Source organism: Hetaerina americana, unplaced genomic scaffold (genome assembly GCF_022747635.1).
Source record: "Hetaerina americana unplaced genomic scaffold, ioHetAmer1.1.p SCAF_50, whole genome shotgun sequence".
Taxonomy (NCBI): Eukaryota; Metazoa; Arthropoda; class Insecta; order Odonata; family Calopterygidae; genus Hetaerina; species Hetaerina americana.
In genome coordinates, this window is record NW_027287096.1 from 1,914,792 (window position 1) to 2,058,970 (window position 144,179).

At 36.5% G+C, this 144,179-nt stretch overlaps 4 protein-coding genes and 1 non-coding gene across 7 annotated transcripts; 3 read left to right on the forward strand and 2 right to left on the reverse strand.

Annotated features, from left to right (window-relative positions):
* Positions 1 to 2,854: 2,854 nt before the first annotated feature.
* LOC139694559 (neuralized-like protein 4) lies at positions 2,855 to 72,034 on the reverse strand. The gene is made up of 27 exons (XM_071593059.1): positions 71,831 to 72,034; positions 71,319 to 71,420; positions 62,990 to 63,103; positions 55,657 to 55,816; positions 54,802 to 55,076; positions 53,968 to 54,168; positions 48,586 to 48,726; positions 47,872 to 47,965; positions 43,602 to 43,701; positions 42,693 to 42,869; positions 41,338 to 41,428; positions 38,378 to 38,724; positions 35,194 to 35,387; positions 34,983 to 35,080; positions 31,688 to 31,838; positions 28,798 to 28,945; positions 28,557 to 28,683; positions 22,626 to 22,779; positions 21,186 to 21,352; positions 19,024 to 19,351; positions 16,454 to 16,725; positions 14,144 to 14,302; positions 12,617 to 12,799; positions 10,907 to 11,222; positions 8,402 to 8,803; positions 5,211 to 5,340; positions 2,855 to 3,397 (listed from the first exon to the last, which is right to left on the reverse strand). The coding sequence occupies exons 1-27, from the start codon at positions 71,987 to 71,989 to the stop codon at positions 3,178 to 3,180; spliced, it is 5,010 nt and encodes a 1,669-aa protein (XP_071449160.1). The 5' UTR covers positions 71,990 to 72,034; the 3' UTR covers positions 2,855 to 3,177.
* Positions 72,035 to 73,500: 1,466 nt separating this feature from the next.
* mRpS22 (mitochondrial ribosomal protein S22) lies at positions 73,501 to 84,037 on the forward strand. 2 transcript variants are annotated; one of them, XM_071593060.1, is made up of 7 exons: positions 73,501 to 73,678; positions 73,747 to 73,907; positions 73,982 to 74,146; positions 75,582 to 75,725; positions 77,561 to 77,790; positions 78,534 to 78,636; positions 83,608 to 84,037. In XM_071593060.1, the coding sequence occupies exons 1-7, from the start codon at positions 73,585 to 73,587 to the stop codon at positions 83,722 to 83,724; spliced, it is 1,014 nt and encodes a 337-aa protein (XP_071449161.1). In that variant the 5' UTR covers positions 73,501 to 73,584; the 3' UTR covers positions 83,725 to 84,037. The 2 variants fall into 2 exon arrangements, with proteins under 2 accessions (XP_071449161.1, XP_071449162.1); XM_071593061.1 differs by having other exon boundaries at positions 73,778 to 73,907.
* A 1,304-nt stretch (positions 84,038 to 85,341) lies between these two features.
* PIG-A (phosphatidylinositol glycan anchor biosynthesis class A) lies at positions 85,342 to 97,066 on the reverse strand. The gene is made up of 11 exons (XM_071593067.1): positions 96,947 to 97,066; positions 96,673 to 96,829; positions 96,416 to 96,595; positions 96,224 to 96,342; positions 92,837 to 92,952; positions 92,088 to 92,179; positions 91,807 to 92,012; positions 87,196 to 87,281; positions 86,361 to 86,544; positions 86,053 to 86,143; positions 85,342 to 85,820 (listed from the first exon to the last, which is right to left on the reverse strand). The coding sequence occupies exons 1-11, from the start codon at positions 96,961 to 96,963 to the stop codon at positions 85,707 to 85,709; spliced, it is 1,362 nt and encodes a 453-aa protein (XP_071449168.1). The 5' UTR covers positions 96,964 to 97,066; the 3' UTR covers positions 85,342 to 85,706.
* Positions 97,067 to 97,132: 66 nt separating this feature from the next.
* On the forward strand, positions 97,133 to 119,388 carry LOC139694566 (solute carrier family 35 member E2B-like). Of its 2 annotated transcripts, none has more exons than XM_071593068.1 (8): positions 97,133 to 97,189; positions 97,545 to 97,931; positions 98,099 to 98,234; positions 98,460 to 98,708; positions 107,153 to 107,206; positions 108,918 to 109,139; positions 114,593 to 114,847; positions 118,660 to 119,388. In XM_071593068.1, exons 2-7 carry the CDS (start codon positions 97,595 to 97,597, stop codon positions 114,783 to 114,785), a joined length of 1,191 nt encoding a protein of 396 aa, XP_071449169.1. In that variant the 5' UTR covers positions 97,133 to 97,189; positions 97,545 to 97,594; the 3' UTR covers positions 114,786 to 114,847; positions 118,660 to 119,388. The 2 variants fall into 2 exon arrangements, with proteins under 2 accessions (XP_071449169.1, XP_071449170.1); XM_071593069.1 differs by having other exon boundaries at positions 97,169 to 97,274.
* Positions 119,389 to 124,931: 5,543 nt separating this feature from the next.
* LOC139694578 (U6 spliceosomal RNA) lies at positions 124,932 to 125,038 on the forward strand. The gene has a single exon (XR_011702155.1). It is a non-coding gene; the product is annotated as a U6 spliceosomal RNA (small nuclear RNA).
* Positions 125,039 to 144,179: the final 19,141 nt, after the last annotated feature.

Below are 144,179 nucleotides of genomic sequence, written 5' to 3' on the forward strand. Positions count from 1 at the left end.
CTAAAGATATTTTCAAAAATCAATTAAGTTAGTAACTCCAGAACCAACAGATATCCATTTAAGATTGTTTATTCTTCAACATTAAATGAGTTCTATAAAATACACTTTCCCTGATTTTGAGGGCCAAAAGATTACAACTACCACTACCCTCAGCTGTAGGGACAGATCAAGTGCAGTTTAATTTTTTCTCAGGCACCTTGTGAGAAAATCTAGGGTCAGCTTGCAATTGATTTTTAAGAATATTTCACTAAAACACATCTGTTATATATAATGATTATTTATCAATGGCTGTTACTTAACATTAGTTTTTAAATAGAGATAACAAAAGTGGGAGAGCATTTGGCTCCTGACCAGAGGGCTTAGATTTTATTCCAGTTAATACTTCAGAATATTTTTGTTTCCACCCAACTTAAGTGATTTTTATGAATGTCAATTCTTCCTAGGAATGTGAATGTAGCATGGGGAGACAAACTGAGCTCCTTACTCTGATGCAAGGATTTCTAAGATCATGGTGCTTAGTAAAAGGTGAGCTATAACCATGCCAATCACATAAACCTTCACCTTAATTACCACTAGTTTTTTGTCATTAAAAGTGAAAGCAAGAGTAGCCAGAGAAACTTTAATGATGAATTTATAAAAAGAATTAAAGACAACTTAGTGCATACAAGCAAAGATTGAAGCTGCTAACTCAACAGTAAGAAACTGTTGTAAGAAACAGTGAGTATATCTGCGAGTATATACTGCACATCAAGTCGAAAAAGATTTTTTTATTTTTTCTGGGTCAGCATAGACAGCGAATATTGAAGAGCTCTGATTTACTCACAGGATAACATTGACACACATCTTGAAGCTTTATGGGGGACATGGTGGTCCAGTGGATAGAGCATTGGACTACTGACTGAGAGGCCTGGGTTCAATTCCTGGGCATATCTCTGACCCACTCGGCTTCGGGTATCAGGTCTTCCTAAGGAAATTGCAGGCAGCATAGGGAATGGAACCCCCCCACATACCCTGACGTGTGAATTTCACATGCCATTGGGCCTAGTAATAAGAGAGCCCTCAGCTATAAAACCTACTTTCAGGTTGATAAAGTAACTGAAACTTTTTGATTTGAATACCATGCTTCAAAAAACCAATCTGGATAAAACCATGAAAAAACAAGACAAAATATCAAGATGAAAACTAGTGATGGCAAAGTATTAGATATGGGCACTCTCCAACGAAAGATTGTTAACTAAAAATATATGTAACACGTAAAAAACAGATTAAATTACAAGTGATCACAAAAAGTTCTATGCTGTAGTCAAAAAATGAAATAACTTCTGCAACTTATCCTAAGTCAATAACTTTTTAATTTTTAAAATACTGAGCATGTTTCCTGAATTTTTTGTTATCAGTTTCTATTTTTTCTAAATAATCATGATATTCTCACTTCTAATTTTGATTGATTGCCACCCTGTTGAGTAATGAGAACTTGTATAGGTTAAAATGGGTATAGCATGAGAGAATGACCAAATGAACCGGAAAACAATTCAACCACAGGTTTTTCACTACATGCCACTTGCTCAAGTATGTGAAAATGGCTAAGCCGTAGCAAATTAACATGACATTTCTCATAAATGAGTTTAAAAATCTCTGGTCCAGTCACGATGAATTACTGCTAGTAATCAAATTACACAAAAACTTTTAATGGCCTTTAGCAGTAATGACAAATAATAGCATTTAGTTAATAATGTACACCTATAGGTTATTAACTTGATCCAAACTTTTTTGTGATCTCTTCCTCAAAGACTGCATCAACACTGAAAGATACATGGTTAAGTGCACAGCAGGGATAAGCAAAAGATACAATGATAACCAAATGATTTGAATTACTGAAATCCAATCAGTAAAACTGCAATATTTTAACAAATTAATTTCTAACAGTGAGAGAGGTTGGTGTACAAAATTATAGAACCTTATTCTACACAGAAACAAGTTGTAATAAAAGAATTTGAAAGTCTTACTTCACCAACAATAACCTGCTAAAATTATTTATCAACTGTACAAAAATCTACAAAAGCTCTCTTTCGTGGCTTCACAGACTTAGATGAAATTCATCTAATTAAATTAATACCTTTCTCTTAATTTCATTGGTATGAATGACATATTCAACAACATGAACTCAACATCTATGTCTACAGTGAATATTTCATAATGATGAGGTAATTTCATTAAAAACCGGATCAATTTTACATGTATCCTGTACAAAACATTCTCAGGCCAGAAAATTATGATTTTTAAAAGGGATTAATTCAGGTAACATCAGGAACCTATTACTATTATTCTAACTCCTTTTAGGGCAGATTGTGGGCATCTACTCTAGCAAATTAGGTTATCAACTCTCCAAAATACATAAAAAATAACACCATAAACATAACAATATAACAAGTGTGAGGTCAACAAATGCAGGAAACAAAATATCCCAAATAGGATCCTGAACATAAAATCAATTACTCATATATTAATATTTGGCATCACTTCGAATGATAGAGAAGCATATACACATTAATAAACCAATCCAGTAATTACATAGAAAAATAGAGAAGCTCAGTACTGACTTTCTCTATCCTTTCATTAATCGCAATCCATAATGTACAAGGCAATACATGAAGCCTGTTATTCACATGACTGTATAAAATTTGGCAATCATTTTCACTATTAACTAGAAGAAAAATCTTTTAATAAAGAAGGATTCAGTAAATAGAGCAGGAAGAAAGGCTTTATCTGCTCTTGCCCTTCAAACATATATTTTTCAAGTGTGTTACAATTATATTCCTATTTTAAAATCTATTTTAAATAAAAATCTGGTTGTGTTACATAATTTTTGCCTCGTTTACTGCAGTAAGAAGGCTCGGTGCAACTGCTCATGAGTAAAGGAAGTAGAAAAGTCCCTTTGCTAAATAAATACTTTCCTAAATAAAGAAATGGTAGGTGGTGCAGATTATGACACCTAATATAGGCATTTTGGTGAGTATTTTACACTTGGTAAGTCAAACATTTCTACATTATCTCAGCCTCACCCAGTTGTTCATAGAATGTTGGCACCAAAATTTTGGGGGTTGGGGGGTGTAGTACAGCATTAGCACCAAAATACCACAAATGAAGGCTTGTTCCAAACCTTTTGGCCATCCCTGCTCAAGCTCCAGGGGTTGGACTGAGGCACACTAGCAGCGCTGATGGAATGGCTGCTCCCCTTTCCTTTGTGACCCATTCAATGGCATCATGTTCTAATTTTGGGTCAATGATTCCACTTAAGCTAATTGAAGGGGGTCCAACTTTATAGGAACCAGGTTGGACTAGTACCCGCAAAACTACCTGCCCTTGTGACAACTGCTTTGTTTTAGGATCCATAAACCTGAAAGAGAATTAATGTTTAAGTAAATTTAGAAGTGCTGAACTTGTCTGTCTGATGACTTTTAAAATTCATACCATTTCAAAAGGACATATTGAAGAAATGGTTTCCATCGTCTGGCAATTCACATCACCTTATGCATTGACCTTGCGCAAGTGATAACAATACTTGTCAGAGTAACACAAACAAAAAAAAATTGCTAGAGTAAATAATAATATTTAGTAATTGGTCTAAAAAGTACCTTCTAACATTATGGGGTAAAAATTAAGCTATGCAAGATCTCACCTATACATATAAGATCAAGGGGTGATTTTAAAGGGGTGATTTGGAAAAAAATTTGGGGATAATATTTATCTTCATAATATCTCACCCTACTTATAAGACCAGGGGGAGATTTTTTTGACCTACTGTTTTGGGAAAATAGTTCAACTTATAAACCATCAAATTCAGTAATTTCAATAACTCATAAAACATCTCTTGATTTATCGGATGAAAGGCCTGGATTTGCATGAGAAAGATTTGCTGAAGAAACATACATGGGAAAACAGAAAGAGTAGGTATTAAGAAGTAAAATAGGGGTTGATTTAACTTACAGAGTTAAATAACTAATTCAATATATACAACTTGAAAATTTAACAAATAATACATAAAGAAATAAAAAAAAACATGAAAGATTAAGACTGGCGGTAACACAAGGTGAATGTGAAATAATGATGTAGTCAAAGAATATGTAACAAGATAATGATGTCAAAATCAGCCATGTTTGCAAATGTGTTTTGAAAGACCAGCACTGCATAATGAGAACAACTCAGGACAACTAAAGGAAGGAAACTCAGAGGCTGGTATTGTCACTATCAACAGCAATAGAAAGATGTACAAGTAATGGGGCAAATCCTGACTCCAACTTCAGTCATATGTTGAGTGCTATTACTACAGTAGAACACCAATGCCCACATAGTAACACTCTCCTACAGCAGTTGAAAATTTTTCTTGTTGGGCCATCACTTAACAATTAATCTTTTTGAGTTCCAAGCTCAAATGTATAAATGAATATTTCCAGGCTAGAGCCTTGTTGTGAGGGAAAACAAAATTACAATTATGGAAACATCATTGATTTATAAACATTTTTGGAAACAAAAAGGTTACATTGCCATCAAATGTTTACATACTTTTAAGAAACCATTATCACATTCATAATCTATGTTGCATATGAGTTCACAATTACAATCTCCTTAGAAACTTTAATGAGTGGTATAATGTTTTTATTTTAGTTTAACACAATAACTGGTGGTAAATTTTTAATTTTGAAACAATTTTTGATGACTTTAAATTATGTTTAGGTGATGTAGAATACTTAACAGCATAAATAATATGATGCAAATGGAAAGTAAATATAAAAATATTCCAGAAGTAAAAAAGTAAGACTTCAATGTATTTCTGAAGAAAAAAACTGCATCGTGTCTAAGCCAATTGCTAACCGATACAGTGTTTGGCTGTTGAGAGGTGAGTTTGGGTCCAATTCCTATTGAACTTGGACCCTTCATTTTTACTTGATTTTTCGGGCACCAGGTCTTCCGAGCAAACTGCAGTTAGAACAGAAAAAGCAACTACCCACCATACCCTGAATGTGTGAATTTCACATACTGTAGGGTTTAGTACTACCCTCACCTATCAAACCAACCTTCAGTTTGATTACTTTGGTGGTGAATTACTGGAAACAAAACTAAATTCAACTAACATAATTTTTCAATGCATACAACTTGAAAAATTTACATATATTACATTAGGAAATGAAAAATATCAAAAAAGTCCTTACTCATACTTGGAAGCAAAGGCACTAAGACCAGCATACTTGATGGATGGAGAAAACACAAGCTGGGAACCATCGGAGTCTTCCTCTTTCGACTTAAGTTTCCTAATTAGACTGCCTTCTAAACCCAACTCTCCTGCAAAATGAAATGAGACATTTAGCAAGAGTATTATCATAAATGTATTACAATCCTCGAGAAATCATGCAGAAAAGAAATGCTTATCAATTCAGGAGGGTTAGTCTTATTGCAACTCAGACTCTCCAAGATTCTTATTGTTATACATGTAATGTTACCATAAATATAATGGTGATTATAAATGACTGTGAATTATTTATTTCTTTTCTTGAAAATGATGAGTTTCTCTCTTTGTGGCATAAACATCAGGAAAAAAATTATGCCCAACTAAAAGTTTGGGCTACCACAGATGATTTAACAGAGAAATTATATCTCGTGAGGTGGTAGCAAGCTAAATAGAAAGAACCATTGCATTAATGCTGAAGCAGTCTGCCCAGAACATGAAAAGTGGCTTGACTGCTTAGCAGCCTAGATTACATCTACGACTGACCAGATCATCATGTCATGTAATGATAAATTTATTGCAGGAAGTCATCCACAAATGAACTGATCATACATATACAAACACAATGGATACAAGTATAACCTCACATCAAAAATGAAATTTTATCCCATTATGAAATTTTTTTCTTTCAGAATTTAGCATTGGAAAAAATATATCGAATTGCAGGAATAGCAAGAAGTAGCAGCAAATATGTATATTGAAAGCATTACCAGTCCCTAATAGTCATACCAACAGGAAACTTTGTTTGATAGTACCCACATACTCAAGTAAGCAAGTAAAATTCCACTGAAAAATATTGAAAAAATATGTTCATTGAAGAATGTTTCAAAAGCCTTGTAACCTATTAATACGAGGGTAATTCTAGAAGTACCCGACCCAACAAAGAAAAAACAAAAATTCTGGAAAAAAATGTATTAATTTTTCAACATGATCTCCTTTCAGCTCTATAAACTTTTCCCAGCCATGTAGAATAAGTTCGATACCATTTTTATAATAAGAACTGTCTTGCATCTCAAAATAGCCAATAACTGCTGACATCACTTTTTCATGGTTGGAAAATCTTTAACTCATGAATTTTGGGCATTGCAATAATGGATTGGTGAGCTGGTGCATTGTCCTGATGAAACAACACTTTCTTCTTAGCCAAATGTGGCCGCTTTTGCTTGATTTCTTTGATCAAACATTGCAATAAGTTCTCGCCGTTGATAATCTTTCCTTTTTCAAGATAGTCAATGAAAATTATCCCATGTGCATCCCAAAAAACTGATACCATGACCTTGCCTGCAGATGAAACGGTCTTTGCCTTATTTGGAGTCAGTTCTCCCTTTTGAATCCATCAGAATTCACAGTTCTACGTTTCTCTAACGGTACGGTTGCCTCATGCCCAGTTATTCCAAAGAAACAGGTGATCATTAGCTTTGATGTGCTTCATGCACGGAGTCACTCTTGTCAAATTTGGCTTGTCTTGGAAGACCCATTCATCAGATTGCTGTTTTGTTTCGGGCTCATACGCAGAGATCCAAGATTCGTCACCTGTGTAGATGTCATACACAGCATGCACCATGCTTGAACATTGAACATTTCTTAGCACCAATTGACACGAGCATCTTTTTGAGCTTTTGTCAAATTATGCGGGATCCAATGTGAACAAATTTTATTCACAGCTAAATGTTCATGCAATATCTTATTGATGCTCATCATACTAATCCTCAGGGATGCCTCAATCTCACGAAAAGTCACATGACAATCTTCCTTTACTAGTTCTGGCACAGCATCAATGTTTTCTGACACGATAACTGATTTTGGATGACGTTCACAACTTTCATCGCTGAGCGAACGGTGGCCATGATGGAATTTGTTATACCAGCGTTTCACACTGGCGAAGGATGGGGCTTCATCGCCAAAAGTGAAGTTGATCGATGCACTCCTATCTTGATAGTCCATGTCGAAAGTCATAAAAAATCATTGCATGAAAGTGCTCATGAGTTTTCATCTACAACTTCTTTCAACTACATTTTTTCACTGGGATAAAATTTTTAGTCAATTTATACAACACAAGTTATGATCAAGTGACAAAATGATCTGTAGAAATTTGGCGTTAAAAGGGTCAAACTTTCAGATGGAAACGTCAGACGGCACCTTAAGCACTAAAGTGCTGTCAAGGCTCAAGATATAAATAGCAACCCTCGTATGCAGATGTGCAGAACAGAACTGTACAACACCTTGTTCCTCAATTATTTATTTTCTACAGGAAATTTTGCATATTTATGAGTACAAGGACAATTAGCAAATGGATTATGATGTTTATTAAATGATTTAAGAAAGAGATATTAGAAGTGATTAAGGATTTTATCCACTACTGTATGATTGTGCTAAATGATTAACAGTACCAAGTGCTAAATACAGCAGCACTCAATACTAGTGATAAAATAACCATAAAATTTACCATTAATGTATAATTGAGTGTATGCAAACACAAAGACTGGTGTATGGTTTTTTGTGTGCTTAACACTTTTCCATTTGTTATCATTTATTTCTGAATGTTATTTTAGGTTTTAAGGGGAGGCGACCAACAGCTGATGTCATTGGCGCCATTATGGATGGACAGGAAAGGATCAAGGGTGGAAAGAAACGCAGCATCAGCATTAGCCTACTCATAACGAAAGGCACCAAGGGGTCCACAGTTTAACGCCCCATCTGATAGACGGCGTATTCACTCAAAGTGCCTTCCACAAAGCACCTCAAGTAGGGATCGGGACACCACTGAAAAATGTCATCGCAAGGATTCGAACCCGGGCCAGGAACCCTCTGGGTGGGAAGTCAGTAAGTTAGTCACCGCACCATCCCGATCCCTTTCTGAATATTTCATAATTTGTAAGAACAATAGCCAAATCTTTACGGATTATGATGTGCAATATTAATTAAGTAAAAAGGTGTTTATGAGTCCATTGAGATATTTCTAAAGATCATGAGATACCTGATGCAGCATTTAATGATTTCAACCCTTAGTTATTTAAACTTGGGATTTCAAGATTAGATTTGGGTAGAATCTTCTAATTAAGGTTCATAACCTACTTCATTTAATTTAATTTCTCATAGCAAGGCACTATTTCTTACCAGGCAACAGCAGTTCACCATGGTCCAAGATCTGCCGCACTGCACCTGCTCTTGTGCCATGGTATGCTATATGCCACTTCTCCATTGGAGCCGTGGAACTACTGTTATCCCCAGCACCAGAGGTAGTCGATGTGTAAGGTGAGAGTGCTGTCGTGGATATTGTTGGTACTGAGGAAGAGGGTGCAATTGAAGACTGTGAAGCAATTGGTGTGGAAGAAGGGGAGGAAGAACGTGCCGGGAGGCGCAGAGGAAATTCACACCAACCCACAGGTAATGCATGTTCAGCAAGGGGATCAATCTTTGAGATTGATGGACCCTGGCCATTCACAACATCACGTAGCACTTTGTAGCAACTCTCACAGTGGCACGTACCTTTCCTACGATCAGGTGCAAAGTATGCGTCTGCAAGTAGAAAAAATTATTTGATAAAATACTTATTGAAAAAGAAATCTCACCACAGTTTCTCAACAAAATGTTATCAATAGATGAAAAAAGATGTAAGTAAATAAAATTTTACAGGCAGAATGAGGCAGGAAAAAGATATATCACCAAACCATATTCATGAAAACATATGGAAATGCTTTTAAACTACAAAATTCATTAAGTTTAGTGAAAATGCAGTGCAGGAATAAAGGTACAAGCTTGTGCCAATGCTATCTTTCCCAGAATAAACAATTGTAGTTTTTATAGGAGGCGACCAATGCCTAAGGTCATTTGTGCCATTAGGGATGGTTGGGAAAGGATGAAGGGTGGAGAGAAGCCCAGCGTTGGCATTAGCCTACTCTTACCAAAAGGCACCAAGGGGTCTGCAGTTTAACGTCCCATTCGACAGAGGTCGTACTCACTCAAAGTGCTCTCCACAAAGCACCTCAAGTAGGGACCGGGATACCTATGAAAAATATTTGCTTTCCCCAGGATTTGAACCCGGGCCCTCTTGGCGGGAAGCCTGTACCTTACCCACTGCACCGACCTCCAGAACAATAAATTATATAAGAATCCAATATTAATAAATTCAAACTCAATTATAATGAAATGCAAGTGAATAAAGACCATTGCTAGTTATAGCCATTATTTATTACATCCATAACATTAAGGAATATGTTAAATACATTCATTCACTGCTTTCTACTTTCCTATATGATTACACTCATAAATATTGTTATTAGTAATCTACGGGTACAAGGTAGGTTCTGGATGGACCCAGGCTACACAATGGTAGAATGATAATTCACATGGGGATCGAGATGGTGCGGGGGCTAACGTACTGGCTTCCCACCCTGAGGGCGCGGGTTCAAATCCCGGCGGTGTTGAATATTTTTCAGAGGTATCTCGATCCCTACTTGAGGTGCTTTGTGGAGGGCACTTTGAGTGAGTACGCCGTCCGTCGGATGGGACGTTAAACTGCGGACCCCTTGGCGCCTTTCGTAAAGAGCAGGCTAATGCCGACGCCGGGTTTCTCTCCACCCTTCATCCTTTCCTGTCCATCCCCTACGGCGCAAATGACCTTAGCTGTCGGTCGCCTCCCCTTAAAACTACTACTACTACGATAATTCACATCCCTCTCCTACCAAATGCAACCTAGCATTACATCAAGCCCCTCTTTACAGTACACTTTTTTCCTCCTTTCTTTCCATCCAACATGCCTCTCCTATTCCTACCCCTGCATTGTTTGCCGAACATTTTCCCCTCTATCACAGTCTTTAACATCCCATTGCCCATCAAAATGCTCTTCATCCATCTTTCCTACCTCCTCTTCATCCATCTTTCCTACCTCCTTTGGACATCTTCCAACAATTCTCTCTCCTCACTCACCATGACTTCCTTGTTTATTTTCCTTCGTGTACATTTCACCTTTTCCTCTCAAAATGACAGCCAGAGAACTCTCCTTTGTACAATGTGCCAAATACAGTTTTTCCTGATTAGCTACCGATACCCTGAGTTTTCCTGGCTGGTGGACATCCTGTATTGTCAATGACTTCTATGCAGTGATTGAGATTGTTAACAAATAAAATAGCTTGAAACTGTCCAAACATTCCTTTTTTCATTGAAATAGTTTAACTGATTGTTACTGATAAAATTATTTTATGAAGTGAATCCAGTGCTTTTTTCTGTTTCTCCTGGCTTCTATCTAATACCTCCAGTGAAAAGTGCTGACACTTCCCCAATTGTTGCTCTTCCAACAAGAATTCCATTTTACAAATGCAACTGAATTTATGTAGCATATTCAGTCAAAGAATGAAATAAGGTTACCCTAAGATTACTATAATAGGGAACCTAGGTGGGAATACTAGCAACAAAATCCATGCACAACAGAGAATGCAGCTAGCATCCACGCAGCCCATTATTATGTGGGAATGAGCCTTTATATAAAGAGATGCATTACAAAATCTTGCCAGCATCCATGATGACACTATTTTATTATTAAGTCAAAATGAGGTGAAAGAAAAAACCATCCTATGATAGAGAATGCCATCACGTTTTTGTGAACAATCACATTGAACTTACCAGGCAGGCCAAGAAGAGATTTGAAGCGAACACAGGCATTTTTGTAATCACAGTTCTGTACAATGGTGGCAGGGATGGAAGAATATGATGTAATTGTGGCAGTTACTCCCATACTACTTGTTCCTGTCACACTACTACTGCTACTCCCTGCACTGCATCTGTTTGCACTCTTCTCCTTCTCTTCCCTCTCTAAGTCAGCTTTCTCTCGGGGGAATTCTGACTCAATCACTAGCCTGTCCTTCTCATCCTCTTCCATCGCTTCCCCCTCCATCCTTGCCAGAGGGGCTTCTTCAGTCTCTGGACTCATGATGGTCACCTGTGGAGAGATTATGAATGGTGAATACTGAAGCTAAAATGCATAAAAAGTGAGAACCATGCATGCAGATATATATGTGCATGTCTCACAAGTGTACAATTTTTAAGTTCAGAAATCTTAGCCTATGAAATTATGAGATCCTAAATGTAATTTTAATGCATTAATTAAAGTAGGTGTTTGAAAATTCCATAGGTTATTTTGTAGCAAGCACTGTGAGTAAGAATTGATTTCCAGTCTAATCCTTATGGTTGGAGTGGTTGAAGGTGAGGAATGGAATAATATTTAGGTGTTTTTGTATATTCCCTCAACTTATTTAATCCTGAAATTACAAATTCAGCTTAAAAGCAGCATATTCAATTTTTGTTTTTGGTATAAGACATTTATTTCTTATGGAAAAGAAGATATAAACATGTAATATAAATATAATTTTTCCAAAAGTGGTAAGAAAGAAAAATAAAGATGGAAAGCTTGGAAGTCTGGACTCAACTGAGAGTAGCAATGTATAAACTTATGTCTCAGGGTCAGGAAGAATTTGAGTTAACCGAAGAGCAAGCAATGAAAGGAAGGGATTTATTGATTGCAGTAGAAGGAAGTCCTGATGGCCACCTCTTCACAGGAACGAAGAACACATGTAATCGTGTAGTATGGCGTTCTGCACTGCTAATGGCCATACCCATACAAATAATAGAGATAGGTGTTCAAATTGAGGTTGTTAGATTGGCATTCTAATTTAAAAAATTATTGAGGTTTAACAGTAGCTTTGAAGAGAGCTAAAAAACCAGTGGATTAGAAATCTAGCCACATAGGTCATTTTGTTTTATCTGAAAAATTCAATAACTATTTAGAAGAGAACTCTGAAAAAATATACTTATTAGAACACTAATTACAGCAACCCACCAACAGAAAGTTTTACAACCGTTCTTCAAGAACATATTTATGGATGAAATAAGATAGTCTTTAATCAATATGAACCCACAAATAAATAAAAATATCCAATTCTATGTAAGTAATTTTTCTTTATTCTTATTGACAATTACTAACTGCATGCAGGAAAGCAGTTACTGGTTATACAAACCCTGAATATAAATAATAATCACAATTATTTTCAAAATTCATGACTATCAGCCACAACTCAAACTGCTAACATGATAATGACTGACATTTGTATCAATCAGTAACTGTCAAAAGGCTTAATTAAATTAAGACATATTCAATCAAGTTTACTAAATATTTACATAATCATTTTTTTAATGCGCCCACATTGCTTTCAATGCATCCATTTTTTTTTTTTCATCCTATCAGACTAAAAGCATTTACATAAAGTAAAATAAAAGAATATATAAATCAAAGGAAGAAAGCTCAAAACATTTTAAACAGAAGAGGCATGAACTCACCTCTTCACACTGCCCATAGAGATCAAGGACAGCATACACAGGCGATGGTGGGATTTCTACAGCTGCAATACCCTGATCCACACCATCAACAAACAAGTGCAACTTTCCCTCGGAGTCTACCATGAGGCCCAATTTACGTCCAACCTCCAAACTATCCAAATTAGGACCATACCGACCTTTTACCTGGAAATATGAAAATTACAACTCTTATAATCTGAAAAATATCTTTGCACTACATTTTCCACCACATATCTTTCTTAAATATTAGTTTCATAACATAATTTTTCATTATTCCTTTTCACTTTCTTTTTCCTAATCCCAAGTTTGCTTTCTTCCATTTCCTTCCTCTCCCCTACCTTACAAATATCTTTCCTACCATCCATGGCTTCCTTACCCTTTTTCTTTGAGAGATTTAGAGGCCAAATCACGTTGCTGATCTGAATGGTTTTAAATATCTTATTCAACTGCTGCTTCGACCAGCAAAATCAATTACAGAGGAGATTCTGTATCTTTATTTAGGACATTTAAATCTGGATCCATTCACAAAGCATGATGATGTCATGGTCTGATTGAAATGGTTAATTCTAAAAGAAAATAAAATCAGCCACAAAAAGCATGAACACCAAGAATGCAAAAATGGGCAGAAAGAAACAGTGGAAAATACATGAGCTTGGACATAAAAATAGATGCAATTTATCATTTCCACTTTGCTTGACAAAAGAAAAGGATTCACTCAGCAGACACAACTGATATAAAGAACAGTAAGTCATTTTTCTTAGTTTTATGACTTTTCTCCACCAGAAGTTTTAGCATAGACTTTCTCTACCTAAGGGCAATTTTTTCCACTTTCCCACATTCAAGAACTCCTCATATAAAATTTTTAGATCTCAAAGGTTATAGAGTAGCATTATTCATTATAAACTGTAGTGGGGAGCTATAAATGAGCCAATTTTAAAACTTTTCAAACACTATCAACATCATAACTGAGGTAAGGGATTTTTGCTGCAGACTACTAGCACCACCTGGGGAGTGTGCCTATGGCAGAGTGCAATGGATTTTCTCTTTCACCAGTGGGCTTAAACATTCATGGTGCACATTACACATAATTAGATAAAATAATGGATTGGATTATTTATAATTTAAGGCATTGCATTGCAATTGTCACATTCCTGCTTCAAGAATGAAAAAAATTCAAAAAATTAGTCCCTAGGAATTTTTTTTAAATTAAGAAAACAAGATCTACATTAGGCTATTGAAGCCAAAGAACATAAAAGTAAGTTTTTAAGTTATTCCATCCAAATCAGAAGATTACTTCCCTAGCAACTTGACGACAAACATAAATTAGCTTCCTACCAAGGTGTAAATATTCTTTAGAAAAGATTATTATTCATTTGAAATCACCCAATGAATTAGCATAATTTTCCAAGGAAATTAACAAAATTCTTTATGAATAATGAAATACCTTGCATGCATTAAGCAAATTAATTCTTTTTAGAAATCGTACCTACCAATTATATAGTAACCTACCTTAGATCCATTCTGAAACACACTGTCTTCACAGACAATCCAAGAATTTCTTTTAAACCCGAGGGCATTAAGAGGGAACTTAATGCGGTCTGGAGAAAGGCAAGTAATTCCACAGAGAAGAGAAGAAGTCCACCTGGAATTTAGTTTATCTATTCGTACCTAAAAAAAAGAAATGACATTAAATGATACATTCTGTCAAGAGAGAAATAACAAGTCTAAAAACAAATAAAACAAGGAAACAGCTCTCTGATTTGCCCTCACAAATAGTTAGGAATGCTATATTAACAAGCAAATATGTAAATACAATAAATCTTTCCCTTTATTATTATTATAGGTTATCAAATGGTTAAGGTAATATTTGAATGGACACAACCATCAAATAATTTCTTGTCACTACTAACAAAACAAAACCCAACATCCTACTCTACAACAAAGTCCCACTTAATCTCCATATACTTCCTTCCTTCCTTCATTGCATCCAACATAACTATCCTATTCCTACCCCTTCTTCGCTGGCCCAGCATTCTTCCCTCTACTACAGTCTTCAACATCCCACTGCCAATCAAAGATGCTTTCCATCCATTTTTCCTGTCTCCTGATTTCTCCCAATTATCCCCTCTACTCCCCCCATAATACCTAGCACTTCCTCATTTATTTTCCTTTCTGTCCACTTCATCTTCCCCAAACACACATTTCTAAAGCCTCCAATCAATGGCTATCATCCTGTTTCAATTGTCATATTTCCACACAGTGCATACCTATACTCCATATCAAAGCTTTGATGATCATTTTCAGAATAGCCCTACTCAACTCCCTCCTTGTGAAAGCCCCTTTGCCTGTTGCAATTCTTCTCCTAATGCCCCTACCACTTTGACCATTTTGGTCCAAAACACTTCCGAGATACATAAACTGTTTCACCTGCTCTATTTTTTGTCCTCCCATTCTAATATTTAGCTTAGCCCTTTTCTTTCTGGAATGTCGCATAACCTTAGTTTTATTTATATTGTTTCTATTCCCATATGTATCGCAATGAATTTTCAATTCACTCAATAATTCTTGCAAATCCCTTGGCTGAGACTTTCATTCCAATCTCCAGTTATTCCCATGCCTCTTTAATCATATATGTTGAACAACAAAGGCCTGCAATTTACATACATGGTATAATCTTACACTCAGTTTGATTTTATATTGGTACTCATATGCTTCTGGCTTCCTACCGAGACAGCACTGGTTTGATTCCCAGTGGTGGCAGAATTTTTCGATGGAATCCAAACCCTAATTGGGGTGCTAAATGGACAACACTTCAAGTGGGGTATTCCATCCATTGGATGGGATGTTAAACTATGGACCCCTTGGAATCTATTATTAAGAGTTGGCTAATGCCAATGCCAGGTTTCTCTCTACCCTTCCTTGAATCCCTGAATATCCTACCCCTACCTAATTACCCAACTAAGTCATATGTGACCTTAGCTTCCAGTTGCCTCCTTTCATAACTATGACTACAACTACTAATTAAAAGCTCCTGGCCAGTTTTGGTTCCCTAGAGGAAGCATGCAAGTTACTCATGACAAGTTAATCAGAGCATTTTGGCAATTAGAGCAAAATAATTTAATGAGTGAATCTTGAAGAAACTGTGTTACATACTGTTACAACACGCTATTATTCCATTATCATAAAATCAATACCAGCTCTTTTCATTATTACCATTTTATTTCTATACTTATAATCAAATAAAAAAACAAATATACGCACATGAAACATATTGCTTAGGAGTGTTGTCTATTGTTGCAAGTGAAAAGATGACTATGCTTAATCAGAGATTTGAACTACAGTAAAACCTAGATACATCAAATGAAGATTGAAGAAATTGATTGGCTATAACAATAACAATTTTTCATTAGGATTAGGTGGAATTTTTTTTGAAAAATACACTATTTTTACTCTTGAGTACAATATATTAATTACAATAGTAACATCTATGCAATAGCAACTGCAATGTAATTACGAAATAGCATGATCCCAAACTTGTGAAAATCAACCATGACCTGGCAAAAAAACCTCTCCTTACTAATAAAATAAGATTGATGCTTTCAACGATAACCGACCATAATGCTACAATTTTAAACCTAGCAGTGTTAGTGAAAAGTTTTCCGGAAACAGATTTAGGGCAACTTCCCTCCTATAACAACATATTTTGGTTTTGGGACATGCAAAATTCCAATGTGTAACATTAAATCCAATCTCAGGTCAATTTTAATCATGGCAGGGATTCAATTTCTAATTTCATAATAGAAATAAAATTAAACATACCTGAAATATGTGACCTCTGGGTAAAGGACGGCCAGAAACTAAAACACCCTGATTATAGGAAGCTATCCTTTTAGCTGACCGCTTCCCTTCACCTAACTGAATATTTCTTCCATGCTTTTCATGGAATTCCGATGGTGGGAGAACTGAAGGCTTTGATGATGCTGGGCCAGCACCAATGAGCCCATTTGCCCCCACAGGAGAACAAGGATCCTCGTGTATTCGTAATGATGATGAAGTTGAAGCAGTGGTTGCAGGTGACAAGTCATCGATGCCTGTAAATGAAATACAAAAGTCACCATTTTGTCCAATGGCTGAACAATTGTATGGCAAAAAATCTATATTAGAAACATGATGATAAGTGTACAAAAAAAAAGACATAAATGAATGCTTATGGAGAGCATATTAAGGCAACTAGAATTGTACCAAAATCATGGCTAATTCATTTATGTAGCACTAAATTTGCTTTCTCTTTGTCGATAAGAATAAGGCAAGACCATGTTGATGTGTTTCTTCCACATTTTTTACCTATGAAAATTATGAGAACACTTTTCAAATGATTTACTACTGATTTATGTATTGTGTAAAGGAATTGCATCATTGAGGTATGGTATTATTCGAATTTATTTTTTGTAATTAAGTTGTTATTCTTTCCATAAAAATCTAAGATTTTCAGCAAGCTAAAGAATAAAATTGGTTTAACGAAGCATGAGACAAACGTTATTTTGAAAATGACACCATGTAGTTCAACAGGCAGTTCACTAACTTTTAAACTGATTCAATTTTGTGTTTATATGAACTTGTGCATTAATAATTGTCGATGAAATTTTACCAATGTGGTGATACAACCTTTTTCATCATGATAATGTAACACACCAAACAAAAATAAGGCAAATACTGAGAAAATACACTTTTTCAGGATTTTCTACAGTCACTACCACCTTCTTCAGTGAGAGATATGGATGAAGGGAGGAGCTATGAAGGAGAGATGGGGTGGTTAACAGTTGGGAAGGAGAGAGAAGAATAGATCGAAGGTTAAACAATGAACAGGTAGATAAAGGGAGAAGAAAGGAAATGTATGATCAAAATTCAATATAGGAGGTTACCAGAATATAAAAAGCTATAGGCATACCAGCTCAATTGTTTTTTTAACTAAATGTAAACTAGTTTGCCTGTAAAAATTGGAGAAGAAATAACTGAAATATTGCAACACTTATTGAAACAGATGTTGTAGGTAGCAGTGTGCCCGGGAACTGGGAAGGAGAGACATGATCGCAGAATGACTTATTCACTATTTTGAACTAAACTGAATCAAAATAATGAGGCTTTACTAAAATACTTTGGATTATAAATAGTGATTATTCCTATTTCAAATGAATAATCACATGAAATACAGTTAATCAGAATAAACAGGAGTTGACAATAGTCTTGAGCAAGTGATAATTATTAATAATGCGTTTTTAGGCTGAAATCACTATTCAATTTTATTTTTAATTGAATAAATGCCCTAAGTTTGAATAGAAGGAAAAATATAAAACTAATATGCATCGGATTCAAAGCATATATCATAAAAACATGTTCCCAGAACATACATTTCTCTCTAAGGTTTCCCTATTTATGCCAAAGGATAAAGACAGTATGATGATTTATAGAACAAATTTCACTACGGAGATATTTATTAGGTGTTTTTGCCTCTGCAAGTTGAAATGAATGAGCAGTCTTGAAATCATCAGCATTTAAAGTTCACCCAAAAAATGAAGCTCTTCCGTAACCCCTTTTCTTCAAGGTCAAAAAGGATCTGGCACTCACCCTATTAAGATGAAAAAGAATCAGAGACAACACTGATAGGGTGTAAATGCTCTAATTAATGTTCTTCTACTTAAACAGTAACAATGTTTAAGAGCCTTACCATTCCTAGAGAATATGTTGTTATGATTTATAATCACCTTATATCATTAAGACTGATTCCTTAATACAATAATTTCAATCCTTTGACTGAATGACTATCTAAACATATATTACCATATACAAACTAAATTAACTCTCCACAAATTTAATACCTACTTCCAGTCAACTGCATGCTGCTCTCTCAATTTCAACAGTAAAAAGGTTCAAGTCTGTGGGACATAACCCCCGACCCTTACTCCACTGCTTGTCATCTGTCTTCCTGATTCTAAATTCACTGACCTTCATGTGCAGGATCAAATATTACCGTTCATCATGCTATTCCTAATTCCACCTTACATTCAATGACTTAGTCAACTACATTCCATCAAAAATCTTCTCAAAATCAACAAAATAAACTAAGTACCACCGTGCATATACTTTTCTATAGATCTACCTTCAATCATGGCTAATGCCTTATGCATTGCCTTACTCTTCCTAAATCCAAATTGATATCCTATATAGTTTTAATTTACAGGAACTTTTTTCAATTTGTTCTAAAAACATTAAGTCTATTTAAGTCCATTAAAAATTATATCCAATGTTCTTTCTGAATATTACACAACTGAACATTTTCCAGTTTTATCAGGTATGTGAACTTTGGCTTTTTCCTGCCTTATTGCACTAACCAGGTTGTGGAGCTGGCCCTGGTATGGTGGTGGGATCAGGTGGGACGGCCACAGCCTCTTCCTCTTCATCTTCATCGTCATCCCTTCCTGAGGGTAACGTTGATGGTGAAACAGAGGCGAATGGGAATGACGAATGAGATACAGGGCCACCTTGTTGGTGTATACCCTGAAGTGCACCTGGCACTGGATGCTGGCGAACAATTCCATTATGGACACCCAATGGGTGAGGCAGCATGTGATGAGGGTGATGGGTGTGATGCGGTCTTACAGAGCTGGTTATGCTCACTGATTCGGTGCTCCCATAGAGGTCTATCACTGCATATATTGGCTGTTAAGAATAAAGATTAAGAGTGAGCACACTGGGGAATATCTTGTTGGTAAAAATAGCACACATATACGTTAATATTGATGTCATCATAAGAAAATTCATTTTAATCATGATAAGTTCATGCAAATCAAATAAAACTTTTTAGTAAAAAATGTTACACACAAGACCAATCATCTTCTAGTTTCACCATTCTTTTTTGTGCACGTATCACCTTTTTTTGGAATGCTTCTAATAAAAATTCTGTTTTGTGGCTATTTTTGATGCTAGTAAAATTCCTCATTCCAGCCATTACCTCTCAGGCAATAAAATATTATTTAGTCATCTCTATTTGGCTAGAAACTTCAAAGGGTAATACCATTGATACCATCAAACCTACACATAAAACAGTTACTTTAATTTTTCATGTTTCTTTTGCCAACTTGACAAAATGCTTAGTGCATATTAAGAACAGAACGGTAACAATGTTCGCTGTAAAATAACTGGAGGAGAAACTTTTAATGCATTGTATGAATGTATCAGAGGTGAAGATGTGTGCAAGGACAAGGTTATACGGTGGAAATTTGCAAAGGGAGTTAAATTTCTCAAAATAACTTAAAGACATTGAGTTTGCATACCCTAAAAAGGAAAGATCATAAGTGTACGTATGCATAGTATTTTAATAATAAAGAAATTATTGGAAACATAATTTTTGTACACGGTAGCATTCAGCCTAGGAGCAATAAGCTAAGACATACTTTATTGAAAATAGACACAAATGAGAAATAAATGCTTTGTCATTGGAGGACAAAGGACATTTTGTACGACATTGGCTCCCATGTCACTGTCCAGCATTTAATTCAGGTCCTAGGAAATAATAGAAAAAGTGCAGTGTTAATGGAAACACAAGCTAAAATATGTAATGCATAAAAAATTACCAGGACGACAAGGCAGAAAAACTATTTAATACCTTGCCATGATTTGCTAGAGACTCAAATGTCCCTATTAGTGTAATAAAAATGAAAAAAGTACAATAAATAACCAAACAAAGCTAACAACAAGGCTATGATGACTTCAAATTATAACGCCCAAAACTGGATGTATTTGTATCACTGATGAGCTACGGTTATTGATGACACAAACATTTAACTAAAACATTGAATTCATTCATTTGAACAACAATAAAGTGAGTTACATTTTAATAACCTAGAGCCCCATTTGTTGAAGAGCTCACAAGAAGTATAGTGCATTTACCAGCCTGTGATCTGACAAATTGTCCAGCTCAGTAAATAAGAGAGCTACAAATAAAAATATAAAAAATGATACCGGTAAAAGATGTGAAGGAGAACCATACATTGGCTTGTATATAAAACATGGATCTAATTTTATAATCATTTTCACAGCTGTTGAGTATAAAAAACCCTGGGTTCTACATTCAGGTCTCACAATTATCAATTTATTTGCATATCATAGGGTAGTACATACATGCTCATTACTTCTATAAAAATGCTGATTATAAGCCATACTCACTGCATAATAATTCCAAAAGTACACAAAAACTATTATTTATTGGTAATTATTTAAAATTTAATCATTTAAGATAACTCTGATTTTTTTGTTCCCTAAGTTTCAATAAAATAAATCGAGGAACAAAAAGACCACTTGCATTATGATGATACAACAGGAATAAGCACTTACAATAACCGACAAAGAAGCTATATGATTTCCACCTTGAACAAAGCAACGGCTTAAAAAAAAATCACTTTATGATTCTTAGGGCATGCTTACTCATCATAATAGTCTCTAATACATCATTGCATAAACAACACAACTAATTTGAAAAGGAATGGGGAAATACCTTGTTTATGTTGGTGGCTGCTACACCAAGGTCTTCACTATTCAGAAAGAATCTCAAAGACTTGTCAGCACAGCATTTAAGACCAACTCTGTCACCAGGAGCAACCCAATCAAGATCTGGACAAAAATTGTAGTGTAACGTTGAGCCATTATGCTTGACTTCAGACCCTGGTAAGATGATAATAGCTTTGTTAATTAACTAATACTGACAACAATAGGACAATGTATTATGATTATCTCAAATGAAAATTTTATGAGATATTCAACCACCATTTAGCCCCTAAAAATCACCTATATCCCAGATTCTCAGAGTTTTTGCCTGCACTGACTGGTAGCTAAAGCGCCAGTTCAGTATATACCGAGCTTCAGAAAATGCTCTACTTTGGGTATCTAAAGTCAAAGTGGGAGAATAAAGACCATACACATACTATTATTAATGAAAGTACTTCAATCTATGACCATAAGAATATTGCATTTGGCTCTATGCATTAAAAACATAAAATAAACACATGGGCGGACTTTACTGTCATAAGGTTATGCATAAATGGATATAAAAACACTGAAATTCTCTCACTGCTGTAGGAAGGCTGTCATGATTATTTTCATGAATACAAGTATTTTTCTAATTTTCAAGCACAGAAATCACTTTCAGATACAAATATAATTTTTCAGGATTATTTTAATAGAAAATTTCAACATTTTCCAATGTGACATTAAACATTCTATCACTAGCAGAAAGTAAAAAAATTAGTTCAAGATAAAACTTCTAAGTAATCCAAGCATTATGAGCATGAAGATTGCAGAAAAGGTGGCATTTAATATTATTTAGCATTGACTAGGATTTATTGAGAATTAAACAGCATCAATTTCGAGCCCGCCTACAATAAATATTTTAGAACTCTAACCCAAAGTCCATTTTGAATACAAAATAAATGTCAACAGCTGAGTTTACATCCTGCAAGGACTTAAATAAGTACTATCAACTCTGAAAAAGATCTGTGACAACTTTCCTAATACAATTTTATGGCAAAGCTGGCTGATTTTATTGAACTAAATTTACCTGCAAAATATTATTTTTTCAAAGAAAGAAATACAATGTCATTGGCTTCAATCAGAGCAGTTATAAACCATTTCCATAGCCAATAACATACACAAGAGCCAACTATTAAAGCACATCAATAAACAATTACAACAGAACTTCAATAATGTACATCTTTACTTTAACAGACCACTTTCCCTTAGATCCCTAGAGTAAGTCTTATCAAAACTTATTCATACTTAGAATCCACATATTATAGAGAAGAGGGCACCCTTAAAACAAAATGAAACAGCCCTTAATTACATTTATGCAACTATTAATTACATTTCCTCAGACATTATTTTTTTTACAAATTTTTTAATCAACCGAAAATTTTGGTGCAATTCTAAATTGATTCCTTACCTTGAATATACCACGTTTCTGCACTCAGACCACCAATACTCGCAGGTAAATTGTTTGGTACAACTGGCTCAGAAGAATTTGAGTAAGGAACAAAAGTAACAACTCCAATTTGCAATGATCCAGACCATTGACTGGCAACTTCTTTGATTTGTATCTAGAGAAAAGAATGGGGAATATTTTTCTTAAAATGTTACACATTATATCATTTGTCCTTCAATTATCACCCTTTTAGCTCCATGGATTTACTTACGAATTAATTTTAGCATCAAATACTTACGAGCTGGAATCTGAGTTGAATTTTTAAAGTTAATTTATCATTCATTACTTTACGGCCATTGTTTATGGAAAACCTTTTAAGCTCTCCATTAGATTAAAACACTTACTGTTATTCAATATTGCAGAAATGTAAAAATTGAAGACCATAAAAAAAAATTATTTGGCATATGTATCTAAAAATTAAAATTTGACATTATGCACTAAAAACCAATGCTATTATCATCTACAACCAATGGTAATTATCTTTTGATAATTTTTATAGCTCTTCTCTACCACATCCCTTTTATTTAGCTGATGAATTAGCTTGATTTTCTTACCACAAGGCAATTCCCAATATCCAAAGGTCATATTTTGTTTCATATTATTATTATTACATAATCAACCAGTTAAGGTAGGTTTTTGGGTGGACACAGCTCCTAAATAAATATTTTGTGACTCCTAGCAAAAAATCTACATCAGGTCCCTCTTCATCTCTGAGTACTTTCTTCTTCCCTTCATCCCGTCCAACATCCCTATCCTGTTCCTTCCCTTTCCTTGTTTGCCGAACATTCTCCCCTCCATCACAGTCTTCAACATCCCACTGCCGGTCAATACCCCCTTCATCCACTTTTCTGCCGCCATAGGAAATCTCCAAACAAACCCCTCTCTTCGCCCACCATACCAAGTACTTCCTCATTTGTTTTCTTCTCGGTCTATTTCACCTTCTCCATTCTTCTCCACACCTACATTTCAAAAGCCCCCAGTCTACATCTATCCTTTACAACTTTAGCTGCGTGGGATATCAAACTTATTGTCCTGTAGTCCTCACAAGATGTAGCCTTTACCTTTTTCAGAATAGGAACTAAAACTGATCTCACAGAGTCTTTTGGCCAGATTCCTTTCTCATAGATACTACGGGATCAGCCCATAAAGCCTCTTCCTCCCACATTTCCTAAACATTTCAATAGTGCAGCGGGAATGTTATCCACCCCCACGCCCTTATTTAGTTTCATCTCCCTTCATGCCCTTTCTATCTCATCATCTAGTATGCCTGGACCTAAGCTATCTTCCTCTACGTCATATTCTTTTTCAATGTCTAACTTTGTTGATCGAAGTTCATTACTATACAGTTCTTCTATATATTCCTTCCATCTCTCTTGGATCTTTCCTGCGTCAACTATAATTTCACCCGCCTTATCTCTAACTGTTAGCATAGATCTCCCTTTCTTACCTCCCGCTAAAGATTTAACTTTGCTGTATAGCGGACCAATTTTACCCTTCCTCTGCAAACTTTCCATATCCTCGCACAGTGTCTTCCACTATGCTTCTTTTGCTTTATTTGTTGCCCCCCTCAATTCATTGTTTAATTCTTCGTACTTCATTTTTCCTATCTCTGTATTTACATTCTTCCATTTTCTCATCTCTTCCATTCATCATTTCATCCATCTTTGTAATCATCTCATCCACGATCCATACTTTCCTAGTCTTTTTAGCATTAACGGTTTCAATAGTGTCTTTTGCAGCTTTTGATAACCCTTTCTTGATCCTTTCCCATTTTTCTTCGATAGTACTTAGCTCTTTACCATCCACCATGATTTCCTCTACCGCCTGTTTGTACTCCTTCCTTTTCAAGCCATTTAATGCTTCTACATTCCATTTTCTAACCCGCTGCCCCTGCCTTATCTTTTTGTAACGGACACTACATTTCATGACAACTAAATTGTGGTCTGAGTCCGCATCCGCTCCCGGGAAGCTGTGCGAATTTATTACACTGTTCCTAAACCTCTATCTAACCAGAATATAATCTAGCTGATACCTTTCTGAGTCACCTGGCATTTTCCAAGTATACCAGCGTCTTTTTTGGTGTCTAAACCAAGTGTTGGTGATGACTAACCCCTGTCTCCTGCAGAACTCAACTGCTTTCTCGCTTTCTCCCCGCGGTCATTCCTCGTGCCTAAACCGTAGTCCCTATCTCATTACCATCTCTTCCTTCGCTTACTATCGCATTGCAAATCCCCCATCACTATCAAATGTTTCCCTGCGGGAACACACGCGATTATGTCCTCTAATTGATTGTATATCCGATCGACCTCTTCCGCTCTATGGCATGTATACCTGAATAATAACCAAGTTCGTCGGTTCTGCTTTTATCTCTACTAGTAATATTCTATCCGTTACCTATTCTATGTTGACTACGCTTCTTCCTACCTCTTCATTTAATACTATGGCAACCCCTCGTTGGCTCTCGTCCCCGCCGCTGTATATTATTCTATACTGATCACTCCAGTAATCCCTGCAATCCTTCCACCTCATCTCGCATAGACCTAAAATATCGATATTTCCCCTTTCCATTTCTCGCTTAACAATCTCTAATTTCCCTGTCCTCATCATTGTCCTAACATTCCACGTTCCTATTCTAACTAATTTGGTCTTCTTCTCCTGCATCTTTGGTCCTGCTGCTGCTGGTTTTCCCTTGCAAGGGTTTTGTGGGATGACGACCGCGGAAGCCTTGCCGCCCCCACTGCCGGGTACGACACACGGCCGATTGGGCAAGCCTCGTAGTTGCCAGGACTCAAAATCTCTGTATTGTCCATCATTTAAATCTTGGGAATGATAATTGAAGTGGTTTCCCATTGCCTTCCTCAATAGTGTTCTTAATGTGACACCATCACTTGATGGCCGCCCCACTGTGGTGAGATGCCTTTACAGCCGCCTCACTGAGGAACAGATGCTGCGTGGACTACCTTTCGTCTGGCTCCTAACCTTCAACCTATCTGGCATGGGTGACCCTACCAGGAGCAATTATTATTGCTCCCGCCAGCACAGTCTGTCAACATTGCATCAGTATACAAGGTCTGTTTAAAAAGAATCGCAAATTTTAAATTTTTGCAGCTTACATTTGATTTTTAATTTTTTTGTGGCGTTATGTCCGTACTTATGTTTCTCACTTCTGCCAAAAAGTTCGGCCATTTGGAAAGTTCAGTTAATTGTTGACAGCTGTTTTGCTTGGACATGTTTTGGCTTGCCTTCTATTTTTGCCTGTTCCAAAAAATGGATCAAAGAATCTGTATCAAATTTTGTCTGAAAAACAAAATTAAGTGCGGGGACGCATTCCAAATGATGACTGTGGCATATGGAGAAGCTACCTTGGATCGAAGCAATGTTTATCGGTGGTACAAAATTATCTCAAGAGGGCCAAGAAGATGTGAGAGACAAAGAGCATGCTGGACACCCGAGCATGTCAACAACAGACGAAAACATTGATGAAGTGAAAAAAATAGTATTGGCCAATCGTTGAATCACCATTAGAGAAGTTGCCGAGTACCTAAACATATCAATTGGCTTGTGCCATTCGATTTTTACCAATAATTTGGGCATGACACGGGTCACCTAGCGTTTCATGCCAAAATTGCTCAATTTCAACCAAAAACAGCAATGCATTAATATTGCTAATGGACTTGCGTTGGGCTCTGTCCACAATGACCCAAATTTGCTCCAGAGGGTCATAACTGGTGACGAATCATGGGCTTATGGTTATGACATGAACACCTAAGCTCAGTCATCCCAATGGAACCAATGGCTCAGTCATCCCAATGCACGAGCCAAGACCGAAAATAAAGCACCCAGTTTAGTCAAATGTGAAAGTATTGCTTACAGTTTTCTTCGATTACAGGGGGTGGTGCATCATGAGTACTTGCCACAGGGTAGAATGGTAAATATGGAATATTACCTGCAAGTTATGCACAATTTGTGCAAAGCAATCCGCCACAAATGCCTGGATTTGTGGAAGAACAAAAATTGGCTTTTACACCATCAAATGACAACATCCCTGCTCATACTTTATTACATGTGCACGAAGTTTTTGCCAAAAACAACACAATGATGATGCCACAACCACCGTATTCCCCAGATCTGGCCCCCAATGACTTTTCCTTGTTCCCGAAACTGAAGAGGCCCATGAAAGAACGACGCTACGCTACGATTGATGAGATAAAGATTGCATCGAAGGAGAAGCTGAAGAAGATCACAAAAAATGATTTTTTGAAGTGCTTTGAGGATTGGAGGAAACGTTGGCACAAGTGAATAATATCTAATGGGGATAACTTTGAAGAGGACAAAATAGATAATTTTGAAAAAAAACACCAAAGTCGCAACCTTTTTCAACAGACCTCATACATATTATACGAGGAGGGACGCAAAAGTAACGAAAATTGGGCTGCGGTGGGGAGCGAGAGTGGAGGAAGCCTTCGTTCGGCCGGTCGTACATCAGGCTCACGCCACCTGCGTCAGTATGTGCAGCGCTGTCGCTGTGACTGGACTCAATCCATCCGTGAGAGATGTTTCAGTGAAACAACTTTTTTCATTTCGGCAAAAAACGTGATGGCGTATTATCAAGAGCAATGCACTGCAGTGAAACTTTTTTTCTTGTTGCCGCGAATGATTGGCCGCGGAAACTATTGTATGCTCAAGACTGCTTATGGGGAAGCTGCCCTAAGTAAAACCAGAATCTACGAGTGGTTTACACGTTTTAAAAATGGTGAAAAGTCAATTGAAGACCAATCCCATTTGGGCCGCCCTTCAACATCAAGAACCGACGAAAACCTCGACAAAATCACTGTCCTCATTCATGAAGACCGTTGAAGAACCATTGATCAACTCTGTGAGATGTCTAGAGTGTCATGGAGTTCAATTCAGAGGATTCTAGAGCAGACCTTTGGCACATAGGTGACTGGTTCTTCCATCATGGCAACGCGCTGGCTCATACTGCCCTCTCCATGATGCAGTTTTTGACAAAAAACAGCACGACATCGATTGTCCACCCCCCCCTACTCACTGGATTTAGCTCCCTGTGACTTCTTTTTGTTCCCCAGGCTCAAAAGGGACATGAAAGGAAAGCGCTTTGCCACTGTGGAGGAGGTAAAACAAAAATCGCTAGAAGGCCTAAAGGAAATCCCGATAAATGAATTTCAGAAATGTTTTGAACAATGGAAGCATTGTTTGGAGAAGTGCATTGTGGTCAATGGGGAATACTTTGAAGGTGAACAAATATATTGAGAACTAAAGAATCTAGAACAACATTCCTGTTATTTTTGGGTCCCCCCTGGTACATCCCCTTAAATGTCCACTTAATGGTGATATTGAGTAATCTTGCCCCTTTATTTTGGCTTCTTAGTTACTTTCACTGCATCTAATCACTGCTATCTGCTTTCTATATAGAACGTTAATCAATCTCTTGCCATCAGTTGATTCCAATTTCATTCAGGATATGTGGCATCATATTCCAGTCCACATTATCAAAGACTGACTCCAGAGCATGCACTGTGATATTTTTAAGTTCCTATTTCTATATCCTTTTTTATATGAGTCTGAGAGCAACAATGGTAATAATACAACAATCTTGTTCCTCAACTTTTTCTAAACCCATATTGATACTTCATCAAATACTCTTCTGCTTTCTACTCCATTCTTTGGCAAATTATTCTAGCCAGAATCTTGGATGTACGAGTTATCCAACTGATTTTTACAAAAATTTTACACCTTTCTGTCTTTTTCTTTTTTAGCATTGGTGTAATTGATTGAAAGGATGAAAAGATTACAAAATCTATACACCTTTTTAGTGGATCATGGGATATTTATGTTGAATCCATAACTTACAACACATAGCTTATAATTTACCTCAAAGAGTTCTTCAGGCTCCAATGGAGTGGCAGAAAACACAAGGCCATTATTAAAGCTTCGAACACGAGTTGCTGTAGTGTTTTCATCCCTTAGAACAATATTTTTTCCATGACAACTGCTAAACCTGTTGGCAATAATGGTAAATAATCACAATGAGGCATGAGATAATAACCAGAAAAAATCAATCAATGATCTCAAAAGTAAGAATGGCAATTGGGAAAGAATAATTTTTATTTACCTGTGAGTTATTTCAGTAATGAGTGGTAGACTTAGATGAGAACTTGCCATAGGGTGTGAACTGGCAACACTATTTTCTTGACCATGTTGATAATTAATGATTGACACTTGAGCACACTGTCCATAAAGGTCAATTACAGCATAAATATCTGCCAAAGAAATAAAATTATATGAAAATATATTATAATTTTTTAAAAATTGATATACTACCGACTACAACTGTCCAACGATGCCACATGAATTTCCTAATAAAATATCAAGTTTCAGGACCTAAGAGCCTGAATTTAAGATAGCAACAAAATTAAGAAGATTTTGATGAGTATTTACTAGCCATCATTTCAGGAAAAAATGTAGCCATAGGAGTGGTGAATTGTGAATGAGAGTGTTTGCTAAGGGGAATTGAATGTATTTATAGTAGTATGAATATTGCTAAATTAAATTAGATGAAATTGAAAAATATTTTTGCAAGCCAAGTATTGACAGTAAGGTAATAGATATGAAAACTCTTCTTCCATGATAATAAGTGAAAATAACACACAGAGATCCTACTTTGGGCATTTTTTCGAGAATGAATTATATGATATTCTATACAATAATACAATTTATCGACTGCAAATCAATATTTATGAGATGCTACTAAGGCTTTTGAAATATTCTAACTCCAAATATATTTTAGATAACAGACTTTGAGAAAAGCATAATGATTGCAATACCGAAGAAACCAAAAACATACAAATCCGAAGTCAAGGCAACTATGTAGAAAAATAGCTAAATGCTCAACCTTTCCTACGATGTACACAAAGTTGAGAATAAATTCGATTAATTTGATTTTTCATTAAAAAAAATAGGAGACATAACTTTTCGAATCGCCCTCATATATAGAAGAGCAGAAGAGGATAGGACCATATGGATAACTGTGGGCAAATTGATGGATTGGACACATATTGAGGCACAATGGATTGATTAGGAATATAATAAAAGGAAAAATAGCACGGAAGATTCAATGAGGAAGACCAAGAGACATGTACAGAGGAAAAATTAAGAAGGACGTAAAACAGAGAAGATATCAGGGATTGATAGAATTGACATTTAATAGAGTAAAATGATACTGATGATGATGGAGCCAAGTGAGGGTTGAAAGAGGGGGAGACATCAAACCATAAAAAATCCCTATCACAAGTCCTTACATAAAACCCCATAATACAATGTTGTAGTCTGAGCTTTATGTCATGATCCAAATAACTTAGAAGTTTAGGAAATTCAATATATGCTTGTGGCTTTATTTCCTCAGTTAGCAGATTCTTCTATGAAATAGGGTGAATTTTGACTAAATTAAAAAAATAATAAAGAGCAACATTATCCAATAGCACAGCATGTATGTGTAACTGAGTAAAATATCATTTGTATACATTATTATTAATATATCCCAAAAATACATTTTTCTGCTGTATTTTCAGGAAAAGATGCGCTCAAAAATTAATATTTGATTACTTATACTTTTTTTAGGTTAGGAACACTTTAAGATATACAATCATACCTCATTTAGAGCAACTGATGTTTCAAAGAGTCTTTACACGACGAAAATTTACTTCAAATGATAGAATTATATTCCATGTACCTATTACAAGTATTCATCAGTTTAAGTAACACAAACTAAAAATTTCTTTTATAACCATAGGAAATGTATTATTTATGTGATAAATATTTCTAATGTAGCAAACTATGGATGAAAAATTGGAATCAGGAATTACTTTTCAATCATGGAACCACTTATTCTTGAAGAAGCCTGTCCCTTAAAAGGTATATAAAATAGTAACAGAATAAGTGTGTCTTTCAAGTCTATGAACTTGACATAAAACCATTTTGTTACCACTTATCTCTAATATGAACACTATGAAATAACAATGGAGCCATGGAATTATATGAAACAACTGTATATATAGTTCTGAGAACAAATTTACAGCATTCACTGAATATGGCACTGAATGAGGCTTTCTACTTTGAATTGAAACATGCAGATTATTTCTAAGACTAAAAATTCATATCTCGATTCTCTAAAAGAAGCACCAGTTTCCTATCTACTTTTAAAAAGTAAAAGTTTTATTGAATGAGTATGCAATGTAATTTTTTCCTTATTACAAAAATAGGATGAAATGCATGCAAGTTTTATAAATAAAGCAATCACACTGTATGGTTGTTGGGATCATTAAATCCGAATTAAAATGGTTTCAAAATGTCATTAGATTTCTGCATACTAGGAAGAGATACCATTCGCAGGGCTTATGTTTCTCAGGAACTTTGGAGCGGGTAACTAATATATTTGAATGCCTTCTCTCATGGCATGACATTCATTAATTGTCAATAACAACAATAATAGTAAAAGGAGTTAATATATTGATTGTGGACAGAAAGTAAGTACAGCATACAGTTTATCAATTACCCAGTTATCATGAATATTGTGTAGACAACCATTATCTACTAAATTGCGCAACTTAATAATGGCAACATATTTGCAAGTGCTTCTTTAAAATATTTCAAGCAAACTAATTATGCCATCAATAGTATAATATTCAAATTTATGTTTAACTACCAAAATAATATTAAGGTGGTTAATCATTTGATAATCAGTACAATAATCATAATGCCATTAAATAACATTTTGCCCAGTGATTAATTACAAATGTAACTAAAAAAATTATATCATTTGTGCATGTGCATGTTAATACAGGAATGCCCTCTACATCTCCGATAAAAAGTGGAAAATTAATGCTTTGAGGCATTGAACAGTATGTTGCACTAGAGTCATATATACATAATAATCAAGGCCTTCTCAAAAGGTAGTATTGCATGACTGATTAGGGCACAAGAATCCTTGCAGTCAAGTCACTTACGTGGGGGTATGCTCTCACAGGCCATCCCTTGGTCCTCCCCATTAACATAATAATGGAGGGATCCATCAACATGCCTCATCATCCCTATCCGACTGCCCACCTCCAGCGAGTCCAGGTCACACCGGTAGCCATTCCGTACTGTCACACCATCCTACATATTTTTCATTTGTACACAGATCAATTACACATGCATTTCATTCAAAGTACACTGTGGTTTTTAAATAGATAATAATTTTACTGATACCAACAATGCTATATTATCAATAAATATTAATTCAAATCTATATCACTGGTAAGAAACCTCATTAATTGCAGTGATCCTCATAGATAAGTCATTTATCACATGTAGCATATATCATGCGTTGAAATTATGCAACTTTATAAAAAATAAACACTGCGATTAGCATTTCCTTGGAAAAAATAAATTTTCACAAAACATGCAATGCTTTGAAGGCATGGTAAGCAACATCTTAAGCTGATAAAGTCTGCAAGTGAATATTTACTGGATGAGACACACACAAATTACAAGAGCATGATATCGTATCAACAAAAAATATTTATCAATTTTGATAAATCATTCACCTTTATAGGATGATATAGTGATACAATGCTTTGATAGCAATAATGAATGTCATTGGGGAATAATTTGCAAATACATAGACATAATAATTTCAAGGATTTTTCTTGAGTTTGGAAAAAAGAAATTAAGGTCCTCACTTTGATATCTATATCTGATATTCAAAAAATTCTAAAGCAAATGTTAATTAAAACATGTGATAAATGAATATTTAATAGAAGTTTTAATTTTAAAAGCAAAATTGCAATAAATACTATCACAGCATAAAGTTAATCAGATTAAAAGAAGCATGTAAACCTAAAAATTAATGAGGTTTAAGCTCAGGATCAATCTGTACTTCAATGCACAAGTGTATCTGAAATCTAACATATGCGAACACTCTACAACAAAAGACACTCCTAGTATAATTTTCAAAATGTAGCTGAAATAAAGTAACTATAAATATTGCTGTCAATTCCTAAGAAAGATATAATGAATCAAAACTGTTTCAGTTAACTTCTTCAAATAATTATTCCATAAAAATGGCAACCCTCAACCAATAAAGATGAAACTTTTCAATGCCATTTATATTCCATTAATTTTGGAGAGAGGCTATATAATGAATTCTTGTTTTTTTTTGCATTCACATCACTACACATTAATGTGTTTAAACATTTGCATTGGTTGCTGAAATGTTCTTGGAAGGTTCTCGGGTATATTCTGTGAGCATAAGTTAAAAACACTCTGGAAGAATGAGTTTAATAATATGTTGGCTTTATCTAAACTACTTGCTACTTTATCCCCCTTTTTGTTATCCAATGATTTTATGGTGGACTTTTTCCCTGCATTTCTCCTTACATAGGACCAAAACATCTTTGAGTTATCATTTAAATGTTCACCTAATTTTCTCCTTTTGAATTCTGCTACCACCTTCCGGAAGGCCTTCTTGGCAGTGGACCTAGATGCTTTGTAAATCTGCATGGTTCCGTTGATTTTATCAGGGGAGGAATCTTAAGCTGCATTTTTCATTCTTGCATGGCACACCCTTCGCTGCCTTAGAGATTTCCTTTCTTCAGAGTTGTACCAACAGGGTTCCTTATTCTCTTTTAAATATTTGCTACATATTAATCTCTGTATTGCTTAACGTGCTATCGCAAGAAAATCATTCCAAGCCTCCTCAACACTCATGGTTTTGCTTAATTTGTCAATCTAAGAAAGGAACTAAGTTAACACACACTTCAAGCCATCATAGTCAGCTTTATTGAATAAATAAACCTTTCTCTTAGGTTTGTCAGCTTTTTCTATGCTTAGAGAAAATTTAGCGTTAACAGCCCTGTGATCACTGATTCTGTCAATAACTTCTACATTTAAGACCTTTGCAGGTATAATTGTAGCTAATAGATCAAGAATGCTCTTTCCCCCTGTTGGTCAAGTGACTAATTGATGTAGGGAATTCGAGGTGAACGTAAAGAAGGGGGCCTCGCAATAAGCCTTGTCTTTACCTGCATTTATAAAACTGTACGAATTCCAATCTACTGTGGGAAATTTAAAATCGCCACCAATAATTACACTATGCTCATTGCTGTGGGATTTAAAGCTTTTTATTGGCTTTTCTAGATCTGGTATTGAGCTATCGCCAGTGTGGGGTGGTCTATACTAAGCAAAGACGTATTCTTTCACTGAACACTTACTATACAGCTATCAGGAAATAACTCAGCTCTGCTGACGCTGGAGTTTTTAACCGCAATAAACCCTCCTCCTCCGACTTTCTTCTGTCTGTCATTTTTATAAACTGTGAAGGACTTGGGAAATATTTTGCTGTCTGCGATATCATCTGTTAACCAACTTTCAGTTCCTATAATGATATCTGGCTCTGTGCTATGAATTAGGTGGTGAAATTCCAGTATTTATTTGGATCTATGATATGGCAGGAAATTCAAATTGAATTTTGTCCAGATTCAAGCGCCGCACCCTGTATATGTGCATATCTTAGAATATAGAATATGTACACCAACCTACTTAGGAAATCTCTTGAACAGTGAATTCTTAAAACTCCCTGGAAAAATTTTTTTTTTCTTGACTGCAGATTTAATATATTAACAGAAGTGCAAAACAATGGAATCAACACATCAGTAAGTTGTAGTGATATGATTTATCATAGTCATTTTATGAACTCATTCCATTTTGTTGAAAGAAAGATAGATAATTTTTTGGTCCTAAAATATCTCCTCTTCTCTCATTATCCATTTTCTGACAGTCCGAAGTAATATATTCAAAATGAGTATTGAGGGCTACTCACTTACCCGATAATAAAACTTTGAAAATTCTAAAATACTAAGAAAGTTTTTGATAGATTATGCAAATATTAAAGCAGTGATATCATATTTACTAATGAATTAAATAATTCAAAAGCATATAATAAAATGCAAGGAAAAACTTCATCCATTAAATGAAATTTCCAGTCCTCTGTAAATTGTAATAATTTTAACTATCTATTCATTCCAGTAACAACCTGAAGCAAACATTAGAATAGAATTACATAATGAAAACAAGACTAAGAAATGGGAAGTGTTACACTTGTAACATAGGTAGTAGACGAAAATGTTTACAATATAATTTTTATCCTATTATCATTTGAAATTATTCTAAGGTGATTATATGATTTAATGCCTCAAGGAACTATGGCAAGCTTCCAGATTACAACGAATTGTGCATATGCGCATAATCAACAGGACCCACCTGCATTACAGAGGATCCACTCAGCATCCAGGTATCATGGTCTATGTCTGTCATTGTGCAGGGAAAATCTAAGTTATCAGGCTTGATGGCTGTAACACCTGAAAATAATTATGCCGAAACTTGTAAGATAATATTTTTCATATTTATCTATCTTCTATTAGCGAAAAACACTAATACATCCTCTTAAAAGTACTTATGTTGTTTAACTTACCAGCTTCTATAGAGCCAGACCAACGATCAACCATTTTCTCAATGACCACTTCAAACATTTCTCCTTCTCTCAATGCTCTGTTGCTTATAACGATGGCATCATTGAACTCTCCGAAAGCCCTTGGTCGAGAAGCAGTAAGTCCATTGTTTGAAACTCTTGCATTTTTCCCATGCACATGATGAAACCGCAAATCACTAAAAATTTGAAAGAATTTGGAGTTAACAGCTGAAAAAATTACTATTACCTATTTTGTCTTTCAAGAACATTTTTTATTGATCACATATTAGTTGGTTACGGTAGTCCAGGGGGTAGAGCGTTGGACTGCTGACCAGAGGGCACTCTGGGCACCTGCAGCTCAACCCAAGCTATGTGATTTTTGAGTACCAGATCTTCCTTGGAAACCATAACTGGCACAGGGAAAGGAACTGGCCCCCCTACCCTGTGTGAATTTCACACGCCATTGGGCTTAGTACTGGGTGAACTCTGCCATCACCTACCAAACCGACCTTCAGGTTGATTACTGTGTTTTTTTTATCAGAGCATTAGTCAAAATATAATTTTCCTTTGAATGGCAATTGGCCAAGTGAAATGACATTTGAATATTAAGTAAATAAGAGGTCTGTTCAAAAAGTATTGCAAATTTAAATTTTCTCGGGTTAAATATACTTGATTTTCGATTTTTTTGTGGCATTATGTTTGTACTTATGTTTCTCACTTAAGTCAAAAAGTTCGGCCATTTTAAAAGTTCAGTTAGGGGTTGGCAGCTGTTTTGCTTGGATGTGTTTTGGCTAATCTTTGATTTTTGCCCATTCCAAAAAATGGATCAAAGAATCTGTATCAAATTTTTTGTGAAAAACAAAATTAAGTGCACAGACGCATTCCGAATGTTGACTGTGGCATAAGGAGAAGCTACCTTGGACCGAAGCAACGTTTATGTATACGTCAATGACAGACGAAAACATTGATGAAGTGAAGACAATAGTATTGGCCAATTGTTGAATCACCATTAGAGAAGTTGCTGAGGACCTAAAAATATCGATTGCCTCGTGCCATTCAATTTTTACCAATGATTTGGGCATGTCACAGGTCGCCGCAAAATTCGTACCTCAATTCATGCTCAATTTCAACCAAAAACAGCAACACATTAATATTGCTAATGACTCAGTTCGCGACAACCCAAATTTACTCCAGAAGATCATAACTGGTGATGAATCATGGGTTTATGGTTATGACGTGAACACTAAAGCTCAATCATCCCAAAGGAAGCTGCAGCACGAGCCAAGACCAAAAAAAGTGCGCCGAGTTTAGTCAAATGTGAAAGTTTTGCTAACAGTTTTCATTGATTGCAGCGGCGATGTGCATCATGAGTTCTTGCCACAGAGTAGAACGGTAAATAAGGAATATTACCAGGAAGTTATGTGCAATTTGCGCGAAGCAATCCACCACAAACTCCCAGATTGGTGGAAGAACAAAAATTGACTTTTTCCCATGACAAGACCCTTGCTCACACATTGTTACTTGCACCATTTTTGGCCAAAAACAACACATTAATGATGCCGCAGCCACCGTATTCCCCAGATCTGGCCCCAGTGACTATTTCTTGCTCCCGAAACTGAAGAGGCCCACATAAAACATGACGCTACGCTACAATTGACAAGATGAAGACTGCATCGAAGGAGGAACAGAACAAGATCACAAAAAATGATTTTTTGAAGTACTTCGAGGACTGGAAAAAACATTGGCACAAGTGTATAATATCTAATGGGGATTACTTTGAAGGGGACAAAATAGATATTCATGAATAAATAAATAATTTTTGAAAAAATACAAAAGTCACGATACTTTTTGAACAGACCTCGTATGTACGTGTCCTTTCATGAAAGATTGGATTATAATATTATACTGCCATTCTTATCCACTTCAGTGGATTCTGTGATATCACGGGGAGGCCTCCTCTCTAGAATACTTAAGTTACAACCAGCTTTCCCATGAGGAACAAACTCGGATTCCAATCAATAATCAAATTTATTTGTATAATTTTTTCATCCTTGACAACATTAGATTTTATATCAATCATCAACTTTTTACTGCATTAATGTGTCAAAGCTTCATACTTACCACCATAATATAAATAATGCTTGACAAACATCAATTTTTTCTGTACCATGCAATGGACACAAAGTGCCACACACATTTGTGACAGAGAAATATGACATCAAACAGACAAGTAAACTAACCAATACACTGGAACAGAGGATGGTGGATAAGGGTAAGGAGCACACTCACAAAGTATTTAATGGTTAAAGAATGAAATTAGTAGTACAAGTAGTCATTAAAAGAATTGACCTAAGGTCATTTTCGCCATTAGAGATAGCTGGGTACTTTCATAAGGGTCGGAATTTCAGGGAATGGAGGAACGGGAAGAGAACTCAGGCATCAGCATTAGTCTACTCTTAATGATAGGCAACAAAGGGTCCACCGTCAAATGTCCTATCTGACAGATGAAGCACTCCAGTTGAAGCGATCTTCACATAGCACCTTCATTAGGGATCAGAAAACCATTGAAAACTCCTGCCATCTCTGGGATTCAAACCCTCTAAGGATGGGAATCCAGTACATTAGCTACCACACCATTCTGATCCCCAAGAATGAAATAGAAAGCAGTTAATACTTGGGTTCAGCCAAATTTGTAATGCTTGATTCATTAATTTGTAAAAAAATAAGCAAATGCAAGGTTTTATCATGAATTGAGTAAATAAGTCAAAAGAACATTGGATCAAAAAAGATTCAATAACTGAAATTAAGTTTGGTTCCAGGAACAAAGAAATTGTAACTCAAATACCTAGGTTAACAAAATCTGTTTACGGCTGTATACAGAATGATAGAATGTTCTTCTAAGAACCAAACCTAAAATAAACCAAAAATTGAAACGGCACTAGAATTGAGTCATCAATAATTTCAATTTCACATTACAAAGAGAATTGTGAAATAGTGAGACTCTCAGGATCATATTTTCAATTTTCATCCCATACCCCAAACCACTTCAAAGATCATTTGCAGGGAAAAGTGTTCTCAAAACTCTTTTCTTCACTGCTATGCAATGCTCACGCAACAACCACTCTCCTATATGAAGTAAAATACTGTCAATCTGTGACTAGTTTGAAAGTAAATCAATGAGTAATACCTGTAAAGAGCCGCATTTGAGAATCCTGATCGCACAGTGTCTGCTGGTGAATGCAGACCATGCTGATATGAAGCTGGAATGTTGGCAGATTGACCATATTGAGACACTGAAGAAGCAGGAAACTGCCCAGGGAATGCTGATGAGTACAAAATGCTATGCACGGCAGCAGATGATGAAAATGGTGAAGAAGGATCAATGATAGTGGCCTGAGCTGCCTGACCATACAAATCAATGACACCATATGTGGCCTCAGGGATGTTTGATGCAGCAGGTCCTTGATCAATTCCATTTACAAAAAAATGTAATGTACCAGTGTCCCTTCGCATTACTCCAACCCTATCACCAACCTGGAATAATGACATTCATTCATTTCAGAAAAAAACACACACACAAGATTTGTACAAAAACTATCATTAACAATTTTTTCTTGACATGTCGGTGAGGTGCTGAATTCAGACCATTGGTTAAGTGTGCGGAAGATCGCATATCCTATTGGCATTGATAAAATGACAGTGCACCCTATTATCACTCACTGAAAATTTGTTGATGCGAAAGATCTGTGATAAACTCATCCTGAAGGTCTTGATGGACAACCAAGAGCAGAGTTGAGTGCCTGTTTAGGAAGAACTTCCGCAACAGCATCATGATGATTCCCCAACCCCCTTATAGTCCCCACATGGCACCAGCAAACTATTTCCTATTCCCAAAAGTGAAGTCCTACCTCAAAGAACCCTGCCATGGGACCCTAAGTGCCATCAAAGAAGCTTGCATGCGTACCCTTAAGGACCTTACGTAAACAGCCTATCAGGGAGCCTTCTAGGCATGGATAAAGTCACTGGCATTAGTGTGTCGGCATTCAAGGGATGTACTTTGAAGAATTTTGCAATTTGTAGCAATATCTGAAATATATCTATTTTTTCGAATCTTTCCCCGATACTTTTTATACAAATCACGTACACACATATGCTAAGAAGTCCAAATCACAGAAGTTCAGTATATACCCCATATCAGAACACTAAGTGGACCAGTCATCCGATTAGTTAAGTGAATGTATGGTTAAACCAAAAACACATTCTAAATATCATTTCAGGACTGTCAGTTGATTAAATATACAATATTTTGGCAATATTTTCAAACACAGTAGACCATGTTTAAAATTCTACTGCTTAAGATGCTATTCTGCTTTGGTTAAGTTTCCTTAGTCCCTTCAACTTTCTCACAATGGCAATAGCAGGTTTAATAAATTAATATATTGGGAGCAAAAATTCACTTCATTAATATAAACAAGTCATCCTCTGGGCATACTTTATTCTGTAACCACATTCCCTTCTGTCCAAAATACTATAAACTAATTTCAGCCTTTTTATCGCTCTTCTTAGTTCTTCTAAACCACTTCAATTCTGCACCCTTTATCCCATAGCATCCCAGTTACCTAGTCAATGGTTTATGACAGACAGTCTCAACAGCTCTTTTTCAATCTATCATGATTTCCTTACAGCTTCCATATTGATAAAAATAACATTTTCTGTGGCTTTATTTTTCCTGAACCCACACCGATAATATTTTCTACAATAAGGTGTTTGTTTTAAGATTTTCTTGCACATGCCTACATATCTACATTTCAATTACATTATTCACCAACAGCAATAGATTTATTAGACACAAATTCCCTGGTTGAGAGATGTTTTTAAATCTTGGAATGGTATTATTGTAGATCACCTTCAGCCATCATAGAATTCTCCCTGTTGTAGAGATATATTTACAACTTCAACAAACGCCTCAACATAAATATCCAATTTTTGATTTGAAATCAAGGTATTCATTTTACTTGGGGATGCCTTTCCATTTTTGAACTTCTTAACCTTCTCCTGTAAGTCAATAAAGGTTATCAGTGGAAATTTCCTTGGCTTTATTTCACTCTCCCTAGGCATAAGATAAAAAACAGCTTTTTCTTCCTCAATGGGTATTCTAAGTTTTTCTTTAATTTCCATACTCTCAACAATAAATATACTATGCAAAGAAGACAACAAAATGAGGGTACTTGATGATATCTAAGTCATTATATTGTGCCTGCCTGATTGAAAGTTGGCTAGTACTGTTTCCAAGAGGATAATGCTGTAAATCAAGCAAAAAAACCCTGGACAGGTATGAAAGTATTGAGTAGGGATATAAACTTGAGGAATGGCCAGATTATCACAGGCCTTCGAAATTTTTCTTGCAAAGATTATTAGCCAGTGAAATTTGAAAATTAAAATTATCACATAAGTCACAATGATGGGCATAATTATTTAAATGTAAAGGAAGGCGGCATCCTTTTGTTAACTGTTAAGAAATTTGATGCATTGAATCATGAGCATTTCATTAAGTTCTTATTATAAAAGCAAATCTCAAATGCCTGTATTTTCATTTTTCCTTCGGTGAGCACACTGTTTTTGGGATAAATGGCAATGCAACAAACTAGAATTTAGATATTACTTCTCTGCGAACAAGGCTTGGTAGAGTAGTAAATTGATTTTATAAACCTCAAAAATGTGAAATAGTTTGGGCATACATAAAAAAGCATACTTTGGTACCTTATTTAAAGGCTTTTTTCCTTGTTTATGCCAACTTTTCTAAAAAATCAAGGTTTTTTATTCAACTGAGCTACTTTACTAACTAAAAGTAAATAACTCATTTTTTTAATGCCATTTATTTTAAATTTAAAGAGACATGAAAACATTTTAATATTGCTTGGCAAGTTTAAGAAATGAAAGTCAGTCATATTGCATCTAAAATGGTATCACGCTTATAGTGCAGTTATCAGTTGGTCCCCTCATTAATGTCTTAGATAGGCTTTTCTGCATTTAGTAAAGGAAAACTAAGTACTTGACAAAAATAGCAATGAAAGTAAAGTACACAGAATTAATATTATAAATGACATCAGTATCACAAATCGAACATTTTACACCAGACTGTAGTACCTGAAGTCGGTCCAAATTTTGCCCATATTCATCAATCACAGTTGTCCCATTGTGCATCACTCCATTTCCTGTCATCATCCAAGTCCCAGATCTAAAAGAATTAGACATAACATGAAGTTAAAAAATTATAGTCGGCAAATAATGAGGCATCAAGTAGTAGGCAACATTTTCAGTTTCTACTTTCTAAATTACAAAAATATACACCAAATTAACTTAAAGTGTATGGTTGGTTGGTTGGTATGTCATTTTCCAGGAAACATATACAACCACACAACTCCAGATGGGACAGTCGTTCAATAAAACCACTTGCATGCCAAAACACCTAAATTTATGAGAAATGAAGACAACAACTTTCCCTAAATTTAAAGCAGTAATTTCATTTCTGCTTCTCCTGTACCATTATTTAAAAAAAAATTACCCTCAAACAGCTGTTTTCTCAGCCAGTGACAAAATACAATATAGTAAAATAATTGGTAAATCACTAACTTCAGGCATATCTGCAGATGGATTGTTAATACTAAGTTAGGGGGCAGGATTTGAGAATCCAGTCATATGGAATTGAATGAAAGATTCATTCAAGATTTCATTAAATCAAACTCTGTAATCATTGAATATTTAATTTATCTTGGGAGCTAAATATCCACTAATTCTGCTAAGACAAACAATGTGGGCAGGGTATATCAAATATTAGCAATAACATGTACTCACAAGCTCATTCACTTCAGACATTTGACATGTTTAGCAGCTGTGGAGTTTATTGTACTATGATGAAATATCTATTTGAATGGCAGAAAAATTAAGTTATAGCAGAAAGACCACTTTGCACTAGAGCAAAGTACACTAAAGATGGCAACACAGCACTAAGCTTAGGATCACTTACAGAAACTACATCTCTATTTGAATTCATGAGTTAATAGTTATTTCCCATAAAAGTAAATATGTATATGATTTCAAATGTTTTACTTAATAAACAGACACAATCAACTGCACTTAACTACCATGGCTCAACTCCAACAGAATTCCCTTCTCTGTCACTATGGATGCCCACTTGTTTTGTCGTGTTTGCTTCCAATATGGATTTGGTTGAAATAATATAACATTCATAGAATCATGGGTAAAAAGTAATGCTAAAAGCATACATTAATGCCTTATGATTAGAGTTCTATCCTGGTAACAAATGCATCGGGTGGGTAAAATGCATCCTCTTACAAAACCACAAGTTCTTCAAAGCCCCAGACATTTTGACCCCCTAGTTTCAGCTCAAGGGCAACTCAAGATATTTAATGCCTTATGACTATACAAATGCAAATACAAATGAATATTCAATTATTTGTGTTTTCATAACATTAACTTACCTGACATTGGTCATAGTTGAAGGATACTCTAGGTCAGTTGGAGAATGAGTGGTAACTCCAATTTCAATGGATCCAGCCCATTTTGTAACCATCTTATCCAATCTGACCTCAAATAATTCATTGTGTTTTAGAGGCCTATTTGTCAGAACCACACCATTGTTGAAATCATCTGCAGCACTGAAAGGATATGATACAAACTCTATAACAACTGTATATAGATGAAATTACCATATTTTCCCATCGATAATGCATGCGTTATCTATACAAAAATGTTCAAATGATCGTAAAAATGATGATGCGCATTATGCGATGAAAATTGAAAAAATCCAAACATTAACATACCTATGCACACAATAATTTAAATAAGAGTCTCGCAAAAATAAATCAGTCTGGAAGCATGCCTTTCTAATTGCATTCTATTTTATACAGATCTGCTACTGTTACAGTTATTTCATCTCATAAATCCATGAGAAAAAGAAGAAACATATAATTTATATACTTCATTTATTCTAATACGTCGTACTCCTTTATTCTAAAACATAGTACTTCATGTATACATAGAGTACATCGTATTATAAACTCGTGTGTATAAAAATATGATAGGATAGGTAGATCACTCAAATCCAAGAAATTCGTAATACAATTTTATTAGAACATATAAACAATATTTTCATGTTTTAAATATATGTATAATCACTTTTTTGGCTGACCACCTCAAAGACAATGAGCCACCACAACAACCATGGTTGGCATTCTTGAGCTTCAGCAGTACACAACAATATATTTTTATGTAGCACTTAAAAGGTTAAACCTTCCTTAAATGGACACACTACCTATGATGATAATGGTATTATGAAAGAGATTTAAAATTATCCTTACAAATTCATCATTAAAATAAATTAAACTTACTTTGGCCGGTGAGCTGTGCGTCCATTGTTGATTACAGCAGCATGGGTACCACAATTTTGATGAAACATCAGTCGTTCAACATAATCATCATCAGGAGTATCTGTAATGATGGATATGAGCCTAAATCAGAATTGCACAATTTTATAAAGCTAATTTATTGAATATAAATGTATAACACACACGAGCATGCCTCTTGAGACCACTTCTTTGTCCATAACATAAGATGCAGTTTCAGAGGTGTTTGGTCGTATTCTTTGGGTCATTAGTCCCATTTGATCTGATTTAGCCAGCTTAATATGTCTTCATCATCAAAATCACTTCATTAAGTTCTTCAGTTCAACTTATTACAGTAAACCTCTGTCTGGTGTACCTCCTTATAATAATAAATTCCTTGATATAAATTAAGACTGGGTCCCTTTTTTTAAAGTATATCAAATATATATAAAAACACATTCCAAGAATGAATGTCCATAGCTGTGAACTTCCAATGAGTTAACTTTGACCCTAGTCACAACAATACATTGCAACCTCACTTAACAAGTATCGCGCACAGAGAGTTATTTGCATAAGGAGCAAAAATATTGGTCCTGTGCATGGCTCACTTAATGAGCAACTTTTCGCATACCACGAATGAGAAGAGAGGAATTCCCGGATTCATTGCACCAGTGCTACTGCAGTTTGCCTCTAACAGTCATTCTGTAAAAATCTTTACATCGCTAGTGAGCACACATTTTTCCTACCTTTTGTTAAAACATATTAGCGTTTTTTTTGTGCCAAGTATAATAATAGTTTGTGCATAGTTTTAAAATTAACCCCAAAGAAAAATTTGTAAGAAGAAAGTCATAGGAGAATAAAAATAAAAAATAACAGTAGAAATTAAAAGTAAAATCATTGAAAATTGGGAGCAAGGTATGGACATGGCTGATCTAGTAGCCACATCAACAGTTCATCTACATCAAAGATTGGCTTTTTCTTCAAAAACACGGACAACACTGAGGAGATAGATGCTTCAAAAAGAGCATTTACGCGGCAGTTACGCATTCTCAATGGTTGAAAGGTTGCTCCTCATAGGCATAAACTAAGAGCAATTGCAATGCAACACCATTAATGACAATACAATTTTTAAGAAGGGGAAAGTGATTTTCACCAACCTCATTAATTACTTGTAACTGCATGGATCATGAACGGCCGAGCAAAAATTAAAGGGGAGCTGTGCAAGGTTCAAGAAGTAAACAAGAAGAATGGTTATCCACTGCATTATCAGTTATGTCAAGAAATGTGAAGACTTCATTAAAGCAAACGGCTTAGAAGTCCTTCGCTCTGATCCCACCCCTAAATTCCAACAAGAGTGCAAAAAAGAGTTAAAAGCCTGTGAGGGACTGTTTAAATGGTCAGAAATTTTTCAACTTTTCCAAATGAATCCTTCCGCTCCGAGATTTTTCGGACTCCCGAAAGTGCATAAGAAAGACATTCCGATAAGACCAGTTGTTTCAAGTGTGTCTTCCCCCAACCACCTGCTAGCGAAAAAACTCCATGTGTTATTTAGAGACTTGTCTCAATTTTCTGCGAAGTACAGTGTGTTAAACTCAGTGGACTTGGTGAACAAGCTTTCGGGAATGACAATTCACAAAAAGTGCACTCTAGTGTCTTTTGACGTAAAAGATCTTTTTACCAACGTGAACCCGAAAGTAGCCGTGAACCTAGCGCAAGACATCCTCCTTCGGAAGTCCATCTCGACTCCCATTGCCTATGAACTGTGTCTTCTTCTCTCCTTGTGCGTCTCCCAGAATTATTTCGTCTTCAACGGACAGTTCTACAAACAGTCCAATGGTTTAGCCATGGGCTCTCCCCTGTCCCCTGTCTTAGCAGATATTTACATGGACGCATTCGAAAAGGACTTATTTTCCTCTCCCCACCCCCTCACCAAGAACGTAGTTAGCTGGCACAGGTATGTGGACGATGTTTTATGTGTCTGGTCCGGGACAGATAGACAATTAGACAATTTCCTCTCCCACTTAAATTCATTAAAATCCAATATTCAATTTTCTATAGAAAAGGAAGTAAACGGTTGCCTGAATTTTCTAGATATCTGCATTTCAAGATCCCATGAGAAATTGCAATTTTCCATATTTAGGAAAGACACATACACGGACCATGTTATTCACTCCACCTCCAGACATTGCTTTTCACAAAAACTTGCAGCATTTCATTCCATGATCAATAGACTAACTTCAATACCAATGACGGTTTCCAGCGTTCTAAAGGAACTTAATATTATTAAGACAATAGCAGTAAACAATGGCTACCCGGAAAAACTAATAGACAAACTTTATAAGAGGAAAATGTCCAAGTTAGCCAGAAACAGTATTTATGGGTCTATACCTAGCGATATATCAAGGGCTCAATGGAGAAGGTTTCTCTATTTAGGCCCATTATCCCTGAGGGTATGCAGAAAAATCCCCAAAGACAAAATTAGACTAGCGTTTTATAACAAACAGTGCATGAGGAATTTAATTTCTCATACCAAAGACAGAATCCCTACAAGTGAGAAAAGTGGTGTTTATAAATTAAATTGTCAATGTGGAGCAGGATACATCGGCCAGACTGGGAGAAAGTTTAAAGAGAGGATCAAGGAACACCAATCGTGCGTCAAAAATAAGGACTCGGCGTCTCTCTTTGCCAAACATCTGCTGGACGAGAATCATCGGAGTGATTTTGTGCCAGAGTTCTTACATTTTGAGAAGAAAGGACAAAGGCTTGACGCGCTAGAGCAATTTGAAATTTTGAAATGTGTTAAGAATAAGGTTACCATTGTTAACGAAATCTTGTACCCTTCCCACTCCCCCCTTCTAGACCTTCCTTCCTTCCACACCTAATGACACCCCACCTACCTTACCTCCTCCCCTACCGGCTCTTAATACAGCGTTTTTACGTATATTCTGGGTTTCCCCTCTCCCTCCTGATCCACGCGTCCCCTTCACCACCTCCCCCTTCCTGAGTTTACGGAGTTCCTAATCCTTTCCTTTCTTCTAGCCCCTTGCTCTCAACCCCCTTAACCACCTCCGGGCCAACCCCCCCCCCCCTGGGGTTTTTTTCCCCTCTTCCACCCCCTAACCCTCACCTCAGACCGGGGAGTTGTCTCTCTTCTCGCCTTCCCCCCCCCCCCCAACCCACCCCCCCCAATTTGTGTGACTATATATTCTCTGTCTTCTTTACAAAATGTACCTGATGATGACGTGCCACGTCGAAACCTAGGTCGTCCGTCGAATAAATCTATGTGGAATTACAAAGTTTCTCCTTTCATTATTTAAACAAGTCATTGGAATGACCAGAGCAATTAATATACATTCTGCTTACTGCCATGAAGAGAATATTTAGTTCATGGAACCTGAAATTATTATTACTAAATTAAAACTGTTTCCCAATGAAAATAACTAAATCAATTTTGCTTTGCAACCTCATCTCCCTACTTAATTTGTAGCAGCATTAAAATGCAATCAAAATTAGTCATTGGCTTTCCCCCACATTCCTATTTATTTTGTCCAATAAGTAAATTTTCGATAGCGTACCTGCAACCACTACTGCCATTTGCAATTGAAACCTACAGTTTTTTAAATACCAGCCATTAGATAATGTAATTGGTCTGCTTTGGAAATAGACTAGCAAAAAGAATCAAGCACAGGAACTTTTATTTTTTGATTTATTTGAATGCTATGATGGAGGTGAAGAAGATCCAAAACACTAGCACTCAGAAGTTTACCCAGGGTCTTAGATATACAGGGTGATTGAAAAAGTTCTGGCTCAATTTTCCATGCTACTACAATAAACTGGAATGCAATACAGCTTTTAGCATAAAGAAGCTTCATTTATCTACCCTTATTTCTCATCTTAATACAGAGAATTATCATTTCACAAATTTTGTTAAGTGCAATTGACAGTGTTGATAATTGTGCTTGCATCTGAAAAGTTGCGCACCATATTTACTGGCCCATAAGATGCATTTTTATGCTCCAAAATGAGCTCTAAATTCAGCCTGCGTCAAATGGGCCCAGGGCATTCCAGTAAAACTTCAAACTACACGACGCAAGCTGATTTGCTGGGAAAAATATTTACTGCTATGTATCATTTCCTGCATTAGGCATAGAAAATGGTTGCCTTTAATACAAAACCCATTCAATCGTCATGATTATTCAGTCGATAAATATGTATTAACTATAACAACAACATGTAAAGGAAGAGATTAATGGTTTAAAACAAGCAAAATTCTTACCAATCAATCCATTTAGCTGCTGATCCCTTAACACAGTGTTTCTTCTTGTGATTAAGTTTTGTTCTTCCCTTTCATCTCGATCAACTATCGTTACCTAAAAAAAGAAATAAAATTTATATGAGACAGGTTAGGCATAGAGCATATGTACATAACAACAACATGTTCAACAAATAGGCTAATGAAAATTCTCTGATACTTAGATTATCGTAACTTTGTACGTTCAGTTCAGCTGGTTTAAAAATAAATCATCAATAAGAAATGCTGTTCATTCAGTTAATTTCATCATGGTACACCAAATCAAAATACACATAAAATTTTGTTATCATTGTAAAAGGCACTGAAATGAAGCAGGTCAATTGGGCTTTTACAATGGCTTCACTCCTTCTCTGAGCTTACATGTAAATGACAATATCTCAACTTATAATCAGTGCAGTGTTACTGATGAATTATCAAATGTGTATAATTCCCAAAAAGAACGAAATCAACAAAGAGGAAAATTTTAGTTCAACCAAAGTCATTCATATGCATTTATAGCCTAGATTCATAGAAATATGGCAATTACTTTTGGATTTACCTGTCCCAAGTAAAAAATTTACATTGTATTTTGCTGCTCCACAGTACTACTGTTTTTGATAAACAGGTATCTTTATCGAGTAAACTGATTTAATTACAATTAATTTAATTGATATAACATAAAAACAGTATGATGTTTACCTTAACTGTCATTCCATACAGATCTACCACACCCCAAACCTTCTGAGGCACCTTAGTTGCTGCTATACCTTGATCCAATCCATTTATAAAATAATGCAGACTACCATTGGATTTTCTCATCATAGCAATTCGATCACCTTCCTGAAAATATAAAAGAAAAGTTAAGGGGGAATATCTTAAACACACATGTATTTTTAATGGACAAGTACATATTCGCTTATTGCAGTCTTTAAAATCATTCTTACAACCTCGACCAAGCACCCTAGCTTACATTCAAAAGCATTATTCTTACCTGTAATTCTTGCATTAAGAAGGGTGTGTAAATATATGTGCATAGTTGTATTTCTCGAGGAAAAAAGTGAAGGCTTTATAAGATTTTTTGGCAACCTTATTAAATAGGCAAAGGAGTTTTCTTCATAACCATTACCTTCTCTGAACAAAAATTAACTCCATGCTGCCAAAGTCACTTAATACATCCACAATTACATTTCAAAGGTTTAAATGGAACTTTTTACCTCTTAGAAAGATAGATTATGGTGACAGACATAAATATTGATTTTATAATGCAGTTGCATATGAAATCGGTTTCATGTAACACAGGAGCCCTCTCATGGACTACAACCTTGACGTGGTGGAGGGGCTTGTTCTTTCCGATGACCACTAGAGCTGTGCTGGCGGGAGCAATGATAATTGCTTCCGGTAGGGTCACCCATGCCAGATTAATCAAAGGTTAGGAGCCAGACGGTAGGTAGCCCACGCAGTGTCTTTTCCACAGTGAGGCAACTGCAAAGGCATCTCACCACAGTGGGGCGGCCATCAAGTGATGGTGTCACATTAAGAACACTATTGAGGAAGGCAATGGGAAACCACTTCAATTATTATTCCCAAGACTTTTATGATAAACAGTATAGGAAAATCAGTCCTGGCAACTATGGAACTCGGCCCAATCGGCTGTGTGTTATGCCCGGCAGCGGGAGAGGCAAGACATCCACGATCATCATGTCACAAAAGCCTCACAAAGCAAAACTGATAGCAGCAGCACAGAAGATGCAGAAACAGAAGACCAAATTAGTTAGAATAGGAACTTGGAATGTGAGGATAATGTTCAGGGCAGGAAAATTGGAGAATATATAGTGAGAGATGGAGAGAGGAAATGTAGATATTTTAGGAGTATGTGAGTTGAGATGAAAGGATACTAGGGATTACTGGAAGGATAGTTATTGAGTACTATACAATGGAGGGGGTGCGAGCCAACAATGGGTTCCAAAAATATTGAATAAAGAGATAGGACGAAGCATTGTGAACATAGAAGAAGCAATAGAGAGAAAAGAAGAACCGACAAACTTGGTCATTGTTCAGGTATACATGCCACCGAGCAATCATGAGGAGGAAGAAGTCAATAGAATATACGAATAGTTAGAGGACATAATCACATGTGTTCCTGCAGGGAAATATTTGATAGTGACCTTTTGGAATGCATGATTGGAATGCAACGATAGGCAAATGAAGAGATGGTGATGAGGAGGGGGACTACAGTTTAGGAACAAGGAATGACCGCAGGGGGAAAGCAATTGAATTCTGCAGGAGACAGGGGTTAGTCATCACCAATGTTTGGTTTAGACACCACAAAAGGCGTAGGTATGCATGGAAAATGCCAGGTGATACAGAAAAGTAACATTCAGATAATATTCTGGTTAGGCACAGGTTAAGGAATACTGTGATCAATTCATAGAGCTTCCTGGGAGCGGATGCAGACTTTGACCACAATTAAGTTGTCATGAAGTGTAGAAGCATTTCATGGATTGGCAAGGAAGGAGTATCAGCAGGCTGTAGAGAAAATCATGGATAAGGGTAAAGAGCTGGGTACTATCGAAGAAAAATGGGAATGTATCAAAAAAGGGATATCGAAAGTCACAAAAGAAACTATAAGAGCCCTTAATTGGAGAAGGACAAGGAAACCATGGATAACCAATGAGGTTATTAGATAGATAGATGAGAGAAGAAAATGGAATGGTGTAAACACAGATCACCAATGCCATGCTCGTCTTGACAGCTCATACGGCTTCGTTTAAAATCTGCCACCCAATATTTTACTGTTGTAAACAAAGGAGCAGATGCACCCAGAGTAGAATCCAGTTCAGCTTTTATATTGGTTGGGCCGAGGCATTTCAAATAAAAGTATTGTATCACAAAATGATGACCAATTTTCTGCATTTACACAAATTCACTGAAAACGTTCACCATTGATGGCTGCCAAACAAGCACTAAACAACTTGCCATCTTCAAACTTGAAACATATGCTTCATAGATAGTGTATTTTCTAATACAGTGATTTTTCAAACAACTATCGCCAACTCTAGGTCATCCCGGGTACTTATGGAACCACCCTCTTATACAAGAAGTGCACAACACTATCAGGAAGTAAGAATGGAATATCTGTGTTATCAGTTCGAGATAAGTCAGTTAAGAAAATACTTGAAACAGAAAAGATCCAAAATATATGGAAGGATTACATAGAAGAACTGCATGGTAAAGAGCTAAGACCAGCAGGGTTAGACATTGAAAGAAAACATGGCATAGATGAAGATAGATTAGGTCCAGCCATACTTGACAATGAGATAGAAAGGGCATTAAGAGAGATGAAATTAAATAATGCCGTGGGGGTAGACAACATTCCTAAGGAACAACTAAAAAGGTTTAGAAAATGCGGGAGGAAGTCTAAACGGACTCATTCGTAGCATCTACGAGGAAGGAATCTGGCTGGAAGGCCTTGTGAGATCAGTGTTAGTTCTGAAAAAAGTAAAAGCTACATCATGTGAGGACTACAGGACTATAAGTTTGATATCCCACGCAGCTAAAGTTGTTCTCAGGATCATATACAAAAGGATAGAGAGTAGGGCAAATGATAACTTAGGGTATTTTCAGTTTGGGTTCAGGAAGGGGAGAGGTACGCGTGATGTCATTGCTGTAATAAGATTACTAATCGAGAGGAATATAGAACACAACCAGGAGGTATTTGCCTGTTTCGTAGATTTCCAAAAAGCATTTGATAAATAGAATTGGGAAAAACTAATGAGTATATTGCAAAAAATAAGAATAGGTTGGAGGGACAGGAAGCTAACTTGCAACCTGTACATGTCTCAGACTGCTCAGGTGCGAGTGGGGAATGGAGAGTCCTGATGGGCAGTGTTAAGAAGAGGTGTAAGGCAGGGTTGGCCATTATCACCGGTGCTGTTCAACATTTATGCGGATGAAATGATTAAAGAGGCATGGGAAGAACTGGAGGTAGGAATGAAAGTTGGAGGGCAATTGGTAAAATCAGTCAGGTGGCTGATGACCAAGCTCTATTTTGTCAATCAGCCAAGGGGTTGCAAGTATTGCTGGGTGAATTGGAAATTGTGTACGAAAGATATGGGATGAGAATCACTATGAATAAAACTAAGGTTATGGGATTTTCTAGAAAGAAAAAGGTTAAGCTCAATATTAAAATAGGAGGGCAAAAACTAGAGCAAGTGGAACAGTTTATGTATCTTGGAAGTGTTTTGGACCAAAATGGTTTTAAGTAGTAGGGACGTAAGGAGAAGAATTACACCAGGCATAGTCGCTTTCACAAGGACGGTATTGATGACAGGAATGTTGAGTAAGGATGTTAAGAAAAGGCTCTAGAAAATTTTGATATTGAGCATAGTTATGTACGGTGCAAAAACATGGTCACTCAAGCAGGATGATAGAGGTGGATTGGAGGCTTTCGAAATATGGGTGTGGAGAAGGATGGAGAAGGTGAATTGGCCCAAAAGAAAAACAAATGAAGAAGTACTAGATATGGTGGGCGAGGAGAGGCATTTGTGGGGAGAAATCCTAAGGGGGCAGGAAAAATGGATGAAGGGTGTATTGAACAGCAGTGGGATGTTGAAGACTGTAATAGAGGGGAGAATGTTAGGTTAATGAGGAAAGGGGAGGAACAGGATAGGGATGTCGGACAGATGAAGGGAAGAAGGAAGTACACAAGATGAAGGACTTGATGTAGAATAGGTGGGCTGTATTGTGTTTTGTTAGGAGTCACAAAATATTTATTTAACAGTTGTGTGCATCTAAAACCTACCTTAACCGGTATATTAATTAATAAATAACAGAGGAGCTAAAGCAAAATAATTCAAAAATAATGTATAAAAGTATTTTGATTAGGGGCTGAATCCAAAATACTGGGAAGTCTTCGCGTTCTATCTAGATATGTTTTAATGATTATTTCTCATGGTTGGAATCAGAATTGAAGGAAGAAGATTGACAAACTTAGCACTGGCATTGGGCTGCTCTTAATGAAAGGTGCCCACATAGTCACATAAGTTAGTCTCATTTGATGGGACTTTAAATTGCATTATGTGTTCTACAAAGTACACCAAAGTTACCACCTAATAACATTAAGGCAGTGGAACATGGGAAAAAGAATACCGGTGGACAGTACATTACCAGAATTGACGGCAACTTCATGCCATTACCGACACCCATCACAGAGGCAGTGAGAAAAGTATTCTCTCCTAAAAAATATCAGGTTGAGAACATATACATTTACGGTGCGCTGACAAAATAATGGGGGTTCTATAACGGGAAAGCCAATGCTAGCTGGCTTTCAGCTTAACTGCATACTTCTTCCTCCATCCCCAGGGGACAGGTCAGGGGATTTGTTCATGGCTCATCTTGCTGTGTGTCAACCAAAAAGGGCTAAGATAATTCAGGAACCTAAACTTGGGTAAGATGAATACATTCTCCAAATATGGTAATATTCCAGAAAAAATCTGCACATGACAAGCTAATATGAATCATTAAGAACTCTGGAAATGATGATAGGGATCTCCATATTATTTAACATTTTTACTGGAATCAGACTGCTGCTAAATTTTTATGGCTCAGGTATAACTTTATGAAATTTAATCAACATATTGAAATGAAAAAAGTAATTCAGTGATTCCACACAAGCTATATTAAAGCACAACTTAGGTTTCGACGCTGGCCGTCATCATCAGGTTAAGTCTACAGAAAACATCCTGGTATGTATTCTGTAGATGTATTCTGTAGAAACTAGCTCATGATGATGCTCAACGTCAAAACACAGGTTGCATTTAAAAAAAAGTTTGTGTGGAATTACAAATTTCTTTCATTTTAACTTGTCACTAAAAATTGGGAAAAACTTATCCAACAAAGTATTCATGAAACAAGGAGTTAGGCAGGGCTGAAATTATGTCTGAAAATTATTCAATCTATATTCAGAAAATATATTCCCAACTGCTTAAAAAATGAACTGCACAAATCAAGGTACACAATGAGAACATTAACTTAACATACACAGGTTCAGAAGGTAAATGACAAAATAAAAGAGGGACTTACTCTAAGCTCATCCAAGTTAAATTCTCCATATTCTCGACGTGTTCCCTTTCCGTTTGTAAGAATTCCACATCCAGACATCATGGTTGTACCAGTTCGGAGGTTGGTCATTGTGGCAGGAAATTCCAGTAATGAAGGATCATGTGTAGTAATGCCAACTTCAATACTTCCAGACCACTTCTCTACAAGCCGGTCAATCCTTATCTGTAATGGATAAGAATTACAACATTAAATGTTCTTAGTACATGCCAGTATTCTGGCTGACTTCTGGAGGCAAACAAATTGCAGCTGTCTACAAAGTACAAAAACAATGTACAGGAAATGCCAAAGCTATACTCAGAAAATTGCCTTTACAAACACATTAATGGCATAAATCCAATAATCTACCAATCGAAAATATTGAATGAATCTACCATTCGACACATATTGAATGAATGATATATTTTTACATTAAAGATACATATCACATATAAACATGACATCTATAAAAAATAATTGAAATACACACTTAAGGATGCTCAAAAAACCTTAGTAATACTCATCATTAGGCTAATATTATAAAATATTCTGTCTAATACTGAAAATACAAGAATTTACCATGCCCTTGCAATCCAATACCTTTGTTCTTTACTTCCTGCACATCATTAGTGCATTAGTTCACTTTTATCAAAGCGTGCATTTATTCGCAGGATGTTTCATACATCATTTGCCAGATAGGGCAATACATGGTAGAAGTGCTTTTGTATCTCTTTCACAAGTGCTACAGTAGACAAGACAGTGAAATCAAAAATCCACCATTGGGCATCACAGAGGGGTAAAAAAAATCTTATATCTTACCTCAAAAAGTTCATTATCTTTTAGGGGTCTGTGCGTCATAACTACACCATTGTTGAAGTCATCCATGGGCCTCCTCCGTTCAGCGGTTCTGCCTCCATTGGTCAACCTCACCAGCTGCCCGGTTCGATCAAAGAAACGTAATCTTTCTACAAGAGAAACCGTACCGCCACCTCTGGTCATGCCTGTTCCATCAAAACTTGATGTTACCAGTATGTTGGTTCTAACGGGAGTAACTACAACCCCATTGGTCAGACTTAGATTGTTGACTGTTAGGCCTAAGAAAGTTTGGAGGTAAGGTAGCATTGCATTGTATCAGTATAAGTAATCTTATCAAATTGTAAAGAGCCGATCAACTTTTCATATTTGAGATGCAAAATGAACTTAAAAGAATCTGAAATAGCTTGAGATAGATATAAATTAAAACAGCTGATGTTTCAACATAACAATAATGAATGAAAATGCAAAAATATAAATAAGGGATGCTAAGCTGGAATCAAAGAGTGAGTAAACATGAATTCATAATAAACAACCTGCAAAGTAATTGAGCTAACCTTTCTTTGAATCACTTTTTCAAATACATACCATATTTTATGGAATAACAAGGTAAATTAAACATCCTTAGGATGCACCTTCTGAATATACGTGACTTTTGGCTTGCAATTGCAGGAACTTAATAAGCAAAATGCTCAATGAATACTTTTTTCAAATCTTACTCCATTAATTAAAAAGTTAATACAAATCTCTTTCACAACCATTACATATGCCATGTAAACAAATTCTACCAGAATGAAAGTGGCACAAAGCAAATTCCGATGCAGTTATGCTACAGATATAAGCTTCAAAAGCGTGACTCACTATCAGGAACAGCACAGCTTTCATCACTTGGACCGTCATTAGATAATAATGTAACTTGTGCGCACTTCCCAAAAAGATCAACAACAGCATGGACTTGCGTGGGTATTCCTGTTGCAGCTACTCCATGGGATAGCCCATTAACCCAGAAAACCAACTCCCCCTAAAATTAAATGACAAATGTGAATCAGTGGCCATTGAAAATAGGAATAACATTAACACAAGACAATTTATTAAGGAATGCTATTATTTTTTCAAAGGTTGACTGAGCTGCAACAGCACGTGAAAATAAAAATAAAATACTTGAATCAAACAATTAATTAGTAGCTAGAGATGTGTTACAGCTCAATGATTTTTATGTAATTTTCCTTATTTTATTTCCATATAGAGGACTTAAAAATTGTACAAATTTCACTTTGCTTAAGGTGGAAAAATAAAGTATGTAAATACAATTTCATAATTCATAAGGGTGACAAATGTTTCAACATTTAAGCATAATCATTTAGCATGTTGCACTGTCACAACAGCCCATTTGTACAAAAATAATTATGAGAGGTTAACCACTTGCCTGACGTGCCCGTGTCAGACACAGGCAACCGCTTCCTCACAAAATTGACTAACCCATGTGTGGCACAGACATCGACATTTTTTCCCTCCAGTTCTGATTTACCCATTATTTTACGATTGCTTTCTTCAAGAAGTTCTTAGTTTACTCTTTAGATGTCTCTAGCATACTGCACACCAGTGACAGAAGTTGGAAACTTATGGAACTTGATTCTTTTGTCATATTTCATTTTGGTTAGGACGGCAATGTTTTGATGTGAGCGGTGATCTTTCTTACTTTGGTTTTCGAAAATCAAGATATTGGGCCGGACTTTTACTGTAATATATTTGAATATAGCAATCTCTTTTTTTCTTAGCACAAGATAAGGTATGATATTTGACAGTTTATAAAACTATATCAATTATTTTTCTAATATCTCATTCTAAAAAGATTTTTGTGCATTGAAATGTCGTTATTATTATTTTTATGCAGAGTTTCCTGTTATCATGTACGATTTGGAATCGAGTAATTCCAAGAGCATTTCCATATATGATTCCGAAGATTCATGTACCCACATATTTTCTGATTATGATGAAGATTTATCCTCCCAATTGCTTGATGCAAGAGTGTGGTGTCCGATCGATTCCCATCAAGGTACCAAACCACCACCTCCAAGATTTCCTTTTACTGCTTCTCTGGCTGTTGATTTAGACATTGCTGAAACTGCTGGAATCCTTCAATACTTCAAGGCATTTATTGATGATTACCTTACTGAATTGATAACTGTAGAAACCAACTTATATGTTGACCAGTGCATAGAACCCTCCGTTCTGAAAAAATTTTCAAGGTGTAAAAACTGGCAGCCTGTCAATACTAATGAAATTAGAGTATTTTTTGCTTTGATCATTCTTCAGGGAATTATAAGCAAACCAGTTGAAGAATGGTATTGGTTGAAGAGGCAGACCATTCTTACTCCATTCCTTTCAAATATTATGTCATACCGTAGATTTGTACTCATCAAACGCTATCCGCATTTTGCAGTCAATAGTATCTTTGTTAGAGACACACATCTTTTTGTTAAGCTAAATAAAATTTGGCCCGTAGTTGAATATCTGAACAAAAAGTTCTCAAATTTGCTGACACCAGAGAGGGATATTTCTATTGATGAAAGTCTCATGCCGTATACGGGTAGACTATCATGGATTGACAATGTTCCCCTGAAAAGAGCTAGATTTGAGGTAAAGACGTTTATGATTTGTGAATCGGGATATACATGGTTCATTTATTATTTCTACAGGAAAGTCAGTATTGAATGAGGAATATACTAATCTTCCTATAACATCCCAGATTATGCTAGCACTAATGAAACCTCTACTAGGTAAAGGTTATTGCCTGATTACAGACAATTATTACACCTCCCCAGAGCAGGCTGATTCATTGGTTGCCAAAGGAACTGATACCTATGGGACATTAAGAGTTACAAGGAAGTAAGTGACAGTTGATAAAAAGAAAAAGAAGTTGAAAAAGGGAGAATTCACTGCCTTCCAGAGAGGTAAAGTGATGGTGATGAAATGGCAAGACAAAAAGGCTATTACTGTACTCTCTACAGTATATCATGAAAATTTGTTGAATTCAAAAAAAGGGATATCGTTCAAAGAAAGCCAAAAGTCATTGTTGAGTATAATAATACAATGGGTGGAGTAGATAGGGCAGATCAGCATCTAACAATTACCCCATGTAAAGAAAAGATGGAAAAAGTATTACAAAAATTTTTTTTTTCACTTGTCGGACCAGGCCACGTGGAATGCTTTCATATTGTATAGGAAGAATGGTGGAATAAAGAGTAACCTAGACTTTAGAATGAAAATAATGGAAGATATAATTGAGAGGTACCACACACATGATACATCATGTAAGGGTAGAAGGCCTTCAGTAGAACCAAATCCTAGACGTCTAACTGAGAGGCACTTCCCCGAATATATTCCACCAACAGAGAAGAAGGAAAAGTGGGTGATGCCATGATTTTTGTTGGTCAGGGAAATCTTGGACTCAAGGTTATTTGTTTAGATAGCTTCCTGAGAGCAGGGCAATTGAACCGAGACCTGGGGTGGGTTGGCGAGAATTGTGCATCACGAAGTTCGAAAGGCAAGTTATCTTGTTCACAGAAGAAAATGGGAACAGAAGAGCAGCCACAAGTTTTGGTGTATACAAGTGCAGTGTAAGACAATAGCATCAGAAAAAGACCACTATTTTTGTATGCAAAAGTCTTCGCAAAAGAAGTTCACTAGGCCAAAACATGGAAGATTCCATGAAGTCGTTACAGCAGTGTTGGAATATTTGGACGCAAGGCAGGGAGGCGGACTTTTTGTAAGCTACAACATACTTTGACAGGAAGCCAACAACAAACCAAGATCTTTGGGCATCCCTCACACACAATTTCGGGCCAGTTGAGGATAGAGAGAATGATTCATGCAACAAACAAGGCTAGCATTGCAGCAGCAAATATCAATTTGTCAGAAACTCCTGGCAGAACTTTGAGCACAAATTGGTGTCTTACTACTAAGTATTAACTAAGTATTTTTTGTTTGTACAGTTGGATCTTTAAAAGAAAGGGAATGTCATGCTGGGGCAGATGGCTAATGCAGACGAGACAGCAATTTACTTAGATATGCCACCAAATACATGCTTGAGAGAAAGGGGATAAAAGAAGTTCTTCTAAAGCCAACATGGTAAGAACTATGAGTGACGGTGATGTTGGCTGCTACATCTGACGGTCGCATTTCTTATCTTAAAAAGAAAAACGATCCTGAAAAGACAGGTGTTCCCAAAAGATGTCATTGTTCGGGCCCAAGAAAAAGTCTGTATGACAGAAAAATTAATTATTGACCCATTAAACACAGTGTGGGACGTAGACCAGGTGCCCGTTTGAATCAGCTCTCCATGCTGGTACTGGACTCTTCCCGGGGCTATCTTACCGAAACCGTGAAAGATAAAATCAGAAGGATGAAGTCAGAACTTATGATCTTTCCTGCGGGAATGATATCTGTTTTGCAACCAATGGATGTTGGCATAAATAAGCTATTCAAGGACTGACTCCGAGAACAGTACATATCATGGTTGCCTTACCTTAGTGTGAGTCTGCACTTTAGAGTGAGTTAACTGCTACAGGAAAAATCAAACAAGCTTCTCCTAATAAAGTTGCATGATGGTTTTTGCGGCTTAGAGAACTCTTTCTGAGGAAAAAATCATAAAGACTTTCAAGAAGTGCTGTATCAGCAAAAAGATGGACGACACAGAAGATGACGACCTTTGGAGGATGATAATGAAGACGATATCCTTGCCAACAAGGATGACGAAAGTAGACGTGTTTTCAATACCTGTGGGTTATAACTCAGTCTGTCCCTTCCTCCAGCTTCAGAATACTTGCTTACCTGCACCTTTTTTTCTGTTCAGATACTTCGGGGGAGCAAAGTGATTTGTCCAGCACTTCAGGCTAAGAAGACGATGATTTAGGGAGTCCACTAACATTGCATTGAAACAACAAATTGAAGCAACATAAATAACGACATTACCTTAAACCAATTTTTCCCTTAATGTGCTTTTACTTAAGCCCTTCTTGCAATCAATTACTCAGATGTCTGTTTCATTTCCGACATGCCTCCTTGTAATAAGCCTACACATATACTGGCACAGCACTGCTATGTCAGGAGCAATACAGTACAATTGTGTAGGTTGCATATGTCCTCTCTTGTCTTACATTAGACCTTAACCTATGAATCTAACACGCCCGTGAATTTAAGATGAACCCAAATTTTTGAGGGGAAGAGTTTTTTAAAAAAGGCTTATCTAAGATTCAAAGACATAGAGAACTTTTATATCATTTTCTTATAACCAGTAAGTGAGCATATTGCTTTAAAAATAAAATAGCCCCCACACATGTAAAGAGTCGCCATGGTTGGCCACTATGATCATGCAAGCTTTTCTTTACACTGTATAAATTCTTGATTAACATTCCTTCTTTATTTGCTCAACATACTTTTAAGCTCTAATATTACCATTGGACAAAACAATACCAGGGCATGTCCTGTATTTGTAACGTGCTTCGGGCATATGAGCTAGTTTGCATCTTATTCCTCTCTTGAAGAAAAAAAATCTCTTTTTTTTAGCATCGTCAGAACTTCAGCCGGTCTCACCATACTTTCACCACAACAGGATACAATTGCATCTCTTAATTTGGTATAATTATGCAATTGGTAAGAAACCACACACACTAGATTGTTATGCATAAGTAAATTCAATATTCTCTCTGAGTTTTAAATTGGCAAAGAATTTGGTGAAGCACCATAAAAATGATCAAAAAATTACTGATATGTTGACAGCTGTTTACGGTGATAATGCTCTGAATAAAACATCCGTTTTCAAGGTGATTAAGCATTTTAAAGATGGCCGACACAATGCCACGGATGATAAAAAGCTGAGACCCCTTCGACTTCCTCTGTTGACGACAACATTGATTGTGTGCAGTCCCTTGTCCTTATCGATCGTCAAAAAACTGTCTGAATGATAGCTAATGAAATAAATTTAGGAAAATCAACAGTGCACACTATTTTAACCAAACATTTGGATTTTTAAAAAATGTGTGCAAATATCGTGCCCAAGCTGCATTAATTGTTCGTCAGTTTCTGGCAAAAAAATTAAATCACCATCCTTGATCATCCCCCTTATTTGCCAGATCTTGCCCCCTGCAACTTTTTCCTATTCCCAAAATGCAAAAAAGTGATGAGGGGACATCTCTGGGAAGATGTGGACACAATACACATAAAACTAGAAATGATGAAAAAACTAAGAAGCCTAACTGCGGAGGACTTCCAAAGGCGCTTTCAACAGTGGAAAAGAAGATGGAATAAGTGCATTGCAACCAATGGAGAGCGCTTTGAAGGGGGCAAAATCAATGTAGACTAAATTTTGCAAAATGAAGTTTCTATGGCCTCAGTTTGCATATTTATTGGACAGACCTGGTACTTCAATTAGACCAAGAAATAATGTAATTAGTGTGTTCTATGACTCTGAAAAGGCTTATGACTCAGTTGATGATACGGTATTACAGAGGAAACTTGGGGAAAATGGAATTCTGGGATAGCAAACAATAGTCAAAATCTTTTCAAAAAGGAAGATTACAAACAGTTCAAATGCACTTAGCTGATTCAAAATTAATAGTATTATCTAAACCTGAGATGATAGAGACAGGTGTCCCCCAAGGATCTATACTGGGATCCCTAATTCTTCTTTGACACACAAAAAACCTCTCTAAGTATTTCCTTAATGGGCCATTGTGTATGTATGAAGATTGTACAACTCACCTAACATCCAATATCCTAAACAATGCAGTAGTGCAGAGAAATGACCGCATGAGTAAAAAGTGAGAAGATAATTTGGTGTTCATTAACAATTAGAAAACAACATTCATCCAATTTCATCCTGACCAGAGTAAACCCCCTCCTTTGAGGATAAATGGGTCCTCTTTCAAGTGTTCACAGAAACAAAATTATTAGAGATACATATTCATGATAATCTACAGGTATTCTGGAAAATTCATGCTGATAAACTAAGTCCTAAAGTTGCCATTAACTGTTACCTCTTGAGAAAAATTGTGACCCTAGTTGCCGATGTTACGGCTCTCTCAGTTTATTATGCATTTATTTATAGTTGACTGACATTTGTTTGTGGGGTCACTCTATTAATCCATTTGCCTCTTTGCCAGGTGGCTGAAATGGGCAGTAATAACCTTAAGTAAAGTTGCAAGGGCAAGCAGTTGTACTTAAAAAAATTCAAAATTTTAACTATTCCTTATATTTATATATTCCGTGTTGTTATTATTATTTCACAGCAAAAAAAAGCCATGTTCAATTTGATAATCAAGGTTAACATACATATGCGCAGCACCTGAGGTTGTAATGATTTAAGGATAACTGTGGGGATCGAGATGGTGCAGTGGCTGTCGTACTGGCTTCCCACTCAGAGGGTCTGGGTTCAAATCCCGGCAGCGTTGAATATTTTTCAGTGGTATCTTGATCCGTACTTGAGGTGCTTTGTGGAAGGCACTTTGAGTGAGTATGCCGTCCACTGGATGGGAGGTTAAGCTGCAGACCCCTTGGCGCCGTTCGTAAAGAGTAGGCTAATGCCGACACCAGGTTTCCCTCCACCCTTCATCCTTTCCTGTTCATCCCTTATGACACAAATGACTTCAGCTCTCGGTCGCCTCCCCTAAATACTACTACTAGGAACTATCCATAACTCAGCTATGTTAAATACGAACTCCTGCTATATTGGGGTGAAATTCCTGTAAATTTTACCCAGAAAACTAAGGGAAATAGATAATTTTGTGTCATTAAAATCTCAATTTATCTGTTTTTATGGGAGCATCAATGCTATACAGCTGATGAATCTACATCTCTCTCTGTAACTAAATAATTTTCTTCTAACTCTCTTATTGCTCATTTACTGTTTTTTGAATTTGTGACTGTACATTGGTATTCAAATTTTAATTTCAATGAACTGTGTCAGTCTGCAATACTTGGAATCACTGTAAAGTGCTCTATACACATCCCAAACATGTCTTTAGGGAACCAATAAACATTATTATTATTATTATTTACCCAGCATATATAATTAACCATGCTTCAGTTTAGTCCAACAAGAATTAAGGATCTGAATGAGAGCCCCTTTGGCTACATATTTTTATCAAAGATATGCAATCATTTCTACAAATAACTTTATCATTAACTGAAATACCTGAGATGTTCTCATCACTCCTACTCTGTCTCCTTCAGCTAACTTGTTCAGATCTATTCCATAAACGTCAAGTATTGGCCGACCATCTTTCAGGATGGAGTTTCCAGACAGCACCTGCAATAATTAAGAAAATTACTCCACAGTGAACTTGTAATTTTATTAATGATTAAACAGTTGTAACAAAGAGAACTTCTCCACTATATTGGCCATGTAAATGTAAAATGGACATACCTACTGCCGTTAAAAAATGAAAAAAAACGAAATAGCTAAGGCCATTAACTTTTTAATGCTAAAGTCCGTAGTATTCTTGAGAATGGAGTCACTTTGAAGACGGAGGCTTAAAAATTCTTGGGTTAATCATCTTGATAAATGGTAGGTGGTTTATAGATGAGGCAATGGGACACATGGGGCAGGAGCAGTCATTCTTGTGGATTTTTGGAAGGCCATACAGTCAGGAAAGAGTGGTAGGAAACGTGGACTTTAAATGGTAAGGATTTGTACATTAGACATGAGGAACCAGCTATAGCTGCCTTTGTCTCCTTAATCACGCAGTTCAAAGGACTTTTTGGAACTTCATTTTAAGGGCCATTTTCAACTTGGTAGTTTAGTTTACAGCCTTGGGTATTTCATTTTTCCATTATATCAGCTATTTTTCAGATTTTTTTTTCTTTTCAGTATTCAAGATTCAGGTTGAGAATCAGCTTTCTCCAATCAAATCAATAAAGGTAATTTTTTTTGAAGTCTAATAATTCTGCGATAAGAGGATGATATAGAGCAGATAAGAGTGGTTGCCTACAATTATACGAGAAGTTGGGTTTTCACAGCATGCAAAGACGGTGGAGTAAATATTGATCTCTGAGAACTTCCTTCCTCTATTCATCCCTTTCAACATTCTTATTCTGTTCCTGCCCTTTCCTCATTTACCTAACATTCTCCCCTCTATTACAGCCTTCAACATCCCACTGCCGATCAATACACCCTTCATCCATTTTTCCTGCCTCCTTAGGATTTCTCCCAACAAACCCCTCTCTTCACCCACCATACCAAGTACTTCCTCATTTGTTTTATTCTTGGTCCATTTCACCTTCTCCATTCTCTCCCAAACCCGTATTTCAAAAGCCTCCAATCTACGTCCATCCTCCTGCTTCAATGACCAAGTTTCCGTGCCGTACATAGCTACACTCAATATCAATGTTTTTATGAGTATTTTCTCAATATCTTCACTCAACATCCCTCTCATCAACTCCCTTCTCCTCGTGAAAGCCTCTTTGCCTAGCGGAAATCTTCTCCTTACATTCCTACTACTTTGACCGTGTTGGTCCAAAACACTTCCAAGGCACATAAACTGTTCTACCTGCTCTAGTTTTTGCCCTCCTATTTTAATGTTAAGCTTGGCCTTTTTCTTTCTAGAAAATCGCATAACCTTTGTTTTATTAATATTGATTCTCATCCCATACCTGTCGCACTGAATTTCCAATTCACTAAGCAATGCTTGCAGCCCCTTGGCTGACTGACAAACTAAAGCTTGGTCATCAGCAAACCTAACTGATTTCATGATTAATGGTTTAATTTAAGTATTGATTTAATTGGTTTTATTTATTATTTTATTTAATGGTTTGTTTTAAGTACATAATAAAATAAGTAGAGGTGAATTATCTCAGACCACCTTTAAATAAAGAGCATATAACAAGCTGTCCCACAACCTTGGCATGGTGGAAGGGATTGTGCATTTTGATGACCTCTAGAGATGTGCTGGTGGGAGCAATGATAATTGCTTCAGGTAGGGTTGCCCATGCCAGATTAGTCAAAGGATAGGAGCCAGACAGAAGGTAGCGCCCACAGTGTCTTTTCCACAGTGAGGCGACTGCAAAGGCATCTCACCACAGCGGGGTGGCCATCAAGTGATGGTGTCACATTAAGAATACTATTGAGGAAGGCAACGGGAAACCACTTCAATTGTTATTCCCAACAGTTTTATGATATACAGTATATGAAAATCAGTCCCGGCAACTATGGAACTCGGCACAACTGGCTGTGTGTTGTGCCCGGTAGCAGGAGAGGCGAGGCATCCGCGGTCATCATGTCACAAAAGCCTTCCAAAACAAAACCGACAGCAGCAGCGCAGAAGATGCAGAAACAGATGACCAAATTAGTTAGAATAAGAACTTGGAATGTTAGGATAATGTTAAGGGCAGGAAAATTGGAGAATATATAGCAAGAGATGGAGAGAGGAAATGTAGATATTTTAGGTGTATATGAGTTGAGATGAAAGGATACTAGGGATTAATGGAGTGATAGTTATAGAGTAATATACAGCCTTAGGACAAGAGCCAGCCAGGGGATACCATAATATTGAATAAAAAGGTAGGAAGAAGCATAGTCAACATAGAGCAAGCAACAGATTGGATATTAGTAGTAGAGGTGAAAGCAGAACCAACAAACTTGGTCGTTGCTCACGTATACATGCCACCAAGCAATCATAGGGAGGAAGAAGTTGATAGGGTATACTATTAGTTAAAGGACATAACCACTTGTGTTCTGCAGGGAAATATTTGATAGTGATGGGGATTGGAATGTGACAGTAGGCAATGGCGGAGATGGTGATGAGATGGGAGACCATGGTTTAGGTATGAGGAATGACTGCTGAGAGAAAGCAACTGAATTGTCCAGGATACAGGGGTTAGTCATCGCCAACACTTCTTTTAGACTCCAATAAAAGCATAGGTATACATGTAAAACGCCAGGTGATACAGAAAGGTATCAGTTAGATTATATTATGGTTAGGCACCTATTTATGAACAGCATGATCAATTCCCACAATTTCCTGGGAATGGATGTGGACTCTGACCACAATTTAGTACTCATAAAGTGTAGCATCCTATTCAAAAAATCAAGGTAGGGATTGTGGGTTGGGAAATGGAATTTACAGGCATTAACTGGTATGACAAGGAAGGAGTATCAGCAGGCTGTAGAGAAAATTATGGATAAGGGTAAAGAGCTGCATACTATCTAGGAAAAATGGGAATACACCAAAAAAGGGATATCGAAAACCACGAAAGGAATTATAGGAACCCTTAATGGGAAAAGGATTAGGAAACCATGGATCACCAATGAGGTGATTAGACAGAAAGATGAGAGAAGAAAATGGAAGAGTATAAATACAGATCTAGACAGAAGGAAGTACGAAGAGTTAAATGATATTTTAAGACGGGCAACAAATAAAGCAAAAGAAGTATGGTGGAAGACGCAGTGCGAGGATATGGAAAGTTTGCAGAGGAAGGGCAAAATTGGTGTGCTATACAGTAAAGTTAAATCTTTATCGGGAAGTAAGAAGGGAATATCTGTGTTAACAGTTCAGGATAAGTCAGTAAACAAAATACTAGCAACAGAAAAGATCCCATAGAGATGAAAGGAATACGTAGATCTGTATGATAAAGAACAAAGGCCATCAAGGTTAGACATAGAAAGGGAACATGGCGTAGATGATGATGGCTTCGGTCCAGCCATGCTTGACTATGAGATAGAAAGGACACTGAGGGACATGAAATTAAATAAGGCCGTGGGGGAAAACAAAATTCCATCGGAACAACTAAAAGGTTTGAGAAAATGTGGAAGGAAGAGTCTATATGGACTCATTCGTAGCATCTATGAGGAAGGAATCTGGCTGGAAGACTTAGTGAGATCAATATTAATTCCAAAAAAAGTAAAGGCTACATCATGTGAGGACTACAGAAAAATAAGTTTGATTTCCTACGCAGCTAAAGTTGTTCCCAGAATCATCAACAAGTGAAATGGACTGAGAAGAAAACAAATGAGGAAGTACTTGATATGGTGGGCAAAGAGAGGCGTTTGTGGGGAGAAAACCTAAGGAGACAGGAAAAATGGATGAAGGGTGTATTGATCGCCAGTGGGATGTTGAAGACTGCAATAGAGGGGAGAATGTTAGGTAAATGAGGGAAGGGAAGGAACAGGATAGGGATGTTGGATGGGATGAAGGGAGGAAGGAAGAACACAGAGATGAAGAGAGGCTTGTTTTACAGTAGGATGTTGGGTTGTCTTTCGTTAGGAGTCACCAAATATTTATTTGATAGTTGTGTCAATGGGAAACTTACCTCAACCGGTAGATTACCTAATAATTACCTGATACTGTCCATTATCTTCTGGCCCTATAGCATACATGCGTTTTCTTGCCCCAAACAAGTTTATTTAATCACAAAGGGATACATATATAGAATAATGGCGTTAGAAAAATTTACGCGGCATGATTATTTGTTTACACTTAGATTCAGGTGCACGTCTTTGGCATCAATACAAATCATGCCATACCTCATTCTATTCCAAATTTTTTTAACAAAAATAACCAGGTTTTTTGATACTTTGAATTGGAGGATAGGTTACTTATTATAAATGGGTATTATTGGTTTCTCTAATAATGATTTTTGACTCATGCATTGACAGGCAACCATAAATGTATAGAATTAGGCCATTTGAAAAAAAGAAGTTATCATATTATTAAAATATTATCAAGACTAATCTATCAGCAATCGTTGGTTTTCCATTGACACAGTTAACATGCAATACTGCACTTACAAATCCTACACTAAACCATTCTCAAACTCAACATACTTCCTGCCTATCTTTATTCTGTCCTATATGCCCTTTATTTTCCTTACCCTCTCTTGCTCATACAAGATTCTCCTTCAACCATGGTCTTCAACATTACACTACCACCAATATGCAACGCATCCACTTTTCTAACCTTCTTTGAATTTCCTACAACATCCTTCTTTCCTCTCCTACCATGTCTAAAACTTCATCTATTTTCATTTTCATTCATTTCACCTTTTCCATCCTTCTCCATGCACCTATACATCTCAAAAGCTTCCAATCTATGCTTACTCCCCCCATGTCTTTTCTTTACATATTTACCTAAGGTGTTAACTGCCATCTCCCTAATCTTTGTAAAAACCTTTTCACCTGATGAAATTCTTCTTTTGATGTCCTAAATATTTAGTCCACCATTCAAACACCTTCTAAATTTGCGAACTGTTCTACCTTTCATATATTATGCCCAATGACTTTAATGTTTATTTAGGCCAAACTATTTCTTCAGAGCCTCATTACCTTCACTTTCTTATGGTTCGATTATCATCCCATACATAAAAGAAAACCATAAACACAGTAATCAACCGGAAGGTCAGTTTGGTAGGGGATGGTAGAGTTCACCCAGTACCAAGCCCTATTCAGCATGCCAAATTCACACACCAGGGTAGGGCGGCCAGTTCTTTTTCCCTGTGCTGGTTATGGTTTCCCAGGAAGACCTTGTACCCGAAAAATCACAAAGCTTGGGTGGAGCTCGAGGTGCCCAGAGGGGCTTGCCCGGGAATGAAACCTGAGCCCTCTGGTCAACAGTCGAATGCTCTACCCCTGGACTACCATGACCCATATCCCATACATATCACATCAATACTAAAATGCATTTAGCAATGATTGCAATTTTTTTGGCTGACTGGCTTATTAAATCTTCACACTCAACAAATTTAGCTAATTTCATATGTCCCCCACCTTCAGCCTCCCTCGTGCCTCTCTTACCATTTCCTACACTTACATACTGAAAGGGATGGATAATAATAGGCAACTGTTGTACCCCTTGTCTAACACTGCCCATCCTGACTCTTAGCATTGAATATTTATTTTCTAATACAGTTTATACAATCAGTAAATAGAAGATTCGTACCTGTTCATTGGCATAAAATATTTTTGCATTTAAAAGAAAAAACCCAATTTGCTCTCCTTTAATTACAGTAGGCAGGTAATTCCCCCAAATGAAATTGTTAGATTGTATCATTTTGTACAGGCATCTTCATTAGTCCTATCAATGGGTTCTGACCAAGACATAGGGGAAGAGTGCATGTTTTTCAATTACGACAACAGCCATGTTAATGGAAGCAATAAATTCTACTGATCAGGGTCATCTACTTCATAATATATATTACATTTAGAGTGGTGCAAAAGAGAGATCTCACAGCATGTGCATAAAATTTTGTAAGAAATAAAGATACAAAAAAATGGAAGAATGGGATACAAAATAAGTCATTATTCAGATGAGATCAATTTAGTCACAGGTAGTGAGGAGACTATGAAAAAATTCAGTATATATGAAGAAATCAAAACATAGTGGAGAATCCATAATGTAGGATATTTTTTGCTCAATAAAGGAAGTGATTTGACAAAGTATAGTGGGCAAGGCTAACTAAGTACCACAGAACACGAGAGCAGACTTGAAGGATACATCTGTCTCATTCAAAACCATTAACTGAAACACATTGAACAAACATAGCTGGAGAATTTGGGCAAGTGATAATGCACATAGCTGGTGATATAAGCCTTGGACAGAGTTCTCCATGTTGCACATGATTTTTAATTTACTCACAACAGAAATTGAAAACTTAGCTATGGTCAGCATATGAGTTGGTGTCATTATTGAGTGCACTACCGGATCACTATGAGATAAATGCAATGATATGTAATGTAATGCAATGATGAAGTAATGATATTACAAACAAACATGAAGGGAAGGTTAAATATAATGACAAATATAAATAATGGAGGCAGGAATGAAAGTCGGTGGGGAATTCGTAACATCCGTTACATTCACTGATGACCAAGCTTTAGTTTGTCAGTCCCCACCCCACTCTAAACCAACCAAGCACCTGTCCTGACACTTAACACCCCTCTCCCCCTCCCCATCAACGCCAATCGCAACTCCATTTTCTTTCGCCTCCTTCTCCCCCATCTCTCACCCACCCCTCCTCTCCCTCATGATTGGTATATAGTGGACTGCAACTTGTTTAATTTGTACCTGATGATGACGCTTGAGCGTTGAAACCGGTTGTACGCAAATACAGGACAGTGGAAAGATACTTTGTATCCTTAATTTTAATGAGACAATTCTTATCTGCCACATTGGGGCATACTGCTATGCATAACAATGCAAAAACTGAATGTTTTCTTGTTATGTATACAGCATTACCAGTATGTCATTGGTTGGTGCCATATGAAATTAAAAGAGGGCTATTAAGTAATAAGTATGTACTTAAGATGTGTATCCAATTTATTCTGTCCGCTGCAGCCTAAACTGTAAATAATAATGGAGAAGGCAATGGCCTTTCTCAATCCATATATTTTCACTATAGGCAATGTGGAGTCTAAAGTTGGGAGCATGTATGCTCATTAGGAGGGAATGAAGATATTGGTTGTCATGTAAGAGCATATAAGCATAAAGAGCTATAGACAGAAAAAATTGAGGAAAGTCGTATAGTAGCTGAGCAGGTATTCTCTAGTAACAAATTCTTTCCTTCCTTGGATCAACCGAAGAATATCATTGATTAACAATTACCTTAAAAAATAATACTTAATAAGTAGGCAAGGATTGCAATTAATTGCTGTTCATCAGAAATCTTTCGAAGTAATTTCATGCTGAGTAGGCTCACAAAGAAAAATCTAAATGCAACATACATAATGAAAAGCAGATGCACTCGCTAATGAAAGAAGATTACAAGGCATTTCCCAAACCCTTTTAATTCAGGACTACTGGCGTCATCCTTAGCATTAATTCAAGAAGCCATTAACAACCACGGGAAATAGGCTAGCATGTAATAGTTTTCTTTGCTGGTTTCAAAGAGATTAATTACCCACATACATACTCCACTCGAATGAAAGGATATTATTTCCTTACATAACTGGCATACACTTCAGGATCAATTCAAAGAAGGATTCAAAGAAATTGTACACGGCAACATAAGTCCACTGGAATTGAACATGTGGGGTTGGATCCTAGTGGTCCTTAAGATTTCTTCGTGCCTTATCTTTCACCAATCGTATTAAACGCTTTTATTTCCATCGCCATTCGATTTTAATGAAAAAAGTTGGCGGGACATGATGAACACAAACAATATGTAATAAATTAAATTAATAAATAGCTAACGCCACTTTGACGCAGCTATATAAAAAGCGCTCTTGAATTAAGCACAACATGGGTAATGCCGTTGGCACCATCCCATGCCCCACCATCGTTCAAGGCAGAGATCTCTTAACTTTAAAAATTACCAAGTAAAAGAATGAAAGAGTCTTCATTTGAATATAATTTATAATTGAACATAATATGTACATTGGTATATTGAGCCTTCTTAATTGACTAACTATCAGCAAAGAAACGATTATCACGGAATTTCCCCAAAATTTTGGACAGTCAACATTCACTTCAAATATACACTCAATCCTTAATAAATAAGTAAATAGCACACATACATGACTAGTTATCACTCACCCATGACCCATCTCTTAAATCGGTGGCACTCGAGTTGAATTCCAGGGAACTCGGTTCGCATGCTGTGACACCTATCTCTAAACTGCCGCTCCAAGAATTTATCTGGAACGTAAAGTTTATTGAACATCCTATAAATAAATCATAATGTAACTGTACTTAAGGCTACCAAACCAGTACTTGCATGATGGATTTATTTACAGAAGAGAGCCAATTGAACAGTTAAGCATGAGAAATGAGAAAAATTTACGCAGGAGAAGCAATTTGATTTCCGCAGAAAATTATGACAGTTCATCTTCCATGAAAACACCTGCCATATGACTGATTTTTAAATGAAGGAAAACATGCCATACTATTGTTTATATTCAAGTCACACGTGAACGTAATGGTTACGAAGCCAAAGAGCATATAGAACAGCTTAAATAAGGTCGACTGCATGCTTTAAAATATCTTGTAAGGGCCGGTCACTAGTCAAAACACAAAAAATAACAATGAAATGACAATGAGATGTTCACCTTCTTGTCGATTCTAACTTCAAATAATTGATTGTCCACTAAAGGTTCACTACTAAGCACCAATCCGTAGTTGAATTCCGCAAAATTTCTAGTTGCTGTTTTATTGCCATTTGTTAACGTAACGCGTTCTCCACACCTCCTTTGAAACATAGCAACCATATTCTACCATGAAACAACTCCATGAAACATGGACGGTCTTTTAATAATTCCAAATTGACCCTTGCTGCCATCTAGAGATTGATGGAACAATTACGACAATAGAGGCGCCAAAAGAGAGCCCTTCTGTACGCGTTTGGAAAGACTGTATTACTGCAATCGGTAAAAATAATTTTTCCGGAATACTGGGCCGTACTTTGATTTTGGCATACTTTCAGAATTTAACATTAGTTATGATATGTTATTAATACAATTAGATCTGCCAGGTTTACAGCGCCGACATCGAGTAAAGAATTGTACAAATTCATTGTTTGCCAAATTATAGTATTCATAGAAATAAAAAATAATTCAATGAGAATCAGAGAAATCGCCAAATAAGGGGGATTTAACCTTAAAAATAATTAGAGTTACCAATGGTTGATGATATTAGAGTTTTAATACACTGTAATTGATCTGCCAATTCCCAAAATTCAGTGTTAATATTAGCATACCTATGCATAGAAAATCAAACGGTTAGAAGAATTACCATTTTTTTTGACTAAACCTGTTCAAAGCTTCACAATGCTAATGCTGAGTACAAACTTACTGGATTTTCTAGCTTCCAAATGTATTATCTCTCTGCGTGGTACAACTGGCGTAGCTAGCTATAAGAGAACGTTTATAGCAGATAGGTAGTTAACTATTTTCTTTTCTTGTTGTAAAATTTAATGAATTCGTCCTCGCTAAAAAGGGCTAACACATATATTTTTGCCCTGTTTAGAAATATAGAGTTGCGTATTCGACAGACTTGGATTGTACGGTAAGGGGGTTTGTTGCCTTCCGTAACAAATAAGAGGGAAGGTTCATGCAATTTGGATACGTAAAAAATTCTATCTGTTTCTTTAGAGAATACCAAATATGGTGTAATCAATTAAACACCTCAAAATGATACAACTTAAAACAAAGAGAATTGCTATGCGCTTTACAGTTTCCTATGTGATCCCATTTATTAGTAAGTAAGTGAGTAAGTAATTTTATTTGCCCAGCAGATTTGTACAATTGTAAAAAACAAGGACAGATATAGGACACGTCAATGTTATATAAAGAAATGATAAATACTAAGTACAAAGTGTTTAAATACAAAGAAACTCATGGGACAAGAAGTTCATTAATAGAATAAAACATTTTACAGAGTAAATATTTCTGAAGGTTGAGCTTAAATATAGGCAGCTTATGTTGTGCTTTAGGAAGTTTATTAAAAATCATGAGGCCCATATGTTTAGGTCCATGGGCAAGAACAAGTGATCCAAGAACATATTAAAATCGATAAAATAAATTTCAAATTCCAAAATATGTTCATATATTCTGCCAAGCACATAAAACGATTATCACTATAAATTAAGCGGAATAGCGCAGCTTTTGATATCGATTCTGAGACTTCTTTATTATTATGCGAAAATCAGCTGATGACGCCGGGTTTTATCAACCGGAGAAAAACATAAGCATAGCGAATTTGCGCCAGGGTACAGATTGGTTGTTGTTGGAGAGCCGGAAGGTGTGAGGCAATAATCTATGAATACGAGTTTGTTTCGACTTTAGATATCAAAATTTTTCGTAAAATGTTGTGTCGAGGCTGTTCTTTAATATTTAACAAACAACTGCGCCCTTTCGCTTTGTTCCTACGACAAATGAGCGAAACACCGGCAAAGAAAGGTAATCGGCGTTAATTTTTAAATGCAAATGAATTAAAGTTTTTTTTAAATGAAAATGTTATTCGTTAGGTGGGAAGGATCCTGCTGCATACTTTTTCAGGGATAAAGTCCAGCATTTAATGAGGCATTTATCTCGAGTTGATCTGGAGAAAGTGTTTCGAGTTAGGAAAGAAGGACAACAGATTGACACTCCCGAATATAAATTCATGACAACAGAAGAACTAGAAAAAGTACGGTTATAATTGTTAAAATTTGTTTGTTTGAGGAATACTTCTTGCGCATACTTTAACAATTTATCTTACAGGAAATGGCCGAGGTGCAACAAAAAGTCGATAAGAAGCTACAAATGCCTCCCTTCATCAACGAGCGAGAAGATATAGATTGTGTTTTGTCAGAAGAGCCGAAGTTAAAGGGATACGATTCCTCCAAATATGTATTCACAGACATTACATATGGTGTAACTGACAGGGTGGGTTTGTATGTGTAATAAGTAAACATTCTAACAGGCACAGTCGCTATAAACCCCTTGTATTAGTCTTCTGATGTACATGTATGTACTTGTTAAACCGTTTTAGGGCCCTCTTGTGCTCTTGCCTTGGTTAAATCCATCCTTCCCTGTTTTTCCCTTTTCATTTCGTTTTACTTTTTGCCATTTTCGTGCATTCTGAAAGCTGGTCGGTTTCATCCCACTTGTGTCTATTGACCACTATGTCCATTTTGGTCCAAACCACTATTCTTATGTGCCAGTTGCCCCACCTGTTTTAATATTCAGCCCCATAATTTGATTGTTAACACAGCTTCAATTCCTCAGAACTTTTTTACTTTCGTTGCCTAGTCTTTTACACTCCTGTTACACTCATCTCCACATACCCGTAATTTGCTAATGTATGGCTGTAGTTCCTTAGCTGATTTAGTAAATGAATTTATTATCCACAAATATAACTACCTACTCACGGCCTACTTCCATTCTCAGCATATATCTTTTCTCTCATGCTATTGTGTTTTATAAAAAAGTTTTTAACTTTTCTTTACAAAAGATTCAAGTGGTATTTTTATGATTACCTATTCTAATTATCTAGCCTTACTCCTTAATTTTGAATGATGTTGGACATTTAAAATTGAATTATTGTTTCTTCTGTCTACTCCTGCCTTTAATCATTTAATGAGCATTGTACCCTTTGCTTCAATAGATATCCTCTTTTATTCGGAAGCCAACAAAATCATCCTGACTTCGCACTTTATTTCTTTCTGTCATTATTTTGTTACTGCATAAGTATCACATACTTATTTACCCTTACAACTCTGATACTGATTTTCACAGCAGTAGTCATTTACCCTCTTCTCAAAATTTTTATAGTTCCTATAGTATTCCTATAGTATGCACCACTGTTTCTGTGTGTAAAATGGAACATGTGACCTTACTATGTGCACATTCTGTTGCTTTTCTTTATTAGGGTAGGAGTTCATAATTACCAAATTAAGGCAATTTCATTTCAATTCGATACTTCCTCCGCATTCCTTGAATCTCTTCCAATTCAGTGTCTTTCATATCTTATATTTTTCCATCCCCTATTAAATCATAAAAAAATATGCCATTTTTTGGACCTTGCATGTAGACAAAATATGGTATTTATATTAATATTATATGTGCGTTGAGGACAATATGGTGATAATTTTAATTAATGAGCCATGGCAATTTGGAAAATGAAGTTTCAGTTTTGAGCTGCATATGCCTTCTTTTTTCATACTAAACTTTGGAGATAGATGTTTAAAAATTTGATTTCTTTCATATATTTATGCTATCTATGACTTTCTGAGCTTAATGCATCTTAGCTTGAATTAGCTTCTGAGCTTTATTATTGACCCTTTTAATGATGCATAAATAATTAAAATTTCTGTTTTAGGATCGCTTAATTGTTGTAAGGGATACTGATGGCACTTTGCGTAAAGCGAATTGGGAGGAGAGGCATAGGATGAACCAGCTATACTTTGAAAGGCCTGGAAGAAAGTACTACAAGCCAAGAATGTTTAAAGAGGAATACCTCAAGGTATAAAAATTCATCTCTCAGGACCCTATTTTGAATTTGTGAATTGTGTTATATTCAGTGACATTCCTCAATGGCCTCAATGACTTTCTTGCAACTTTTGATTTGCAAAGTAATAGACAAAATATATAATATAAGACAATATTCAATGACATGAAAAATAGTATTAACTTCATTGAAATAAACATGTTGAAATATCCACTGAATGCTTATCATATATATGCACTTTAACCTCTGATGAATAATGGGAAATAATATTAGCTGATGTCGGATTTTCAGTATGTTTTTTTTATTCATGTAAATATTCCGCATGCACTACAATGCTGATGCAATGGAAGGACTTGGACAGTCAAATAACTCTAGGGATATACTGGCTGTCCAAGCAATGAAAACTGCTAAACTTACCACTTCTCGATACCTGCGCAAATGAGGGTAAGAACCTCCCTACTTCCCGCACACCCTCCCTTGACCTCAGAGATCTACATAATACCCCGCAAGCCACCGCAAGGACGTGTGGCAGGGGGTGTTAGGTCACCAACCGTGAAAAGGAACAATGCCACATGCAAAACAACAACATGGAAAATTACATCCACAGTGGCGCACACACTCATGGAAAAATATCTTCATCCAACACTCATGCAAACACATATACCATAAACCAACAAACAACTGCACCCCAGGATGCAGCACGAAAGCCATCCAACAGCACGCAAGCCTGGACACAACCAGGACACACCAAGCAAGAATGTGAAACTCAGCCACCACGTGAACATGCAACACTAAACACTACCCCCCAAGGAGACTGTGAAAGGCAGGAAATGTGACCCAATGTTGCAGGTCGCAGGAATTTCCCCCTGCGGAGAGGAATGAGGGATTGAAAGAGACATGTTAAAGGTTTTTGTATTTATGTCTATGAAGCATTAAAACCCACCCACTTTCCTCTGTCATTGGGAATGCTCCTCATAGGGTGCCTCATGTTTTCTACCCTTCCCTCCAACTATCATTGCTAAATCCCCTCCCCCACCCACCCTCTCACCTCCCCGCAACCTACCGGAGTGTAATATATATAGATGGATGTCTGTCAGAGTTATCACCTGAAGATGACGTTGAACGTCGAAACCTGGGTTGTCTTGTATTAAGTTTTTAGTGGAAACGCAAAATTACTATTTGTTATTTCCAATCATTTTCACAATTAAGTTTCAATATTACAATCCCACGATCAGCAGTACCATAGAAGTATTTAATTCCTTTTTTTAGCTTGTTAAGGGTTAGGCAAGGGAGTGGAATTGTTTGGAGGCCAGTCTCATTTTGCAAGCTGAAGAAAAGGAAAAAGGCGAAGAAATAGGGAGGAAGAGGTCAGGTATTTTAGTATAACTGAAGGAGAGCAGTCTGATATGATGGAACTGTATTATAATAACAGAAACAAAGACTATTACAATTTTCGACTTAATATAAAGTGGAAAGTTGTAATAGGTTCTATTATTATGAGAGAAGGGAAGATGGGGAATTATACAAGGCTGAGTATATAACAGGATATTTATCTCATTATTCATTAGAGATTATTTATTTCATTTTTTGATGAAGTAAAATAGAATTTTTGTATTCCATGACTAATGGTTCACTCCTCAATCTTTACGTATAATATAGGTAGTAATTTTTCCTCCATTTGGTAGGAGGCTTGTTGGTTGAAACTTTATAATTAGGAATATCAAGAGGGATAATATAATATGTAGTCAGTGAATGACTCTACATTACATAAATGATATGTATGGCACAAACTTTTTACTGCCTAAAAGCAGTACTGGTAAATAATTAATGTTTAAATTAATTGCTTACAGGACTTGTTGCAAAGAAGAGAATATGAGTTCATCCTTGATCAAGCTTGCACTCAGTTTGATCCTGATGACCCTGATTTCATTCATGTGAGAGCAATGACTTATGATCACATCAATAAAACCAATGACTATCAGCTTCTTCGCTCGTCTCGACACTTCGGGCCATTGGCATTTTACCTGGCATGGAACAATTGCATTGATAATCTGTTAATTGATATTCTTAATGGTGATAGGTAATTAAAGCTTTTTTTATCATCTATTCAAGTGGTGGAAATAGTAATACCAGAGTAGCTAAGAGCAAATCATAATGCAATTATTATGTTTCCATGTATTTTAATTTATCCATTATTGAAATAGAAAGAAAGACTCGTACTTTTCCACAGATTTGTGGAAAAGTACGAGTCTTTCTTTCTATTTCAATAATGGATATCAATTACTTCCACGAAGTGAAGCCTGAAACAATAGAATATATTTTAATTTAGTTCACAATTATGGGATTTTTGGAGTACCAATGATTTGAATTGTGTTGCAGTAAAATTCATCTCATAATCAGTACCCTCAATTTCCTAAATATAAATTTAATAATGTTGTATGAAAGTAATATGGACTCTCCTTGAAGTGATTTATGTTTCAATATATCATTCATACAATTTTCTTTCAGGATTGTGAGAAAAAAAACATAATTTAGATTTTACTAATAACCTACTCCTCCGTAAGATTTCTTCCTTGCTCTTCTATTCTTGCTTGCCTTTTACTTTTGTCATCTTCTTATATTATTACATATCTGCTCCTCTGTTCTTGACACTACTAATATATCTTACCTTGAGAGACTCTTTGAACACCAGCACCCATGCCTTTCTTGGTCAAGGTGATTTGACTCTCATCCATATTCTCAGCACGACCAAATCAGCATGGAAAGCTCCCATTTATAACCTAATGTTATATTTTATTACCCACTTTCTTCCTACCATTTCAGACTTGATGAGGCAGTTTCCTTGATAGAATTGTACCAGATACTGAATCCAAATTTGAAATCTGTGAAAACCAAAAAAAGTGATGGTGACATTGAATTTGTAAAGGTAAGCCATGTGAGGGAGTGACTATTGTTTGTACAAGTTAAAAAAGAATGTTTAATCATATATATTAATCTTGGTCCATTGCTATTCTGTGACCTTTTTAAAAAAGTGTATCAAGAATATAGGCATTTCATTAGATGCTTATCAATTATGTTGTAAATTTCTGAGATTTAAGAAGAAACAAAGCACACTTTTGGAGAGTTGACCTTGCATTTTGTGGTGCATAATCATTACGCAGGAACCTCAAAGGTTTAGGTTACTGGTGCAGTAACCTGAACCTTTGATGTAACCGGTGCATAATTAACTATGGTGATGAATCACATACATACATATATTTCTCTTCTCAGCCAACTCAAGTAGCCAACTATGCTCTGTATAAGTGTATTTTTTTTAAGGTAATCTACTGGTTAAGGTAGGTTTTGGATTGACACAACTACCAAATAGCCATTTCTTAACAAAACACAATACAGCATCCTACTCTACAATAAGTCCCTCTTCATCTCTGTGTACTTCCTTCCTCCCTTCATCCCATCCAACATCCGTTTCCGATTCCTGCCCTTTCCTCATTTGCCTAACATTTTCTCCTCTATTACCGTCTTCAACATCCCACTGCGGGGGATCGAGATGGTGGGGGGGCAAACGTATTGGCTTCCCACCCAGAGGGCCCGGGTTCAAATCCCGGCGGTGTTGAATATTTTTCAGAGGTATCTCGATCCCTACTTGAGGTGCTTTGTGGAGGGCACTTTGAGTGAGTGCGCCGTCCGTCATATGGGACGTTAAGCTGTTGGACCCCTTGGCACCTTTCGTAAAGAGTAGGCTAATGCCGACGCCGAATTTCTCTCCACCCTTCATCCTTGCGTGTCCATCCCACATGGTGCAAATGACCTCAGCTGTCGGTCGCCTCCCCAAAAATACTACTACTATCCCACTGTGGGTCAATACACCCTTCATCCACTTTTCCTGCCTCGATAGGATTTCTCACAATAAACCCCTCTCTTCACCCACCATACCCAGCACTTCTTTGTTTGTTTTCCTTTCCCTCAATTTTACCTTCTCCATGCCAATATTTCAAAAGCCTCCAATATATGTCTATCCCCCTGCTTCAGTGACCATGTTTCTGCGCCGTACATTACTATGCTCCATATCAAAGAGCCTTTTCTTAAGATCCTTACTCAAAATTTCTGTCATCAACTCCCTCCTTGTGAAAGACTCTATGCCTTGTGCAATTCTTCTATTGTCCATACTACTTTGACCATTTTGGTCCAAAATACTTCCGAGGTACATTAACTGATCCACTTGCTTTACTTTTTGCCCTCCTATTTTAATATTGAGCTCATCCTTTTTCTTTCTAGAAAATCGCATAACTTTTGTTTTATTCATAGTAATTCTCATCCCATATCTTTCATACACAATTTCCAATTCGCTCAGCAATGCTTGCCACCCCTTGGCCGACTGACAAAATATAGCTTGGTCATCAGCCACCTAACTGATTTTACCGATTGCCCTCCAACTTTCATTCCTACCTCCAGTTCATGCCATGCCTCTTTAATCATTTCCTACTCATAAACGTTGAAGAGCATCGGTGATTATGAACAACCCTGCCTTACACCTCTTCCTAACACTGCCCAACTGGACTCCACGTCCCCCAATCGCACCTGAGCAGTCTGAGACATGTACAGGTTGCAGATTAGTCTCCTATCCCTCAATCTATTCCTATTTTCTTCAATGTACTCATTAGTTTTTCCCAATTCACTCTATCAAATGCCTTATTGAAATCTGTGAAACAGGCAAATACATCCTGATTTTATTCTATATTACTCGTGATTAGCGATCTCATTACTGCAATGGCATCATGTGTGCCCTTCCCCTTCCTAAACCCAAACTGATCACCCCCTGTATTAAGTAATCATTTGCCCTACTCTCTATCCTTTTGTTGATGATCATGAGAACAACTTAAGCTGCTTAGGAAATCACACTTATTGTTCTTTAGTCTTCACATGATGTAGCCTCTACTTTTTTTGGAACTAATCTCACAAAGTCTTCTGGCCAGATTCCTTCCTCATGGATGCTATGAATGAGTCCATATGGACTCTTCCTCCGGCATTTTCCTAACCCTTCTAGTATTTCCCCTGGAAATTTGTCCACTTTCACAGCCTTATTTAATTTCATCTCCCTTAATGCCCTTTATATCTCATTGTCAAGCATGGTTGGACCTAAGCTATCTTCATTTATGCCATGTTCTCTTTCTATGTCTAAACCTGCTGGCCTTAGTTCTTTATCATACAGATCTACATATTCCTTCCATCTCTTTGGGATCTTTTCTGTTTCAAGTATTATCTTTACCGACCTATCTTGAACTGTTAATACAGATATTCCATTCATAGTTCCCAGTAGTGTTGTACACTTCTTGTTTAGCATAATAATTTCACCCATCTTCTGCAAATTTTCCATATCCACGCACTGCATCTGCCACCATGCTTCTTTTGCTTTTGTTGTTGCCCATCTCAAATTATTAAATTCTTTGTACTTCCTTCTGCTAGATCTGTATTTACAGTCTTCCATTTTCTTCTCTCATCTATCTTTTGAATCATCTCATCCGTGGTCCATGGTTTCCATATAAGTGTATGAGACCAGACATTTAAGCTGTTTATTTCCCTTTGCATTTCTTCCTTGCTTTAGGTAGACCTAATTGAAAGATGTTATTTCAAATAATTTAGTTTGGTACTTTTCTGCAAAAAAATAATTGAAATTAGTTTTAAGGGGCACATTGAATAACAATTGTATAGTGTGTAATGACATATTGAAGGACATAAAGAGCCAGGGATATATTTATCAAATTTTGTGGTATTAGTGTTGAGAAGTTCTTGAGTAATTGCATTAAAGAGGTATGAATTTGCATCCTTTAGGATGGCCATAGTATCACAGTTAATAGTTTTTAGTGGATATTGGGAAATGGCCTGGAGAAGAGTATAGAGGGAGAGGGCAAACTAAGGATATACTTAACAGAATTTTAATGTGAGGTAATTTTCTTAGATGCACTATGGAAGTATCAAAAATGGAGGCATTATGAGTTATAGATGTTGAATTACTTTAGAAGGTCAAATTGAAGAATACTGTTGGTAGCAGAAAAGAAGTAAAAACCTCTTTAAAGATTTTACCTCTTAAAAATCAGTCAGAATTTTCAAAACTGATAATTCCGTGAATATATGTATTAGAAAATGTATCTCATTCATACATGGGGTAAACTCCCTCTTCAAGGATAGTTTGGAAATACTGTACAGAGTCAGAGAGATAGCACCACTGGTGTGTGCATATAAGTTAATGTCAGTTAGTAGCATCTCTTGAAGGAACACACACCAATTTTTAGCCAGTTTTGGTGTTTTGCTTCATGTTTTGTGCTTTTTTGCATTGGGCAAGCCAAGTTATTTAAAAAAATGGATGAAAGAGAAGTTTGTATGCATCATTAAACATTGGAATAAAATGCATAGAAATCAAGAGAATGGCTCCGGGCAGACATACATGGAGATTAACCATGTGAGAACCTGCCACATGGCAGAACAACCCAACATGATGATGTGCTTTCAAGTACAACAGTTTTTCAGAGGTTTCTAACTTTTTAGAGGGGCTTTACTAACCAAAGTTATGTTGAACATTCTGAATGCCATGTTGAGACGCTTCTCTAGAAATCATTGTTAAAATCCGTGGATGGATGGATGGATAAAATCCGTAAAATGGATGAGTGTAGGTGCATGAGAATTCTAATGCTATAGACATCTTGAACTGGTACTTAATACTTTCCATAAATATTTGGGCATAAGAAGCTATATTCAAGATGGGTGCCCTGATTGCGAACAGTAGATTAAAAAATCATGTGGTTAAGATTCAAGGCCAATTTGCAGGTGCTTTAGAAAAATGCATAGGGCATTAGGCACCATTTCAGTGCTGTAAACTAAACATGGATACATCATTACAAATCTGAAATAAAGGAACAATCGAAGTAGTTGATTGCCTACAGGAAGTATGCTAAATAGGAGGTAAAGACCATTCCTTCAGTTGGGAAGTCCCTGGTAACATTCTATTTGGAAAATGATCAAACCATTACAGGTGAACGTTATGCATCTTTGTGAGAGCTTATGAAAACTAAGCTGATTTGCAAGAAAAATGTCTAAAATTAGTCCAAAAAAAGTTATCCATCATGCTCATTCCTCAGCAGTTAGAGCTGCAAAATTAATGGACTTATGATTCCAACTCATCTTGATCTCCCTTATCCTTCACACTTAACTTTGACTACTGCCTGTCATTTAGTGTGATTAATGGCTGACAGTAACGAAAAATGCCTATTTTGCCGAGTTGGAATAATTGTCTTACTCGAAAGGTATCACAAAATTGAAGTTACATAAGATGAAGTAAAGAAGCATAAAAGAAGGCCATGATGAAAAATAGAAATTGTTTGTATCTGAAAATTAAGTAGTATTAATTTTTACCCAGGCTTTTCAAACTACCCTCGTTTATTCACTCAACACCAATCAGTATAATATTCTCACATGCCTAAAAAGTTTTGCAGTCCATGAAAATGTTAATTTTTAGACGTTAATTGTTTTTTTCCATTTGCCTCTTTGTTCATTCTATTTATATATCCATTTTCATTCTCATAGGGCCAATTTAAAAAAAATATTAAATGGGTTCAAGAAAATCAAAACTGATTTTACATTTAGCTCTCTTTGTGACCCTGTTGTTAACTTACCTTCTTAGAATTTTTGGCTGGATCTTTCTTAACTTCATTTTCCAATGTTTGTAAGTAAGCTTAGGTTTCTGGGGGGGAATTGTAATATTTAGAGGTTTTTAGCATTTAGGTTGTTGAAAAAAATGATTTTAGGATATTCTTAGTTGTTTTTACTACTGAGGATAAGATAATGTACTTAACTCCAATGAAAATTGCCAGAATACTTATATGTAAATTAATTTACATTTCAGGCATATGCTGAGCTAGATTCTCCTAAAAGGAATGACGTTGAACTTGCATTGCAGAATTATGCTCAAAGACAGTTCCACAGCATCGATTTAGAAGCTGAAGAATCCCAAGGTCATTGATAATCAGGGATTTTGTATGTAGGCTAACTTTACACTGTATTTCATGCGCTCATATTTTAATGCTGTTGTGTGGAATCATGTATAGAAATTGTATTTCAACTTTTATAAAAAAATATGAAAATTTTATCATTTTGAATGTATGTCTCATCTCACATGTTAACAACATTACGTCTTTTCTAAAATGATGTAATCCACCAAAAAAATGTCCATCGCATCATATTACTATATTTCTGAAAGTATAGTAAACCTTTAGTTGGTAAAAAGTTTTATCTTAATTTAAAATTTGTGACAGCTGACTGTAGATCAGACAGTGCTTTTCCACACTATTATGAGATCTGTTCAAAACGTTCTCAAACTTCTTTAATAGTGCACCCCTAGTTGGTTATTTTTTTAATGTGCTTGGAGGCATTGTGTCTGTGGAAACTTCCCAAATAACCGCTTTCAACCACTTTGTTGATAACTTGGTCTTGTTGATAACTTGGTTTTTGATCAGTTACGGCCGTTTATGTGAGGTGTTCATGGAGTTTGGGGAATAATTGGAAACAAATTCTTTACACGAGCAGTGTTGTTCCATGAAATTCTGTGCGAAACTCTGCAAATCCTTTTGACTTGATTACAAGGCTTATGGTCAAGATGCTATAAAATGTACGGCATATTTTGAGTAGTTTACCTGGTTCAAAAATGGGCAGTAATCAGTGGAAGACAACAAGCATTCTGGAAGACCATCGACATCGATTGATAACCCCCCCACATCAAGAAAGTGAACGATCTCCGTTGTGCCAATTGACTGTCAGAGAACTTATAGTAGAATGTGGTATCTTGACTAATTCACGCTATGAAATCCTGACTGAAAAATTGAGGCATCATTGGGTCTCCATCAAACGTGCCTCGCTTGTTGGCAGCAGACCAGAAACAAGATCGAGTTCAAGTCTGTCAGGATCTGTTTGATCGAGCTGAAGAGGATGAAACCTCCTTGTCCAGAGTCATAACATTTAAAGTTCATGAGTTTATAGATATGAAATCGAAACAAGTGCAGTCTTCACAATGGATTGATGAAACACCCCCTCACTTTTTTTCAATGCAGAGGGTTGTGCATCACGAATACCTACTTAAAGGCCGGACAGTCAACATGGAGAATTACCTGGGAGTTATGAAACTTCTAAGAAAGAGAATCAAGCAAGAAAGGCCAAAACTTCATAGGAGCGATGAGTGGTTTTTTCATCATGATAAACGTGCTGGGGTGATTGCTCTCCCAAAAATCGTGAGTTTTTAGCAGGACCACTCGGCTTCCCCACCAATCCTTATCAACAGACTTGGCCCCATGGGAATATTTCATGTTCCCCAAACTAAAACTTCCAATCAAAGGATAAAGATATGCCACCATTCCAGAGATAAAGATAAATTTGATGGAAGAGTTGATGAGCATTCTGGAAGAAACATTCTAGGACTATTTCAAAAAGTGGAAACAGTGTTGGGATTAGTGCATACATTGGGGAGGAGTCTACTTAGAAGGGGACCCTGACCAATTAGTTAGTGATGTGAATTTTTGTAATAAAAAAGCTTTGGAATTTTTTAACAGACCTCATATTACACATATTAGTATTAGATTAGGATCATTTGATTAATTTCGTACATTGGAAAGTTATTTTTATTCCATTTAAAACGTTTGAATGGCATCATAAAAAGTACATGTATTATGGCATAAATACTTTTTTCAAATGCAAACTAGGGCCCCCATAACTGCAAGAATAGGGTGCATAAATTCACATTTGATTTTTAACAAAATACATAAATGAATAGCATATAAATACACAGTAAATTTTTACCACCATTTTTCATTCTTCATTTCATGAGTGTTATAAAACCAGAGAATTATACAAACTTAGAAAATCTGAGACTAGATAAAAATACTGGCAGTTGATTCCATAGCATAAAACCAACAGAAACACATAATGGTGGTGTAATTAGCTTCAACATTCAAACTATGATGTCCTTGCTTTCCGTTTTTTCTTAGGTTTTTTGGGTTTCAATAAACAGATAGTATTTGGTTTCAACTGTTCCTCTGGGGTAGCATAGTCCCTTGATATGTCAATGAGCTGTAAGTAAAATAATATTACTTAACACATAAAGAGAGAAAGGTGACATCTATGAGATACTCGATTGAAAAGGATAATAGGTTCACGAAATAAAGCCATGAATCTCAAAAGTAACAGATGTGTTTTCACAAATTTCATTGCTTCTCTAATTATCAGATTAGCCTTTCAATTAGTTTTGTGCAGCCAAAATTGAACTACTTGTACTAATTCAAATTTTGGAAATAAAACTTACATCTCTTGGTACCAGCCAATCCAGAGCTCTCAAAATGATGTAACATAAAGAAATTACTAGTAAAAATGGCAAAACTCCACTCTTGATGTAACTGAAAGGAAAAAATCACAAAAAATAACAAGCAAGCAAAATTTTACACCCTTATGTTGTTGTAACAAATATAGACAATGAAAATCATGATAAAGCAACTCATTTACAAAATTATCAAAACAGGAATTCCATAAAGTAAATAAACACCCCATGATTTACGTCCCAAAATTGTCTCAAAGACAAATAATTAGAGTAAACCTTGATCCAATTTTTAATACCTTTTTAGCTGTGACCCTAATCTTTTGGTTGGCTCTTGAGAAACAATTTTGTATACATTTTCAGTCCTAGCAGCTATGTCAGTCCAGCTATACAGGCTGCTAACTCTTCTATGGCACTCTTCTGGAGGTGGGCATTTTTTGGCCTTCAAATCACTTATGGCGGTCTCCAAGCCATCTAACAATGCTGCAACAGTTACCCTTGATTAATAATTTTATTTTGTAACTCTTGAAATTCATCTATGGAGCATACCTCAAATTAGTGATAATTTGCCCGGAGCCTATTCATTATAATGGCAATTCAAAATCACCTCCAATATTCAATTAATGATATTGATCATTTTGGTACATGACAAAATCAAACAAGCTAATCCCACAAATTAATCAACCACATTAATTTAGGATTCAGTTCAATTGGGAAAGTTTAAACTAATCAAAAGCCATCTGCAGTGCATGAGGTTTCAGAAGAAAAGACTGGCATGCATTATTTTCACACAGACATGCAGTGCTTAAAAAATGGCATGTCAAATTAATGTAAATTTAGCAGCAAAATGTAAGAATAAGTTGACTCCTCAGGGTCTTATTTGTGTTTCAATTACATATGCACCTGAAGATAATAGGACAAACAAAAAATTACCAAAAGACTAAGCTTGACCATGAATGGTCCTATTTTTCCTTGTTTACTTTGAAGGGTACAAGTTGAGAATATCTACTGTTTTCCAAGAATACTGGCCTTCATCAAAATAAGTATATCAGATATTTATACCACTTGACCTTTAAAATTCATAACTAATCATTAAAAAACTGTTACTGAATGACAATAAAAATTAAAAGTCACCTGGAACATCAGGTTCAGTCAAATATACAAGATCAGGAGGAAGAACTTCTGGAATCCCACCAACTCTGGTGCTAACAACCTGTAAACTAAATGGAAATAATGCATTGGTAAAATAACATTAAAAATTCGAAACAGGCATGAGATTATCTTATATAATTCACTAATGACTTAGCCATCAATAATTTCAACTTCCTTGTAAGAAAACTATCCAACCTGAAAATGATTGTTCCCTAGTACATCTTTCTTTGGTAGTAGGCACAATACAAGATTAGGAAATCATTTGATTATAAACAAAGCAGGCCAAATTCATTCTAACTCTGTCACTTGCAGTGTCATGAAGGGACACAAAACATACCCCTATTCCAAATAATGAATTAAAGATAAGTTCGGCTTTTAAGACGTTCTTACGTCTGATATGAAATTGCAAAATAATTCTACCAGTGAAAATAATCAGAAAAATACATGACTACGCACCATTCACACTTGATAGGATTGAAACCTAAGACTTTCAGATTAGCTTGCAAGTGTATGCCTCACCTAGCTAACTGAGAATGACTTCATTGGGAAATGGGAATCTATTTCAAGTTCAAATAGCCATTATTGATAAATTATTTTAGTTTAAATTACAAAAAATTCACCACTCAACCTTTTCAAGTTCCTAAATCCTCCTATTTACGATTTTAACTAGCAACAAAAGGTGAAAGTACTGAATATAATTCAATGTAGTACTGTAGTGATTAGATGAAATGATTTCCTTCAGGGCAAGCAGTTAAATTTTGTCATCGTTTTTCCTTGTAATTAAACTTTCCTAGGATTTTTAAATTCTAACAAGAACATGAATGGTCTATTTGATCTCACCAATTTTGTATATATTTTTCATATTATGCTTCCTAATGAACACCTTGCAAAATACACCCCTTTGCCTCACACAAGAGCATCCTAATGATGACAGCATGTACATAATATATGGAAAAGTCAATGTGCCAAAAATACTGATTTTACTGTTAGTGTCATGCAATATTTAAGATGGACATACTCATTTGGTGAAATTTCCAGGTAGAAAATTTAATTATAGATAAGTTGTTGAAAGCCAATTGACAGCTTGCTAAACAGATACCATACAGCAGCGTATCTCTGTTTCTTCGTACTAACTACTGTATTTCTCTGAATTGTGCCCCCCACAAATACATCCCACCCCATTTCTGAAGTCTCATTTTTGGGAAAAGTCCCAAATGATTCTGGCCAATTCTACCAAAACCCTGCATAACTGCAATTACTCAAAATAAACTTTTGCATTACTACAGTAGTCTTGATAGCCTGAGGTAATGTAAACTGAGTTCAACTGGGACCATTGAAAATCTGGAAAATGATTATATCAAAACAAATTATGACAACTTCCAAGGCAATTATTTACATACCTCACCACTGCACCACAATTATATATTAAAATGAATGATGTACTTCTAAAATAATACTTTCATATGATATTTTTCTCTTTTCTTTCATCAACAAAATACTTGAATAATAATAATAATAATCTTTCTTTGCCCAGAAGACACTGACACAGTGTAATAGATACATCAGATAAGTGTATAGGACACGTCATATGTACATATAGATGTTAAACAATGATGTCTTCTGAATGTCTTCTGCCTCACTGCAGGCTTTCACTTCTGATCTTCACTTGCTGGAGTTGAACTGGTTTAGTTCAGCCAAAATAAAAGTAATTAATATACGATGTAGGTAAAGACGTTTTTGGATTGGTTAGCTGTTTCTTGGATAACATGAAACTTCAGTAGATTGGGACTTAACTAACTGCCACGACTGTATTTTAAACTCTGTACAATTTATTCAAGAAATATGTGTCTATGATATTGAGTGGCATGATCCATGTGATAGGATTCAATATATCACACATTATTTATTTTTCCTAAAACAACTGCAGAAGGCTTATAATATGGTGGCATATGTCAAAATTTCCCCTCCTTGGACTACAACCTTGACGTGGTGGAAGGGCTTGTGAGTTCCGATGACCCCTAGAGCTGTGCTGGCGGGAGTAATAATTATTGCTCCTGGTAGGGTCACCCATAGGAGCCAGACGAAAGGTAGTCCAAGCAGCGTCTGCTCCTCAGTGAGGCAGCTGCAATGGCATCTGACCCCAGTGATGACATGATGGACTATACAGAGATTTTGAGTCCTGGCAACTACGGGGCTCAGCCCAATCGGCCGTGTGTCGTGCCCGGCAGAGGGGGAGGCAAGGCTTCCGCGGTCATCATCCCACGAAACCCTTGCAGGGGAAAACCAGCAGCAGCAGGACCGAAGATGCAGGAGAAGATGACCAAATTAGTTAGAATAGGAACGTGGAATGTTAGGACAATGATGAGGACAGGGAAACTGGAGAATATTAAGCGAGAGATGGAAAGGGGAAAAATAGATATTTTAGATCTATGCGTGGTTAGATGGAAAGATAGCGGGGATTACTGGAGTGATAAGTATAGAATAATATACAGCGGCGGGGACGAGAGCCAACGAGGGGTCGCCATAGTATTAAATGAAGTGGTAGGAAGAAGTGTAGTCAACATACAGCAGGAAATGAATAGAATACTACTAGTAGAGATAAAAGCAGAACCGACGAACTTGGTTATTATGTTATTATTCAGGTATACATGCCACCGAGCAACCATAAGGAAGAAGAGGTCGATAGGATATACGATCGGCTAGAGGACATAATCGCGTGTTCCTGAAGTGAAACATTTGATAGTGATGGGGGATTGGAATGCGACGGTAGGCGAAGGAAGAGATGGTGACGAGGTCGGGGACTATGGTTTAGGCACGAGGAATGACCGCGGGGAGAAAGCAGTTGAGTTCTGCAGGAGACAGGGGTTAGTCATCACCAACACTTGGTTTAGACACCACAAAAGACGCAGGTATACATGGAAAATGCCAGGTGACTCAGAAAGGTATCAGCTAGATTATATCCTGGTTAGACACAGGTTTAGGAACAGTGTGATAAATTCGAACAGCTTCCCCGGAGCGGATGCGGACTCTGACCACAATTTAGTTGTTATGAAATGTAGCGTCCGTTTCAAAAAGATAAGGTAGGGGAGGCGAGTCAGAAAATGGAATGTAGAAGCATTAAATGGTTTGAAAAGGAAGGAATACCGAATGTATCAAGAAAGGGTTGTCTAAAGCCGCAAAAGACACTATTGGAACCGTTAACGCTAAAAGGATTAGGAAACCATGGATCACGGATGAGATGATTACAAAGATGGATGAGTGGCGAAAATGGAAGAATGTAAATACAGAATTAGGCAAAATGAAGTACAAAGAATTAAACAATAAATTGAGGTGGGCAACAAATAAAGCAAAAGAAGCATGGTGGAAGACGCAGTGCGAGGATATGGAAAGTCTGCAGAGGAAGGGTGAAATCGGTGCGCTGTACAGCAAAGTTAAATCTTTATCGGGAAGTAAGAAAGGGAGATCTATGCTAATAGTTAGAGATAAGGTGGGTAAGGTAATAGTTGACGCAGGAAAGATCCAAGAGAGATGGAAGGAATATATAGAAGAACTGTATAGTAAAGAGCTTAGACCAACAAAGTTAGACATAGAAAAGGAACATGACGTAGAGGAAGATAGCTAAGGTCCAGGCATACTAAACAATGAGATAGAAAGGGCATTAAGGGAGATGAAACTAAATAAGGCTGTAGGGGTGGATAACATTCCCACGGAACTATTGAAATGTTTAGGAAAATGTGGGAGGAAGAGGCTATATGGGTTGATCCGTAGTATCTATGAGGAAGGAATCTGGCCGGAAGACTTTGTGAGATCAGGTTTAGTTCCTATTCCGAAAAAGGTAAATGCTACATCTTGTGAGGACTACAGGACAATAAGTTTGATATCAGTTAGGGATGATTTTGTTAACCTTGCTTCAAGGTCTTGCCATGCATCATATCCTAGATACTACTCGTAATACATGCCTACTAATCTATTACCTCTTTTCCTTTCACTTAAAGATTCCCATCCCAAAACGATTAGTGTTTCAGAAACTCTCTCCTGTATCTATTCAACACAAACTGAGCCTCTATCCTAGTCACTCCAGCTAACTAATTTATTTGAGCCTTTTCATATGGATCCCTAAGTACTTTCTAGCATACTCTTTTTTTGATTAGCTGTATTAACACCTTACACAGAAGCATTTTAGCTTTGTGTGTACCTTTTTTCATACTCCTTCCTCCAAAATACAAGTTTCAATAAGCCTTAGTAATATTTTGCTGATATGACCACCTCAGCTGAACCCTTCAGTCAAAGTAATGCCTAAGTAGTTGCACTCAACAGTTCACATACCTTGTTATCTGCTGAATATGATATATACATATTTATTTTTCAGTTTAATTTGCTGGTGAAGGATAAATATTTACACTTTGATGTGTTTAAATTTGTAGTTTTTTGTCATTAAGTTTACCACCCTATTTAGGTAATTTTACAAAAAATCAAGGACACATTTTACTTCATTTCTTTCGTCAATTATGAAATTGTCAGCAAATAACACAATTTTTGATTGCTCCATTTTCTGATTAATCTACTTACTCATTACATTCTCCCACAACTTACCCACATGATGCTGCTTCCACAATAGCCATACAGTAAGCCTCTGTGAGTGATGTATTAAGGAAGATATGGCCTTTCACTAGAATGCTTCTCACAGCACTATGTTCTTGGCTCCCCAGCAGTGTTACTCTTTCTTGAAGGGAACACCTCTCCCTTACCTCTTCCAGCAATCCTCTCTTTGGACCATCCCCAGCAATAAGAAAATTAACCTGTGAGGCAATAATGATTAATCATTATATCATTAAAAAAGTATTTTAAAACTTAGGGCTTAAAATATTACTTACCTCAGGATATTTTGAGCATATTTCTGCTATAATTTCAACCATCAAATCAACACCTTTACGGTATACCAAACGACTCACTATAACAATGGTAACTGAAACAGATATGGATGTATAAATATAAGAATTTTATTTAAAAATTCAAATATATGGATTATTCAAAGAATTTCTGATAATCTATTTATTGGCCTAAAAAGCTTGAAAAGTACTCTTTCACACAATATTTTGATCAAATGAAATTAAAATTCCTAGACTTGAATTACATGTTCATGAAATGAATCAGTGCACTTGGCATTTTGCAAAAACGTATTTCAACAACAGCTTAGGCAATGATGAATTTATTACTCGAAAATATAATTGCAGTGGCGTGCATCAATGTGTGTTACGGTTGGTGACCTAACACCCCCCGCCACACACCCTTGCGGCGGCTTGCGGGGTATTATGTAGACGTGTGTTATGTTTTCAATTACCTCAGCAAGAGGCACCAATATCTTACATTACTATGATCATATCTATAGGTTAATTCATCCTTTTGCCTCTAACAGATTCTGAAATTAAACCAAATAAGCAATAATGCTATTTATGTCACATTATATTGAATGAGGGGACCGACCATTTCACTGGAAAAGGAGACAGGGCTCCAGCCTAAAAAAATATTTAATTCTCCAATGTTATTTATTAGAAACTATAAGATAATCTACTTCAGCATAATTCAGCAATGTCACTCTTGTTAGAGATTATTGCTTACTTACTCTTATCTGCACTTCTTTGAGCTGGATCTGGTGTAAAAACAGCAGTGTCAACAGCATTAGGAATTACAGAAACCCTACTACAGTTTACTCGGGCACGTAGCACTGTGTTTTCTTTCCTGGGATATAAGAATAGGTTCGATCAAAAAATAAAATCACTAACTAAATTCAATGAAATAAATGTGCCTTTAATACTGTATACATACAATTAAATGTCAAGTGGGAACAAGCCCTTTAGATTAGTAACATAAACCTACTTTTAATACTGTCTACAAACAATTCAATGTCAAGTGGGAATAAACCTTTTAGATTAGTAACAGACATTTAAGTCAAAAGTTTTAAAATTTACCACTTATGTTTGATTGGTTTGATTTGAACTGTCCGATTGTGCTTCGGTAGTTCACATCATTTTCTCTCGATATGCCAATTTGTTGACCTTTGGTGCAGCATAGTTTAAGAAAATGTAATTCTATAACCTCAACATTATTACTAATGGGAAAAAAATGCATATGCCATACAAAACTTAAGTGCATTTGTGGGAAATCTTTAGTAGAGACTCTGTTGACTTGCAATGCCCTAAGAAAAGACTAATAATATAAATATGCATGGGTGGGTGCAGAAATATACGGCATCAGGATTTCAGGCAAGTTCACATATACACAAATACTCATGTTTTTAGGTGTACCATTCACCACAAACCTTACACCCAACTCAATATTCACCTAGAATACAGACCAATGGATATACCACTGGGAAAATATTTTTAGCTGAAAATTATTTTCTTCTACTTTTCCTGACTAATGGAAACACAGAACATGTTATATTTTTTCATTACTCAGCAGAAAAACCACCTTATGGGGAAGTCCTACACAAGGCAACTATGAAATCTCATCCCTTCAGCTTCATGAAAATTCCATTGAAAAATAATTCTATTGCAAAAAAAGAAAAGTTCTGGTTCCTTCCAATTAATGCTAACAAATGAGTTTTTTAATATGCTATGTCTCCAAACAGGCCCTCGGGGTTCTATACTTCCAGAGATTCAAAATGGATCCATAAATTTATCACATGACAAAAATGACAATGACTTCAGCAATAGTTAATAAGGTACAGAGGACTTGACAGGTAAGAGGGTTAGCACCATGTGGAAATAGAGGCTTATTTGGGTGTAAATAAGAATTTACAATATTGAATTTTGTATTGAGAGCAACTTGATGTCAACATTAGTTAAACAATTATAATCAAGAACAACTTTAGCATGCCATCAGACCCGCACAAATGAATGCACACCTTGAACTGAAGTGGTTCTTAACACACCTACACATTTACGATTGAGGGAAATTGATCTTAGGTATTCAATAGAGAGACAGCCAGAACACTAAAAGTTTACCTGATCCACCATTTTCCTAATATTGATCCATATTATGTCATGCACAAAATTCCCAGGGGCTATATTAGAGAGATAAAAATCTTATGACGTTAATACAGTGATTTCATTTGTATTTAAGGACATATAATGACATTAAATTTTTAATAAATTATACTGGATCCAATTTTTGAAGGGATGGCTGATTAATCAATAAAAACTGAGAGAGTATATTGAAATGCAACACAAATCAAAAGCACATTGCATTCTATTATTGGAGATGACCATTCATTTCAATTAAAAAACTGCCATTTAATTTTTTAATACATAAGGAACCAAAACATAATATCTCTTCTACACATTGCTATCTCAGGGAAACAATAAAAATGATAATCCTGAATAGTTTTAGCATCCTGGAACACCTTAGTTGTCACTGGCAATAATCAAATAGGCATAAAACAAAACATTGTCATGACTAACATGACAATTCTGTTTGGTTCTGTGATGCCCATGGTCAGTAATTCCTGCCCTTACTTGTATTTGCCATGTGGTCTCTATTGTATCTTAAGGAACATGTGAATAAACTAACAATCCAGTTTAGCTTCAGTACCCGTATTGAATGTATAATGACTGACACAAGGCCAGTTACAGATTCTATTTCCCAAGCTTAATCACCCTATGGGGGTGGCCATGGCCCCTGCATTGAGGATTTTTTTGGCTTTAATAAGATTTATAAATATATTACTTATATGCCAGACTGCTTTTTTTCAAATTTAACAATATTTTCAACTTTCTTTGTGTGATTTATGAAATGAACTTAGCTCATACAAGAAATACACCCCCCTATTTAGAAGTTTTCTAGATCCACTGCTGGATGGAGAAGAAGGACTTCCAACAAAATAAACAACTACTCATGTTAATAATAATGGTTTAGACAAAAGGAAGCCATTCAGTCAAACTTATACACAACATTTGCTTTAAAATAGTAGTGAGAAATATATGATATGAGCAGCGGGGAAACAAAGATTATAAGTGATAGAAATGTGTTCCAGAGTGACAAATGATTAAGAGCTTTAATAGCAGTTGAAGCACATGGACTCTTAGAAGAAAAAGAAACTAATTGGATACATCCTGAACCATGACAACATACGATAGACCAGAACTGTAGAAAACATGCATGAGAAGGATATCAGAGGTAGAAAATGGATACATTATGAAAAGAAAATTATAGAAGCTGCAACAGCAAGGAATAAAAATATTGGCAGGGTACAGAATAAATAGAACAACAACAAATCAGTTTTCTGGATGATAATCTATTATGTAATTTAGCTACAGCCACAGTTATCGCCAGAGACAATAGTGTCCAATGAAATAGCCTATGCTGCCTCCGGTGAAATAGGTTTGGGGGAAAATTAAATGAATACTTATATTATTATTTTCCACAATCTTCACTGGCTGTAATGATCTTGTGAAAGTCTGATTGTGGTAAAAATATATGGGTTACGGATTTGCATTTAGAAATTCTAGAATGAATTAGCTGCAGAAATTGTTTTTGATAAGCTATAATAGAATAAGTATCCTGAATTTGGTTTACTCAGGAAATTCTTCATCAGAAGTTACTAGAAAAAAATGGTCTGGACATTAAATTATTTTAGGTTTTTCTGTTACTGACGATCCTGCAGAACTTTCCCTTTAAAAATAATTTTCTCCAATCTTCACTAGGTGTAACTTTATGTGCTTTGAAACAATTGCATCTATGCGATTACAGCGCTTTCTAGTGTTCAGCAACATCTGGGCCCTTGAAAAATGAGCAAACTTGTACATCTTTATCTTTGAGAGTATCATAACAAGTTTTTATCAAAGGTTCCAAGAGGGCCTTCAGATAAGGGAGCCTTGTATAATATCTGAGTGCGTTGAAAGGCACAGGTACCTTGATGAAAGGGTAACAAATAAGAATTGAAACTCCCAACTCATGTGGAGCAACTTACCACTTGACTGAAAGCTCAAGGTATTCTTGTTTTTCTTACCCTGTATGAGATACGCAGATGCAATGGTGACTGTCTGCTAAGGAAATCTCGAGAAATTTGTTGGTAATGATAGCTGATGCATCAGCAAATCCGAACAGTGAATGATCAGTGAACACCGTCTGAAAACATATAAGAAAAAAATTAGGTGACAATGCATATATTATTTCCGAGTGTCATATCCTTTACCCTTACCCTCAATCCTAAAAGGCGACCAATTATCATAGTTTCATGTGCTAGGGCTGAAAAGGCCGAGTGGCCATGAATGATGGTTATTCTTTCTCTAATTAGCACATAACGAATAAGTGGTAACGATCCAACCATCGTCGGCAAAACACACTGATTATAAAACACTTTCACGGGAAGATAATATACCTGCAATTGACCAAGAGTGTGTGTAAGGATGTATTACTTATATTACTACAAATATAACTCATCAGAACGGTGTTTACCTTAAGACCATTGGTCATGTATCTTATACCAACACGGTCTCCATATGAATGGGTCAAAACTATTACCTTATGACCCCGAGCAATTAAACACTGCGATAGACTATATATATGTTCTTCCACTCCACCCATGTTGGGGTAAAAGAAGTCCGAAGCCATACTGGCACAGATATAAAAGAAATTGAACATAAGATACTGTTGGAAAGTACAGGTGAAACATAAGCATGAATCCTTACTAGGCCACATCACTAAATAAATATATTATTTTCTTACACACCAGAGCCTGTGCCGCATTTCTTCGAGTTATGAACACAGAGCCCATGTTTCAATTCACTGTCACACCCCTTTCAGAGGATCCATTTGTAAGCTACTTTCCTACCATCGTATTCATGGCTCTTGTTATCATACTACCGGCATTTGTTTCGCCGGCAAAATTATCTCGTCTCTGCGAAAGAGGGCATAGCGAAAAGTTGGTAAATAGTTTGCCACCTCGATGGAACTCAAAACGAAGGAAGATAAGGTCAGTCAGTCAGTAATAACGAACGAACCTTCATATACTCTTTCTGCTAGTTCAATATCCGTGCATGAGTTATTCAATTTTCATGGTAAGAATGATTTTTAACCTTTAAAACTGCGTTAGCGTTTTGTTTATTCTAAAGGATTTTGATGATAGTGATAGAGAATACTGACATTTTACGGCATGTAATTAATAAATAATTAAATAACTTTCAACGTGATTTGAATTAATGCCTTATTTAGTTCACCATATGAGATTAATGGGTGCATCATGTTGCATTTCATTCTTTTGTATGGGATATTAAGTGTACCACTGCTCGGGTATTGTAATTTATACGATAGTTGTTTTGCTTTTACAGGTATTTAGGTTGTAATGGGGCATTTTAAGTGATAGCGAACAGCTCATTCTATGGCTGATGTCATTTTGGCTTCCTCAGGAAGTAAAGGTTTACTAGAAAAAAAATTAACAGGAATGGATAAATATGAGGATGGTGCTTCCGTAGTGAATACTCCCAGTGTTCTAATAACTTCTGAAGATCAGTTTACACATTATGTTAATCCTGAACGGACTAGAAGAGCCTCTCTAGTGAAGAGTGAGAGGGACGATATAATGACAAACGATTCGAAGGGGCTGTTGAACATTCGTGCAATTTTCTTTTTGGTGCTTTGGTATTTTTTCAGTGGTTGTACCTTATTCCTAAATAAATACATCCTCTCATTCATGCATGGAGACCCTGCAGTGTTAGGTAAGTATAACGAATGGTTAAACCTAATACCTGTTTGTAATTAAACATCACCAATTTTAAGGAATAGTTTTATTTTTAGAGTATATTACAGGTCTGTTATATGCAGAGAGAAAACAATGGATGTATAAACTTTCGATTTAAAGTAAGATAATTTTATTCGTCCCTAGGAACATTTCAAATGTTAATGACAACTACGTGTGGATTTGTGCAAATGTACATTCCATGTGGAATGTACAAGCCTATTAAACGCCTCACGAGACCTCCTGGTTTCTATAAACATATGCTTCTTGTTGGGTGTACTAGGTAAGGATTATGTGTTGATTACAAAGTTTTGGAGACAGTATTATTGGCCATATTTAGTGTGTGTAGAACATCTCTCTTATCCTGTCTGCCAAACTTATTGACTGAGTCTACAGTAAATGATTTAGGATTAGATTTTTACTTTCGGCCAATTTTTCCATTCTGTGTAGTAAATATATATTTTAAATTATCAATGTCATGAGACGAGTTTTCCATTTGTCTTTTCAGATTTACGACTGTTATTTTGGGATTAGTTGCATTGAATTATGTCGCTGTGAGCTTTACAGAAACAATTAAAAGCTCTGCGCCCCTCTTTACTGTGTTAATATCCCGTTTTCTACTAGGTGAACACACAGGACTGTATGTCAATTTATCTCTTATCCCTGTCATGAGTGGCTTGGCCCTTTGTTCTGCCAATGAACTGAGTTTCGATGCCAGAGGCTTCATTGCAGCTATGGCCACAAATCTAACAGAATGGTGAGTGTCTCTTATAATATTACACTCTGCATATTGAATTGTGAACCACGCAAAAAATTCTATTCTTTTATGATACTCGTCATGCATAGCAGTATGGTGACATTGGATGGAAGGTAATTGTGTTTTGTCACTTGGATCTTCAGAGAAACCCCGTTATTGAACATTGGTTTTGTCATCAGTAAATTATTATAAGGTGAGGTAATCTACTGGTTAATGTAGGTTTTTGGATGGACACAACTACTAACAAATAAATATTTTTGACCTATTATACTTCTAAAACTTAATGAACTCCGCAGGCTTTTAAAATTTATGTCATTATTATTAGGTAATCTACCGGTTAAGGTAGGTTTTTGGATGGACACAACTACCAAACAAATATTTTATTTCTCCTAACAAAACACAATATCCATCATCCTACTCTATATCAGGTCCCTCTTCATCTCCGCGTACTTTCTTCCTCCCTTCATCCCGTCCAACATCCCTATCCTGTTCCTTCCCTTTCCTCTTTTGCCCAACATTCTACCCTCCATCACAGTCTTCAACATCCCACTGCCGGTCATCACCCCCTTCATCCACTTTTCCTGCCTCCATAGGATTTCTCCCAACAAACCCCTCTCTTCGCCCACCATACCAAGTACTTCCTCATTTGTTTTCTTCTCTGTCCATTTCACCTTCTCCATTCTTCTCCACACCCACATTTCAAAAGCCTCCAATCTACGTCTATCCTCCTGCTTCAATGACCACGTTTCCGCGCCGTACATAGCTACGCTCCATATCAAAGTTTTTACGAGTCTTTTCTTAACATCCTTACTCAAAGTCCCCGTCATCAACTCCCTCCTCCTTGTGAAAGCCTCTTTGCCTAGCGCAATTCTTCTCCTTACGTCCCTACTACTTTGACCGTGTTGGTCCAAAACACTACCGAGATACGTAAACTGTTCTACCTGCTCTAGTTTTTGCCCACCTATTTTAATGTTTAGCTAAGCCTTTTTCTTTCTGGAAAATTGCATAACCTTTGTTTTAGTAATATTGATTCTCATCCCATATCTGTCGGACTGAATTCCCAATTCTCTTAGCAATGCTTGTAACCCCTTGGCTGACTGACAAACTAAAGCTTGGTCATCAGCAAGCCTCAGGGATTTTACGAATTCCACACCAACTTTCATGCCTACCATGCCATTATTCATTTCAGTCATACCGTGCTAATAAAATATTTTCAACACACACAATTCATTTTATACCATTCTTTTGTTTTGATAGCTAAAATACATTCAGCTGTTAAGTTTAGATGGGTCAACATAATCAGGGTTTCATCCACCCAGGAGAGCTGGGAATAGCTTAAATGGCAAAACCTGAATTAGGCTACTCAAGGAACCTCCAGGAATTCTGGCATAAACCCTGGAATTTCCTCATTGAGTGAACGCATGCCATGAAAGTGAACACGATATCATGTATCAAGTTTAGGTATTCAAAAATGGATGCTCCATTTCACTTTCCAGCATTATAAACACTTAAATCCCAATCACAAACACTTCAATCATTTTCTATATCCCCTCACTTTGTATTAAATCTCCCTGCTTTTAACTCTTTTCTTCATTTACCAATTTTTATCTTTGCATAATAAAAGAAATGGATGCTTAATGCAGTGTTTGTGAAGCCTCAAAACTCTTATTTGCTCTCCAGGATTTCTCTTGTCATGTATTACTATTATTATTAGTGTTCTATCAATTAAGGTAGGTTTTGAATGGACATTTTCTAAGGAATGGTAAATTTTTTGCCTCTCCTAACAAAATAAAGTAGCATTTGACATTATAATAAACCTTCGATTCCACAAGCTTCTTTTCTGCATTCATTCCATTCAGCATGCCTATCCGTTTCTTACTCCTTCCTAGCTTTCATCACATTCTCCTCTGTCGCAGTCTTCAGCAAACCATTCAAAGTGCTTTTCATCCACCTTCCCAGCTTCGTTTGGATTTTGACCAGCTATCTCCTAATCTCCGTGACCTGCCAGGCCTTCATATGTTTTTCTTCTGCTCATTTTATCTCTTTCATATGCCTCCATGCCCTCATTCAAAAAACCTACAATCTATGCCTATGTGTATCATCTTGATTCAGTGGCAATTTAGCTGCACCATTCAAAACCATGTTCCATGACAAGGTTTTAATAAGTCTTCTCGTAGCATCTTTTCTCACTGTTCATGTCAGTAACTCCATCCTTGTGAAATCTTTGCCTAATGTAGTTCTTCTTGAGCCCATAATGCGTTGAGCTATTTGTTCTCAGGCCATATTTACCTACAAGATGATCCACATAAAGTATGTCCGAAAAGTGCAACCACACCGGAATTCATTAAAAAAGTGCATAATATGATTTTAGAAGCTTGGTTTATGAAGGTGCCCAAAACTATTTGTACTGTAGGGACATACAAGAACAAGTCAGTTACATTTTGCACAAAGAGTTGAACATGACAAAGCTTAGTGCGAGATGGGTAACTTGAGTGTTCACTGAGATTCAAAAATGCATTCAGATGACACTTTCCAAAGAGTGTTTGACATGCTTTATGGAAAAGATGAGTGATTTCATGCATCGACATCTGGCAATGGATGAAAAAGGGACTTGCCATTGCCCACCAGAATCAAAATTACAATCCATGTTGTTAGAGGTTGGCTGTTTAGCTTTGAAGAAAGTGAATTTGTAGATAGCACTTGAGTATGCAGTTTGTCAAATGGGACATTATACTATGGACCCCTTGTCGCCTTTTGTAGGCTAATGCTGATGCTGGGTTTTTCCTTGCCCTTCCTTTCCCTTTCATCCCTAATGGTGCAAATGACCTCAGCTGTCGGTCACCTCCCTTATTAATTACTAACGAAAGGTGCAATTGGTGGGAAAGGTGATGGCATCTGTTATTTAGGATGCATAAGGAACTCTGCTGATTGACTATCTTGAAAAAGGTAAAGCTATAACTTAAACAATTCTTCTAAATTCTAACCTTCTAATAAAATTGGATGTAAAAAATCATGGAAGCGCTGCTTGCTGAGGGAAAAAACTTTCCCATCAGGACAATACACCTGTCCATAAAAGTCACTTGATGATGGGAAATTGGAGGATTTGCATTATTAAGTACTGGAACATTCATCCTATTCCTTGGCTTAGGCTTCTTCAGACTTACACCCCCTCCAAAAATGCAAAAATTTCTTCCCTCGTCAATGTTTTTCATCAATTCAAGATGCTATTGTGGCTGTAGACTAGTACTCTGCTGCACTTCTGGAAGAACTCTACAGAGATGGGATAATGGCACCGGGACACCACTGGATAAAATTTTTATATATTAAAGGCGAATATGTTGAAAAATAACTTTTTTGAAAACATAAATTGTAATTTTCTTTGTCAGACTGAGAACTTTTCAGATTAGCCTCATACCAGATAAGGTGCCTATAAACCCTTCAAAATGCTCCTACTATCTGCAATCTAGTCATTGATTCTAGCCTGTTTACTCTGTTAAATGCCTTCTTGGACTCTATGAAACAAACAATTAAATCCGGATTATATTCTGTGTTCCTCTTTATCGATGACCTGATATACTGCAATGGCATATCATTTGCCTTTCCCCTTTCTGAACTGATCATCCCCAGTAATCATTTTCCCTCCTTTCCATCCCATTCTTAATTATCCCAAGTACCACTTTTACTGCACATGAAATCAAACTTATATAGTTTTATTTATGTTTTTATTTTTTAGTTATTTTATTGTCATTCTATAGTTTTCCAATTGTATAATTCTGGGTCTATCTTCTAACTGGTTCACTCCTCTTCTGTGTCTTCTCTGATGCTGCTGCTGTTGATTTCACTTTGAAGGTATTACATGAGATGACAACAGCATAATTTTTTTTAAACAATGTGAAAAATTTTCATGGCAAAAAACACGAATGTTGGGCATGTATTTAATGATTCAATGCAATTTTCTAACAAAGGTTTGGGAGGCTCCTTTCCTTGTGTAAATGAATTTTTGAAATTTTATGCATGGTGTGTGATGGGTTTGTACATCTGTTAATATATATACACATTCAAACACGAAATCCCACCAAACGGCGAATAAATACTCATATATACAGAAACAGATATAAGGAAAAGGGATAGGAACACATATAAAGGACGAACACAATAAAGGTGGGGAAGGCGGAATTGAAACAGTCCCCTGACGCCATCTCTTGGCTAAAGAATCGGGGCGCTTGGCGACATATTAGACCCACGGATCTCAGGGTAAATTACGTTGCCTCGATAGCTCAAGTGGTTAAGAGCATCCGCCCGGCAAGTGGAAAGATCCGAGGTTCGAGTCCCGGTCAAGGAAATATTTTTACTCTTGTGATCCGTTCGATTCCGCCTTCCCCACCTTTATTGTGTTCGTCCTTTATATGTGTTCCTATCCCTTTTCCTTATATCTGTTTCTGTTAATATATATATATACATATACATATATATATATATACATATATATATATACATATATATATATATACATATATATATATATACATATATATATATATACATATATATATATATATATATACATATATATATACATATATATATATATACATATATATATATATATATATATACATATATATATATATATATATATACACATATATATATACACATATATATATATACACACATATATATATATATATATATATATATGCATGCTATCTTGCTGTCTATCGTATGATCAAAATGAATTCTCATTTCTCACTAGTACCATCAAGTATACGAATCTCAATTATTATGTGTCTGTAAGAAATAATAATTAGTTGAATGAAATGGGGAAAAGGATAAAATATTCTTTTAAAAGTAGGACCTGGTTCATGAGTGGATTGGTTTAGAATATTGTCCGGTTTTCACTTTCAGAATATCTGTAGGAAAACTTGCCAAATGTACTACTGGAGTCTTCACTTATTTCATGTAATCAGAGATTGATTGCTCAGCTTTAGAAGTGATAATAGCCACTTTACTATGTTTTTAATTCTTATATAATTTATTATTTGTGACAGGATGTTAACAGAATATCACCTCCCATTCCCAATATTTATTTATTTATTTATTTATTCAGTATTCCGAAAACAGCACATTTTGGCCTTTACATCGAACTATTAATAACGATAACAATGGTCACATTTACAAACACCCAAGCCCTAGATGGAGGGAAACTCCCCCAGGCGGGAATCGAACCCGCGACCCTTGGAATGGCAGACGAGGACGTTACCCCGCCGCCACCGGGGCCGGCAATAATTTGTATACTTCACTAAAATGAAGTGATTTTCTGACTTTAAAGTTCTAGTGTGAGAAACCTAATGACTAAAATGGGTAAATTTTCACAAGAAATGGAACATTGTCAGTATCTTCATTTATAATTCAGCACTCTTGAAAATCACATCACAAAATCTCTAAAAGAATGCCTCCTACATTGCCTTTTAAGGATGAATAAGCATTCTTAAGTCATTGCTTGCATATGTAGTGCACCATGATTCTCGGTTTTGATGGTCTCCCTTCGTCAGGCCTCATGTGTCGGCCATTTCAGGGATGGGCCAATTTCTCCCTAGGAGTAGAGAATGATAGATTATACACGTTCTTCAACTTTGCGAGATTGTTTGTTTTTTACGTAATTCATAAATGAATCTTCGTCATTATTTACGCCGGTCGGATTTACATGTGAGAAAGTTGTTTTCGTCATTGTGACCCAACTTTACGGACTACTCCTTTATTTGATCATTGGAAAGGCATTCAGTGAGATCATGTTTGCCGCATAACCTTCATGATCTGTGTTTACACTCATTCGCGTCAGGGTCGTGGAAGTAGGAGAGGAAGGTTTCTTATTTCGTATTTCCATGTGTTTTACGACTTGCATGGGTTGTCTTATCGTTTTCGAACCAATAATTTTATGCTTAGAAAATTCCAAAAGTGCTTTCATGTAAATGGAAAGGGTAACGATTTTTTTATCAAAACCTTTGTCATCTGAGAAGAAAGAGGTGAACAATGCCTGAGTGTTGGTCTTGGACGATTTCCTCTTCTCGTACACAAGTACAATAGATATAGGATTAGAGGAAATAAATATTGTCGGATAATGATTTCGACCTTCGGAAAATACAATGTGAATTGGTTTTATGGTGTCCAACTATTCACGTATTGTGCAGCCTTTTGTTAGGACTATCGTACTACTTTTATCGCCGAGGACAAGAAACTGGATTGTCCTAGAAGATGGAAGGTGCTTGAACTCGAGAGGTGGAAGTTCTTTTTTAGTCCAGTGAAATGAAAATATAACTACGAATGACGACCTTGGTCTAGTGAAATAAGATACCGTTGTATTACTATAATAGGAATTCTATTCACGTGATAAGGAAATTGTAAATATTGCCTCCTTGCATTCTCTATGACTCTGGCTAAATTTGAAATACCTTCCAATCAATATGCTGTGTTTTAAAAACTTAAATTCGATGTGGATTTGTGGAAAGCATTCGTTTGTCGAAACTATTGTGACTTCAGCAATTAAAATATAGAAGTTGAGTTCCCGGCTTCATTTTTTTAAATGTATAATAATTGCGTATATTTATTTTATGCATCACTGATATTTGAATTTTCGTGGATTCGTGTTGACATTTCCAATGTTTATGAAAAAGCAGTAATCTCAAAGTTTATAAAGGTCGGGGTCTTGCGCTCAGGAATTTGAGCTCAAATAATTTTTTTCGGCCGAAGCTGTTTTGTGGTTTCGCTCTCTGGCACTCTTTCATAATGTTGATAACTTTGCAATCGTGTAAATTATACTGGTGTTGGACAATTATATCATCCTTGGGTTCCGTACAGAGCATATTGAAGATAATTTTTCCGGAAGTCGTGGTCTTTTGAGCCTGGAAACGAATTAATATCGCTAGCGCTGAATCCAATAAACTGTAGTCAACATCACCATATCATTGGGGAATAAGCCTCCTATTTGGGAGGGTACAATCGAGGTAGAAGGGAAGTGAAATTTTATGGAGCTGTAAAAATGAACCCTCTGCAGTTTTTAGGAGAATATTACGTGGGGAGCTTCACGATTCCCACGTTGAAGAGGTCGCAGATGTACAAAAATATTCTGTCCAAGAGCACAGCGAGTACTGAGTAGATGATGTTGCATATTTTTTAAATTGGAGCCAACTTTCTCATGTCGTTCCTTTCTCATTTCCCTTTATTTCATCGCCGTAGTTCATTGTGTGTTGCTCATCTGTATGCGTAAGAGGGAGACCTTCAAAGTCAATTCGTCCGCCTAAAGGAGGACGGGGTCTCGATTTCACTCTCGGGTCTTCCCGGAATTTCAAAAGTGTAGGACCACGGCATTTTGGGTAAAGTGAGATTACCTTTTCCCAAATTTGTGCACGTATCGAGTGGCATTCGCTTCCGTCATTTCTTCATTTGAAACTGCGAGTGCTGTAGTGCCCACTGAAAGCTAAGGCGATGTTATAGATTTAATTTTTAGAGGCTGCAGTAATCAAGATTGCCGAATTGGGTCGCGTGCAGCGTAGAGGATCTAGATTTGTAAAACGATGTTATGATAAACTTAGTAGCGTATTTATTGTAGGTATTTGTTAGTAGCGTATTTATTGTATTAGAACAGTATTTATTGATCATATGATTTGTAACTGCGAGGAAATGATTCAAGTGCATCTCCACTTTGGAAGCTCTTGGGGTTTTGATACATTTATGTAGCCTAATGAACAATAGTATTCACAAATATGTTTCTTACGCAAAATGTATAATAAATACTTCTCCTTGGCAGACATCATCTACATAATACCCCGCAAGCCGCCGCAAGGGCGTGTGGCGGGGGGTGTTAGGTCACCAACCGTGAAAAGGAACAATGCCACATGCAAAACAACAACATGGAAAATTACACCCACAGTGGCGCACACACTCATGCAAAAATCCCTTCATCCAACACTCATGCAAACACATATACCGCAAAACAAAAAACTGCACCCCAGGATGCAGCAAGATAGCCATCCTACAACACGCAAGCCAGGACACAACAAGCAAGAATGTGAAACATCACTACCACATGAACATGCACCACAAAACACTCTACCCCCCAAAGAGACTGTAAAAGGTAGGGAATGCGACCCAACGTTTCAGGTAGCAGGAATTTTTCCCCGCGGAAAGGGACGAGGGATTGAAAGGGAGACTTAAAAACAGATGAACAGAACACGAATGAGTTCATTCGGAAAGAATGGGTTATTATAACAAAACACATAAGGTTAGTGGAAGAACATCTTCCCCTCTCTTCTCATCATTGTTGCTGTACTCCACCCAGCCAGTTAACCTTGTAACAGCTGGTGGGATGTTGTGTAGGTAAAATTTTTATGCTTGTGTAAGTTAAATTTTTCATTAATGATTCTAATGCTCCTAATTTTTTTCAGTTTACAAAATGTGTATTCCAAGATGCTAATCAGCGGTGACAACTTCAAGTACACGTGAGTATTATGATACCATTTACCAATATGCTAATGAAAATGCCTCTTATTCTTAGCATTTTATCAATGTGTATTTAGTTTTAAAAGTAACACTTCAGTGGATAGACAATGCAATTCTTAGATATCAGAGCCAATTCTTGATAAAGCAATTGAATATCCTCGATGGTTTCAGGCTTCACTTTGTGGAAGTATTTGATATGCCCATAAAAAGATTTTGTACTTGACAGAGAAGTCGGTGAATAAGGACAAAATATTTTGATATGGAGATAATAAAACAAGTGAAATTTGAATAGCCAGAAAGCATAAATTTTATATCTAGTCTACATCCATCCCTCTTTGATTTGTACTTTTTGGAACCAGTAGAAGTTTAATCTAGTCTGTTCAGTTTATAGTGGGTCGCGGTAGTCTAGTGGGTAGAGAGTTGGACTGCTGATTGGAGGGACTTGGGTTCGATTCCCAGGCAAGGCACTCTGGGCACCTGCAGCTCAAACCAAGCTATGTGATTTTTTGGGGACCAGGTCTTCCTGGGAAACCATAACCGGCACAGGGAAAGGAACTGGCCCCCCTACCCTGATGTGTGAATTTCACATGCCGTCGGGCTTAGTACTGGGTGTACTCTACCATCACCTACCAAACCGACCTTCGGGTTTATTACTGTGTTTATGGTTTTTTTATGTTACAGTTTTTATGTTTTCTTTGTAGAGTCGAAATTAATTTTAATTGCAAAAGATGCAATTGTGCTAAAAGATGTGCTAATTCATATTTTGCAGTGAAGTTTCCAGTTTATTTAATAATAATAATAATAATTTTTATTTGTCCAGAGACCATCATACAAAAAAAATTGTACATAGTATAGGACACGTCAATATATACAATAATACACAATGTAAATACATATGCCTATTCTAAGTTTCATGGTCCATGAAATTCCTAATAGAATAGAACAAATTCCTTTGAAGAAAAGCTCTCAATTTTCTTTTAAATAGATAAATGTTTGTGCTGGATTTCAGGTCCTCGTTTAGCTTATTAAACATAAGGAGACCCATAGATTTAGGGCCTAGTGCGGTGGTTCTAGTTCTTACGTAAGTTCGGTGCAGATCATTTTTAGACCTGGTCCCATAGTGGTGAATACCACAATTTGTGTCATACATTGAAAGGTTTACAAAGGTGTACACCAGTAATACATAGATATAAATACATGGCAAAGGTAGAATGTTCAATTTATGGAATAATGGACGACAAGGAGCATTATGCTCTGCTTTGACAATTAGCCGTACGGCTCGCTTTTGAATTTTAAATATTGTGTCTGCAAGCGGAGAAGAACCCCAGAAAAGGATACTATATACTATACAGGAGTAGATATTTGCATAATATATTGACATGAGGACATCCATTGTTACGGTAAACCTGATGCTTCTAATAAGGAAGCAAATGGTATTCATTTTTTTGCCCAGGTGACATATATGCTCCCACCAGGACAACCGCCCATCTAGAACTATTCCTAGGAATTTTGCATGGGGCGCTTGGGGAATTAGTTTTCCACTTGATTCAATCTAATATCTAATATCTCATGATAATAATTTTCAAGGCAAAAATTAATATATTAAGGATTAATTAAGCTGCTTGTTAATATATACAGGTTCCCCACTGACAATATCATAGTTAATAATGGGTTACCATCAATATAAGTACTATCCTTCATGTTTTATAGCCCAGCTGAGCTTCAGTTTTATACAAGTATGGCATCTATGGTTGTACAAATACCAGCTTCAGTCCTCCTGGTTGATGTTGGTGGAGTATCTGCAGCTGGTTGGGCTCAAGCAACCTCTGATCCCACCCTCCTTGCTGCATTGTTGCTGAATGGCGTGTTCTTCCATTTTCAAAGCATCACAGCCTATGTTCTAATGGGCTACATAGGACCGGTAACACACAGGTAAACTTTTGATTGGTAGTAATTAAATATTCATGTATGTATACAGAAGGTTCTGGCATCATCCTATGGTTGGATTTTATAAACTTAAGAGAAGAGGGAAATAAAATAGCTTCTTTCTCTGAGGAATAATAATTATGTTCAAACCTTTGCATAATTATTTCATTATTGGATGCCATTGCCAGTTTTTAAGTTAATTAATAATCCACAATAATATGTATGATCACCACTTTGAACTTGCGTCATATTATGTAAACTACTTCTTGCTAATAAATCAAGGGGTATTTTGATACCATCTTTTAATCATACTGTGTGTGTCTGGAAAGTAATGCAAATATTACTTTTTTGCAAACTAAATTTATTAAAATTATTATTTATCAGTATTAATTTTTAATAAAAACTTTCACAGGCATAATTGTATTCCTTTTTGGATATACCATGTACAATAGAAGGGAATTAATTATTTTCTTGATTACATGCTCATAAAATGAGAAACTAACATTGCTATGAGGTCTTTATATGAAACATATATTGTTCTGTTCAACACTTATTTTCGGTATTTATATAATCAAATTGTGATAAGTAAAAACAAGTTTATGATAACCTCTGAAGTCTTTATTATCTTTGTTTATTATCTAGGTGCTTCTAATCTGCTAATATATTATGAGATCAAAAATACCCTCAGGTTCAGACAAACTCAGGTGCTTAGCAGCCTTCTGCAAACCTGTTTTGCTTTCTCTTTATGTAGAATAACCTCCCATCCTGTTCTATAATAGTCCTATAGAATTAACTTTATTCAGATAATAGTTTCTGACTTCTAGTGAACATTCCTTTCCTGGTAGCTCTATTCTAGCTTTATGTGATTAAATAATTTGTCTGCTATGAGTCCAAAATAATATTTCCCTTAATATACATAAAATAGATATTTATTAATAACTTTATTTAACATGAAATAAGTAAATTTATGTGTTATATTATTTATCATTTCTTTTAATTCAGAAGCTTATTAATTTTGTACATTTGTAAGGATCTATTCTGTTCACTAATCTTGGTTCTGATGTTTACATGATTCAGCCATAGATTCCTCCGGATGAGTTCCAACCTCATTAATTAGTTCAATAACATAGAACATTTATGTTAACCAAAATAGGTAAATTTGAAAATAATTACAAATTTCTCTGAAATTAAAGAAGTTACAATTTAACCACTACTTTGTTTACCTATATCTGTTTCACGCATAATATTAAATTGTCAATAATTTTGCAGGGGTAAATTTACTAAAAATGAATGTGTATGTATAGTGATTGGTTTGGCACAGCTTCTGATTTAGCTAGTTTTCATTTTCCAGCTATCTGGCTCTTTGTATCTTTTACCATTCAATGTACAAATGTAGTCCATATTCATCTTGTTAACATTCCATTTTTTATACCCACTACACCATTGACTCTTGATTGAAAGTCATTCATAAAAATAATCAAATGCAGTCTTCGATTATTTTTTCAAATGCTTTCAATTCATTTTGAAAGAATGATCTAAAACAACCATAGATTTTTTAAACCTGTTTTAAAACAGAGCATCCAATTATCTGCAACAATAAGTTTCAGGGTGTCCTAACTTAGAAGTTCCCTTAAGTATGAACTTTGCCTATCCATTTAATGTACCTGTTGGTTTCAGTGATCATATCTAATTATGCTCAAGTAGGCTGTATGTTCAGAATTTAGATTTTCTGTGCTTCCAGATAAAGATGTACGTATATTTAGCCTTAGTTAAGGCAAATCAAGGTCTCCTTTGAAAATATTTTTAATTGATTGATTTTACAAATACAACAATTCCAAAGTGTGAAAATCATTTGCCTTGACGAGGATAATCTTTACACTTAGAAATTGTTACAGTGTAATGTGCATTTAGCAGATAACTCCCTTAAAACAGAGATGAAGACTACTACAATTTTCCGCTGAATAAAAATTTATTCACAACCAGTTTTGATGCACTACATCATTTTCAAGTGAAGCTCTCACGTACAGTTCCAATATGTATACTTTAAATATAGGAGGTGGAGAAACTAGGGTGTCACCACGTGCTGGGAGGGGTTAAATAAGTGGGATAAAACTGAAGCTCCTGGGATGGGAAAAGTGTGTACACATGTGGGTGGAGGGGAAGAGGGAAAGTCAAAAGAATACAAAGATTCCAGTTGGCTGTGATGAGGTGGTCCCTTCTTCCCATCTGCTCTTCCTATGGCATCCATCTTCCCGTCTCCCCACGGTGTGTGGGAAAGGAGTGGTGGTGGCCCATGGTGTTGGGTGGGGTCTGTTTGCCGATCAGTCTCCTCCACTGGGGATTATCCGGGTGCCAAGAGTCGACCCCTACCTTGGCTGCAACCAGAGAGAGGCCGGTGTCCTCCTGTGTTAGGTTGGGACCAAATCACTGGGTGAACGGCTGGTCTCAAGGAAGGGTCCATCCGTGAGGGGGAAGAAAAGTTGGTCCTTTGCTGGGGTAAACCCCAGTTGTTCAACCATTAGTTTTCTATGCTATGCTTTGGTTTTGGATGAATTTAGGCAAGAAGATGGAGGGAGGGAAATAGGTCGTTTTTTTTTAATTTTTTTTTATTTATTTTATTTATTTATGATCGGTTTCAATTATGTGATCTCCTTTCCGTAGACACTTTCAGTGCTCATTTGCTCTTGTTTTGAAGTCTCTGACTGTTTGGCATATGTATTTAGCGAGGCAGGAGTTACATGTCAGTTCATATGCTCCACTTTTCTGCATTCTATCCACCTTGTCTTTTGAATTGCTCAGTAGTTTGGATAGGTTTAAAGGGGTGTAAAAGGAAACTCTGTACTTTTCTTTGGGGAATCTAGTGGCTATTTTATTTGACAGGTGGCCAATGTAGGGTATCCTGCACCAACGTTGAGTTTCGGGTGGAGGGAGATGCTTCCCAGGTTAAAGAAGTCATGCTCTGTAATGCTTTGGTTTACCTCTTTTTGTATATTAGGGTGTCTATTAGGTTTATACTGTATCCGTTGTTAGTGGCTATAGTTATAATGGCATTTAGTTCTTTTTGGTTGTGGGATTATTGAAGTGGGATGTTGAGGAGTCTGTGTAGCATCGTGTGTAGCTGGTTAGTTTGTGTGCAATAGGGTGTAGGGAGTCATGTGGTATAATTTAGTCTGTAGAAGTGGGCTCCCTGTAAATTGAACATTGGTGTGTTGAGCCCTCTCTTCTGATGGTTAGATCTAGGAAGTTAATTGAGTGATTCTGTACTGGTTCCATAATAAATATTATGTTTTTATGTGCCGAGTTAAAAAATGAAACAAAGGTGTCTAGTTGTCTATTGGTTCCTTTCCAGCAGCAAAGAATGTCATCTATATAACAGAACCAGTATATAACATTTCCGGTCTAGTTTTTAGCTGAGTTGAAGATGGTGTTTTCCAGATTGTCCATAAATATTTCTGCTAATAGAGGTAAGAGGGGATAACCCATGGCAGGCCTTCCGGTTGTTGGTAGAATTTGTTATTGAACGTGAAGTAATTTTGTTCTATACATAGGTTCATGAGGGAGTATATTTGATGGGCTTTTTCTTTGGAAATATTTGTGCATAGTAGAATGTCCTTTGCCAGTTAAGTGGCTTCAGAAGTGGCAATAGACGTGAATAATTTTGAAACATCAGAAGAAATTAATTTACAATTGGTGGGGATATTTATATCTTTGAGTTTTTTGATTAGAGTGATGGAATTATCTGTCGCATGTTTTGCTTTGAAATTTGTTATTTGTCAGAATATGCAGCCACCTGGAGTCTTCGTACTCCGTTGTCTTTCTCTCTTCCTCTACAAACCCTCAACCTCTACCCCTACTTTTACGAGCTTTTTTTTCTTCCATCCCCAGAGGTCTGGGTTTTTTCCCATTCATCTAACCCCTCCCAGTACGTGGTTACACCCTGGTTTCCCCACCTCCAATATCCATTGTATATATATTGGACCTGTACAGTGAGAGCTTTACTTGAAAATTGTGTTGTGCATCGAAACTGGTTGTGAATAAACTTTTATTTAGTGGAAAATTGTTGTTGTCTTCATATCTGTTATAATGGAAGTTCTACCACATCACACCTGAATCTGTAAATTATATTAGGACTTCCTTAAAAGTTACTTTTGCAGCATCTCCCACAGTTCCTTAGGATTGATTTTACTCTGCAAATCTAATGTTGCTCCTGAATTTTAATAGACTAGATGTTAATATTGCCCTTATTCTCAAAGTTTTTCATCTGACATTCATATGAATACTGCCATAGTACAATATTCATGTGCCATTGTGTAATATGTAGGATAGCTACAAATCTGAGAAAATGAAAAATGTCTCCTGAAGTCAGAAATGTGTAGTCATGAAAAATATGGACATTCACGGAAATACATCGTAATACAATGACCTCATAAGGTTTTTAAAGAGGAAAAATCTTAGAAACAATGCACTATTGGTATGATATTTTTGAAGTTTGAATGAGTAGCGCTGTTGTAGATAGCCAGATAAACATAATCATATTATATAAAGTAAAGCAATACAATGTAACTATTTTTACTTATTAGAGCTTGGAAAAGCAAATTTTTACGGTGATAGTAATGTTTCACGAAACTAATATTCTGGAATTTTTTTTGGCCGAATAGTGCTAGGAAACCAGGAATTTTTTAGAAATATGTAACAAAATTTAACAGTGCTGAATAGGCTGCATTTTTAGAATTTAATTTTTTCAAATTTTAATAGATATTTGAAAATCTGAACTATTGCTATTACTATGCATGTCAGAGGAAAACTGACTGGTGTTTTGAGTGTGATCTGAATTTTGTGTACTTTTGTGTACTTTTAGCGCAGTACAGTTTTCCCAGTTCTGTATTTTCCCATCAATAACGCATGCGTTATCGATGCAAAAATGTTCAGCAGATCCAAAAAATGACGATACGCATTATGTAATGAATGTTAAAAAAATCCAAACATTTACATACCTATATTCACAATAATTTATAGAATAGTTTCACAAAAATAAATTAGCCTGGAAGCATGCCATTTTGTCATGGATGCAATTTTTTTACATTTTAAAGGTTCATGTGGAAGCACAAGCAATATATGATATATTTAAATTAGTTAATCATTTTTTTATTATTGAATGCTGTCGTTGTTCCAGTTGCTGGTGAAAGGTGATAACTTTACAGCACCATTACGGACAAGTTTATTACAGGCAGAGGTTCACCTAATTTTGTAGCATGTTGGAACCCTTTTAATGATTGAATTTCTGTTTACCTAGAGGCAGTAAACCTAATTTATTAGTCCTGAAGTGCATGTAACCAAACTTTCCATTTTAGAAGGAAACCCACTTCCCCTTGCTACAAAAATGTTTGTCTCACATATTTGTTTCCTGATTAACTCATGCTTCTCTGTTTGTGATTATTACCTTTGTTGCTCTGTTTTAGTGTTGCTAACACAGCTAAAAGGGCATTCCTAATATGGTTGTCAGTTGTTCTTTTTGACAACCCTGTCACTGTGTTGAGTGGTCTTGGAACATGCATTGTTATAGCAGGGGTTCTGCTATACAACAAGGCCCAAGAGTACGACCAAATGGTTAAACTAGTCAATTCTGGAAAAACTTCAAGTGGCCTAAGATAGTGACAAGGGGCGGGATTGGATGCCAATCCTATTGAGTCTTAAAATAGAGGCTGTTTGAAAAGGTTAGTATAATTCAATATTACTCTGCAAACTAATAAGGGTCTTTTTATTTGATGCATTTAAGTAACTAAATACCTGTGATGATAAAAAAATGGAAGGTTGAATTAGAGTAAATGTATTCAATTAAAAAGTAATGACTAAATATTCTATTTAAATGTACCCAATGGTTGAAAATAATGTCAGTTAATTTTGTTATACAGTTGACTATCTATTTATAGAATATATTTATACATAATTTTAATAGATTATGTCTATCTTTATATATATTTACGTATTAGAATTTATCATACAATCAGTGGACATTTTCTCTATAAAATAATGCTAGTGGCTCTTGGATGATTCATTGATATATTTACTTTTTTAAAACTATTTGATACTATGTTGCTGCTTAAGATGTTGATGTAGGATTTTCAAGATTATTATTTGAAAATATCACCCAATTTTTTTAATATGAAATTATAAGCATAGTGGTAGTGTAAGGTAATATTTGACCAGTGTCTAATAAATTAAAACATAATTTAATCACTAGTTAAACCAGACCTTGGAGTGAATTGTGTTTCTTGCATTTAGTCTCTCTTCTTTCTGATCATTTGTTAAGTCTCTTATTTTAAATCAGTCCTCATGGTTATTTTCAGCAGCAGCCTGCTAAACTGAAGCAAAACTTGAAGTTCTTTCTAGTGTTCCGTTGACACTTATGGCACAAGCTTCGTGCAGACCTTGCACATTTCCAGATCCTCAGTCACTATCTCATGTACCACAAATGTGGATATGTGTAGAGTGTCAGCAATTCGCTGGATGCTCAATCGACAGTCGGAATGCAAAACTTTGCGCACACGATTCACGTTTTTGTCAGTTCTGGCTGTTGTTGGGTGTCTGGAATGGAGTTCATCAGTGACCTCCTTCCGGCCCTCCTTGAATGCCTTGTGCCACTTCTCGGACTGTGACCTTAAAATACAGTCATCCTTGAAGGCCTCTTGAAACATTTGGAATGTTTCATTTGCATTTTTTTTCAAGCTACATGTACAACTAGATGGCATGTCACTGTTAAAGCAAACGCTCCATAAATATTTACAAAGCCGAAAAACAAACTTCACGCGGAGGCACATCTTTCTGCTCAGACTGGTTGGAGCAAACTTGCGACCAGCTGCATTGGAAGGGCAGACCCCTCACCACATTTCCCTACTGGTTTTACCGCACTGCCATGAGTAGTTACGTCACCATATTATCATGCTCATTGCTTTCATAATAGACCATGTATATCTCTCCCCACTCATAAATCGGGAATGCGTTTAAGCTGAACTAAGTTAATCCTTTTTTGTTAGAAATTGGCAAAGTTTTTTGTAGGTATAGCCTTACACCCTTCATGAATGCCTTTGTTTATTAACCCTTTTACTGTGGTTTACTCTCCGCAATCCTACTTCTCGCATGCTGTGGAAATGGAGGTTATTGTGTCGCCATAACCTTTATGACTCCAAAAATTATAAAATAATCCAAATAATAAAAACTTTGGATGAAAAATCTAGTTCTACTGTTAATGTAGTGGAAAAAGTTTCATAATTTATTTGGTCGAACATAATTTTTACAAAATTTGAAAATTGATAACCTACAACAGAGTTGGTGAAAAGGCACATCTGCAGCAGCATACCCTGCAAATTTACTGGAAATGTTCACAGCAGTGAAAGGGTTAAGGGTAGTATACTGGTAATGGCAGGTTTTAAATGGTGGAACTAGGGGATAAGTATTGCTATGCCTGTAAGTCCCACCAAACACCACATTAAATGATCTAATCACAATACCACTCTTCATACTTCCACACGTTTTTCGCTACTTTAAATTGTTTTGAATGATAATGTGAACAGTTCCAACGCTTGCTTGAACTTCCTTAGCTATCATTTCATCAGTAATTCTTCTCTTATCGCAAATAAATAAATCGATCCTCAATTCCAATGAGGCACCTGAAACTTTGCCTGGACATCCATCTTGGGGCTTATCACCCACACTTTTTCAGCCACTTTAAAATGTGTTTAACCCTCTTGTAAACGTTTGCATGATTAATACAACTTATCTCATTTTGTATCAACATTCTTGGAAGTATTTTACTAGGTTTTGCACCTCATGTGACTAAAAACCTAATGACAGAGCACTGCTCTTCTAAGGTGCAATCTTATAGTGGACTTGTCATGGTGAACTGATGATTTTGAGGTTATGTTGATATAAAATAACTAAACAGCTGATCAGAGGTCATCCCAAGGCTACCTACTAACTTCTCTGAAAAATAGTGAAGATTCATTCAGTAGTTTTAAAATGAGAGAATTTTCCTCTTTACTTATTGAATGATCCTCGTAATATAGAATGTTAGCCTTACATTTCAAATTATACACCTCAATGAATAGTAAATCATACTCATTAATTTGATCTCAAATTTTAAAATGGTGGAAACCAGGAAAATTCTGAAATAATCATAGACTAAAATTTCAAGCATTTTAGACAAAAATTGAAAATTTTTGTATTGTGGTGGTGAAAATTTCTAAGTAACATTTGGTATGAAAACCCTAATTATTAGGTAGTAAAGAGTGCTATTATAGGATAAATGGAAATAAGGCATATTTATATGATTTTAAATGATATAGATGTCTTTTTAATGTATCATGTTTTGGAAAAGTCAGTCTTGTCAACTGTTGGCCATGCTTTGAACTTGTGTCGGTGACGTATATAAGGAATAGTTTAAGTAATGGTAATTTGTATGAAAGGAATTCTTATTGTATATGTAGGTTGTGGGAGGGAGCTAGGTAATTAATATGGCCCTAGAGATCAGGTTGGTTAATATGCTCTTTGTGACCTTGTATGGTAATAATACACATATCACCAGTTAATCTTTGAAATTTTAGAGTTGACGGCAGTTACCAACTTCATTTGTTTTTTTAATAATTATAATCACTAGTCATAATGTGTTTTTGTTTCCTGTGGACAAGCATGACTAAAATATTTGTTGTCATAATCATTTATACTGGACGGATTTTACTTTTTTTTTAAGTTGTACATCAAAATTCTTTGGTCACCTTCTATTATCTTGTATCTTTTCTCTGTTCTCAAAAAGCTTAAAAATTCTCTGTTGAAGAGAAAAATGTATATTCATGGGAAATGCAATGTAATCTTAAACCTGCATCAACCATTTTACTTTGTAGTATAGAAATCTGAAGGTGTCTTAATTTAGCAGGATGAGAACAGTTTCATCATGATGTTTAATTTCTCATACAAGTATAGTATGTGTTCTGTCATATTAGGATTTGTCTGATTGCTGCTGCATTTTTTAGTTATTGAGAACTTGTGTATTAGGTATATGTTGAGCATGGAAAATTCAGCCTGTTTTTCATATTATGTGGCACCTGGGGTGATCCATATTATTTCAGTGTAAAAGCCATGGTTGTTTTAGGTAAGCCACAGATTTGTTTTGATTACCACATCTGATTTCATCTACTTAGATGCAGCAATATAGCACATCTATATTTCATTTATAAATTCAGCATTATGTTGATCCAGTTTATCTCAATGATTTGAACTTCATTATATTAATTGTTATAGTATTCGTTTTAGTTTTCATTAGATGGCGCATACAGTCCATATTAAAAATTATCATGTTTAAGTAAAGCATACATGTATACTGCATATAGGTATACTGGATACATTTTGTGCATCAGAATCAAAGTGTTCTTGTATGGAATAAAAGGCTGGTGCTGTAACTCATTTAAAAAAATTTTAAATGTTTGCACACCCATAGTTCTAGGAAGCTAATATAAATTTTCATTTCTTCCAGGTAAAAGTTGCTCCATCAGAAATATCATGTGGTGGAAAATGCTCATCTGTGATTGAGTTATCTAGTTTTTTGACTTATAATACATCAACTAATGAATCAAGTCATGTGATACATAGTTTACAACTGTGAGTAAAATTGAAACTCAGGGAAGCACATATTGAAAGCGGAAGAAAACATGAGTTGTTTCTTGATGCTTGATGTTTTTTATTGCAAGTTATAGGGCCATTTATGTGTGGTCTTATTTATTTAGTGTGTGATGACCACGTAGGTAGCAGGGTATTTTAAATCTATTGCACAGATTTTGGATAAATATTGTTTGATGATCCACATGTTTGTTATTGTGTAAATTGTAATTTATTTGTATGGTTCTGCATTTCATGGAACATTGTCTCAATACAAAATAGTATTTTTCGTGAAATTTTTTAAATAATTGTTACTATATCTGGTATGAAATATAATTTTAGCATAATAATTATTGACTTACATATGATTTAATGATGCATTTATTGTCTCAATTTTGAACACACTATGTTTTTCATACTTGTAAATTTTTGACAAATGTGTAATATTATTTAAGTACACATTGGTTTTGTAAATTGTACATATATGTCTGTATATGGTTTTAAGACAGTAGATGGAATGTAATTACATAGATATAGGATATTTAAAAGAAGAAAATTATGAACTTTGATGCCTCAACTCTTGTATTTTTATAAACTCACTACATGTTGTGATGATACAGTGATTTTATTATTAAAATATAAAAATTATTTCTAAGTTTCTCTGACAAAATCATTTGGTTTTGGAGCGCACAGCTCCAAGTATTCAAAATGGCCACATGGAAAAACCTGTGTGGATAATGTAATGAAACATTAAGACATTTCACCTATTTCTCAAAAGTGCCTGTAAGTCATGTATAACCATGAGCTAAATGCTATAAGGCAAACAACAGTTTTTTTAGGAGATAAGGCTTGCCATTTTATGAAGTTTGTTTACCCAGTTTAAATCCTAATGCTGGTCACATTAGTTCAACCAACCTACCACCTTCCTCAGCATCATGTAATTTCTATAAGTCCTCTCCTCTCACTTTCACCTAGAGGTGAACCATGACATTTGAAATCCAGATCATATTTTATTGTCATTTTTGTAGTTGTTTAGCAAATAAAACATGGGTAGGCTATTAGGGAGGAGGTTTCTTTAATTAAACAGGCACACAGAGCAGAAAGTTGACAACTTTGGTAATTAATTGAACAGGAATATTCATGTGCATGTATACTTCCATAAAATAATGTCCCGATTGCGATGATCACTCTGTGGTATGGTTTTTCAGGTTTAAGTGTTGAAAAAGTGATTTTGGATGGCATTTTGTTGAATGTGCCAGAAAGTGGGTATCAGTGGAGGGATTTACGCGCATGTCGTTAATGAAAAACATTTTTTGGCTATCAAATGGCTCCTAATTTTGATTGAAAGATTGATGCATGCAGTCGCCCAATGAAGACCATTTTTAATGCTTTCAATACTCAGCAACACTGGAAAATCACAGGTAGTACAATGAAAGGAACTGAATCCCTGACCCTGATCAATTAATTTCAGAGTCCATTTGGTTGAGTATTAGGTGAGCTTCATCCTCATCTATGACACCAACTTTTGATTTGAGTATTGTTTTTCGTGTAAATATGTATTACTATCGTAAAGCTTTGTGCTTATCAAAAGTTATCAGAATATGTACCTTACACCCTCTGCAAAAATGATTTTTTGTCATCATTAGCACATGCAAGTCAATGGAAAACACATTTTCTATTGGGAAATCCCATTTATGGTTTTAAAGTAATGCTTTTAAAGCAAATGATTACTTGTGAATTCGACTGATTTCAGTCAGCGTTTCCTCTTTCTTATATGCTTATGCCCTCATCTATTTTAAAGAAGTGACTGAGGTGATACATTTCCTAAGTATGTGACTTCTTTGAATGTACATCACACATGGAACTACTAGGTTAAAGATAGGTATCTGAAGTGCAGTAATGGAAACTTTGGACCCCAAAGATGAAATACTGGCCACAAGTTTTTTTGAAATAACTTGATCTAAAAAGTGGAAGTACAAATAAAGGTATTCATCTCATGGAAGATCAAAAATATGCTGTGATTATAACGCAGACTTAATTTTAAGAAATTCATGCAAATTAGTTAAGTTACCAGGTGGTAGGTTTGCCCTTGTCAGTCCCAAAAATGCCATGGGTATCAAGAAGTTGATCAATATTAGTACTGAAAGTTTCCAGTAAGAGAGACATCTGCTCAAGAGGCAAATAAAAACTGTTACCAGGGGATTTAAAGCCGAATATAACTCTTGTGGATACTATGGAGTGAATTGCTTCTTCCTTATTTCTTTTTCCTCAGCTTATGAAGAAAAACTTAAGAAATTGCAAATCCTTAAAATGCGAGTATTTACATAGGAGGATACAAATATAAATGATATTTTTGAGCATCCCTTGAATAGTGAACATGTAAAGATTTTCCTGGGTTGTAATGGCTCCCTACATTTTCTTATTTCCTTGGATAGTTTTTCTATCAATGCTTATCGTCAAAAGGTTTAAATGATAAATATCATTTTGTGTGAAATCTCCCGTGAATGTTGAAGCTGTGGAATATTTAAATGTGCAATCAATTAAAATATAAATATTCAAGGACTTGACTCGTATTATAAACAGAAATAAATAGATAAATTAAAAAGACAATCTGTTGATATTTGAAATATTGAATTATTTATAAAGGCCTATTTTCTCTACAAGATAATATTTAAAGTTTTACAAGTGCCTATGGTCAAATTCTGAAATGCTCTAGATTTCACAGACCAATGGCTGAATAAACTTGTAAGGAGAAGGACTTTCTTGCATATTTGTATACTTGAATGGTGAGCGTATAGACCATCTAAGGTCGAAAGAGCTAACATTTTTCTTTACAGCCCATGTAAATCATCTAAGCCAGGAAAAGGGTAAGCTGTAGAACTAACTATTGTGATTTTATAAAGTATGGTAAATATGTTAGCCACTTCAGTAATTGACTGCCTACATTCATGTGTGAAAATTAGGAGTATTCAGAGTAATTCAGGGACAGAAAAATTCCTCTAACCTGAAATGAAATACTAATCTTAATGGATAATCGTAGTTAATTATATTTTTTTATTAGGTTATCTATTGGTTAAGGTATGTTTTGGATAAATAATACTACCCAATAAATATTTTCTCTCTCCTACGAAAGCACAACCCAACATCCTACTCTGCAGCAAGCCCATCTTCATGTCTTTGTATAGTTCCTACATCCCATCCAACATCCCTATCCTATTCCTGCCCCTTCCTTGTTTGCCTAACATTCTCCCCTCAATCACAGTCTTCAACATCCCACTGTCGATCATTACCCCCTCACCCATTTTTCCTGCCTCTTTATTTCTCCCTATAATCCTTTCTCCTCGCTGACCATACCTTGCTCTTCTTCCTTTGTTTTCTTCTCGGTCCATTTCACCTTCTCAACAACCAAATTTCAAAAGCCTCCAATGCATGTCTGTCTTCCTCCTTTGGCTACCATATATCTGCAGTGTACATAATGCCCTATCTATCTCATCATCGAATATGCCTGAAACTAAGCTATCTTCATATAAGTTATATTCTTTTTCTATATCTAAGCTTGTTGGCCTAAGTTCTTCATCATACAGCTCTTCTATATATTCCTTCCATCTCCATGTCAAAGTTTTGACGAGCCTTTTCTTAACATCCTTACTCAACATCCCTGTCATCAATTCCATCCTCCTTGTGAAAGCGTCTTTGCCTGGTGCAATTCTTCTCCTTATGTCCCTACTACTTTGACTATTTTGGTCCAAAACTCTTCCCAGATACTTAAACTGTTCCACCTATTCTAGTTTTTGCCCTCCTATTTTAATGTTAGCCTTAACCTTCGTCTTTCTGGAAAATCGTACAGGCAAATACGTCCTGATTGTGTTGTATATTCCTCTCGATTAGTGATGTCATTGCTGCAAATGGCATCACACTTACCTCTCCCCTTCCTATACCCAAACTGATCTTCCCGAAGTGATAATTTGCCCTGCTCTCCATCCTTTCGTTAATGCCCCTAATAACACCTTAAGCTGCATAGGAAATCAAACTTGTTGTTCAGTAGTCATATCATGATGTAGCCTTTATCTATGGCTATGCATTTGTGCATAAAAACTTTACCTCCCATATTTTCCTAAACCTTTCAGTAGTTCCGCAGGAACGTTGTCTCCCTCCACGGTCATAAGTGATTTCATCTCCATCAATACCCTTTTTATCGTATTGTTGAGTATGCCTGAAGAATACACTTCATGAGTACTAAATTGTGATCAGAGTCCACATCTGCTACCAGGAAACTGTGAATTGATCATGCTGTTCCTTAAATATGTGCTAACCCATAATATAACCTAACTGATAACTTTCTGTATCACCTGGCATTTCCCAATTATGCCTACGTATTATTGCCCTTTTCCGGAGTCTAAAACAAGGGTTAGTGATGACCAAACCCTGTCTCCTGCAGAATTCAATTGCTTTCCCGCAGTCATTCCTCATACCTAAACCGTAATCGTATCCCTGAGGACTAACTTTCACCTGGCTTCTTCGACCTATCTGAAATGGATGACCCTACCGGAAGCAATTATCATTGCCCCCTCACCCCCCCCCCCCCCCCAAGCTCAGCTCTAGTGGTCATCGTTGATAATGCGTCAAGGAAATAGTCCATTGGAGGGAATTAGTTATACGTGAGTTCTAATAAACCCACAAAATTAACTATTTATGGAAGTAAGTATTTTTTAGATGTTTTCTCTACAAAGATTCGATGGTTCATCCGGTGACTATTTTATTGCATTTCAAAATCCGTTGGAATATTATCGCCTTAGGTACGGTGTTTACGGTTTTCTCCATGGTTTTCACACGTGAGCAGTTACGCCTTCTTAAGGCGCAATTTAGAATTAACAAGCACTAGTGACGCGATGGACTTTGCCTAAAGCTTGAATCTCTTAATTGTGCTGCAGAAGATATTCTGCCAAAATGATGCACTTATTCTTGTATGTCTCTTCGGTAAAGAATGTTGATTTGCTATTTTAAGCTTGGGTTTGGACTACTTAGCTACGTAAAATATATTCGAGTTCAGTGGTAATTACGTGACTTCAACTCAACATGAATTTGCCAATTCTATCCATTCCGTGTTCTTCTTATTAAAGGTAGGTATGAGTTAATTTGATTGAAAATCACTTATTTAATTTTAGTTAATGACCTAAAATGAACTATTGAATGAACTTAATGTGATTTAACCTTGATGTTTGTTATGGAGTCTTTCCTTGAAACATTACATTTGCCACATCTTATTTCATAACATGACTCAAATGCTGCATTAATTTAGCTATTCTAAAACTATGTGACCAATGCAGTTAGATTCGTAAATATTTTTTGCTTGCTTGCCTCTCTGTAAGTCTCTCATTAAAAATAATTAAGTGTACATATAGGTACCTGTAGCACCTATGAATGATGATAACTCTTTAGGAACTCGTAAATAAATAGGAAAAATCTTAATATTCTCATACAAATATAGATATCATTATTTCAAATTGAAATAAGATTAACGTCACTGTTTACGAATTCGCAGGTATAATTCTAAATGAAAATAAAATCAATGTCGTTTTGTTATGAATGTGCTCTTTAAACTTTCTAAATATCTGGCTAATGTATATGACTACACACCTTATAAGAAATATATCTTTAATATGGAAATAATTGTTTACAGACATCTTTGCGACATAATTATGCCCAAAACAAAGTTCTATTCAAACGTAGGAATAAATATTTCCCACCGCTGGACATCATTTGTATGTGAATGTATTTCCTCCGACATGATTGGGTTTTTCCTGGAAATTAGGTGAGTCTTCAAAGCCTTTAATAATACTCATGGTAAATATGTTCCTTTTTGTAACCGATCAGGCACCGGCAGCGGTAGTTTCTCGAGGTATTTTCAAACCTCCCGCGCATTGTAGTCCCGTGAAATGAGGAAGTGTAAGATTTTACTTAATTACAACAACAATAATGTCAAAATATTCAACCAAACAGTAGCTTACAGTTAAGTCCTTAATACCATCAATAAAAATGTGTAAAAATATGCACATTACTAGCAAGTTTATAGATTAAATTTACTTCTCGCTAACGCTTAGTACCAACCTAAACATAGTATATATACCATATTTCAACGCCCTATATTTCGTACTCGCTTCGGCGGTACATATACTAAAATTGGAACGATACAGAGAAGATTAGCATGGCCCCTGCGCAAGGATGACACGCAAAATCGTGAAGCGTTCCACATTTTTTGCATTTTCCGGTCGCGGCGGAATAATTTTTTTTAGTTGAAGTCTGCACCCTGCGGTAATAGACTGAACTGCAGCTGGACCGCAGGCTGTGTGTCCATCTATGATGTATACATTTAACATTTCTCAGAAAGGACAATCGCTAGGGAAATAATTCAATGAAGAAGGGGTGCATTTTTAAAGATTGGACAAGATATTCTGCGGTGAAATGTGATTTTAAACTAATATATTATCTTTGCATTAAATTCAGCACTTAGTTCATGGTTTGCTGATTCTATGAAAATATCCTAGTTCTGAAACAATACAAATAGCCAAACGAAGATGCTGTGACTTGGTAAGGTGGCAGTTCTATAGCCAATATTGATTTTTAAGAACTCTTTACCGATATTCCGGTCTACTAGATTACTACCAACGGGATGGAGAATTTAACAACGGGGAAGACAACAAGCGATGTACTGCCTAGTGAACACTTTCAAGTGGGTGGTCGGAGACTGGTTTCTTGGGGTGGGGGAGGTAAGACAAGGAGTGTGGAGGGAAAGTTGGTGAGCTATGTTTCCTATTGCACTGTGTCGCCTGTGTACTTTTAAACCAGGGGACCAAGTTAAATAAAGGAATGTTGCCTCTTTCGTTTCGCTGCTCATTTCCGGTTCGTTGTTCATAATTTTGTCTGTGAAAAAACATCTTCAGTCTCACGGAGGAGTCAAGTTTGAAATTTTGGGTACACCTTATTAGGAATAAATATTTTAGAGCGATAGGGTGGGAAGTGCCGTGAATGTGTTTTGCGATGGCCAATCTTTTAACACGGCCGTTTTTAGTGTTATGAAAAACCAATGTTGGCTGTAGGATTGATACTTAACAAATACAAGTAACCTTTGCTTTCTTCAGACTCTCATAAATCCCTCCCTTCTTCTCGACCATTAAGTGCGTCCTTTCTACTTAACATACTGCATCCTTAGGTTTCCGTTAGAATAATTTATTCTCAATTTTAGAGTCACTAAAATCATAATAATAATCTTAAAAAAGGGTTGGATTCAATTCTGAGCAGCTATTGACCAACACTCCTCTTTTTAACGGACCTGACACTCAGAGCTACTCGATCCACACACAGTTCCGAGGTAGAGTTTGTTTTCATAGAAGAATGATTGGAAAAAACACACACTCTCTTATTTTTCGAACAATTGCTATGTTCCTTATATGTGACAGGGAATTAATACGGTCATCATCATTTTGTGAAGACAGAGCCTTGTCGTTGCAGCCATGACGCTCTCCCTTACTATTCTTTCCAATTCCTGAGATCTTGCAATTCTCTAATGCTTTTTTGTCATCCAGGGATTTCTATCTCGGATTTTCTTTCCATTTCGTCCGGCGACTTTTTCTTTCATTATATTGCCTAGAAAGATGAAATGCTTCGGTACGTGTCCAAAAAATTTAATTTTTTTCTTTTCTCCAACACGTTCATTAAATTTCTCTCCTCTCAATCTTCCACTTTTTGCTGCGTTTCTTATCTGTCCAGCTTGATCTTTTCATGCTTCTCCAAATACACATTTCCATCGATTCCCACCGAGACTTTTTCATCTCCCATTGTCCATGTTTCACTCCCACATAGCAATATACTACAAATAAAGGGTTTTGCGAAGAATTGTCTGAATTTCAAGTTCATATCTTTGTGTCCTGAAACTTTCCATTTTCATTTACATATGTCAGAGCTATCCTTTTCACTACCGAGGTGCACCTGTTATCTCTTGTAAGTATGCTCCTCAGCTAGGAGTACTTTTCCATTTGACCTGTCTTTTATTACCCTACCATTAATCGTAAATTGACCTGGGGTTCGTTCTTGTTTCCAGAAATTACACGAAACACGACTTTGGTTTCAGTTAATTTTATTTTCAGTCTCCACTTAGCCATAGCTTATATTGTTGTTCTGAGCAAACTATTCACCATACGTGATTCTATTTCGTCATACGTCATTCTATTTGCCTTAAGCTGATTCTTTCTGGGTGGCAATATTGTCTGCAAACCGAATGCAGTGTATATTCTTTCCTCTAAACTTTCTACCATTAGTTATCTCCATCATTGTCACTATGGCTTCTTATGATTAAGATGTTGGATATTAATGCACAATGTAAATAAGCAATGGTTGAACTGCCTCAATGGTCCTTGCGCGCCATCTAAAGGCGAAAGGGTCACTGGTCCACAATGGATGTTTATGATTTGGTGAAGAGGTTGAAGCGATAATTAAATTTAAAGATGTGTGTATTTTTGAAAAGTATGCCGGAGTTAATTTACGAGTAGATAGTGACATGCACCGAAGGTTTTCATGCTGTAATCACGAATCGTATATGTTAACCGGAATTCCTCAGATCGGTTGCCTCGACGTGCAATTACGGTCACGCCTAACAACATTTTGAAAGATAAGACTAATTCTTGTGTCAGCGTTAAATCCGAAGGATTTGCATATTTCAAGCATTAAATTTAATCTTTTTTCTTCGATTGGCTTCTACCCTTTGTTCTCTAATAATCCTACACTGTGTTCATTAGCAGCAGTTTTCAGCGTTTCTGGCAGCCTTCTTTTTTATTTTCTTCAATGTTGTTAATTAGATCTTCCAGTCCTGGGTCCAAAATGCTCCAAGCATTTTCTAGACGAGGTCAATTCAATGTGAAATTATAATCTCCTCAGCGTTTTTTTTCAATTATTTCCCCACTTTTCCTTTGATGAATCCGATTTTTTTAAACTGCTGTCACAATTTTTCGAACGATTTTTGACAATTTCTGCTTCAGCGTCAGAGTGACCCCTAATTGTTTCACTTGACCGACTGCGATTATATCGACCCACCGAGTGCAAGGTGAGGTGTGACCATTTCTTGTCCAATAAGTACAAGAGTGCCAATTTTTTCAGATTTGGCTGAAAATTCCGCTCGTGGTTCCTAAAAATCATATCCCTGAGGTATCTTGGAAAAACTTCATTCTCCAGTATTGATTTTTTGGCGTAAAATGAACTTAATTTTTTGGCTATTTTAGAATGAATACCATAAATTCTAATGATAAATAAGATGAGGGCTGTCACACTTCCTTGTGATTACTTTGATAATATTGGAATAACTTTGACAATTAATAGATGAAAACTTTCATGGTCTATTTACGAGGAGCATATTTTTTGCCGTCTGGTGATATTACTTTTGTTGGTGATGGGAAAGGAAATCTCGTGCCCATTTTCCTATTTATTCCTTATTGCCACGCTATAGAGCATTTCAACATGCATTTCATCCACAGTATGCATACCAGTTGATTCTATGGTAGGCATTTTTGATTAAAGGTAGATAGGCCACAAGCTTTTTGAAGTCAAAGAATACCACGTTCCCATTTCCCTCTCCCGATTTTCGGGACGCATGGAATGAATGCAGATTTAGGCAGAAGGAAGAACAAAGAGTTCAATAATTAATTGAGACGGGTAACAGATAGAGCAAAAGTAGTTTGGTGGAGGACGCAGTGTGGAAAGTTTGCAGAGGAAGGGTGAAATTGGTGCTCTATACAGCAAAGTTAAATCACTATTAGGAAGAAAGAAGGGAAGATCTATGCTAACAGTTAGAGATAAGGTGGGTAAGATAATAGTTGACACAGAAAAGATCCAAGAGAGATGGCAAGAATATATAGAAGAACTGTATACTGAAGAACTTAGACCAACAAAGTTAGACCTAGAAAAGGAACATGACGTATATTTTAGGTCCAGGCATACTCGACGATGAGATAGAAAGGGCATTAAGGGAGATGAAATCAAATACATAAGGCAACATTCCTGCGGAACTACTGAAAGGTTTAGGAGAATGCGGGAGGTAGAGTTTTTAAGCACAAATGCATAGCATAGGTGATGGCTGCATCATGTGAGGACTACAGAACAACAAGTTTGATTTCCCCCTCAGCTGAAGTTGTTCTCATGATCATCAGCAAAAGGATAGAGAGTAGGGTAAATGATTTCTTAGGGGATGATCAGTTTGGGTTTAGGATGGGGAGAGGTACGTGTGATGCCATTTGCAGTAATGACATCACTAATCGAGAGGAATATAGAACACAATCAGGACGTATTTGCCTGTTTCGTAGATATCGAAAAGCATTTCATAGAGTTAATTGGGAAAAACTAATGAGTTCCTGGCAGAAAATAGGAATAGATTGGGGGGACAGGAGGCTAATGCGCAACCTGTACATTTTTCAGACTTCTCAGGTGTGAGCAGTGAACGAGGAGTCAGGATGGGCAGTGTTAGGAAGAGGTGTAAGGTAGGTTGTCCATAATCATCGGTGCTGTTCAACGTATATGAGGAGGAAATGATTAAAGAGGCATGGTATGAACTGGAGGTAGGAATGAAAGTTGGAGGGCAATTCGTAAAATCAGTAACGTGCTGATGACTAAGCTTTATTTTGTCCTTCAGCCAAGGGGTTGCAAGCAATGCTGAGTGAATTGGAAATTGTATACAAAAGATATTGGATGGGAATCAATATAAATAAAACAAAGGTTATAAGATTTTCCAGAAAGACGAAGGTTAAGGCTAACATATAAGAGGGCAAAAACTAGAATAGGTGGAACAGTTTAAGTATCTGGGAAGAGTTTTGGACCAAAATAGTCAAAGTAGTAGGGACGTAAGGAGAAGTATTGCACTAGACAAAGACGCTTTCACAAGGAGGACGGAATTGATGACAGGGACGTTGAGTAAGGATGTTAAGAAAATGCTCGTCAAAACTTTGATATGGAGCGTAGTAAACGGTGCGGAAACGTGGTCAATGAAGCAGGAGAATAGACGAAGATTGGTGGCTTTTGAAATGTGGGTATGGAGAAGGTAAAATGGTGGGAAAGGAAAACAAACGAAGAACTGCTGGGTATGGTGGGCGAAGAGAGGAGATTGTTGGGAGAAGTTATTAGGAGGTGGGACAAATGGATGATCAGCAGGGTGATTTTGGAGACTGTGAAAGAGGGGAGAATGTTAGGAAAACGAGGGAAGGGCAAGAATATAATAGGGATGTTGGACGTGATGAAGTGAGGAAGGAAGCACACAGAGATGAAGAGGGAGTTGTTTGTAGAGTAAGATTTGGAATGATGTTCCTCTAGGAGAAACAAAATATTTATGTGGTAGTTGTATCCATCCATTCTGTTCACCTGATCCCAATAAAGGATCGGGTTACCTCTGAAAAATTCTGCTACCACTGGGATTCGAACCAAGGTCTTTTGAGACAGAAAACCAGTACACTAGCTACCGCACCAACCCGATCCCTTTCTTTTGAAAAAATTACACATTTTTTAATGTTAAAACATTAAACATTTGGATGATAATCAACTTTAATAGCTTTGCATTAGTAAGAAACTACTTAAAAGAAAGAAGCGCTTCGGCCAGTTTCTCGGAATTCGTCAAAGATGAAACACTTTAGTGTTTTAGGTTGGCTTAACCTTGTGGACTGCGGCGCATCACGCACGACTACGAATGCCTGTGACGCTGTATGTTCGGTATTTAGTCACAACATCTTGTTGCTTTAGAGCCCCATAAATTTTGAAGCCTCGATAGCTTAACTGGCTCAAGCTGACCGGACGACGAGGGATCCGGGTTCGAATCCCGGTCAAGGCCAATGATTTTGACACTCTGAAATGTTTGTATCATAGTAGAGCAGTTTTTTCCTGAAACGATGAATAAACATTCCTGTGATTCGTATCTCAAAGCTAGAAATCGATTAAAAGAAGTACCTAAAACAGAGCCTATAAGATTATGTGCAATGTGTAGCGACTGGTAAACTGTAGCATAAATAAATTGTCGATAATTACTCAGTTCAAAGTTATAAAAGCATAAATTAAATCCGCGAGTGAAATAAAAAAATATATAGGAATCGAAATCATGTGTACCTATCTACTTCGTTTAATATAATTGCACGGCAAATAAATCCGTGTCGAAGTACAAATACCTGTATATTTTTATTATTATGCACATCGACAAAGTGACGACTGAAGACATGAAGTGAAAATCATAACTGAGGCACCTTCTGCTATTGAACGAAAATTGCTGATGTTTTTCAGCAAATTTCGTCCCGTAGTAGAGCTTTTTTGTGCATATTAAAAAATGACGAAATGCATGGCCCACGTTTTATTGCATCTTTTGCTATAAAGATCCCATGTCAAGTTTTTATCAGCTCTTGCGAGTTTGAAGAGGCCGCAGAAATTCTTTTGATCTGGTCATATACGTACTCTAAAATACATGTGTTTTATTTGGGCCAATCTTGTCCCCGGGTGTCTCTTCTTAATTTAACTGTAGACGAGTAAGTTTACTTGTTCAGTAAACTACCTGTGCAGGGAAATTCGATGGTACCTCCTCAAGAAATATGAAAAAATGAATAACTGAATTTTTTGCGAAGGATTGCGGAGTGGCTACGGCATATAAATTTTGGAAAATCTCGTAAACACAGGTAATAGTTTTTCAGTTTTGGCATGCTTGAAAAGTTAGAAAAACTCATTGAAATATCTTGTACTCAATTCTCAGATTTTGGAAGAAACTTCCTAAGAAATATACAGAGTAGATAGATACTAGTCGACCGAATAGTTCTGCATTCATAATATATGTAGTAAGTCATTATAAATTTGAGTTCAATATTCAGTCGTCCATGCTACGTTATACTATATACACAATAATTTAATGTCTACGGCGCGATTAAACTGGAGTTGGTGGGCCGTTTTAATGGCAATGGGAGCATTCATATGCCTAATTTTCTCTTTGATAAGTGGCTCTCCCTGAAATTTTATTCCATCAACATTGACTTATAGCGTGGAGAATTCAGAGTTAATAAAACGGTATATGTGGCACACCTGTTTTCAAATTTTATTTCGACAAAGAAGTAATGACTGATTTTCTAACAAAGACATTTCACGCATTAAGAAATTAGTGGATGAGTTATGGCGTGGAAATTTGTTTTTAATCAATCCCGACAACACCGATGACCGTTGAGGTTGAACATATTAGGAAAACCATTGCGATGTCGATGTTTTCTTTCTTGGAAATACAGGTATTTTGCCTTATTTCAATTTTTGCTAAGAACTTTCGTATGAGAGAATTTGTCGTTATTTCAACATTGAGTTAGCCGTAATGTTTTCTTTTCATGCGCCGTAAACCGGGTATCCGGGCATGACCATTTTCTTTACCATTTCCGCATTTCTAGGTAACACTTCCAAAAACATAACCGAGGCACGGTACAACTATTTGAAAATATCGTTTTTCGTGAAACTGTTCCCCGGATGTGATAAGTGAATGTATTCAAGCGGTTTTAAAACAATTAAATGCAAAGTGTTGACATCCTCTACATCATCTCGTGTCAGATGTTCGCATTATTGGCTAACACATTATATCATGTAATTGGTTCCTCGCGGAATCAAAATACGTACACTCTTGCGGTTCTCAACTTGGGGTCCTCTGGAATAGATGATTGATGAATTAAGCAGGTAGCCACGGCATGAAGCAGTTTACGAAGTACTTGCTGAAGGAAGATTAGAAGGAATTAAAGAGTTATGACTATGCATTTACTCTGCGTAATTTCTCCTACCTATTCTATATTTCATTTGGTTAAATTCGCATAATTTTACCAACAAGTTTGAGGAAAACAATCCACACAGAGTGGAAGAAAAATTCACCTCACTTAGGATTTGATCTCGCGAGCTCAGGAATAAGAAACTAGGATTTTACTTCGTTGGTGTCGCGGCATGCCGCGTAAACGTTCATTCTTCGCAATTTATATTGCACAATGTGATACCACACCGATATTTACCTCCTCTGAATTCAAGTACCCCACGCTCCCCTGTTCTATATCCAAGCACATTGTGTTAAAGAGATGTTTCCTCCTCCTCGACTCTCTCTCTCTCTCCCCTTTCATCACACATTGTAACTCTTGATTGACGAAACCTCACTCGGGTCCTAACTCCGTAAGTTCACATGCATCGAAGCACTAAATTTTATGGTCACGTTTGAAATGAATTAAAGGAAAATAAATTCAAAAGTGTGGCAGTAATGTGATATGGTATATTCTTTATTTGTACCAATGTATTGGATGTGCTTCGTAACTCAATAATTAACGAAAATCCTTGCTTAAAAAATACATTTTAGCCAAATTATGTTATTTATAATTATAAATTACTTCATCAATAAAAATGCAATACATGTACAGCACAGAATACAAGTTTTAAAAAGTATAATTCATTATAAGGCGTTCACATGTTGGAAAAAACTTATGCATCTCCTGAAGCGGTCCTTTTCTTTCGTCTTTTCTTGCTACCCAATAGTAATCCAGGAATCCACAAAGGAATTTTATCTCTTTCCTACTGCCCGGTTTTCCTTTATTTTCCTCAGTGTTTGTTTTTATCCCCAGAGAGTATTCGTGTGCTTTACTCGTAACTATACTCATTGACATTATACAGAAGTTGACGCGAAGAATTATTAAGACATAAAGTAAATACACTTGTATACTGTATACCTTCTACATCTACACTCAGTGGCCTCAGTCCTCAAGTTTTCTTTCAGCATATTTTGTTGAATTGAGGAAGTGATTAAGGTAATTTCCTGTATCCCTTTACCTTCCTGGATGAGTGTGTCTAACGTGGGACCATCGTTTATATTAGCCGCCCTCCAGACCAATACACCACATTTATTATCAATTTTACCTTTGCAGCTGCCTCACGCAGGCACAGAAGCTCCTAGAACCACCTTTCAAGAAGCGTTGGGCATTAGGTAGGTGTGGATGTCAATCTATTTCCAAAAATAGGAATTGAAATGATCATCCCGTACTAGTTTACGTTTTGTGATTTCATAAGCGGTAAATATTTTTTTAGCGAATGTGACGTTGTGGTCTTTGATCCTGCCCACCGATACCTCTTGAAAGGGGGCTAACGTGGCCTGCGGCAGGAGTTCGGACACCGATGAAGCGTGTGTTATCCACGGCGTGCGTGCCTGTAGGAGTGGAGAGGGGTTGAGGCAAGCGGGCCGTGGATGAGGAACAGGCGCTCTTTCAGATGGGGGGGGGGGGAGATGCTCCTGCATCAACTCATCTCCTCCCTTCCCCTGCCCTCACTCTCTGCCTCTCCTCCCCATCTTACTCACTCACTCGGGATCCTTCACCTGTTCCCACTTCTTCTCCCTGCCGTTAAGTCGCCGCCAAGACACGTTGTCATTCTCCCTCGCCAGAGTGGTTCAGCGCATAAGCTCCGAAAGGCCATCTGAACCTTCCTTCCCTCCTCCCCATCCAAAACGTCTTCCCGTTCCATTTTCCTCACTCTCTTACGCCCATTCCTTTGCACCCCTCTCTCTCCCCCCCCCTCAGGCCGCCCCAAGAGAGCTATCATACCGTTCGCCCACCACTCCACCTCCTCCATCCCCGCCACGTTTAAAAGATCTCAAAAGGCTGTCCTGTTTCTTTCGGGAAGTGTACCAACAAAAATCATGTGGACCGAAAAAATGTCGCGTACCCAGAAATTATTCAGTTTATCGACAGCTTTTCTACCAATTTGGTTAACTTTGACGCCAAGGATAGATTCCTACCAGGATAAACAATTAACTCGTATGCTATTTACTGGAGCTACGTAAATTTGCTGAGGAACTGTTTTTCGTGAAATGTCGCGACTCAACTTTGCCGCTGTATCGGGTATATTTCCGCTACCTGTGTCCACCTTTTCGCCTAATTTATTCTGCTCCATAAGTCAGATGCCTCGACCCTAACAGGAGGTATTCATTTTGCCCAGAAATTTTGTAAGAAATTATGAGTTCTGCGCTCCATCTTTTAAGAGCCAAAACTATGGTAACCAGTTCACTCAAGTTAAAAGCAAACTTTATTTGAAGACGTTTGTGTGAATTACGCTATGATCATGCGAGTCGGGCATTTTCATTCGAAATCAATTGAGAATGGAATGATAATTTCATAATGGCGATTTTAATATGTAACGATAAAGAGAACATGTATAGTAAGAAGTAGTAAGTAGACGTTACCCCGCCGACCCCGGTGGCGGCGGGGTAACGTCCTCGTCTGCCATTCCAAGGGTCGCGGGTTCGATTCCCGCCTGGGTGAGTTTTTCTCCACCTGGGGCTTGGGTGTTTGTAAATGTTATAATCGTTATCGTTGTTATTAGTTCGATGTAAAGGCCAGAATGCGCTGTTTTCGGACTTATACTGAATAAATAAATAAAATAAATAAATAAAGTGGGAATACCTCTTGTGAGCCGTGCTATGCCATCGTCACACGAATGTTTATTAAACAAGAGTACCAGAAGCAACCAAATTGGGGCCAACACCAGTTTAACACTAGTGATGGAAGACGCAGAAAGGATGTAGAAAGCAACATAGGAATAGCAAAGAAGGCTATCTGTTAAAAGAAGCTACTATGAACTCAAAATAGTATAGAATAGACATAAGGACACGATTCGTTAAGTGTTATATACGGAGTGTACTTATATACGACGTGAGACTTGGACGATAGGAGCAGTAGACAAGATAGAAGGCGATGGGAATATGGCGCTGCAGTAGAATGATAAAAATGAAATGTATAGGCAGAGTAACAAATGAAGAAATACTTACTTGGAAGAGTGGGTGAAGAGAGGCCTATGGGGGACATTTAAAAGAGGAGGAGGGATATATATGCTGAGGCACGATAGTTTACTGAACCATAGTGAGAGGAAAAATGGAAGTGAATGATTACTGAGGAAAGGATGGGATGAATTACGAGAAGCAGGTAATGGTATCGTAGAATATCGGTGCAATGTGGTCTGTGCGAATGAAAGTAGTTTTCGGGGAATCGTATTCTGAAAAGTTGCTACAAAACAATTGGATTGGTAATCTGTGATGATGGAGTACATGCGCCCTGTTGCCCAATCGTAATTTTCATTTAAAAAATATAAAAATTGAGCACCTAAAAACCAAGAGTTATTATTACCCGTGGCCTTTGGGCTAGCCTACTAATGTGTTCCATTATATCTTCAACCCGGATAATATTTTTTTATTAAGTAATCTACCAGTTAAGGTAGGTTTGGGATGGACGCAACTATCGAATAAATATTTTGTTTCTCCTAACAACTACAAGTCCCTCTTCATCTCTGTGTTATTTTCATTTAATCATTAGAAAATCCTATCCTTAGCCTTGCGTTATTTCCTTCTTAATTTCCGCGTAGCTTCTTTCAGCCTTCATGCTGTTTAAATAGCGAACACTCTTACTACCAACACACCGCTTACCCAACATTCTATATATTATAAATCCGTTCATGGCACTAAATATTCCACTACCTTTCAATATTGCTTCCACCCACATTCTCTCTTTTCCAGACTTTGCCTGGCAACTTCATCTCTTCGCCCACCCTGTTAAAAGAAACCCAGCGTTTGTATTTATCTCTGTCCGACTTCTTTCGTTCATTCTTCGTATCACGAACATCTCATTACCATACAATACGACTCGTAAGTTCATCTTTTTACCTCAAATACAAGGCCTCACATCCATACATACATCGCCACGCACCATATTAAAGTTTTTTCTAATCTTTTCTTCTCATATCTACTTACTGTATTGGCCATCAATTTTCTTCGTTTTTCTTCTTTCGCAAGAGCAAATTATTTTCCCCAATTATCCCACCACAGTACCCCTTTTCCCTTTAAATATAGCTCAAATGCACGAACTATTCTTACTACTCTAGTTTATTCCTTCTCACATTATTGTTTACCATCCGTATAATAGTGGGTGCTTTAATTGACATTTAGATGAACAATATCCTGTGTGATCTTTCGAACAATGTTTCAAGGAAAGTGATTCACTTAGCGATGAGTGCTTTATGTTCATTAAGACATTAGTTCGCGTTATCACCGAAGGGCGAAAAGGGCCTCAAAATCACGTGACTCGTCTTTTCATCAAGACCTTGGGCATTATGGTACTGTTGTCACTTGTGAGGAGGTGAATATTTGCCAAGTTATTTCATTATATGCAACCTTGAGTCATTATGTGGAAAAAGAGGCAAATTGAAAAAAATATCCACCCCTCAGCATAGTCTTCAAATTTATCATTATTGATTAAAATTATAGAGGCATTTTCTTCCCATAGATCGTTCTCCCTCTGTTAATACATTTTAAAAACAGTTTATTCATTATTCGTTTCACCTTAACTTTCGGCATTGGCTGAAATAAACTTGAAAATTTAAATGCGACTCGGAATATTAATCACAGTCAGTCAAGCTTATTGGGAGATATATGTGAGCGCCAACACAAAAAGAGCTAACTTGCCAGAGAGTGGTGACTAAACTAGGTTCGTAAGGAAGTGAGACGTATATTGCTATGAGGAGGAGACGGTGATAATGACTAGAGTAATTAAGAATGGAAAGGTAGATTGGATGCGACGGCAAGAACGATTTGAGTGGGTTCCGTTAACCGCAGTTGGCAGCCTTATCGCGTTGGGTGTCGCGGATAGGTCAAACGACTTTGGCCTCCCTATTTCTAAAGTTTAATTTTATCCTGATTAATTGCCCAGGCTTTAAGAAATCTTAAATACTGCCATGGCTTGGGGATACGGGCGATTGAAAGATTTGGTAGGTATCCATTAGTTAGCAATAGAGTGCACTGTGGCTCCTGGACAGCTAGACAGCCCAATTGCAGTTTGGGTAGGTTGCCGCGGTTGAGTTTATAAGAACACGGAAAAAAATGGAAGGTGTAAAGCATTGGGGAAGGAAATGTAGCGTGGCACGGTTCAAGTTTTTGATGGTGACGAAAACTCCAAAGGAAATATCAGTTTTGGTCCTCGTTAATAGTCATGATAATTTCATGTAACGAGGGTTAATAATTTTAGTATATTAAAGGAATTTTCATGTGCTATTGAAGAGTAGGAGCCTGATTTAAAATTATTACTCATATATTTGTTTTGATAACTAATGACGGTCAAATTACGTCCTGTATGATGATGAAGTAACTAAAATGACACTTTTCCTTTAGCCTTAAGATAAATTATTGATTTGTTCAATTAAAAAAATATTTTCCAGTGCTATATTATATATAAAACGCGCTGATTTGGCCATCGCTATGTGAAAATACCTTATGTTAGTACCTACTTAATAATTGTGTCCCCATTTCCTCAATAAAATCATTCATGAGGCCTCCAGCAGTAATGAAATCTCTTTGAAACGGGACTGGGAGTAAGAAATTATTTTACTGTGGAAATTGCTTCAAGGTTATATACTCTTAATATATATTAAACACTAAGGAAGCAATACCTTGAAGGTAACGTTTGCATGGGTTTAATCATAACTCGAATACCGTACTTATCACCCGGCAGTACCGTTATTTTTTTCGGTAAAAAACGCTCATTTTTCCGTTTGACGTGCACTTGGTAATAAACACGTGTTTCCATTCCCAATCTAAAGCGGTGAGGATGAGTTTGCTTGTTTTGAATCTTTTTAGTGGTTTCGTGTCAGCCCGCCTGAGTCGGAAGTTATGTAAATCGTAAGAGAGAGAACGTAAAGTTATTCCACGTGATTTGTCCCTCTTGGCTGTTTACTTTCGGAAATTAAAACACCGCGAGCAATAATGCACCTATAAGGTCTCCTTGTTTACGTTTTTTTGGCACATGCCCTTCGAAGCCTTTCCAAAGACTAGATAATGCCTATGACTCGATTTGGTTTCCAGGATGCTGCTTGTTTTCACCTCTCAAAGGAATTGTTTCGACGTCGCGTCGACAGTTCCGGCGAGGTTAAGATTTGCGGAAGAAGTATCGCCTTGCCATTTAGATGTTATGGCAACATTCAATTGAATGGCACCGTCTTTATTTACGCGTCCCGTGCCCACGTTTCACAAGCTATCCGTCGACGCACTTGTTAATTCCGTAGTTTTTCAAAACCCGCGTTTTACGCTTACGTGGAACGGGAAGCTTTGAGGAGGGAATGATGGCGTTTTATGCCCGACCACCCTTACTGCCTCATTACGGTTCGCACGGACCTTTTACTGCTCACTTAAAAAGGGTAATTTATCTCTGTTGCCCGCCGTAAAGCATTATTCCAAGTCCATAAATTTCTCCCACATTGCATCGATCGACCTAGCACTGGCTCTAAAATTTGTCTGCGACGTCAATTTTATGTGCGTTAAATCAAATTCAATGATGAGTAATTAGATAAAATTAAATAGTATCACTGTCGAAATATATTAAATTGCAGATTAAGAAAAACATCGAAACCAATTTTTTGAAAGAAATCTCTCATATTCAAGTTAGAAAGAAGTAATTTAGCTGATCTAATGACTTATTTTATAAAAAGATATGATTATTCACTTTTATTTTTGCCTATTTTTCGTATTGAACAGCTAGTTAGGAAGCACCCATTGACTTTTATATTCTTAATTAGCCTACGTAACATTTCTTAATAAACCTAGGCGGTGAAACTGTCTATTCAGGATTATAATTAGAGGGTTTGCTTTTTGTAATAATTTGGTCATTCTTCCCGGCCATTTTTGTTATTTTCGCGATCAATGGTGACAGCGGTATATACAGGTACGCTGGTATATACGGGTATATACTGTTTTTATGAAACATTTCAGCGGGCGTAGTCTTTTATTTACTTTATGTCTTTAAGTTTCTTCGCCCAAACTTCCGTCATTTTTTTGTTTTTTTATCACACCACTTAATTCCTCTTAATTTCTTTCCGTTCACTTATCCCTCAAAGGGCTGTCTTCTTCCGTACATGTGTCTACACTTCTGCATTATTTCCTTTAATTTCACTCACTGATTTCTCAATATTGACTTTTAAGGTAAACTGAGAGAATGCACCTCCTAATTTCACTCCTTCCTTAATTATGAACCGAGATTTATATCATGGCAATTTTCTGGGCGTCAATAGCATCAATCTTCCGGTTTCTGCTTTGCGAATTAAAAGACATCCATGGTTGTAACATGTCAAACGTCTCGCTCATACACCCTACAAACGAATTGATGTTTGTGAGCGCTTTTGCAGTAGGCAAGGTGATAACTATCGATGGAAAAGCTTCATAATAGATGAGTTTTTATGCAAGTTTTGGATCATTGCTGTTTCGTCGCACGAATAACTCCGATCTTCAAAATTAAAAGCGTTCCATTCCAGCCTTTATTATCAAAAGATTTACAAATGAAACCAGAAGAAAATTTGCAAGTGAAATCAATACCCTTTCCATGTTTTTCTTTGTAAATGTCCTACGGGACAAAAAGGCACTTATTGCCTTTACTCTTCCTGAATCCAAATCGTCTACATCTGTCAACCCTTATACTCCGTTATTCTGGAGATGGATTTTATTAAACTCTTCTCTCCTGTAGTGCTGATTTTCAAAATGAATTGGACATAGGTGACTCCGAAGGCCGCAGTAATTGGAACTAGTAGAATTTAAATTTACGGTCTTTTTATTCCTATATTTCTTATCTATTTAGGTTGCAGAACCTCCATTTTATTGACCAAATGCATTCTCATTATCTGATCTCTTCTTTCTCGGTATATCTACGCAATTATTTCCTTCGGGAAGTTCATCAACACCTTTACTGTTTAGATTTCACATTTTTAATGTTTGGTAGTTTCCTTGTTGACTGTTGGTAAAAGGGGATTAGGGATAGCAGAAAGGTTTATTTATTACAAATCCGGTGTTGAGGTGTTTAAACTTGAGTTGATTGAATCAGCTAATTGTGCCGCGAAATAACGACTATTGAGTTTTAGGGAGTCCCTTTTCTCGTATTTACTTGATTTAGTCTGCAGATTAAGTGGTTGAAGCTTAATAATTTGTTATTCGTGGAAAATTCCATGATATACATTTAGACATTAAAGTCAGTTCCGTTTCCGAAACTCAGATCCTTATGGGTCGACTTCGAGAAGCAAGGATTCATTAGTACAGGGGACGAGTACGACACTGTTCAGTGCTAGCCTTGTCCGCATTTTATTTTCTTATCTTCGAGGACGATCCATTGCGCAGATGAAGGTAAATGCACGACGAGCACTAATTGATGGGTAGCAGGACGTTAACGACAGAACCATTTTAGCCGATAGAGTTGTTTTTTTTTTTTTGAGGGACACTTGGTTTATTTTCGTTCGAGCAGGCGGATCGCGCTCCCGTCTAACCCGGAGATAAACGCCCGTCCACGCGCCAATTAATCACCCACCCCAACTCGAGAGCGGTCTATTTCACTCCCGGGGACCCTTCGACCTTTTCACCCTTTTCTGCATCCCCCTCTCGTCATCCCCCTCCCTACTTCCTCAACTCTCCCTGTCTCTCTCTTTTGGCTTGCACCGCCCCGCCGCCATTCTGGAAAGGAGTAGAAGTGCGCATGGGGAGGGGGTGGCGGAGGGCGGCGGAAGGGAGACGGTAGAGATCGGGTCGGGGGAGGAATGGTGGCGGCGGCATACCCAATTTCCCCATGCTCCGCAGTCTGGGGAAAGGGTGCCCCTTTGGTCCGGGGGAGTATTTTTACCCATTCCCGCGGGGTCTTGTCTATTCGTACACCACTGTCATCTCTTTGAATGGGTCCCGCGGAGATGGAAGTGGGGGAGAGAGGCAGGGTGGCGTAGAAAAGCGGAGTAAAATGATGAGGGATGTTTTTGCAGGGTCAATCCTTTCGGGAGTGAAGCGATCACCGAGACGGTGACTGTGCACGCAGTCCAAATGTATTCTGCTGATCATGCAGCGTTAAATTTTGTCTATGTTCGTTTGGCCTGCTCTCTGGGAATAGGACATTGTATCTCACCGTTGTTCTAATCGTGGCTTTATGAGAGGCCAGAAAATTTGTTTATGTGGTTTATACTGCGGGGATTAAATGAGTGTGTAGATTTATATTCAGGTCGGGGCTGTTGCTATATTGCAGGAAATGTGGTAGGCGTTTGTCAGATAATTAATATTTTAGGCATATGTTGTATATGTTTGAGCTGTAATGGGGTCAAACTATGCTTTGCGTTTCCCCTTGCATGGGAATGGGAAATCTACATATGGGAATGCAGAGTTCTGTTTTAGTCCATTGTAATAATGGAGTCCCACAAAGTAGAGCGAGAAACAGTTTCACTTATGTTGAACTATTCAAATGCGGCTATTACGAAATAATTTGTTCTGCCCAGTGTTTGACGAGAAAGCTATAGAGAAACGCATATGGTTTGAAGAAAAAAGTATATCTTTAAAAACAGTTAACGACGACAATAACTCTTCCGACGGAAATACATCCTGGCTATTATGTTAATAGAGAAATATTTCGAGGAAGCGTTTAGGGATGGTTTTAAAGGAATTTTGGGGACGTTTAATTTGTATATATCCAAGATAAATTTTGAAAGGCCTTGTCATCTACTTATTATTGGAAATTAATTCATGATTAAATCCGTTGTTTCATTTTTTCCGTGACATTCTCCATTTGGTTTCCTGAAGTGATACGGAGTAAGTGGGTGTCTTTCGTCCGTGCCAACCAGTATGGCTGGTTTCGGTGGTTCGAGTCCAGCCTAGGCCATGGGAGTGTGCGTAGTAAAATTCAAGCAGCTCGTCTCCAAAGGAATATGATCCGTGGAGACTAGTTTATCGGATTCCGGGGGCCAATCCCTCCATGGGCGTAGGTGATGTGTTAGTCCTTAGTTAGAGTCTTGGTAAGAGGCTGTCGTTAAATTACGAAACACTTTGGGGGGAGGTGTAATTTCATTATGACACCTTAAAGACGGTGGGGAGGTCCAGGAGAAATCTTAAATAAACGTAGTTCATAAGTTAATAACCTTAGATTATTTGCAGACAACGCATTAATTTATGATAAATAAGGACACCAAATATTAGGGCGGTTTAAGGAATGAGGGCATGAATTAAATATCAGTAGTAATTTGTCGGAGTATCAGCACTGAAGTTTAGATATAAAAGAAGAAAATAAAATCGTAATTTGTAAAACAGATGGTATTGAATTAAGCGTCTCAGAACAAGTAAAATACTTGGGTGTTAGATTGACATCAAACTTTTCATGTACAACACGTATCAGAAGAATATGCAGGCCAGTCTTACAGAAACTAAGTTTAAATTGTCTGGTTTTAGGGACATGTGATGGAAAGGTAGGAGAGATATGTCACCTCGCGCTGATTAGGTCACATTTGGAAAAGGCAGTAGAAATTTGGGATCCATGGGAGAAAGCGTTAATTCACAGCCTAGAAAAGCCTCACGGAGAATCTATCAGATTTAACAAAACTTTTTGCGGGAAGGGAGTAAGCGTGATGGATATGTGGGATGAATTAGGTTAGGAGCCTATTGATTCTCAGAGAAAGCAGGCCAGACTTTTAGAAAGGCACAAATAACGAGTTTTCTCGCGACCCCGAGGGAATTATAATGGCTCGAAATTATATTGATAGATTCGACTTCCGCAATTGAATGAGAGTGGTAGACACCGTCGCCAACAAATTAAAGTACTTGTTTTTCTCTCAAAGATGCTCAATAATAACAAAATCGTACTGAAGCACCATATGCATAAAGACAAATATAAGTACCAGTGTTTTTGTATATGAGCCAATATTTATTCAAATTTGCCGGAACTAATAGTTGTTCATGTATGCGCCACACACCTTAGCGGCGGTTTGTGGAGTATTGTGTGCATTCATACATTCTTTCAGACCTTACTTATGATTAATAATTTTACTTATTCTTGATCATCAAAGGGCACATTATCCAAATGCTCATTAATAAAACTGTTCCTTCGGAATTATCCAAGTATATATCAATCTGTTACGAGAGTTTCGAAATTTTGTTTCATTTCACTCAATGCATTCTGATCTCGTTTCAAAAGTTGTCATTTATAGTAGGGTACTTTTTTCAGTACAGTCACGTAGTAGAAGCCCTCAAACCTAAATGAACCTTTCTATTTCAGAAAAAATGTGTAGGTTTGGTATGGTACCTATCGCTCCCATAATGGCGTAAGTTGACTGTATAATAATGGGTTAAACCTTACGAATCCTTTAAATGGGAGGGGTGGGATGAAAAACCGAAAATAACCTAAAATAAATTAATAACGGCCTCTTGGAAGGTGCGCCATAGCTATTGGAAAATCTAGAACTTAAATCTATCACTGATGAGCCCTCAATAGACTTTTGTCTGGAAGATAGTTTTAGGGAATGTTCAAGTACACAGGTCGCTACGGTAACCCTAAGAAAACGTGGCAACAC

Coding starts and splice junctions, on each gene's coding strand:
- LOC139694559 (XM_071593059.1), bottom strand. CDS start 71,989: ATGGTTGCTATGTTTCAAAGGAGGTGTGGAGAACGCGTTACGTTAACA. Junction 31,839..34,982: donor GTGGATCCTCTGTAATGCAG/GTGGGTCCTGTT, acceptor AAAAATATGTAG/GATGGTGTGACAGTACGGAA. Junction 28,684..28,797: donor ATTACTGAAATAACTCACAG/GTAAATAAAAAT, acceptor TATTGCCAACAG/GTTTAGCAGTTGTCATGGAA.
- mRpS22 (XM_071593060.1), top strand. CDS start 73,585: ATGTTGTGTCGAGGCTGTTCTTTAATATTTAACAAACAACTGCGCCCT. Junction 73,679..73,746: donor CGAAACACCGGCAAAGAAAG/GTAATCGGCGTT, acceptor GTTATTCGTTAG/GTGGGAAGGATCCTGCTGCA. Junction 78,637..83,607: donor GTGACATTGAATTTGTAAAG/GTAAGCCATGTG, acceptor TTTACATTTCAG/GCATATGCTGAGCTAGATTC.
- LOC139694566 (XM_071593068.1), top strand. CDS start 97,595: ATGGCTGATGTCATTTTGGCTTCCTCAGGAAGTAAAGGTTTACTAGAA. Junction 98,235..98,459: donor CTTCTTGTTGGGTGTACTAG/GTAAGGATTATG, acceptor TTGTCTTTTCAG/ATTTACGACTGTTATTTTGG. Junction 109,140..114,592: donor ATAGGACCGGTAACACACAG/GTAAACTTTTGA, acceptor GCTCTGTTTTAG/TGTTGCTAACACAGCTAAAA.
- PIG-A (XM_071593067.1), bottom strand. Junction 96,343..96,415: donor GTCGCCTTTTAGGATTGAGG/GTAAGGGTAAAG, acceptor ATATGTTTTCAG/ACGGTGTTCACTGATCATTC. Junction 86,545..87,195: donor GACTGAACCTGATGTTCCAG/GTGACTTTTAAT, acceptor TAACTGTTGCAG/CATTGTTAGATGGCTTGGAG.